The following is a 144,179-nucleotide window of genomic DNA, read 5'->3' as shown; positions in this document are numbered from 1 at the left end:
AATTAAACAAAATCATGGAGATATCAAAATTATGGAGATATCCAAAATGTGTAGTGTTGGGGGGCCTCCAGGAACTGGATTGGGATCCAATGCTGTAGAGACTGATGTGCATGAAAATCCCAGGAGATCAGCAGTTACAGAAATACTCGATTCAGCCCGTCTGGCACCAACAAATCACTTTATGGTTGAAATCACAGAGATCACATTCTTTCCCCATTCTGATGGTTAATGAGAAATGTCACAAATGTATTACAAATACATGCCAATGTATTATTAAACACTATACATACAGATATAAAACAAACTGAATGCTTTAGTTGTTTAGTTGAAGTTTAAAAATCTCAAAACTATAATTTTCTCTGGCTGCCGTTCACGCGCTGGGTCTCTCTGTCTTGTTAATGCGAAGAGATACAGCACTTTTCCCATATCTTTCCCATACCTGTCTCACCACTTGCTGGCAAAGTCTTCTCTGTACAGTAAATCAGCTCCCATATTTATGCCTGGGACATGTGCCACGAGTGATGAATAAACAAGCATTGCTCCACACAGTCAGTTTCTGTGCTAGGATGTGCAGTCGAGTTGAGCGTGTACCTCCTGGAAAATTATTCATACCTAATTTAGCCATTTATTAAAGTGGGGGAAAACATTAGTGACATTTCAGGAAGTGGGAGAAAAAATGTGGAGAGTTGGTAAGGGCAAGAGAGGAGCAGAGACTGACGAGGGCCTGACAGATGCCTCCGTAGACAAGATCTTTTAATAATACATTTATACTGGACAGGCAGGACGAATTAAATTGCTAAATGGATTGCTGTAGACTGTAGGCCAATGATAGGCTTATAAGTTATGTAATATATGGAAATAATATGGAAATAAACACTATAATGTCTTCTAAAGCCACTTTTTGCATTATCTTAATAATGCTTTACACGTCTGCCACAATAATGCAATACATTTTAAGTACATTAATTATTATTTTTATCATATATATTATATATATATTAAAATATTGTTATTTGAGGGGCTTTCTCTATACATGTGATTAATTGTGATTAATTCAATTAATTTATCAGCACATCATGTAATTAATGAAATTAAAAATTGTAATTAATTGGCAACCCTAGATTTACATTTGAGACATTGTATGCATTCTATAGCTTTAGTAATGAACAGCGATAAAAGCAATTAAACATTCTGCATGCATGTTCAGTGTTTAGACAAAATATCTTGAGTGTCAAATTATTTTTTCTAAAAAAAAACGTTTGTTTCCGAGTTACTCACAAACCTAATCTCCAGAAGTGTTCCCTATCAAAAGCTACACTTTGATGCGCCACTGATTTAGCGCTTTGGGAACGTCTTTTAGGAGTGACCATATCTGAATATGTGTGCAACACATCAATGAAATTGACTGGAATTTATAGCCTCTGCTGGTAACATCATAAGGATGCGCCGGTACCAGGGGCTATAAATAGATGCGCCACAGGTGCATCGTCAGGTCTTTTGTCTTCAGACCATTCTGTGTGTGTTGTGCTATTCAAGCCTGTCAAAACTTTCTACTTTCCTCTTATAGGAGTTAGATTTGTTAGGCAGTGTGCAGAAAACCTTTCTTTCTTTCTAACATGAGCAATAAGCAAGGCAAACATTGTGTTTACGCCATATGGCTGAAGCGGACACACACCAGTTTTGTTTTGTGTGTTTGGGGGAACTTTACACTGCATATCTAACCAACTCGTTACGACCCCCTTTTTTATTCTTATATATTATTTATTATACAGTTAGACAGTAAGAGTTAAATCAGTCCCTTCCCTTCTTTGAAGACCTCCATGATGAGCTTTCTCATTCATGGAGGAAACCTTATACTTCCCGAATTTTTGTGCCTTCGACGTCGACATATTCGACCATGGGTGCTGAGGCACGGATTATTCGATGATGCCACAGGTAGAAGAGACACTCGTGGGTTATCTCTCGCCTGGCTCAGCATCATCATTAAAAAGACCTAGTCTCCCCACAAAGCTGTGCAGTACCACCTCTACGCTAGTGGGGAAAGCTTATCAGGCGCAGGTCAGGCTGGTGCTGCCCTACACACCATGGCAGTGTTACAGGCGTACCACGCTGTCCTGTTGAAGGACCTGAGTGCAGGTAGTACGGTCGACGAAGAGGCTTTTTCAGAGCTTCGTCAAGCGACGGATCTGTCTCTCTGTGCGACCAAACAGACAGCTTGCGCCATTGGCCGGTCGATGGCTGCATTGTTCAGCACAGAGAGACATTTATGGATGAACCTTTTGGTCATCAGAGATAAATAAAGTGTTCATTCTTGATGCCCCGGTTTTGCCTTCTGGCCTGTTCGGTTACTCGATGAACACAGTCATCACCAGGTTTCAGGAGGCTAAGAGCCATGAGGAAGCCTTTGGGCGATTCCTTCCTTGCCACACTCAGGGGGAGGGGCTGTCGCCACCCAGTCCCGCCCCGGTCCTTCCAGAAAGGAGGCTCAGGAACAAAGTGTAGTGGATCGCGCTCCCCCTCATGAGGACTGGGGACAGCCTCCAAAGCAAGACCTCAAGACCATTATCACAGTCTTGCACCCAGCCTTCTGGGGGTAGCCCCCCTCAGGACGGGGCGCGTAAAACATCCACCTGCACCTTCCCAATACCCCCACAAAACCTATCCAATTCCCGCCGCCTCTGGTGTTTTGGGAGTTAGTGGTTTCCAGCTAAATGTTGGGTGTTCCGTTGCTTCCTGCCGTAGTCCAGGATGCGGAACACTCGACATCCCCTCAACAGGCAGTGTCAAAATTGATACCCATTTCAGAGAACCTGGCAGCGTGGAAGCTACTACCAGGTGTTTCCATTTGGGTCCTAAGGACAGTAAAAAAAGGCTACAGAATTCAATTAGTTTGCCGTCCTCTGCGTTTCAACGGCGTGGTCCCCACTACCATGAAACCTGAACATGCACATCTACTGTTGAAAGAACTCCAAAATCTCTTGGTCAAAGGGGCCATAGAACATGTTTCCCTTCCAGAGAGAGAGTCAGGTTACTACAGCAGATACGTCCTGGTTCCCAAGAAGCAGAGATGGGACCAAGTCATACATGTGCAAGTCTCAAGTAAGTCTCAAGTCTTAACCTTCAAGTCTCAAGTAAGTCCCAAGTATTTTTTTCTTGGGCAAGTCAAGTCAAGTCACAGGCTATGTCAAGTCAAGTCCAAGTCAAGTCACCTTATTATTGTAAATTTACCTGCAGAATCTGATCATAATAAAGTGAAAAGACAAGATATAAGTAACTGTCAGTAAATTACAATACTCATGTTCAGTAAAATACATCATGGAATCAAACAAAATTGTAACTTCATAAAATTATTTATTTTTCACTTCTGCCAACAGTGTTTGAAATGTTTTAAATTTTCAACATTGAGTCCATAAAACAAATAACAGCTTAACATTCAACAGACTCCTCTCTGAACACCTCCCTCTCTCTCTCTCAAACACAGTTACATACATTAAACTTTGTTACATTTCTCCTCTCTCTCTCACACACACTCTCTCTCACACACTCTCTCTCTCACACACTCTCTCTCTCACACACACACTCTCTCTCTCACACACTCCCACACCCACACTCCCACACTCACTCTCACACACACTCTCTCTCCCACACTCCCACACCCACACTCACTCACTCACTCACTCTCGCGCTCACACACACACACACTCACTCTCGCGCTCTCACACTCCCACACCCACACTCACTCACTCACTCACACAGAGTATATCCATAAGCCTATTTTTGCAATGTCTGTGAGTGGGAAACGTTGAGGTACCAGCGCGCGTGAACGTCATGGCAACGTACAAAACAAAGTACCTCGCGTGGGAAACACTTAACGTAAATGCGCGTAACTAACGTAAATCAAGCAGGCTAGTATGCAGCATAAGCCACAAAGTGTTGGCGAAATAAAAAATTAATGGACAGATTTTTTTTTCCAGAAAACTTCTTGCACAAAATAAATTCAAGCACTTTCAAGGACCTGTATCTATGTATGTTTATTTTCAAGAACTTTCCAGGGCCTTGAATTTTATTTTTCAGATTCACAAACTTTCAAGGATTTCAAGGACCCGTGGGAACCCTGCTATTATTACATTAGCTAACTACCAACTAACCAGATAAAATTAACAAATTGACAAGCACTTACTGGGCAGAATGACTCTTCAAATGGTGGACGAAATTGGAGGTTGTCGTCTGGCTGTCCGCGATCTTAACGTTGCATGTCTTGCAAAGCGCTGTTCGTCTTTTGCCATCTTGATAATAATTTTTGAAGCCGAAAGCGATGACCCTCGGTAACGTTACCCCTCCGGCTGACATGTTGATGTGTTATCTGATCTAAGTGGGCGTGGTGTGCGTAAGGTACGAGAGGGCATGGCTGATGATAGCCTATAGTGTCATGATCCAGTCATGACAAAACTATTCTCAGCCTGCGCTCCAGCTGGATCAACTTTTTTTTTTTTATAATTTATATATTTTATATTCAAACTGAAAACATGATGTGATTAACACTCAAGTCATTCAAGTCTTCGTGTCTCAAGTCAAGTCAAGTCCCGAGTCTTTAACTTCCAAGTCCGAGTCAAGTCTCAAGTATTTTATTTTTTGTCAAGTCAAGTCACAAGTCATAAAAATAGCAACTCGAGTCGACTCGAGTCCAAGTCACCAAGTCACAAGTCCCCATGTCTGCCAAGAAGGATGGGGGATTGCGTCCGATTTTAGACCTTCGAGGCTTGAATCGCTCAGTCAAGACGCTCAAGTTCAAGATGTTTACCATCAAGACGGTTGTGTCTCAAATTCAACATCACGATTGGTTAGTCACTATCAATCTCATGGATGCATATTTTCATATACAAATACTGCCACAACACAGGAGGTTCCTGAGGTTTGCTTTTGGGGGTGAAGCTTTCCAATACCAGGTTCTTCCATTCGGCCTAGCCTTATCACCCCGCACATTCACAAAGTGCATTGATGCAGCACTGGCTCCTCTGCAACTTCAGAGCATCCGCATTCTGAATTATATAGATGACTGGCTGATACTAGCACAGTCACAAGAACTGGCATTACAGCACAGAGAAAAATCTGGTTGAGATTTTACAGAGCAGAAGTGGACCTCTTCGCCTCCAACAGACAGCGCAATGTCCCCTCTACTTCTCTCTGAGTCACCCAGCCCCCCTGGGTCTGGACGCGATGGCACATACTATATGCGTTTTCTCCGGTTTCTCTGCTCCCGGGAGTTCTGGCCAGAGTTTGCCAGCAAGGGTCCTGGCCGAACAGGGTATGGTTCTTGGAGATAATGTCTCTCCTCGACAGCTCGCCTTGGGCGATTACAGAGAGGAGGGACCTTCTGTCTCAGGCCCGAACTGTGGAACCTTCATGGTTGGCCCCTGAAGGGTACCAACTGAGGGACACTGGGCTTTCTCCTGAAGTTATCGAGACCATTCTAAATGCTAGGGCTCCCTCTACTAGAAGACATTATGCCAATAAATGGGGTGTCTTTGAAAGATGGTGTGCTGCACATAATGGAGATCCAGTTAACTGCCAGATTGCTTCAGTTCTGTACTTTCTGCAAGAAAAATTATCATCAGGCAAATGCCCCGGCACTCTCAGGGTTTATGTGGCCACTCTTTCGGCTTGCTACACCCTGATTGACAGGAAGCCATTGCGAAAACATCCTCTGCTCGCTCACTATGTTCATGGGGCCATGCGATTAAGACCTCTTGTTAGGACCAGGATCCCTTCATGGGACTTAGCCATAGTCCTTGAGGGTCTGGTTGAGACCCCCTTTGAACCTCTAGAGTCAGCGTCTGATAAGCTTCTGACTCTCAAGATGGTTTTTCTTATGGCGATTACTTCTTTAAAAAGAATTGGGGATTTGCAGGCTCTGTCTGTCTTACCATCCTGCTTAGATTTTGCCCCAGGAATGGCTAAAGCAATATTGTATCCTCATACTGACAAACTGCCTAAGGTTCCTTTCTCGGCCGTACATCCGGTCACTCTTGAAGCCTTCTGTTCCCCGCCGTTTACAACACAGTATCAGGAGAAATTTCACAGAGTGTTTCCAGTCAGTGCCCTTCAGGCTTATGTCCACCGTACTACCCAGTGGTGTATGTCAGGATAACTATTCGTTTGTCATGGGGGCCGTAGCAGGGGGCGGCAACCACCAAACAAACAATGTCACATTGGGTGAGGGATGCTATTGCCTTGGCCTATAAGGTGCACGGTCAAGCTTCGCCAGTAGGTATCAGGGCTCATTCTACCAGGGGGGTCACTTCCTCTAAAGTTTTGGCTGGAGGTGTCCCTCTACAGCATGTTTGTAATGCGGCAGGCTGGTCCTCTCCGCATACATTCATAAGATTTTATAGTTTGGATGTTCATGCCACTCCGGGCTCTTATGTCCTTGAATCAACATCACAAGCTCATGTCTGAGACCTCTCGTGTTCTTGTGGGCACAAACTTCACAACCGTAAGGGGTCCAGACATCAGCAGTGCGACGGCGTAGGTATTCTCGTTCCCAAAGCGCTAAATCTGCGCAGCATTAAAGTGTAGCTTTTGATAGGGAACGTCTCGAGTTACTTAACTGTAACCCTTGTTCCCTGAAAAAGCGGAATGAGAGCTGTGCTTCATTGCCGCACTGAGGATGGCCCGGGACTGCTCTTCAGACAAAATACCTGACAATGCACCTGTGGCGCATCTATTTATAGCCCCCGGTACCGGCGCATCCTGATGATATCACCAGCAGAGGCTATAAATTCCAGTCAATTCACGATTCAGAACTCCCTCTAAGATTACATTTTTACTCCACTGACAGTTAGGTTTAGGGTTGTGGTTTGAGGGTAGAGTTAATAAAACATGCATTTCTCTTCTCTGAATTGCATCTTTTACAGCTAAAAACAATTCATCCTTGGCTATTTCACCATGAAACTGTAGCTAACAAATGCCCTTTTGTTCAAAAACACTTCCTGCTTAGGCCACTGGGAGCAGTGGTTTGAATTTCAATAGTTTAGCTCAAGAAAGTTCAAGCTACTGTTTCCAAATTCATAAAATCAGTCTGTTTCAAACACCTGGTTCAAAAAGTTCTTAAATTAGAATATTTTACAACTCCATTATCATCATATTTTTGTAATAGGTTTTGGGTAAACATGTGAACACAATAAAACTACATTAGCATAGATTCAATTTTAACAAAATGATGAACTGTGTACTTAAATGTGTTTTATTGTTTTTAATGTATTAATTACAATTTCTGTTGGCCAAACAATGATTTGGTATTTTACCTTTTACGTTTTTGCTGCTTCTTGGATAGTTTTGTTTCAATCTGTTTCACAGTTTAAACTTTGCTTGAAAATCTTATATTCACTTGACTAAAAAGTGTGACAACTAGCATGGTCTCCTCTATATTTTGTATTTTTCTGAACACTTCCATGTTGGCTAACAAAAAGCTCTAACTAATAGACTGTGCAAAAATGCTGCTGCTGATGTATTGACCGTGGACACGAAGGCTGAGTTGGGCATATCTTCTCGCACCCACAGGCGCCAGCTGGACCTTCTGCTGATATGTTGTACTTCAGACAGCATGATCAAACTCAGTCAATAGACATCCATTAAGAGATGATAGACTGTCATTGTGAACCGTTGCACAAATGAATTTAACCCAAATCTCTGAATTCACTGAGCCACATCCATTAGTCTAGTATCAGTTTCTTCTAACTCATGTTATTGATTTCTACTAATATCTTTCACCAGACTATGTTCAATGGTCTGAAAACATTGAATCTTTGATGCATTGGGCAGATGGGGGTATGGGAGACTTACCCTGGAGGGTTTTTGTGGGACAAAGGGTCAGAGCTTTTCATTTGTATTGTCCAAATTATGTTATCCATGATACATGTCATGGCACAGTATATCTCATATTTCTTATGTGTGTATTGGGAACTGGGATAATGAATGTATGTTCAAATTCTCTAATAAGAAAAAACTCAATGTCAATTTTTCTAAGATTGAAAAAATATATATTATTTTTTAAATGTGTGGCACTATCTGTCCAGCTAGCATTACAGTTAGAGGAGTTAGGAATTACATGTGTAATTACAATGATCCCGTGAATTTGCTAGAAAAATACAGGCTGGCTTACATTATTAAATGCCAAACTTCGATTTCTTTGCCTGCTTTCCGTTGACAGTGGCATCATATGTCATATACCAGGTCTCCAGACACTTTCAAAGATTTCTAGATCAATAAGTCATGTGGAACTCTGCTGAGAGGTGATTGAACTTCCCACAGTTCTTCTCTGGTTTCATGGTCTAATGAATGGGATGTAGTTTATGTTGTTATGTGCTGTGTCATTGAGTTCTCTCAAAACCTCAACCCTCAGAGCTGCTTCTGCACATACTGTATACAATCTGTCAACTGTCACGCTAAATATAGATGACATGACCCTTGCACCCTGAAAAGGACTTCATTTGTACATTTCAAAATACATTTGTACAATACAAATACATTTCTGTCTGTATTTTGGAGACCAAATTATGGCACATCTTGTACTTTTTCTGTTGTGGTTCTTCGGGTTTTATATTGTTGCATGAAATTTTACTCATCTAAACAGTCCTCTCTTCAATTTTTTATGTATGTGATGCATTTTTGCATCACCAAATTACACATTCTAGTTGTAGGTTTATGCTGTTGTTACTGGATTACATCCAGTCAATGACATGTTTACTGATACTGATATCCCAAGCAAGCAGACTGAACAACAGAAACAATTTCTATTTTCATAGTATTTATATTTTTTAAAAGAATTAATAAGTTACTGTATCAAATATAAAAGTATATAAATTAATATTGAAATTTCATAATTTTTCTATTACAAATTATATAAAATCATGTATACATATTGTACCTCAATATACATTTAAAAAGACCATTATTTCTATAGACCTTAGGCTATTTGTAATTTCATATGGTGTTGTGAAAAACAAGAGCATTGTGCTCCAATTGGAAACATATGCACAATGCAAAGCAGAGAGAGAGGCGATGACAAGTTTTATTTAAATATGGAGAAGCCGAAGGTAACAGACAAATTCAAAAGCATGCATCCACAATATTTAGCTCTTTGTTGACAATTTGCAAATGAGTTTGAATAGAATCCTGGCATTAAGGATTTATATCTTACCAAAATAAAAATTTCTGGACTGCAGAGGGGGTTTACTTTGGATTTTAGTACATTAGAAGGTATCAGGTATGAAATATTCAGTTTAGCTGGAAAAATCCAGACAATGAGCTACATTCAGTAAGTTGTGTAAATTCCCTCTTATTGAAATGTATTTTTTAATCATAACTTGCGTAAAGGGTAAACGATCCTTTTTAAACCCAATACTCATTTAACTTGGTTGCAAAGACTGAAACTTCGAAAGCTTTCATTTGGTCCTGTTATTTATATCTTATCCAAGATATGAGTCAGTCATGGTCAGACCATTCTATGAGTCATGATAGGAGTAAATAAAGGTTACTATATACTGTACCATATAAGCAGTAACATTAATATTATGAAAAATCTTCATTAGTGAATGTTCTTAATATGGCCATTAAAGGAATATTCCAGGTTTAATACTAATTAATTTCAATCAACAACATTTGTGGCATAATGATGACTACCACAAAAAATTATTTTGACTTGCCCTTCCTTTAAAAAAAAAAAAAAAAAAAAAAAAAACACTGTTACAGTGAGGCACTAACAATGGATGTGAAAGAGGCCAATTTCTGGAGGGTTCAAAGGCAGAAATTTGAATTTTATAAAAAATTATATAAAATTGTATTTTATAAAAGCACTTTAAATTGTCATTTAGACATTATTTTAGGGTTTGTAAACATTACATTGTCATAGCAACAAAGTTGTAAAATTGGCTATAACTTTACACAGAAATGCTAGTAAGCAATTGTCACACTGAAATCATGTTAACATGCATATTTTTTAAGTCTTGTATATACTTTTGAAACAGGAAGTATTGTTTACAGATTGGCACCATTAACTTCCATTGTAAGTACTTTACTGTAACCTAGATTTTTTTCTTTCTTTTTTTTAAAGAAAGGAACAAGTTCAAAATATTTTTTGTGGTAACATTTATCCCACAAATGCTGTCGATTGAACTTAATTTTTTAATTGAAAATAGTTTTCTTAGTAACATTCTTTTATTAATAAGTGTAAAATAAAGCATAAAAATTACAAATTAACATTTAATGTATACATGACAAATGCTAACCACATATCAACACATATGTACAGTAACTACCCATACAAGTCTTAGAGAAGGACAACATACAGTATCTATACAATATATCTCAAATTATTCAGATGTTAATTATCACCTCTAAGGCTGAATGGACAACCAATTTTGTTCCATTAATAAATAATACATATAATAATAACAACACATTACAATAACTAGAGTCATTAACAAACAATATATAAGCCTATGATTAAAAGATCAGTAGTTCATGTAGGGCTAAACTATAATGAAAGTAGCCTATACATGAATCATTTTATAGATGACTTAATATTGTTGTTAATATTATTAATGAGCATTATAGAGTATGCTAGTATACCCAAAGATCTCATCAGACCTATTGTAAGAGCTACTATGGGGAGATAATTTTCCGGCAAATAACAACATTATTTAAGTAGCATGTTGTGTAGGCTACATTTCATCTTGTGTGACACCTTCGATGTAGGTCAGCGTGAATTTTGCCATTCAACCTAAACAGCTTTTAATTGCAACGCGCGCACAAAAAAAAAAAAAAAAAACAATCAATAAAAAATCAATAACGGGGAATATATGAATGTGTGCAAATATTACACCGCTTCAAAGCTCGCTTTTAATTATTTGCCTATATCAAAGCTGACTAATATACATGCACAGGCTACCACAGACAATTATCGCAAAATTCTGTATTATTTTATCTTATCTCAATTTACAGTGTTTTCATCACTGCAGTAAATAGTTAAACAATGTTTGGCTATTTATGTTTGTTCACCACCAAATGAGAGTTCGGGTTGAGAAATACTGACGACCATATATAAAACAAAAACAAGCATGGCATGACAGAAAAAGGCTTAACAAAAAACTCCTTTTAAAACACAACGAAAGCTGATCTTGTTATACTGAACATCTGAATTATTTGAAAGGGGTTGGGTGGGTTGGGGGTGCATTGGGAAGTCAACACACATTTTAGTGGTTCAAATACTGCATCTAGGAAAACAAAGGCCTATCTTGACCAGTTATTTATTTATTTATCCGTCTTCAAACTTTTTCACGTATTAATACTAGACAAATATGCTTCAGCTGTTTGAACAGGAGAATAAGGCTTATTAAATGCTTTCATCAGTAGTTCAATGCAAAGGTTATAGTGAAGGGCCTTGAATTAATTTGACAGGAAGGAGGCAACGCATGCTCCATTTGTAGATGAGCAAGTGACCCGAAAAGAGCGCAGGACGCATGATTACAATCCCTTGAGGGGGTAAAAGTCTTAAATGTAAATAATTTCACATATACACATATCACCGTTAAACCGTTATGTAGATGCATTTTTGTTGTATTTAATTTTTTACATATTGGAATAATGTAACTTTAGCCTATACACTTTGCATGAACGCCTCTATTTGTCAAGATGTAGCCTGTTTCCTCTGCTGTTTAACTGTTTATAAAAAGGACGTCGAAATATTAAAAATGAAGTTTTGGTTGATTCGGCCAATTCAGTTGCGTTTAGATGAAAATGCCAAGCAGGTGTATTTACTGAATGCATTCCTGCAAAGCGCACAAGAGATCTATGGCAGTCAAAAAAATAACAAAATATTTATGCATATGGGCCCTACATTCCACCAAATATCAATAGCTTTTAGGCTAATTCGAAATAGCCACCCATTACTTGCTTTAATATTAACAACATTTAAATAATACATAATTTGTTTATTTGATAAAGCAGTAGTTGCCTACATAAAATCTTTGATTTGCTAAAGATCTCAATGAATAAATGTAGAGCAATTAATTAAAAAATAACAAGTTTATTTTATTTACATTTAACATAATATGTATTATTATCATTATTATTATCACTGCTACTAGCCTATTATTAGCTTATATTATTGTTATTATTAGCCTTTAATTCCACCAATTAAATCGTTGTACTTATTTTGTGACAAAGAGGCACATAAGTGCGTTCGCAAACTGTAAATTTCAAAAACTTTAAATGTAGAATCTGTCAGCTTTGCCTGTTTTGTCATAATCAGAATAAGCATTAATCGTCACGTGTTCTCTCCCTCTCATGTTATTTTAAAAACTTCATGATATGAAGCGTTCTATGGTCCAAACTTAAAAATCTCCATCGAAAATCCTAAAATAGTTATTTACTTTGGAAAGGTACAAATATGGGGACGTGTTTCCATTATACACCACAGGGAAAGGCATAGGCAATACGCATCCTCTCCATACAGTGTTCCCAACATTTTCTCTGTACAAACTGGGTATCTGCATATTTTTTGGAGCATCTGGTGAACCGGGTTCCGGTGAGCAGGATCCGTCGCAGTCCGTAGATAACTGCCGCTTTAATTTATTCCGACGATTCTGAAACCATATTTTCACTTGAGTCTCTGTGAGTTGAAGAGTGTTGGCAAGGCAAGCTCGTTCGGCGGTACTGAGGTATTTTTTTAAGTCAAACGTAGATTCCAATTGGAAAATTTGTCTCTTGGAGAAAATCGTACGCGTTTTCTTCTTTGTTGTCATTGGTTTAGGATTCTTGATGCTTCTCTGCTCTTCGTTTTCTTCAATACTGCTCATTCTTTCCGTTTTTGGACACATGTCAATCACTCTTTGAGCATCATCTGACTCGTTCTGAGAGTTGACAACACATGCGATGACCGTCCGAACTGCAAGTGAAGATATAACAGCTATTAGCCAAACTTAGACGCGGCTACAAATAAATTACGCAAAGAGACTAACTTGAGCAATGAAATGTTGAAAAGTCCAAATGTGTGTCCGTTACGACACGGTAATATGATGCATTGGTGCTGCTACCTGATTCGTCGGATGTTGTGTGCGCTGATTGATGCCTCCTGTCCTTTATGGATGGAGAAGCGCTGTCCGATGAACTGTTTGAGCAATGTACGTCAAAAACATCTTTTTTAAGAATGTTATCGATTGTGAATTTTAAAGAGACTGGCCGACATTTCATGTCCTTTTTGCTCATATTCCCCAAAAAGTTTTCTTATGCGTAGATTTGTCACAGAGCTGTGTGGTGCCAACTGCCTTAAGTGCCCAAACACAATATGCGACGCTGCGCGTTGACTTGCTCTGCTGTAAACCGGAAATGCGCGGTTCTAGGCCTACTCCTCCCAACATGGTTGACTACTACAGGATGACGCTAAAATCACATGATACTGAAAACCTTATTTAGGGAGATATTTCGCATTTGGATCTTATCCCTGTGGTCCTAATAGTTCCCACCCTCTATTTTGCAATGTTAGAAACTTTATGGTAATGTTTCTATTTTATTTTTAGTTTATAGTTTTTTTGTTGTTGTTGTTTTATGTTTATGAGACAGATCATGGCATTGATAACAGTGGATTTTGGTATGTGAAGATGGGATTTTTTTCTAGTGTGTGATGGTAGCTTACATCACTTAACTTTAAAAATTGTTTCTGAATTAAAATCCTTAAATAATTGTATGTGTTTGGTATTTATGTGACACATAGGCTAATAGTTCTTATTTAGAGTAGCTGTTTTCTGGATTTATTTACTTTTCTCAACTAAACCCAACTTAACTAGACAGTTACCTTATAATTTTATTAATTAAAATTAATCGATGATCAATTAAAATGATCAGTTATATTCTTTAATTTAATTGTGCTCCATTTAATTTTTGTTTTTCATTATGTAATGAAGTAAGTGTAATTGTCCAATATAAATCCGGCCTGTAAAACAGAAAAAGTCATATTGGCTAGAACATTTGGACATATAGCGAACTGAGGCATAGCTGCATGGCCTCTTACGACAAACACAAAACTTTTCTTTCCAAATAAACAATTGGTGTGTAGACCTAGCTAGCATCTCACATCTCGCCAAAAAAATATATAACTTTTTTTGCTTATTTTCTCGTCACCCAAAAGAAAAGTGGCTTGGGCTATTGCAGGATTTAATAACTACAGCCAACGGGCCTACTTAATATTAAAACTATTGTATGGCATTTGCCAATAAAATTATTTAGCACCTTGTTCATATATGAAGGTAGCTAATATGAAAAGCTTTGCTCAATAAAGAGATACAGGTGTGAATGTTCACAGGGTAATTGACAGCACTGGGAAATCCAACAGAGATGTGACGGTTTATAAGCTAATGAGAGGCTGGAAGTGTGCTTTCGTGACCTTTTGGTACCTAAACTGTCCCGAACGATCGTTTGTGTGGAAATATTGCCCGCTTTAATGTCTTCTGCACCGTGTCTCTTCCACTGTTCCTGCGGTTCTTCCTTCAATTCTTACCTGTCTCACGGGAGAGACCGCCATAGTCAGACCCGCCATCTCTACTTCTGAGGTCACTTTGCACCAAGTGGAATCAAGCTGAAACTTTATCATCGTCCAGATTCGTCCGTCTCCACATCTGGAAACCTCTCGTTGCGTTACCACAGAAATAATTATCAGCAACTGCATCTGAAGGAAGATGCATTGAAATGCCTAATTTTTCGCAGATTGCTTTTAGGAAGCATACCGCACATAATTGTATGCGTATCTTATCATTTTAAACTCATTAGATTGTCTGAATGAAGAATATTTTTCTTTATACTTTATGGTTCCATAGCAGATATGGTTTATGCTAACATGGAGCAAATAAGTAAAAAAAAAAAAAAAAAAAATAAGCTTAATCTAATTAATAAACTTAATCTTAAAGACAATAAATAGATAATAAAAATAGACTACTTCTGCCACTACTGCTTTCATTACTCAGTGAATCCAGGAAAGAATCCCTCATTCATGAGTCATGATCATAAAAATCATCGGCAAAGGTTAATGTGTTTTTTCTAACCAATTCTTTATCTCTAAAAGCAACATCTTTTTCTTCATTGAGCAGGGTTGGGAGGTTTAATTTAAAATGTATTCAACTATAGATTACAGAATACATGCTGTAAAATTATTTGTAACGTATTTCATTAGATTACTGAAGGTCAGTTACGTAATCTAAATACAGAATTATTACTTCAGCACTGGCAGAATATTTTTTTACTTCTTTTGACTATAAAAAAAGATAATAACAATTGAAAAAAACAAGTACAGACAAAATACACTTATATTAAAATAAAATAAAAAACTAAACATGTATGCATTGTTGCTTAATACAAGAAAAAGCCAATTGATCTTGTTTTAATGATTTTTAGATATTTCACAGAAAAGCAATAAAAAAAAATTAAGAAAAAGGTTTTTGCCCTAATATCTTAGAAAGGAAAATTATGATCTAACGTGGATTTTCTTGATATGATCCTGTCTGCAACAGGTTCATGTAACATGGCTAAAATAGCATTTTAGCATAGGGCTAAATGTTCTCATGATAATTTGCATAAGGTTTATTTCTAATTCGGCTGCTCCAAACTTACTTCAAATTTACTTCTCTGTCTGCTCAAACACATCTTAAGAAAGACTCATCAGATTGCATCATTTATATGGATAAATGTTTCACAACTGAATAGACTAAATATTAAATGAAACAAATGACAATCAAAAGCAAATTACTGATAATTGTATTTATTTATTATGCTAAATTTTTATCCCTCATGGGCAAAGCTCCAGTCTCACTGGATGTGACCAGTCCACGGGTGACGCCGGGATCAGGGTATCATACTGACTGTTAAATCAAGCAAAATATCTACAATTATAATCCGACAAAATCGTATAGAATATATAGTGTAGTAAAGCTAATGTAATTTAAATTGATTAGCAGCCTTCGCACCCAAACTGTATGACTGCAGATTTACCTTGAAGCAGTCTGACGTTCAGCAAATCATTTACAGGTCAGATAGCACCTCCTATTGGCTTTTTCTGTCCTTGCAGTGGCCTGATATAACATGCCACTGAAGCTAGTATTGGAAAAATATGGTCACTTATTTTAAACCCTTTAAAATTATACCTCTATCTATCTAATTTCTCAAAAGTAGCTATAACCTATTCACCAACATGCATGTATTATTTAGGACCATCCAAATCGTTTTGGGTGATGTCAGGCAAAATATAGGCCAGGTCATAACGTTACATTCATGTTTAATGTGGATTGTAAATGTGGATAATCCATGACTATAGTAGTGATATGATAGGTGTGAGTGAGAAACAGATCAATATTAATTTTTTTTAATAATTATTTTTACTTTTTACTGTAAATCTTGATATCAGCAGTGTCCTTGGTAATCATGATTTCAAGCTTGATTATATTTCCCAGCACCATCTAGCACTCTGCGAACTGTACTAGTAAGTGTAATCGAGCTTGAAATCATGATCATTCCTGTAGACTGCAATTGCAAGATGTACAGTGAAAATAGTTACCTTTTGGTCTGTTCTCACTCAAAACCGATTAGATCACTTCAGAAAACATGGATTAAACCGCTGGACTCTTATGGATGAAACGATGTGGCAGAACTCATTTCATGACACTGGTGGAAAAGCAATGGTAAAGAAAATGACAGAAATATTAGGTACATTTATCAAGTCTTATAAACAAGTAAAAGTTAACTTAATGTTATGATGTGAAAGTGAAGAAGAAAATATAAAAAATTATTTAAAATATATACTGTATATTTTCTAGGGAATCATTTTTCCTCTGTCCCACTTTAACAGTAGGCCCTGCTGCATAAACATATTTGGGATTTGGTCAAAAGAGGATCCTCAAAGGTTCAACTTCCAAGTATTGAATATTTATAAATTTTTGCTTTTGACTAAGGTAGAAGACATCCTAAGCTTTCTTCAAAGGTACATTGTTTGGTTATGTGAGATTTGGATCGTAATTCAAAGCGTCAAGAAAAGACAATTTTCCAAAATTGTCCCACTTTGCCCATATTCACTGTATAAAAACTAAAACTAAAATGAATGAGATATTTTTTATTTTATTTTAGTTAGTTTTGAAGTTATGAAAAAGTATTTTAGTTTAGTTTAATTTCTTTCCAATAATATCAGTTGAAATTTTTATATTAGTTGACTAAAATTATTTTGTTAGTTTTCATTTCCGTTAACTATAATAACACTGTATCAAATAATATACTTTTTATTTCAAGAATCCAGTAGCAACTGATGAAAATTTTCCCATGAATTAAAATGAGCTTTTTTAAAATTAAATATCCATATACATGACGTATGTTTGTAACTTTGCTAACAGAGAAGTGAAGCGAAGTATCAAACTCAAGGGTAGTTTTATTAATGCTGCAACCATCACCAAAAATCCAATATAGTTTTCAAAAACATCCATTATGAAAACTGAGTTTAGAATTCACATGAAGCAATTCATGAAGCTAACAATAAACCCTGGAGTATACCAGAAAACAAGTAATATAAGCTGCTAAACAATGCAGTTTCAAATAGATAACCATGATAAGAGAACTTGAATCATTACACTTACAAAAATACACAAACAATGACAGAGGAAAATTGAAACACAAGGGTATACACTGTGAAACAAAACTACTATGGATCTACAAAATCTAAACTACATAAAATATACTTTAACATGGAACTCTCCAATGTACAGTACCTAATATCAAAAATAAGAAAAAAAACAAGTATTTTCATAAAATATATAATGAAATGTGATCGGTCATGCAGGGACACTCACTGCAAATATTTTACCTTAAAAGTGCATGTACAAGTACATGTATTGTCTTGTTAACATAATAAGTAACATATTTTAAAATGTACCATTAATTATACTGAGAAATTATACATATGCATGAAACATTTCATTTCAGAATGTTTCTGCTGAACTTTCAAGAAATCACCCTTTCTCAGCTCAGGCACAATGAATTAGAGTCGTAATCACAATTGTTGGGAACACAGCTTTATCTTACAAAGTATAGCCTTTACCAACAGTTATTAACTCAAAGCATCTAATTTGAATAGATACAAAATCTATATATAATATCAAATATATACAAAAATCTATAATAATCTGATAGTATTACTCCGTTTGAAATTCTCTCAAAGTTTCTTGCATGTTTTGCGCAAAAATCATTGAATCCTGCTACACTTAAAAATGTGTCAGGGTTAAATGTTACAGGGTTGAAGGTCATTACAAAAATGGCTACACCCTAAACCAGCAAAGATCATAACACCACAACACATTATTCAAGTCATTATGTTTGTATTGTGCCAAGAAAGTGGTTCTCTAAAAACAGACTTTATATTGAACTCAATGTATGTTTGAACTGTGGTCAAAAGACTTAATGAAAGGCACTCCCTAAAAAGTTGTATCATAAAAGATTAAACCATTTTTTAAAAGGTGGAACATGTCACGGTATATAGGACAAAGATAAACTCTGCATTTTCTAAGACAATTCATAAAGCTTTTTAGAAAAATAAGTCATAGGAACTCAAAGCATGACAATGGGCCTAGTCAGAGTTAAATATAAATTGTAAATATTAGCTAGCTTGTTAAGCCATATAAGTAAAAAAAACAAGGAAAACTTATGAAGGTTTTATCGTCAGATAGCTCGTTTTTACAAACCAAGTTTTTGCTGTAGGTATCGTGGCATTATCATTTCCTGTCTATCGATTTAAGGGTCCAGTGGATATTACTGTGATTAAAGTTTCGTTCAATATATTCACTCAGCTGAAAGAAAGAATTGAATAAATTATTTGACTGCAGTTATTTTCAATAAGATTACTTTTTACTTAAAAAATTTTTTTGATTGGGCGAGCCTTCAAGCTAAGATGTTTAAATGAAACATGAGATTGTACTTCATTTTAATAACAAGCCTTTAAAATCAATATAAGTGTGGAAGTATATTTCTATAATATCAATATAAATCTAACTTTGTACATATTAATTGCCATCTTTAGCACTTGACAAATAATTTCATGGGCATGTGCATTGCATTTCATTTCAAAGTAGTGATGGAGAAGTTGCTTTTACAAAGAACATACTTTAAAATTTGAAGTGATAATTTCTCACCTCCTTAAGTGTGGCATTCGGAGTCATGTTGTTACTACAGTAAAGTGAAATTCCAGTGGTGCAAAGCACTGTGAAGGTCAATTTCTTCTTTTTAGGCACTGAAAATAAACACAGAGACTAAACATGCTAAACATCTGTCTGAAAAAGTATTGTCTGCACAAAAATATACAAAGTGTGCATCAACAAAGCATTTTAATAACATGTAATTATCTCATAATAATAATGAAATGCAATAGGTAAAAGATTAAACCTGGGGCAGATCACAAATCTCAATGTGGGTTTCTTAAACAAGCATCATAATGACCGAAAGTAAGATGAGAGGATAAAATTAAAATGCATTTTATTTACCTGTCATTTCAGAAGCACAGACCGGATTACTTGTCAGACCACCAGCCACAACGTAGACACAGAAGTCATACTTTGTTCCTGATTTTAAATTATAAAAAATGTTGTTTTCAGTCTGTACAGTTGCGTTATTGCCTTCATTCCAATAGCTAGACCAACATGTAACATTATACGTAATGGTTCCCTGCAATGACTCCCTTGGAGCTTCCCAGGTCAGCATTATGGCAGTACTGTTTAAAGCAGTGGCTGTTACTGGCCCAGGGCTAGTAGGTTCTGTGGATAGATTTGAAGTTTGAAAAATGAAATATTGCTGGAATGACAGTCTGTGGAACAGAATGAATATACAAGGCAGATGAATAGCTGGATAAACAGTAATGACAACGTCAATGTTACTCACTAGTATAAATTGATTTTGTAGCAGGATCACTTTGCAGTCCATTCTCTAGAAGAGTGACAACCGTGATGTTGTAGTTCATTCCTGCGTTTAGCTCAGTAAAATTGTAAAACCTATCAGTAGTGGTTCCATTCTTAGGGCTTTCATTCGTGCTGTCAGCTGATTTGCTGATACTAACATTGAATGTTTTATAATTCCCGTCTATATTCCAGTTGGCAAATATGGTTTGGCTATTTGCGGTCAAAGTAATATTCACAGTACTTGGACCTACAGTATGTGCAAAGAAATAAATTCAAAGAGGAGAAAAAAATCAAACAGCCTTTGATGTTGTTCAAAATGTAAATATTTACAATAAGACAAAAAGACACTTGGACAAGGCACAATATTCATAAAGCCTAATTTTTACTCAATCTGGCCAGTCATTTGCAGCATTTTTTATTAATAAAATCCCTCCTTCAATGAGTGCTGCCCTTAGAATTAAACATTTATCTAATTCAATTCAATCTAACTTGGTAGTGGAAATTCATTATTTGCTTATATAAATTCAATATTATAAAATTTACTATATTTTGTTCTTCTTCACTTTCAAAACATCACAGACCATTAGGCCAGATATTTTAGGCCTGTTGCTATTACTACTGAACCTGGACAACAGAATTACTTATGACAGTGGCAAGCAGAAAAGCAGGCATTTAATGTCAATATCAGTGTGACTAAACCAATGAGAGGATTTTAGTAACCAAGCACCAGACTCACGTGTGTATGCATTGATTTGAACCATTTGTCCATTTAAGGTGTTATTGTCTGTTAGTGCTGCCACACAGAGATAATGTCTGGTTCCAGGTATTTTACCATTCACTTGTATGGGCTTGTCTGTTATAATGGTGCAGTTAGTGCAATCTGAGCTGTTCTCATGCACATTGCACTTAATGCACTCAGTGATTTCATTAAGACAATAAAGGTAACCCGAAGTGTTGCCGACAATTTGGTCCCAAGAGGCTGTTATGCCATTACTGTCATTGTCTGCTGACTTTAGGCATGAGACTTGAGAAGGCACTGAAAAATAAGTACCAAAAAGAGAGGTTAGCTTCTTAAAATATTTTATCTCGATAGAACAGCTTTGGTCACACACATATGTTAATTACTTTGAAGTTTACATCTAAAAAAAAAAATATGATATCGTCAAGCTTAAAATTGTGCACTTACTGGTGTATGTAGAAATGTTGCTTGGCACACCATTAGTAGTATTATTCACTACAGCTCTAACTGTGAAAATGTACTGGTTGCCTGGTATGAGACCCACAATGACACTCTCTTCAGTGTCAAACTTTTGGCTCTCTGATTTGTCTGACACTTGTATAGAGTAGAAGTCACGGTTTCCTTCTGGTTTAGTCCAGTTTAGTTTTACGCTATCATTTGTCACACACACTACTGTCAGGTCACCAACACCAGAAGGCCCTAAAACAGGAATCATTCCAATTAATTTTGTCATTGTTTTGATTAAAATGATCAACTGCATACAGCATTTTAGGTAATAGCATCTGATAAATTAATACATGTAAAATGTAAATAAACGCAGATAAGCATAAACTGGTAAACCAGATCCTAAAATAATGAATGGTCATGAATCTTAAAAAAGAAAAAACAATAATTGGAATAAATGAAAACTGGCAATAAGAGACACAGTGTGCACAAATACATTAAATCCAAGTCTACATACTGGTGTAGAAGGAGACATTCTGAGGGTTGAGATCCCTGCCGCACTTCACTGGGAACACTTGGACATTGTATTGTGTTCCTGCTGTGAGATTCAGTATTTGTGTGGTCAGGCCAGTCTCATTAAAACTCCAGTTATAGTCCCCTGTGACTTCCACTCTGTAATGGCTGATGTTCTCGCCGGGTCCCGCACTCCAGCACAGAGAGCTTTCATGTGTGGTCACATTATCAACATTTATTTTCCCAAAGAAACGATCTACACACAAATAGGTTTTGAAATAAGGTAAATTGGCAAAAAACAAAAAAATAAATGGCAGCGGATCACTGAGCGGATATAATGAGATTATGTAGATGAGAGAGAGTGATGTGTTGGCAGATTTTGATGAAGTAAAAACAGGAGAAGAAACATTCATGTTTAGAGTATTGAGGGACTATGTAGGCTCAGCTGCTGCAGACTGATGTCACTAGCTGTGTCCCAATTCTCATACTTCTGCACTACTCTAAACCATTTTGTAGTGCAAGTAGTGCAAGTAGTATGGTCACACTGAATATGCAACAAAAAAGGGCACTACAAGTACCCAGATGATGTTCTTCAACCAAAAAATTATTGCGTGGAATGTTGGACACCTTATGCACTTAATGGTGGCAGCTTGCCATATGTAGCGGAAGGGGCGTAGTTACTTGGTCGCGATGCTGGTCAAACAAAACAGTTGTAATTAATGATAAATGTGGCAGCCAGTGAAACTTCTGTGAAGACAACACCTTATAATTTATTATATAAATGTAAATGTTTTATCATCAACCCATGCTGTGTGAATATGTACATTTTATGAGATATTAGTTTGGAACGGAGCCAGCAGCACTTCTATCAACTGAAAAGTGCTTCCGTGTAGTAAAAAAAACGTCTAGGTTACGAATGTAACCTCCGTTCCCCGATGGAGGGAACGAGACGTTGTGTCGGAGAAGCGACACTAGGGGTCTCTCTCTTGAGCCACCGAATATACCTCTGATCTATGAAAAAAAGCCAATGAGAAGTTGGCAGTCAGTATTTGCATACCCTGCCCCCGGACATACGGGTATAAAGGCGAGGCAAATACTAGAGTTCATTCAGGATTTTTCTGAGGAGCCGGAAATGGTCCGGACACTACAGCGGCTCGGCTCAGCGACATGGCCGGGAAGGACACAACGTCTCGTTCCCTCCATCGGGGAACGGAGGTTACATTCGTAACCTAGACGTTCCCCTTCTGTTGCTCTCTCCACGTTGTGTCAGAGAACCGACACTAGGGGTCCAATTTAAATTACGCCATGCGCTGAGCCGTGTACGTGGTCTGACACAGGAGCGGGCAGGTGTTTTTACGTGCCAGACGACCAGCTGTATCAGACTACACGTACCCTTCCCCAATGCCCCACAAAAGTCGTTGGAATCCTTTTGGTTACCCTGACAGGGGAACAAGGCGACGCTTGCCAACCTGGGAACGGGCCAAGCCTGGCTGGGCCTCTTTTCTCTCTATGTTTCTCGCATAGAGCAATAGACAGCCGGGGCCCTTACACGCACTGAGGGAAGGGGCCTTACCCAATTTCCTATTCTTTCAGGGGAAAAGACCTCATGGAGACCACCCCTACCCAGCTGGGGAGGTAAGGTGGTGAATACATCACATGTGTTTTTAGGTGACACGTGGAAGTGGCGCGGTGGTAGATCCAGCCTCAGCAGGGGAGTTGCTACACACGGCGACCGAAGGGCAGCCGAAACTTACCTAAGGAAAACGCGGTCCACTCGTAAGGGGACCGTGATCGCGGAAAATACACACAGGGGAGTCCGCGAGGAGTCCTCACCCTGTGGAGCACCTATTCCAGTACAGGGTAGATTTGAGTACCCGCAGCGGATTGGGTCGGCAAGTTCCTCTGCCGAACTGCGGACCCATGAGGGCTAGGGAGGAATCGACCAGGGATTCGAGTTGAGTGGAATCTCCTGGGAAAAAAAGACGCACAGTTTTACCTCAAGCGAGGGAAAGGGCGTATATGTAAGCGATTCACCCGGTCAGCCCATCAGCGTGTTACCGAGTTCTACTGGCTCGGACCTGAGAAAACACAGGATGAAACTGACTCAACCCTGAGATTATAGTATCTCGTAAAGGTGTTGGGTGTCGCCCAACCCGCTGCTCTACAAATGTCTGCCAGGGAGGTACCCCTGGCCAGTGCCCACGAGGACGCAACACTCCTTGTCGAGTGAGCTCGGACCCGCAAGGGGGGAGGCATGGCCTGAGTGTGATAAGCCAATGAAATGGCATCTACTACCCAGAGGGAAAGCCTCAGTTTGGAGACAGCATTTCCTTTCCGCTGTCCCCCAAAGCATACAAAGAGCTGCTCTGAGTGTCTAAAGCTCTGCGTGCGGTCCAGATAGGTACGCAAAGCACGTACCAGACACAGCAACGACGGGGCTGGGTCTGCCTCCTCCCGGGGCAGCGCTTGCAGGTTCACTACCTGGTCTATGAAGGGCGTGGTAGGAACCTTGGGCACGTAGCCCGGTCGCGGTCTTAGGATCACATGAGTGTCTGCCGGACCGAACTCCAGGCAAGTGTCGCTGACAGAGAACGCTTGCAGGTCCCCGACCCTCTTGATGGAGGTGAGCGCGATCAGCAGGGCAGTCTTAAGAGAGAGGGCCCTGAGTCCAACTGATTCTACCGGCTCAAAGGGAGGTATCTGGAGGCCCGCTAGGACTACCGAGAGGTCCCAGGAGGGGAACAGGCTTGGCCGGGAGGGATTTAACCTCCGGGCGCCTCTTAGGAACCTGATGATTAAGTCGTGCTTACCAAGGGACTTGCCATCTACTGCGTCGTGGTGGGCCGCGATAGCAGCAACAGACACCTTCAAGGTGGACGGGGACAGCCTCCCCTCCAACCTCTCCTGCAGGAATAGGAGCACTGACCTAACTGCGCACCTCTGTGGGTCTTCAGCCCGGGAAGAACACCAATTCGCGAACAAGCGCCACTTCAGGGCGTAGAGCTGCCTGGTGGAAGGGGCTCTGGCTTGGTTGATCGTGTCTACGACAGTAGGTGGTAGGCCAGCTAGATCTTCCGTCAGCCCCGTGGGCCAGCTGTGTGCCAGCGCGTCTGCCCCGAGGGGAGCCTCTGTTCGGCCATACCAGACCGATGCAAGCAGGTCTACCTGGGCCTTGCCGAATCGTTCCCAAATCAGCTGGACCGACTGGGGGTGAAGCCACCTGGAACGTGGAAGTACGCGTCCTTCAGGTCTACCGCTGCGAACCAATCTAGGTGCCGGATGCCTGTTAAGATACACTTTAGCGTGAGCATTTTGAACGGGTGTTTGAGCAGTGCTCGGTTGAAAACTCGCAGATCCAAGATTGGTCGTAAGCCGCCGCCTTTCTTGGGTACAACGAAGTAAGGGCTGTAGAAACCCTTCTTCATTTCGGTTGAAGCAACAGGCTCTATCGCGTCTGAGTAGAAGAGTAGCGATCTCCGCACTCGGATTGGGCATGTTCGCCGTGCACTGCGGTAAAGTGGACGCTAGGGGCACCAAGGGGACGAGTATTTTCGACATATCCGGCTGGGCTTCGCAGCGGGGCGGGGCAGGTAATGCGCTGTCGGGAGGCGAGGGTGCTGAGAAAAGACTCGAAGCACTTACCTTGCTCCGCACACCTGGCAGGGGGCGGGTTAGTGACTGAGGAGGAGGTCTTCTGGTGGCGTCCTCTGGACTCGTCAGAACCGGCCGGCCAGGGGTCTGTCGTGGGGCTGAAGGCGGACCTGTGGCCGCGTCCAGCATGCCGGGACTGTTGAGATCTGGGGGCAGAGTGCCGTGAGAACGGCATTTGCGGGCCAGATGACCCAGAGGCAAAGGAAATAGCTCTTTTATTGAGAATTTGTGTACCGCTGTCCCAGTTAAGGGGAGCGGCAAATGAAATGCATTCAAAACAAAATTCTCCTCCCGGCCCTCCACCGGGGGACGGAGTGGTCTTACCATCTCCGGAGCTAACGTCTTGGGCTCTGGGTCATCCATCTCAGGAGCGCCTGGGAGCCTTCCGGGTCCTCGAGGGGGTCCGTGAGACGGGGGGCGTCGGCTTCCTGCGGGGCACTCGACGCGTGGGCTGAGAGCTGGGCCCAGGTTGAGGCGGAGCAGCCTGTTGTTTCTTCGCAGGGGGATGCCCTCAGCGAGCAGACGGGGCATGGCCCGAGGCGGCAGACTTGCGGCGGGGCAGGATCTGGGAGATCTCCTCCATCTGTTTCTTCACCGCGGAGAACTGCTGGGTAACGTCCTCGACGGTGTCGCCGAAGAGGCCGAACTGGGAGATTGGGGCATCGAGAAAGCGAGTCTTGTCGGTCTCACGCATCTCGACCAAGTTCAGCCACAGGTGTCGTTCCTGGACCATGAGGGTGGCCATTCCCTGCCCGAGTGACTGCGCTGTTACCTTCGTGGCTCTGAGGGCGAGGTCGGTCGCTGAACGCAGTTCCTGCAGCACATCGGGATCAGGGCTACCCACGTGCAATTCTTTGAGTGCCTTGCCCTGGTGGACTTGCAGGAGGGCCATGGCGTGCAGGGCGGAAGCGGCCTGTCCGGCAGCGCTGTAGATGTTGTCCTACAGGCCTTGGAGGGGAGTACAGGGCGACCCTGCCAGGTGGTAGGGTTTCCGGGGCATAGGTGAAGCGCAACAGCCCTATCCACCGGGGGAATCGCCGTGTATCCATGGACCGCTCTGCCGTCGAGGGTAGCGAGAGCGGATGAGCGAGTGGCATTGCGAGAGGTGAAAGGCGCTCTCCACAGCGACGTCAGCTCATCATGCACTTCCGGGAAAAACGGGACTGGGGGGGCGTGGCCGTGAGCGGCACCCAGACCCCAGGAACCAGTCATCCAACCGCGATGGCTGTGGGGAGGACGGAAGGTTCCAGTCCAAGCCCACGCTGGTGGCGGCCCGGGAAAGCATGTCAGACATCTGTGCATCAGCGTCAGCCTGGGGGTGCTGGCCCGAAGGCGGCTGCCCAGGGGAGTCATCCGCATCAGACGGCGCGCTCTCCAAAGCAGCGGCGAGCTCATCCGCTAGGCTGAGGATAGGCAGGCTGGCTGTGAGGCAAGCCGCTGTTGCCTCGAGCACGGACGGGAGTCAACGAGCGTGCTGGGGAACGAGTGGTCCGCGGGTCTCTGGTACCCGACGGAGCAGCACCCGCTGCCGCCCCCAAATCGCCTCCAGCGCCACTCGCACCGTCCTCAATCCCGTGGGAAGAAGGAGCAATGCGAGGGGCGGCTGGAGTGGCTTGTTCTCGGTTGAAAACAAGTCGTGACCGCAACGTTGTCATGGTCATGTTCTCGCAGTCAGAACATGAACCATCCACAAACGCAGCCTCGGTGTGATCGCTACCCAGACACACGAGACAACGCCTGTGGCCGTCTGAAACGGAGAGCACTCTAACGCACCCAGGAACTACACAGCGGCAGAACGGCATTTTTAAAAAGACGCGTCCTGAAAAGGACGTTCAACGCTCGCTGTGTTTGCTCTTTTAGAGGAAATTTACTCTTTTAGAAAAAATCACTCTTTTAAGAAACTCTTTCGAGTTTTTATCTGCGCTGTCGAAGCGCCCATGGGCAACAATGCACAGCCGTGCACAGGATTGGAGAAAGCCGCTGTTATGCGAGGTCAAATCCAACAGCATGCAGATCGTCAGAGGAATACACGGGTGTGTGTAACTCATAGCAGACAGCATACAAGACCATCGGCTCCGAAGAAAATTTCTGAATGAACTCTAGTATTTGCCTCGCCTTTATACCTGTATGTCCGGGGGCGGGGTATGCAAATACTGACGGCCAACTTCTCATTGGCTTTTTTTCATAGATCAGAGGTATATTCGGTGGCTCAAGAGAGACCCCTAGTGTCGCTTCTCCGACACAACGTGGAGAGAGCGACAGAAGGGGAACTTAATTTTCCATTTAGGACTTTGAAAATTCTTACACTAGATGGCAGAGTGCACACTGTAAGTTTATAGTGCATCATTTGGGACACAGCTACTTTCTTCAGCTAGTTCTTCGGCTAATATCGGTCTGGGCTTACCAAAATTCAAACCACTGCCCGCAGTGGCCAGGGTGAGAAGTGTTTTTAAACATATTGGCATGTGTGAACTCCAGTGAAATCTCTGCAGATGGGTGCCGAAGCAGAGTTGTAAAGCGAAGAGTTTTTAGTTGTAAATGATGTTATACAGTGAAGAGGACTGATCATTTTATTAACTTCACCCCCAAACCTAGACCACAACCCTAAACCTAACCACCAGTGGAATAAAGTTGTTATCGTAGATGGCAAATGCAACCTCTGAATCTAGCTCGTCATACAGGATGTTAAGGTGATTTCTTCCTAGTTTTAACAAGAGATGAGAACCCATGTCTCTAAAGCTGATGACGCAACATGCTATCTGTAGCACTACAGGAAACATTACCCCTGTTTGAACTGATGCAAAAATGTCTGATGGGATATGCTGCTTCTCTTTAACCCTGTAGAATGGGTCGATGTCAGGGAAACAGAACATTTGGTAGCAACATGTCGGCTTCCTGTGTGATCATGCTGGCTGCTGCTTAAGAAATCATACTGATTATATATCTAAACAATTCAGGTACATTTGTACAAGTAGTATATAAATACATAAGTATATGGCATTTATTGTTAATGAGCCTAAAAATATGATTTTGTGCAGTAAAACAAACTCTTACCATCATAACAGATGAAAGGTAGAAGTTCATAGCACTGTTTTCCTTCCACATGCCAAAGCTGAGAAGGGCCACACAAGCATCCTCAATATACTCATCAAGAACTTCAGGTTCTGTGCTGCAAGGGCTGTCCGTAGTGCCATATGCTGTGGTGTCAGGGGTGTATGTAGGGGTGGTACTAGGGGTGGTACTATGGGTGGTGCTAAGGGAGTTACTAGTGGTGGTGCTAGGAGTGGAACTAGGAGTGGTGCTAGGGGTAGAATTAGGAGGGTCACTAGATGTGTCAGTCTGAGGATTAACGGGTTTACTTTGAGGAGGAGAGCTAATATCCTCCAATTCATCTAATGTCATATTTAGGCACAAAAGGATTTCTGTCAATAGAGGACAGTAGTCCACTGTTTTGTTACTTGTGGAAGCCACTGAAGAGGTCCCTGGAGAAGTCATTGAAGAGGTCTTTTGTGAAGTCACTGAAGTTGTCTCAGGAGAAGTCATTGAAGTTGTCTTTGGAGAAGTCACTATAGTTGTCTCAGGAGAAGTCATTGGGGTAGACATTGGTGTAGATAGAAGAGTTTGTGTAGTTGAGGAACATTTAGGAATTATTTTCTTCGGCACAGGATGACCAGGGTACCAGTTCTGATATGTAACAGGATCCCCATTGGACCATTTGGACCATGGAATGGAGCCATTGAAGCTCTCACGGAGTCCAATCCAATAGTCTGAAATAAGGTTCTGCACGATAAGGTGGACATTTCTACTATTGATGGTGGCCAGTTCTTTATAACAGACCTGACAATAGAACCTTGCCTCGTCCCATGTGGTGCCATTGGTGTTATTGGTGCCACTGGACAGAAGAAAATACTGCTCCTCTGCCCGTATAACCGAGGCTAAATGCAATAAATGAATAGGAAAGTAATAACCTTTGGAACTTTGCATATATATAACAGTATAATGTGTGTCATTATATTGCGTTAGTTCAACGGGGTACATCTGTAGTTTCCAAAACTGTTAATGGTTAGCTGTGCATGCACGCTATTGTAAAACTAATTCAAATATCTGAATGCTGTTAGTCATTAAGGCTTGGTTATGCAAACTTGAGGTGAGATAGTAATACCTGGAGTTTTTTTAACATGTCAGTCGACAAACAATTGTTATTAAAATTAATACATTTACTTAGATCCTTCAAATCTCATGAAAAATATCTAATGTGCATCCAGTGCATGTTTAATATTCCTCAAATATAGCTAATGCATATTCTCAGCAAGCATTAAAAGGAATATTCTGGGTTCAATACAAGTTAAGCTCAAGCGACATAATGTTGCCACAAAAATTTATTTTGTCTCTTCTCTCCTTTTCTTTATAAAATTTACAGTTACAGTGAGCCACCTGCCATTAAAATAACCAGTAAGGCCAATCCATAGTTATTTAAATCCAAGTTCAAATTCTCATTATTTTACACAAGACATAATCAGTAAGCGTGTTTACATGATTTAAGTGTGATAACATCATACAGAATATGCCTTAAACCCTAAAGTGACCATAAAGGCAATGATTTTTAACAAAATTAATGTAAATGCTTTTATAAAATTATAAGCTTCACATTTCTGCCTTTCAACACTAAAATTGAGCCCCACTCACTTCCATTGTATGTGCCACAATGTAACTTCGATTTTTGCTTCTTTTTTTTTTTAAGAAAAGGAGGGTCGAGTCAAACATAAACTTTTGTGGTGACCAACAAAAGCTGGGAGTAAATACTTGGTATTTATATAGAGATTTATTTATCCAAATAAATCTATTACATATTTTAACCGTTTACCTAAAGATGCCAAACTAACTGCAAAAAAAAAAACATTATTCCTTAAATAGCACAAGGCTTCTTTAAGTATTCTTTTGTAAATTTTCAGATAGAATTTGTATCCAAATACAGTTAGTCCATTGAACTCTCTGACCCTTCCCTTTCAAGTAGGTCTCTCGGCACTTCTTCAGTAGCTGATGCTATGGGAACCAGGTACACTAACCCTAACGTTGTGCTACTAATGCCAATGCACCACAGTCATTTACAGAGAAGGGTCTACTTTCACTGAAGCCTATTCAGGCAGCAACACGGTTTATAAAGTAAACGTAAGTTCACTGCATCTAATGGCTCAAACGGGAACCCACTAGCACTTCCAACATGAGTGCCAAGTACCACATCAGGACAGTTGCGGGGCGAGAGGGCCTCAGCCGTATAGCCTCATCAGTACGTTTTTGAGTGAAGCGTGCTTGCCAACCTACAACCCACCCAAAGCTTCATGTCCCACCCCAATATCGGCGACATAAACTTTAAGCATGAACAGAGATAGTCCTACCTCCAAACACTTTTGTACAAAGCAAAGTATTTCTAGCACCGATATTTGTCACATGACACGTGTCTAGCAAAGTATTTAATTTCAATCCTCTGCACTATTTGATGATGTAATCTCTATTCCTGTGGTTGAACACTCTGATGCGAGAGCATGCCTACGTCGCAGTTCAGGTGACCAGAGATGTGCATAACACTTATTGACAGGAGATTCTTATCCCTCCAGAGAAGCTGGCATGCCAGGTTCAACATGGGACACAACTGCAGTATTATCTGTCCAGATTGGTACATGAAACACCAGCACGATTCATCAAAAAGCTCTGAGAGCTTGGAAGACTCTAAACAGTTCCAGGTGAATGATGTGCTATGCCACTTGCTCGCCTGTCCAGATCCCGATGGCTGGACAAACCTTGCATGGGCTCCCCAGCTCACGTTGTCCATAGTGAGAACTTTGCATCAGGCAAACTGTCTGAGCAAAACCCCTTTATGATAAAACACAGGCAAAAGCTATCATGGCTAGGCAGCGACCCCATATACTACAAGATGTAAGCAATCATGTAGCCATACATTACAAGCCCAGTGCTGCATCCATCAACCCCAAGGCCAACTGAAACTGTTTCAAGGCTCTCACTAGCTTGAGAGAACAGAAGAAAGAAAGAAAAAAGCGTTGTGCCATACAATAAATAATATTCTGAGTTTTATTGCAATTGGTTGGACATTTATAGGTCAAAGTTTAATAGATTAATATGGATATAAATGTCTTTATACAAAAAACCCAGTTTAAACTCCCCAAAATAAGCCTTGTGTTAGCCTTGTGAAATATTCTTTAAAAAAATGTTTTAAGTTGGTTTGACATCTTTAGGTCAAACGGTCAAAGAGTTTAATATAGATAAAATATTATATATAAAAAATATCAAGTTTAAACTCCCAAAAAGAAAGCTTGCGCTATGTAGGGAATAATATTCTGAGTTTTTGTAAATTGTTTTGAAATCTTAAGGTCAAACAGTCAAAGATTTTAATATATTTATATAAATAAAATATTCTATATAAAAAATATCAAGTTTAAACTCCCAAAAGAAGACTTGTGCTATGTATGTAATATTATTCTGAGTTTTTTAGTTAATTTGAGATCTTTAGGTCAAACAGTCAAAGAGTTTAATAGATTTATATGGATCAAAGTTGTTATATTAAAATGCCAAATGGATTAAAGAGGATGAAATATTATAAATATAAATAGTACCAATGGAACACTTCCAAAAATAAGTCTTGTGTTATGGTGAGAATAATACTGGTGAGAGTAATATGCAGTTGTTTGGAAATCTTTAGGTCAAATGGTCATGGAGTTTAAAAGATTTAGAGTATTACATACATTTAAAGCTCTAAAATTATTATAAAACATCCAGTATGAAATGTATACTCCCCAAATGGAGTCTTGTGTCATGAAAGGGATGTTTTTATGAGCATTTCACTATTATGGTGATGTCATAATGTCGAATGGTTACATTGTTTATAATTAATTGTTGGATTTATTGGAATAATATTCAAAGCCTTGTGCTTTGCAAAGTACAGTTGTTTAGGTATATCTCAGTTGGTTTGGGCTCAAAATATCTAATGTGCAGATAATTGAATGTTTCTTAACCCAAATATCCATCAAATGTCAAACGTTAAAATAAAGTCTTCGAACTCACCCAGAAATGTCAGCCACAGCATATGCATGTTCTGTCTGCTTCTTGATTGACTTGAAGTGAATTAACCTCAGATCAGGAAATGTACAAAGCCTAGAAATATTAACCACTTTATCAGAACCAGGATGGAAGCCCCACCAGACTTTTCTCCCCAATTTGTAATGCCTAATACCCAATGTGCTCTAGGTCCTTGTGGTATTCTCTTGTTCCCTGATCTTCCTGATTCTGAACATTACAGTACAGTGCCGTGCTCTCTAATAACTAAATGTACACAGAATTTGCATTTGAATTTGGTTTTGAAACCTGCCCCCATATTTCCATTGACCCTGCATTCACAAATGAAAGTATGAAAATAAAATGTATGAAGTATGGAATGATTTATGATGATTGCAATCAGCAAACATTGCCCCCCAAATTATTTGGACACTTGCATCACAATTGAGTTTGTTTTATAGATTATATTTTGCTGTGTAATTCTGTCTCACAAAAATTTGTACAGAAACACCGGACTTGAGCATTACGATAGTGATGGGAAGATCGGATCATTTTGCTGACTTAGATCTTTGATATAATCTTTCTCCGCAGGAAGCTGAAACATTTGGAAAGATATGGAGTGGGTATTTTTTAATAGTGCTGGCTTGAGTAAGAGCAGGGGAGTCATAACACTGATAAGGAAATATGTACAATTCAAATTTCTCAAACAGAGTAAAGATAAATTAGAAAGAGTCATTATTGTTATAGCTGAAATTCAGGGGTAAATTCTTATTTTGGCTAATATATATATATATATATATGCACCTAACATTGATGATCTGGGCTTTTTCATATATTTTAATGAGATGTTGCAAGCCGCTGGCACACCTTATGATATAATATTGGTAGGATACTTCAATCTTTTTATGAACTCAGTCCTTGATCGTAGTGAAGCAAAAGTGTGCAAGCCCCCTACAGCAACAGTGACGCTTCACAGGACGTCTAAAAATCTTGGTCATTCATTTTGGTACTGTGAAAAAATAAAGAAAACCTGGTTTGATATTGAGAGATGGCTCTCTAATATTTGTAAGAAGCAATTTGTATTTACACCAGAAGCCTGCCTACTCCAAAATGTAACAAAAATGAAATATCCTATGGGATGGCAATTAGTATTTTCTTCATTAGTCTATAAGAAGTTGCTGTTACAAAATTGGAAAAACACAGACACCCCAGGGTTGGATAAATGGAAAAACGTAATGAAATATTACCTAAATATAGAGAAAACTCTGTCAGTGGACAAAAATAAACAAAAACAGTTCAACTCTGTGTGGAAACTAATATTTGATGCCCTGTAATTAGCCCAATGCTAGTTCTGCTTAACTTATTTTGCATCTTATTTTTTTTCACTCTCTCCCAACAGTCCATTCAAGGAGCACCACCAGTTTTGTGTGCGTGTGTGAATGAGACACTATTATTATTATTACTTTTTTTTTGTTTGTTTGTTTTTTTTTTGTTAGTGAGACTTGTGTCCTGTGTGTTGTAACTTGTCCAGAATGTGTCTAAATAGTTTGTTCTGTTTGTCTTGTCCATTTTCTTTTGTCTTTTGTGTAAAAAAGAAAAGGAAGAAAAGAGTGTTGTAGGTATAAAGTGAAGGGGAATGTGTATTGTGGTGGTTTTTTTGTTGTTTTTTTCTCTCCCCTATTTCATAGAGGATATTGTTTAGTATTGGTTAATATTTGGATGGACTTGGATGGAAAACCAGGGTCCAGGTTGTTTGTCTCTGTTTTTCTTTGTACTTGCAAAATAAAAATATAATTCTAAAAAAATAAAAAAATAAAAATCTTGGTCTTGCAGATATTTGGAGACTTTTGAACCCATCTGGTAGGGACTATACATTTTTTTCATCAGTCCATAAGATTTACTCTAGAATATATATATTTTTAATATCTAAGACCCTCATTTCATCTGTTGTTGATTGCTCAATTGGAAACATTGTAGTCACATTTGGAGAAAAATTATTCCTATAGTTTGCACTTTGATGTATCCCTTTTGCGAAAATCTTGATCTCTATAGTTCCATGTCTTTGTCCAATGATGAAGATATTACAAACTCTGTGGAACCATTAGAACTTCCTAAACTGATGACTGAGTAAAAAAATTATCTTGATTCTGAGATAAACTTGAAGGAGCATGGCGAGGTAGTTAAGGCCTTGTCTACAGTCAAGGCTCTGGGGCCAGACAGCTTTTCTGCTGAATTTTTTAGATCTTATGCTACAGAACTGGCTCCACTTTTGTTAGAAGATTATACAGAATCATTAAAGAATGTAAAGCATCTGCCAACCATGACACAAGCCTGAATCAGTCTGATTCTTAAAAAGGACAAAGATCCAAGTGAGTGTAAGAGTTACCATCCAATTTTCCTGATCCAGCTAGACATCAAAATATTGTCAAATCGATTAAGTAAAGTTATGACATCTCTTATACATATAGATCAGGTGGGGTTTATTCGGGGCCGTAGCACTTCTGATAATATCATGCAGTCAGGCTGGCGCAAAAGCTTTTTATTTACTTGGATGATATTTTATTATTCGTCTCTGACCCTAATAGATTGCCTGTCAAAGACAAACGCTGTCACCAATTACATTGGTGTTGAGAGAGATGTTTTTAAACAACTTTTGAAGATTTTGACCCAAGATACACACTGCCTGGGCTTTTTTTTTGTTGCATCTTTGACTTTATGCTAAATTTTACAGAAGGGTGTAATTTGTTTACAAATGCAATAATAGTTTTTTTTTCCTTGTGCTGTGCTTTGAAAGAAGTTTGCATTTTGTGACTTTTATTACAATGTCATATTTTTGCTGCACAGTTCACCTTACAGCAGAGAAGTGTTTTGTATTGTTCTTACACAAATGCTTCAGTTTTAAATAATAACAACAATCAATATCTTATTATGCTATTAATATGTTGTAAGAGGGAATTAGTAAAATATAAGACTTCTAAAAATGTTTTTGAAGGATGCAAAATATTGTGTTTATCGTTATCAGCAAAACCCAGAAAATATTCAGATATACGTTTTTGTAAATATTGCACACCCCTAATAAGGAACTGCCTTACAACAGGCCTACAAGCCCTCAGTCCAGCCTCTCGCAACCTATTGTGGACAATCTGAGCACTGATGGAGGGATTGCGTGTTCCTGGTCTAACTCGGGCAGTTGTTGTTGCCATCCTGTACCTGTCCCGCAGGTGTGATATTCAGATGTACCGATCCTGTACAGGTGTTGTTACATGGTCTGCTACTGTGAGGATGATCAGCTGTCCTTCCTGTCTCCCTTTAGCACTGTCTTAGTCATCTCACAGTACAGACATTGCAATTTTTTTGCCCTGGCCACATCTTACCTCCATGAAGCATGCCTAAGGCATGGTCACGCAGATGAGCAGGCACCATGGGCATCTTTCTTTTGGTCAGTAGAATGGTCTCTTTAGTGACCTTAATTTCCTACCATCTGTAAGTGTCTTAATGACCGTTCCACAGGTGCATGCTCATTATTTATGGTTCATTGAACAAGCATGGAAAACTTTGTTTAAACCCTTTTCAATAAAGATCTGTAAAGTTATTTGGATTTTTACAAAATTATCTTTAAAATACAGTGTCCTGAACAAGGGATGTTTCTCTTTTTGCTGAGTTTGTTTATATATATATATATATATATATATATATATAATTATATAATAATATGTGTATTTAATTATTTTGATCTGCATGTGTACTCTGGCTTGGCGACAGGGATGATTGTTGGGGGTTGTTGAGGGGGGGTTTATGGGAAATAATTGGGTTTAAGGGGGATAATGTTTGACTCTGTACATGAATGTGTTGTTGTGTTTTGTGTCACGCTTGAGGAGCAACCAATAAAAATATGAATCTGCATATTTATGAGTGGTCCGAGGCTCTCAATAACAGCCAAAGGTTTTACAAACTAGATAATGATTTTTTTTGGGAGCATGCAATTTTCCTGCTGCTAATGTTCTGCTTAGTGCTTTGGCAAACCCGACCAATGTCTAGTTATCATGTGTTTTATATTGTTATAATTTAAAACCCATTGCATTTAATTTTGCGAAATGTTTTGTTTGAAATGTGTTTGGCCACTTGATTTTACATATAGGTCATATATGACTTGGTCACATTTTGTGACGCTTTTAGGGCCATGTATAGACTGACCCAACATATACCATTTTATCTGTTTAACAGATTATTTCAAGACCATTATAAACTAACCCATTTTTATTTTACAAGATCTCCATAGTACAGTGCTCATGGATGTTTTAGGGGGGTTCCTGTTTCATGCGTCGGATCAAAGAAGCTTCTTCACCAAAAAAATCAATACCTTTTCTTTTTATTTATTCTCTCTGGCTTTATAAAAAAATAAGAGGAAAAATTTTACATTGCATGCAAACACATGCAAATTCTGGTGATACTGGAAGGCTGTGTCTTAGCATCAGCATAAACTGACAGAACATTTTGAAAATTAGACAATTTCACTTAAACAATTATAAGAAAATAAAAACAATTTTAAAAAAATCAGGAATGTAAAAAAACTGGACAATTCACTACAAACTTTACACAAATCTTAAACTGTGGCAGCTAAATACAAAAAAGGCTGATCTCATGGGTTCAACCACTTTGGTAAACCAAAAATGTAACAATGACATTTTCAAGACATGCTCTCAGAATCGCATTTTGCTTTCAAGTGCAGTTTTTTCCCACTCTTCGGCTGAATGCAGGGTTGCTCATTTTTGGAAGCTGTTCTGTGAGATCTACTGTGGAAAACAAAAATAAATATTTGCATGTAAAAACAAGAGGAAAATGTGGGGAGATAAACCACAAGTAGAAAAACTGTGTCATCAATGACAGCCTTTGTACATTTGTTCCGCTTCAGGATTTAAATAAACAAAGGCTGACCAGAGTCGTACCTCTTTTGCCTATACTTTTCTTGATCTCCCACAGGCATCACATCCATCAACTCTAAACTGCTATTTATCTTTTTTAACATCTCATATCTTTCTTTACCTCGCACCTGGCAAAACAAGAAAAAAAAAGAGGAATATGAGAAAAGCACAAATACTTTAGCTAAAACACTTGAAATACAGATAGGATCTTTTTTTATACATTTAAAAATAAATAAACCTATTAATGGTTTTATGTAACACACATGTAGTATGTATAGATTGTCATCAGTATTGGAGTCAGCCTTCATCTTCTTACTGGATTCAGGATTAGGTATAGGTGGCTCTTTCAACTGATCCTGACGCTCTGGTTTATTTTTGGTGGAAAAAGAGTAAAACTGCAGTTAAAATTGATAAAAATAACGAAGCCATAAAAAAATGTCCAGTGCACATACTACTTAAAATAATAGCCTTAAAGCAATGTCTAACCTGTACATAGGCTACCTGCTAAGACAACCAGCTTAAACAAGCTTTAACAGGTTTCCTAGGCATACCTGGTTTAAGCTGATCTCCCAGCCTAGCCAAGTGGGTGCTCAGCTTGTTTCCCAGCCTGAACAGATAAAAGTGCCCAAACCCCCTCTTAAACTAGCCAACTGACCAGCCGGACCAAGATGGGATACCAGAAAACCAGCTTAGGCTTTTCCAGCAGAGATATTATTTTCAGCCACCTCATTTAATTTCCTCTTACTTCTCTTTGTCCCAGTAGCCTTCTCCCCAGTAATCTTCTTCAGATTATCTTCTTCAATTTTAAGGTCACGACCTGGGCAGGCACAAACCCGGACCTCAAAACATTGCCGACCAAGTACCTGCCCACTGTGGACACAAGTGAACACAAAGCATTCAGCCTTGATTTCCATTAATACCAAACACTGATTTATGCAGTGAGGGTACAACGGAGGCCTTAACACAAGATGCGTTTCAAGCAATCTGATCACAAGTGGACAGTGCTAAATACAGGAGTAAACAGGGTCCAAAATATTTTGTGATAAGATCACTCAAAACACATTCGAGGGTAGGTCAAAACGCATGCAACTACATTGCATTAGTATATAAACTCACAGAGCACTTTATTAGACCAGTACACCTATTTATTCATGTGATCAACAAACCAGCCAATCGTGTGGCAGCATTGTAATGCATAAAATCATGCAGATACATATCAGTAGCATCAATTATTGTTCACATCATCAGAATGGGGAAAACATTTGGTCTCATTGATTTCGACCATGGCATGATTGTTGGTACCAGATGGGCTGGTTTGAGTATTTGTGTAACTGCTGATCTCCTGGGATTGTCACATACAACAGTCTATTGAGTTTACTCAGAATGATGCCATAAACAAAAAACATCTTGTTCCCTGAGGATGGAAACACCTTTTTGAAGACAGAGATGAAAGGAGAATGGCCAGACTGGTTCAAGCTGACAGAAATGCTACAGTAACTCAGATAAGCACTCTGTAAAATTGTAGTGAGCAGAATAGCATCTCAGAATGCACAATACGTTGAACCAGGCGGATGGGCTACAACAGCAAAAGACCACATCAGGCACTTAATTAGGAACATAGTGCTCTCAATAAAGTGCTTGTGAGTGTATATACAGTAATATGAGTGATGCATGCAATCAAGAAATCAGACAACCTCCCCTCAATTTTCAGACACAAGTGGTCACAGGAGATGCACTTGTGCTTGGATCACCTGAGACAAATGTAATACCAGGTGTAAACAGGGCCAGAAAGGTAACTAGCAAGAACAATCAAGGAAGCGATAAGGAAAAAAATAGGAGAGAGGGACATACTTGTTTGTTTCCAGGGTCAAGATTGTCAGGATGGGCCTCCGGTTCATCCCACCCATGCAACTGCTGTTGCACATATAATTTATAAGCAGCGTTGTTCTCAATGAACCAAGCTAGAGAGACAGCCAAATAAATACAAACATGTGCAATTCAGAAATTCACTTCACTGTAAGCAGGACATGACACCCAAGAATTCCCACAATTTTGACAAATACATTTCCATGAACTTTCCAGCAGTTCATAACTACTGGATAAGGATTTTAGTCATTTATTTTTAGAATTTTATAAAGATTACTAGACAGATTTTCATTTGTATGTCAGGTACCAATCTGAAATAATAGATGTAAACAATTAATACAACTTTTATCAATAATAAATGTAACATAATTAGCGTACAATTGTCTCCAACAAGACCCTCAATGCATAGATTGATGTTTCACGTTGGCTTGTGCAAACGTTTCTCACTCACAAACAGCAATATTCTGGCAAAAGCTAGAAAAAAAAATTCTTAAGAAATTTTCTATGACTTTTTCTGATTTCATATATTTCCATGATTTGCTTTCTGGCCAAGAAATAACAATTAAAAAATTCCTTGATGTTTCCAGATTTTCTATGACTGTGGGAACCCTGCACTCCCCATCTGGCATTTGTGCTGAAATCTGGTGTACCTGTGGGGACTCATAAGGTAGCGTGACACTATGCCTTCTAGTGTTCCGGTCTTGGTGGTAAAGGGCTCTCCGATTGCCCTCCACACATATCAGATGTCCTTGGTTAGACACACCTGAGAAAAGAGAAGAGGCCAATCATTATAGACACTACACAGACAAAATTACTTGAACAGTGGCTAGACCAGTGAGTGTACATCAACCCCAAAACTAAGTTGTTTCCTTTCCCTAGTTGCTTCCTATTCAACACCTACTTCAACCATCACTCAAACACCTTATCCTTCAGTTATTATGCTAAATTGCAATATATATATATATACATACACACACACACAGTACTGTGCATAAGTTTTAGGCACTTGTGAAAAATGTTGCATAGTGAGGATGTCTAATAAATAAAATAGTTTTCATTTTCACTTAATGTCATACAAAGTCCAGTAAACATAAACAAAGCTAAATCAATATTCGGCATAAACACCTTCGCCTTTAAAACAGCACCAATTCTCCTTGGTACACCTGGACACAGTTTTTCTTGGTTGTTGACAGATAGGATGTTCCAAGCTGCTTGGAGAATTCACCACAGTTCTTCTATTTGGCTGTCTCAATTGCTTCTGTCTCTTTATGTAATCTCAGACAGACACAATGTTCAGTGGGGAGCTTTGTGGGGGCCATGACATCGGTTGCAGTGCTCCCTGTTCTTCTGTTCTAATCGCAAAAGTAATGTTTGGGAGTCTAACATTTATATTTCTTATTGACACACTAAAGCTGAAGATATAAATGTCTATCTTTAGACAAATGCTTTTGTGAAACATCTTATGTGCCCAAAACTTTATTGTATACATACACATACATATACACACACACACACACACACACTTCTCAGAGAGGCTACTGCAAAACCATCCATCAAAGGATGTACGGAAGAGTGGCCAGCAAGAAGCCTTTGCTGAAAAAAGCACATGCTTGCCCGTAAAGGCTTTGCAATACGTCACTTGGATACTGCAAAGATGTGGCAGAAGTATCATGTGGTCTGATGAAACTAAAGTGGAACTTGGCTTAAACACTTAACGGTATGTGTGCCGCAAAGCCATCGCTGCGCATCAGCCACATAACACCATATCCGCAAAGTAAAACGCTGGTGGTAACATCATGTTATGGGGGTGCTTTTCAGCAGGAGGGAGAGGCAATCTTGTGAAGATTTCTGGGATAATAAATGCTGCAAAATACACAGATTTTGGATAATAACCTACTCCTCTCTGACAGAAAGTGTAAAGTTTTTTTTTTTTTCAGCAAGACAATGACCCAAATCACAAAGCAACACTGAAGTGGAGAAATTAAGAAAATGGATGCCCTTGAGCCTGTCTCGATTATTAAATAATCGTATGATCAGTTATTTGATTTAACCTTGGTTTTTTTGAGATAACTGCGATTATTGTGCACTTCAAATTTCAAACACATTTAAATTCCAAAATAAGGAAATGTAATCAAATACACAGTACATATGCCATCAACGGCATGTTTGTGTGTCATTCAGATTAACTCGGAGCATCACTGTGCTACACAATGGATGTCAACCAAAGCAGCTACTGTCCAGAAGAGAGCATTAAGTGCTTCAAGTGCTCTGATGCATGCACCATCAGCAGAGGCTCATGACCAAACTCCAGAGAAAATATAAACAAACATAAAACTTTGACGGTGAACGCAAAGCGCATAATCACAATTATTTGTTTGACAATTAATTGTCAGCCAAATTTCATAATCGTGACAGTCCTATCCTTCAGTGGCTCAGTCAGAGTCCTGACCTCAACCCTATTGAACATCTGTGGAGAGACCTCAAAATTGCTGTCCATTGCCAATCCCCAACTAACTTGCTTGAGCAATTTTGCAAGGAGGAATGGGCTAATATTGCTCCATTACTTTGTGCAAAGTTGACAGACACTCGTTTAAAAGACTAATGGCTGGAATAGCTGCAAAAGGTGGTTCAACCAAGTATTAAAGTAGGGGGATCAATACTTATTAATTGTTGATGCTTAATTTTTTAGGGGGGCAGCACTGTTGCAGAGTTCAGTGATTCACAAAAAAATGTAATTACCCAATCTTATGCAAATCATTTGTGTGAAATAATGGTTAGGGTCTTTTCAAGACATATATATACACACACACACACACACAATATATATATATATATATAGTAAAATTAGTAAATTTGTTTGTTACTGAAGTTGTAAAGAAGTTAAATGATTATACGCACAGACCTTCATTGTTCTCAGCAATGCTCTGGTGGTGCGGGCAGCGGATTACCACCTCTGAAACATGCTCTGGTTTTTTATAAATTGCAGTTAATCTTAGTACAGCTCCAGGAGGCGGCTCTCTGTCAACCAGCAGATCCACAGGGCAAGTTTTGGCCAGTTGGCAATACAGCTTATTCAGCAATGGAGAATACTGTGGGGGAAGACAGGCTGAGGGTTACAAGTCAATTCACACAATTCTAATAATTTAAGCAAAAAAAAAAAAACAAAAAAAAAACTGAAACTTTACATTCAGACATCCAACTTACACTATGCCAATACACACAAAATGCCCGCTTTGTTCCAGACAAACAGATTAGCCTATTAAAGTTGTGTCGGGGGGTTAGGTAGTGCTGCACTTGCATCAGCCCACCATTCACAAAACAAATCACCTTCTTCAAATGGGCTTTGTGAACTCTTTCGTAGCCAATAAAAATGAAACCTCAGAACAAGCCATGTTAAGTTTCCGTTATCTACAAACCTTGGGGGCTGAAAAGTGCAGACTTGAGAGCAAATCCTCAGAGTCTCTAAAGTTTTTTGCAAACAATTGAAGTTAAATAAGCTAAATAAGTATAAACTAGAACTCAGAGCTGCCACCCTCTAATTTCAATTTAAGGAACTATTTTTCACCCTGCGGCACAACAAGAAAAGACTCAAGGCACATGGTAAGTAAATAAAACTCCTAATTTAATGTACTATAACTTCAAATCTCTTCAAGCATGAAAGCCTATTAGACAGATTAAAAACCGAGGATGATATACACACAAGGGGCCTTGTTCAAGAAACAAGCAGAATGAATGCGTGTAAACTGTGTATGCATAAAATCATTCGAGTTTTAAGCTAATCCAGGGTTTGCTGATCTAAATTTTATTTTAATTTCAGCTGTTGCACCACTTAAATTTTAAATACGGTTCAACAAATTAGAGATTAAACTCTTAACCTGTGATTAAAACCTTCACCTGCAATTATTTTTGTTCACCATTATGGATTATGAGCTGTAAATTGTATAAAAGGACTGATCAAGCAGGTTAAGAAAATGTTGCAGCGGCATGTACAATGTCACAAGCTTTAAAATCGATGCAAGTCACTATGCCACCATGAGGACTGGAGTGCATTAGGAATTGGGCATTCCAAATTGTTGAGAAAAAGGTGAGAGAAAAAAAAAAAAAAAAAAAGCATGGGTGGATTAAAGTACAGCTAACCTAGGTTGTAACCTAGGGGCCCACAGTGATCAGGCCATCGCCTACCTCTTCAACTTCCAATCAACTAACCATAAACACGTCGGGTCTATACAGTTTGCTTTCAAATTTAACAAGCCACAGCACTGTTTTGAGGCGTCCGTGTCAAATGCAATGAGGCAGCATCACCCACGCAAATGCATGTCATTACATTATTTAAAGTAAATAATTTATTCATGTTTTGTTCACATATGCCACCTATTTCTGATATCAGCAGGACAGTCAATAGCTTTTATAATATATGTGACCCTTTCTGTTTGATCCTTTGCTGTTCATTTTCAATGGTCCTAAAATGCATCAGATTGACAGGATCTTCTCTCTCTTCGTATTTGTCACACATTTGGTGTAAATATGAAGTTTATTTAAAAAACACAGAGCTACATTAACTCTGATTGACTTGGCATAATACATGTGTGTTAAAATCTTGGCAAAACTCTTGCACTCATCTTAACTACAGGTTAGAAGTCACAGACAGCGATTTCAAAATGAATGTATTCTTTAGTACAAAGAGTGCATGAAAATGACAGAGAACCATTAATAATTGATCATGAAGACAAAAGAAAATAATTCAATGCAGAAATTAAATGGACAAGATAAGTTCTATTTTAGAAACATGACAAATATTTTCCACTATCATGGACTGTAGAATCCCTCCATCGCCATCACTTTGTTTACTCAGTAACACCATAGAAGTCAGTATATATATATATATTTCACATTTAATGACATCTGGAACCCATTTTTAATTTATTTGAATCTAAATCAAACACCTGGAACCGGACCCACGCACTCTCCCAATCATATCTTTATAAACTTATAAGAAAGGATACAAATATTTTAAAATATTTATGGTTTTATCTGTATATATGCATATACATGATGATATTATTATTATTTATAGCACTATCATAATTTTTACCATCATGATTGTTAAATTCTATTTCATTACCATCAATATTATTATCCCTATTGTCAGCATTGTCATCACTGTCATTGACACAATTATGGAAATAAAATGTATATATAGTTGAATACGTGTTTTCTAATTACTATGACTGCAAATAATTGTTATTGCTATTATTGTTAGTAACAATACGCAAACCGCAACTGAAATCGTGATACAAACATCCACGATCCTGTGTCAAGGTTCCTGAAGACTGAACCGCGACACACGCCCCTCTCCAACCCCAGAAGCCTACCAACAGTTACAGATCCAGCCCCTTGAGCTCTTTACACACACACTACAATAAAATTCCACAACAACAAAATTCATTTTCTCATTTCACAGTAAACATTATGTTACGCTTGCAGATGAAGGCAGACGTGGAGACAGGATCTAAACGCAGTGTAACTTTATTAACACGGAGAAAACTTAAACAGACAAAACCAAAACAAAGGAAATACCCGCAATGGGGAAATAAACCAAAAACACGGAAAACATACGAGGAGTTTAACAAGAAGGATAAACATACAAAGACCACAGAAACAGGCGTCCACAAACATCAACGATAGACAAGGGAATGGAGAACAAACAGGGTTTATATACACTGGAGACATGATGATGACAAACTACAATCAGGTGAGCACAATGACACAGGGCTGGCAGTGATGAGGGCCGGGGATCATGGGAAGTGTAGTTTTGGACAGAGACAAGTGAAACCCAGGGCAGACAACAAGGGAATCGTGACACATTACATGTAAATCATGAAATTATTATGGTGGCGGCAGTGAGAGAAGCTGGGTTGTCTCCTCATATTAAGGGTTTTGCATACATTGAATCTTGCTTCGTGAGCAGGTTTGCATGCTCCCTGTGTCAGTCGCTTGCTTTGTCACGTGAGAAAAGTCGTGGCTTTCTTTCACCGCAGTGCCACAGCAACAGCAGTGCTCGTGGTAAAGTATAAGATGCTTGAGATCGCATCACATAATCTTATCATGGATGTTGTTACACGATGGAACAGCTCAATGGAAATGCTGGAACGCTATCTCAAGCAACAAGCGGCTATAACGTCAGAGGTGCGCAAAAATGCCCGTCAGCTCGATACTCTGGACACCGCCGACATCAGTGATGCCGAAGAAATAATAAACCTTAAACCGTTAAAAAAAAATCACCACCTAAAGTCTAATGAAAAGAGTGCCACCCTGTCACTCATTGTGCCCTTGAAATCCACGATCGAACAGAGCATGACGAGAAATACTCTACAACTATAGCTAACATGAAGACAGCCATCCTGTAAAACCTCTCATCCTCCAGTTGAAGAACATATCGAACCAGTTACAGCAGGTATGTAAGCATTACTAATTGTGTATGCATTACACACCTGTGTATTTGCATTTGTGTGCGTGTTTGTCACTCCATTTGCATGTTGGTGTACTGTAACTGTAAGTAACCTAAACAAACCCACAAGCGGTTTGTGTTGAGTTGAACTTACTTGAACAGAACAATATTTGTTTTAATGTTTTGTATTTTATTTTTGCACTTTAATGCTTTAAGAATTTCTCTCTTAGGTGTCGGCTATCTTAATTCTAATTTCGTGTTAAAATTCAGTTTTATTGTTCAGTGACACCTAGTCAATTGTTAATGTACATACAGAAGGTTAAAATACAACAAAGAAAGTTCTTGAAAATGGTTAATGCTTTGGAAATAAATCTGTTATTTGAATTTGTTAATTTGTTTTAATTTTGTTCAAAATACCGTGATGTGGATTGTATCGTGAACCCAGTACAGTGATACGTATCGAATCGTGAGCTGAGTGTATCGTTACACCCCTAATTATTACAGAACAATGTCCTCCTTCCCTCTCCTCTCCTTTATAAAATCCAATTCCATAAACATTATATATAAACTCTTATAATTTATATACTTTATAAACTGACAGCTGTTCTAGTGCTGTCGGTAGGTGCAGTTTCTTGGAGGTGCCTGTCATGGTGCCCCAGCATCCTTTGTGGAGGAAGACACAGTGGAGCACAGAGGCATAACCGCTGGTAGGGGGGTTGGGTTTTACCGCCGGCGGGGCGGGGGTAGCTCAGGTGGATCGAAGGTGGGGTTGTTGTCTGTGTCAGGAGTGTCTGTTGATTGTGCTCACCATTGGTGGTGAAGCAGCTCCCAGACCTAAAGAGTTGTGTATATCTGCAAACATTTTATTGAATGGTCTAAAATTTCAAAGCTAAGATGATATTATTATTGCTAATAATACTACTACTACTACTACAGGGCTCAATGCTAAGGATTTTTTCTACTGGCCCGGTCGGGCCAGTGCTTCAGATTTTTACTGGCCCTGCCAAAATTTTCACTGGCCCCAACACAAAAATGATAAATAGCTGTTTTTCCATCATGGCTTTAAAACTGTGTACGAAGATAATAATTTTTTAAACATTATGTTTTTAAGACAATGTCCCCCCCAAACTAAATCACATTGATAATTTGCAAGATATGATTTATGCCTTATGTAATCCCATATAAGCGCTTTACAGATATAAATTCATTAATACATCATATTAACCTCAGCCTTCCTGCCATTTACACAGTTTTTAAGAAGAGTTCTGTGGAGGAGATGATGGGTTTACTGTCACCCGTTTAGTCATGATGTCATGGAACTTGTAGCGTTTCACATGTGTAGTGTTTTAACACACAGGATCAAAGATTTAATCACTGAGTTAAAGATGTAATTATTGGCTGAACGTAATAGACATATGAATCCCTGAGAAGAGACTTCCAAATCGGTTGTGATGTGTAATATACATTAGGGGGATTTTAGGCCTAATCTGTAAATTAAGAATGTGTATATAACATGAAATCAGACAACCTAAAGAACAACACAGCCTGACTGACAAAGCACAAAAACTAAAATACCTGTACGGTCCAGAATTGAGACATGTAACAGGTGTTTAATGAGGATGATATGAAGTAGACTGTTTCAAATATTCATCTTCATCCTGCAGCTGAACAGCTCTGATAATAATGTCCTAATAGCCATAGTGATCTTGCTTCTTTTCATATCAAACAGCATTATCATGTTGAATTAATATTTATGTTTTGAAACATTACCTAATTAAATGTACACTTACATGTTGGATATTGAGCAGCTCATGATTTCCAGACACATGAATAACTGAGGTTTAACACAGTTTAATTCGTTTCATTCGGCGCTTCATCTCTAAAGGTGAAAAAATGAGAGAAAATTTGCTAGTGGGAATAAAACTAGCGCTCCGTTCCTTTACGAGAGCACATGCATGTTAAACAGACTACGCTGCATGGAGAGAGATGATGATGAGACATTATGCACAGAGAGACATGGATTTTCAGTGCTATAGAAAGAAACGGTTGATTTTTTGGTGTTCCAATGTGTGGATTACAAATTTTCTCCAACATGTAAAATGAAAAATGTGGGGATTTCACGCACTGTGAACATGGAATGTACAGCGATACATAAAATGTTGCGCAAGACATGCAATCCCACTACGAAATTCATTAAGTGGGTTTTTTCCAGCCATTTTCTACACATTGGTAATAGGTGTTGGTAAGACACTTGGAAAAGAGCGAGGACAGTGCTAGGAGAGTGCACTCGGTGTCTGCTCGATCTTGTGTGTGCACGCGACTGTGCATTGGCGCGTCCAGTATATTATGCATTTGCGCATATTTGCGAGATAAATATACTCGCACTCATTCCTCGGTTAGAATACTTAGTTCACTCTGTGTAATTGTTGTGCTCTCTTGCTTGTTGTTTGCTTGCACTAATGTTATAAATGCAGCACTGGCCCGATTGGGCAAGTGACAGTTCTAGCAACTGGCCCGAATCTTTCTCACTGGCCCAGGGCCATCGTGCAGTCCTTATCGTCGAGCCCTGAACAGCTACTACTACTACTACTACTACTATTATTATTATTATTATTATTATTATTATTATTATTATTATTATATGTAGTATTATTATTATTACTACTTGTACTACAATTGTTATTATTATTACCATTTCTACAACTATTATTATAATTATTATTTCTACGATTGTTTCAAATAGTCTTGATATATATCTATCTATCACTCAGTGAGTTTATATCTATATCTCTTTTTCTCTCCACAACATCACCAGAAAAATGTCATTAATAATAATGATTACTATTATATCACATTAAATTAACCTATTGCTTAAACTTAACACTGTACCTGTATACACTACTATATCTATATATTTGTATTTATTTTTTCCTCTTATATTTGTGTTTATATAAACATATGTGTCATTGGACTCTTTGTATAAGCTGCTATGTCTTGTTAATTTGTGTGTTTTGTTCAATTAAAAAAAACATGAAAAATAACATTTGAATTCAATTGAAATTAATTTTAAAGACTTTGAAAATCATGGTTTTGTTCTATATATGATCAAAGTCATATTGTTCCAGTTATTTCAGTCTGAATCCTCTGCTTAACAGTTCTAAAACCTTGACTGCGCTTATGCTCTTATTATAGGGCTACTCTTTGGTTCTTGGTAGCACAAGCTGGGAGTTACTGATTGACAACACTTTTTGGCCGTGTAGTAAAGTAATATGTTGACAGGCCGAATATAAATTTATTGTTGTTGATATTATGCATCAGGACCCTTTGGTAGGGCCACGCAATTTTATTATATTTTTCACTCCGAATTCTGTGACGTTTAATTCGCCATTCTGATTGGTGCCCATCTTTTGCACACTGACATGGTCTCACCAATTGAATTGCAGAGCACATTTTAGGTAACAGTGTGAAAATACAACAGAAATTGGAAATGTATCAGTGTTTCCTGCACCACTCCGCCGTTACTGAATCTCCAGCACCACAGCAAAAGAAGAAACCCAAGTTGTGAGCTTGCAGTCTATTACATTGGTAGGGCTGAACGATATATAGAAATAAAATCGAAATCAATTACCTTTTATGAATATTAAACTGCAAAGGAAAATTCTTACAGACTTGAGGGTGACTTATGACAGAAATGTCAGTTTTGGGTGAACTGACCATTAACTACCTGTATTTGTTAAAGGTATCTGCCAAGAGCAACAACATAAATGTAAGCCAGCACAAGATTATTCAGTATTATATTACAATTATATAATATTCAAGTTGTCTGGGTTACAAAAAGTTTTTAAATAAACTTGCAATTGCAATATCTATCAAAAAAACTTTTAATTACTGCATGTCTGCTGATTTTATGGTATGTAAACATACTTATAAAAAGATTTATAGTGGAAATGTGTCCAAATATATTCGCAAAAAGGAATATTTTAACATGTACATGTAAATAATTAAAATGAATGACTAAGCAATTTCTTGCAAGTTATTTGAGACAAAGTATAGAGTAAATAAATAAATATATATATATATATATATATATATATATATATATATATGTGTGTGTGTTTGTTTTTTTTAAATCACAGCCATAAAACAAAATCCAGTAGATCGCTTGGAAAAATGAGACAAACCATATATTCTCAAAACAGTCTAGTAATTTATGACATGAATCTATTCATAATCAGTCAAAACTTTAAATTTAAGCTTTATACAGAGTTTATAAAGCTAATATCCTAACATGGAGTGGTATGCGGAAGTCCCTGTTTTTATTCTATGGCCATATTTAGAATGAGATTTGCATGTGAGCGACCCTAGCTTCCCAGGTGAATGGAACTCACACTATATGAGAGTATTAGAGTGCTTAAGTGCTTCAGCTTGCATAATTTTGTGGAAAATGGACATAATTCTTTATAAAGGGTTAAACCGGTGGGCCACTTGTAACCTCATGGGGGACCCGATTTGGCCAACAGCCTGGACTTTAAGTATCACTGTTCTATAGGATAGTGTTGTGCTCATCACTCACAGTGGATGTGGCAGACTTTGTAGTGCTGGACTGATTAAAGTGTAACCGGAGGCCATATTCGCCCGGATAGTCTGTTGTGGTGGGGACTACAGTGGCAGAAGGGGGTTGGTTTTCCACAACTGGTGCCTCCACAGCAGGTGTAACATCACCATCATTCACCGGGAGATCCAGATCAAAGCCATCAGTCAAAGGGCCATCAGGCAGTGCCTGTGGTAGTGCAGAAAGGTTTTAATTTAGGGGATAGCTTTGGGTGCTCAGATACTAGATTTATATATCATTCTGTTCCAGGTTTAACCAATTAGAAATATCAGCAATAAATTCCATGTATCAGTTCATATAAGCATTAAAAGATACAATTAAAATTAAAGCAACAGCTTACAGCACTAAGCCAAGCATCACTGTTTGCTCGAGGCAGCTCCATGATCAGCTCTCTAAATGTTCTGTGGAAGAAAAAAAAAAAAAAGTCCATAAAATATGCTGTTACAAAAAGAGATGCATTTTCTAGAACAAATTCTTCATCTCAAATAAGTGAGTCTTTTAGAAGGCACACATTATAAATTAATGTACAACTCAACATGGATCATGGAATTATTTTCATGTAATACAACAGTTAGCTCCGGTTCTCGAATCTGATTGGCTGAGTAGCATTCCAAGAGTGCTGGGACACTTCACTATTTGTATCAGTTGGGATATCAGTTGGTGTTTGTGGCTTTCAAAACAGTGGTGTGGATTTTAATTTTAAATCATGACTTGTATTACACATAAATAACCAATATTGGCATTATATTAATGCTGTTAGCCAGAGGGGAACTGGCCCCCACAGTGAGCCTGGTTTCTCAAAAGGTTATTTTTCTCCATTAATCAACATCTTATGTAATTTTGTGTTCCTTGCACAGTCGCCTTAAGCTTGCTCACAGGGGGTCTAAATATCAATATAATTTATTTAATTTCTTATAATTTTAAAAGGCACAATTTACGATCATGTTTTTTTATTAAACCACACACACTCATTATGACTCAAAAGACATTACTATATTAGAGCTTTTTCAGTTGAAGCATAATTTTCTGTAAAGCTGCTTTGAAATGATGTGTGTTGTGAAAAGCGCAATACAAATAAAATTGACTTGGCTGATTCACTGATTCCTTCAGTGAGCATTTCTGGAGACTGCATATTTACATCAGCAGATGATGGCAAATGAGTGTCTTTTACGTTATGATTGAGTCATTCAATTACTTTGAGTCATGATAACTTTAACTATTTTCACTGGAAGAGAAGAAATGTTTGAGCAAACTGGCCAATTTTGTGTGAAATCCAAGTTATTTTATAATAGGATGAAACGATTAGTCGACGTTATTGACAACAAAAAATTTTAGACAATTTTCATTGTCGAATAATCGTTTGATCTAATTTAATGTAACATGAGATCACTTTAAATTCTAATGATGATGTGCATCATGTCTAATGATCACTGCAGTTTGCACCTGATTGAGGAGAGGAAGATGATGTAGCTCACAGCAAAGATGCACTCTAAACTTAAACAGCTTCAGGTGATGTAGATCGTTAAGTATGAGGGAATTACAATGCAAACATACAAGTAAATACCCCCACGTTACATACTCTATGAGTTGCGTGAATGTCCCGATCTGAGGGGGTGGGGGGGACTGTGCATCGACCGGATGCAGTTTCACTCACGGGGAGATGCTCGTCCCTTGAGCGTGCACGCTTGCTGCAGCTAGATTATAATATATTGGCTCGCGACTTATTGAATCATAATATATGTCACTGTGCATTTCGTATCGTGAAGAAAATTGGTAATACGCAGCTTTATTAATATAAGAGAGTATGTTTATTTGTGAGTTAAAGATGGATTGAAGTGAACAGAGGGTAGTCTTCACCCCATTATACACGGAAACAAATATGTTTTTGATTTGTTTTGGCTTGTTTTCCAATATAAATATAATACTCTTTTAAAACAATGTACATTTTTTAGCAACTATACTGCAGAATAAAAAACAGTTATCTGAGAATGTTGAATATAAGTATATTTTGTCTTTACTGCACTCGAAGTATAACCGAGTAAATAATACACTTATATACAAAATACACTTACTGTATATTTAAGATACGTTCTCTTAAAGCAAGCCTAAATATCTTATATGTTGCGTCTCAATTAAATGTATCTTGTTTTAAGGATTTGTAGGCATTTTTAAAAGGAAAACAAGACAATGATAACAATAGATTTTTTTTTGCAGTGAATTTCCTGAATTAAACGTATAAAAATAATTGTTCCCTCTTTAATTCAGTGAATGTCATTTAGAGGTATTTTTAAGAGAGGATTTTTTTTTCCTCTTTATTGTTAGTAAGCACGTTTAATACAAGCTCTTATATCAGGACACAAGCAGAATAATCGGTTAAGAGCTAATGATTAATCACTGCAATAATCACCAAATAATCTTAAATCAATTATCAAAATAATCGTTAGTTGCAGCCCTATTTTATAATAAACATATCATTTATAAATAATTATGTAATCGTTTTCTGTGCTGTGTATCATTCAGCATGGCATGCGGCCTCGTGACTAAAGCTAAATCACAGGGCGTGTTGATAGTATTCAGAACAAAATCTCTATTGCTTGTGATATTGCTTAATAAAATTACACTTTATAAATCTGTGTGGTTAAAAACAGCTCATTAGGCTAACTCGTATGCACATTGACTTACATGTCCTCCCACAACTCAGTGAACTTGCCCTGGCTCATGGGCAGCTCCATTGGCTCGTTGTCACTCATGATGGCTCTATAAACCCGCAGCTTGTTCTCGGATCACTAGAGGGCGCCTGAGACTTCAAAACAGACAAAAGCAAGGGGGGAGAAGAGAGAGAGAAAATAACTCAATACACGGACTAGTCTGAACAAATCCATGTCTATAATATTGCGAACAACTTCGACTTTCAAATTTGTGTCACATTCTCGGGACTCAAATAAAAATCTCAATCAGGTCTTTCGATCAACCCGAATTAAGTCACCGATCACAAAATCAGTCACAATTTATTTTCAATTTCAAAAGCCATTTCATCTTTAAAATACCAAAACACTGTTTAAATAAAAGCGCAGTGGTTTGGTGTTTTTGGGGTAAAAATCGACCTAATGTGGATCAAACCCCACTAGGTTTGGAGCTCGGGACTTTTCAGAGTTAGCTCAACAGCAAAACAAAGAAAGCAGAAAAACTTTACATATTAGGCCACCCTTGCTTGATGTCTGCTAAAGCAAATCATATCATGTGAAATTTGAGTCACACACACACACTAGAGAACAAATAAATCAGCTCTACGTCTCTGGAGAGGATGAAAGTAAATAAGCCTTCGCAGCAGGCCGAAACCTAATCAATAGTAAATCTCATAATAAACACGTTTAACCCTCATCAGATAACCAGTGTAAAATCGTCTGTTAACAACAATAATATTGTTTTACTAGTTAGACATCTGATATTTTTGTGCTCTGTTAAACAGTTAACAGTATTCGACTAAACTTGCGGACTAATCAATATTCGTATCGATCTGGATCAGTACCTCGCCTCTCAGTGAAGCTCCTTTCCCAAATCGCTTAACGCTTCACAACTTCGATCTTAAAAGATGTCGGATGTTTAATTTGTATCTTACTGAAGATTACACGTGTTGTCTAAAATCCGTTCTCACTTCCCTCATTCACAATAAAATCGAAAGAGCGGTGTGGTCACGTGGGTGTTATCATGTGACCAACCAGAGGCGCATCATTTGAATCCACGATCATCAAACACGTGTTGATCGTTTTGTTGACAAAACGTTTTTGATAGTTATATTAAAAACTGACGTAATCCACAAAATGGTTAAATTAATACTGATTTCCGTAATTAATATTTTTCACTTGTCTCTCATATTATAAATATATATATATATATATATATATATATATATATATATATATATATATATATATATATATATATATATATATATATATATATATATATATATATATATATATGTATATATATATATATATATATATATATATATATATATATATGTATATATATATATATATATATATATATATGTATATATATATATATATATATATATATATATATATATATATATATAAATCGTAGTTACCTTAAATGTGTACTCAGTATTTTTTCCTCAATAAAAAAAAGTGTATAACTCCTAAAGGCATGAATTGTAAATGTATACAGTATACAGTACTGTGCAAAAGCCTTAGGCACATAAATGTTCCACAAAAATATTTGTCTTAAGATATTTATTTATATCATCAACTTTTGTGTATCAATAGGAAATATAAATGTTAGATTCCCAAACATTACATTTGCAAATAGAAAAGATTAGAATAGAAGAACAGGAAGCTCTGCAACAGATGTCATGGCCCCTAAAAAGCCCCCCCACTGAACATCGTGTCAGTCTGAGATTACATAAAGTGACTAAATACTGTGGTGAATTCTCCAAGAAGCTTGGAATATCCTTTTTGCCAACCACCAACAAAAACTGTGTCCAGGTGTCCATAGGAGAATTGGTGCTGTTTTAAAGGCAAAGGTGGCCGCACTGAATACTGATCAACATTTTTATTTCAATATGCTGTTTTTAGTAAACTGTGAGAGACATGATTTGTGTAACTTGACTCAATGAAATTCATGATTTTAAGTTTTTAACCACACGGTGATGAACCGGCAATGCACCGTCTTGGTTGCACAAACGCCACACGCAATTTTACCAGTTGTCAGATTCAGTCTTGTGTGAAACTGCCTTGTTTCGTTTATTACATTGGATACACACCTGTCTTTTATGTTTCCGTCATGCCAGCACCTCCAGTACTGTACTACTACAGTAGTCTCTGTAGTAACATTCAGGCGTATTGGTTGAATGATGAGTGTGCCTGTGCATGTTCGTATGTGTGTGGCATGTGTTTGCTTAAACACAGTGAAACAACTCTTGCTATGTCTATGACAGCAGGGCTAATACAGCTGCATGCAGACTGAGATGTGTTCATTAATTTCTGTTGTCATTTTTGTATTTTTTATTGCATCACAAAAGTTATGGGAAAAAATCCTGAGTCCCAAAGGCTTGAGTCTGAATCAAGTCTGAGTAAAAATGCATTGGAGTCTGTGACAAGTCCAAGTCCATTAAAATTGAACTTGTGACTTGAACTCGAGTCAGAGTACAAACTTGAGTAGCCTACCACAAATCTACTTTTTACCAACAAAAGCAGCTAAATTACAATTGTCATGCTAGTTCTTCACTGTCATGTTTATTCTGTTGGTTCCTGTTTTTTGTGTCTTTTATTTTGAAAAGTTTAGTCCTGTTCATGTCATGTTTTTCCCTCCATGTTTATGTGTCTTGTTGTCATTGGTTCTTAGTCTTGTTATTGGTTCTTTCATGTAATTGGTTTATGCTTATTGTCTTGTTATTTAGAGTTCTGTTTGTTCATTGACTTATGTTTCTCCATGTCCATGTATTTAAGCCCTCATGTTGCCATTGTCCAGGGTCAAGTATTGTGAGTGTAACTTTGTTGTATCATGTCATGTCTAGCAAAGTCAAGTCTGTGTTTTATGCCAAGGCAAGTTATTTTAGTCTAGTAGTCCACGTTTATATTTAGTTCACGTTTGTAGTCAGGGGTTGAATCTCACTTTTGTTTAATAAACTGCACTTGGGTTCATCATCTTCATCTGCTCCTGTGTTACAGCCAGAATCGTTACATTCACATTGTGTGTGGCTTAAACGCTCCCATGCAGACAAAATGATCTTTATATAATTTTGTTACATGCCAAAATATTGCACAAACCCATTATCATCATCCTGATCACCAACTGCCATTAACCATATGTTATTTTATATATATATATAATAACATATGGTTAATGGCAGTTGATGATCAGGATGATGATAATAGGTTTGTGTGTATATATATATATATATATATATATATATATATATATATATATATATATATATATATATATATATATATATATATATATGTGTGTGTGTGTGTGTGTGTGTGTGTGTGTGTGTATGTATATATGTGTGTATGTATATATGTGTGTGTGTGTGTGTATATATATATGTATATGTGTGTGTGTGTGTGTGTGCGTGTGTATATACACTCACCTAAAGGATTATTAGGAACACCATACTAATACTGTGTTTGACCCCCTTTCGCCTTCAAAACTGCCTTAATTCTACGTGGCATTGATTCAACAAGGTGCTGAAAGCATTCTTTAGAAATGTTGGCCCATATTGATAGGATGGCATCTTGCAGTTGATGGAGATTTGTGGGATGCACATCCAGGGCACGAAGCTCCCGTTCAACCACATCCCAAAGATGCTCTATTGGGTTGAGATCTGGTGACTGTGGGGGCCATTTTAGTACAGTGAACTCATTGTCATGTTCAAGAAACCAATTCGAAATGATTCGAGCTTTGTGACATGGTGCATTATCCTGCTGGAAGTAGCCATCAGAGGATGGGTACATGGTGGCCATAAAGGGATGGACATGGTCAGAAACAATGCTTAGGTAGGCCGTGGCATTTAAACGATGCCCAATTGCCACTAAGGGGCCTAAAGTGTGCCAAGAAAACATCCCCCACACCATTACACCACAACCACCAGCCTGCACAGTGGTAACAAGGCATGATGGATCCATGTTCTCATTCTGTTTACGCCAAATTCTGACTCTACCATCTGAATGTCTCAACAGAAATCGAGACTCATCAGACCAGGCAACATTTTTCCAGTCTTCAACTGTCCAATTTTGGTGAGCTCTTGCAAATTGTAGCCTCTTTTTCCTATTTGTAGTGGAGATGAGTGGTACCCGGTGGGGTCTTCTGCTGTTGTAGCCCATCCGCCTCAAGGTTGTGCGTGTTGTGGCTTCACAAATGCTTTGCTGCATACCTCGGTTGTAATGAGTGGTTATTTCAGGCAAAGTTGCTCTTCTATCAGCTTGAATCAGTCGGCCCATTCTCCTCTGACCTCTAGCATCAACAAGGCATTTTCGCCCATTCAGTTTGGAGTTCAGGAGATTGTCTTGACCAGGACCACACCCCTAAATGCATTGAAGCAACTGCCATGTGATTGGTTGATTAGATAATTGCATTAATGAGAAATTTAACAGGTGTTCCTAATAATCCTTTAGGTGAGTGTATATATATATATATATATATGTGTGTGTGTGTGTGTGTGTGTGTGTGTGTGTGTGTGTGTATATATGTATATGTGTATTTATATGTATATGTTATGTTGGTTTATATATTTGATTGCAACTTTTTTTTTCTTCTTTTTCAGGATGGTATGGTCTGATGCTGAAATACCTCGTAGTACTTTAAGGCACAATATAGATCAATCACATGTTTATTCTTAAAGGAAAGTGTTATTAGGATATTTTATATACTTTACAAAGTAATCCATGAAAATGAGCCATTTCTACACTTCATGTCATGAGGTAAAATATTACAGGACCAAAGCCCCTCCATCACCTGACTTGTGTCATCTGTTTGACCATGTGAGTGAATGGTAATACTGTGTTTGAGACTGTGTTTGCACGTGTGTGCTTGTTCACACCCACTCGATCCAATAAACTTCCAGTTTACTTTTACCCTTCAGACATTCAGCACTGCTCACCCCACCATGAAACATTACTTTAAAGGGGTAGTAAATTCAAATTCTGTAATCATTTATGTACCCTCATGTTGTTCCAAATCCATAATGGGTGATTCTCACAAAACCCATCAATAAATGTCCCGGGCACATTTTAGAAAAATAAATAAATACAATTATATGTAACATTTATTATATGCAAAAAAAGCTTATTAGTCCTAAATGTGGGCTTCATTTTCTCTATGCAACATACAATTTCATATATTTTGTATTGATTTGGGCTTAAATATGACCAGGATGTTTTCTTGACATTGCACAATGCCACAGTCACCATTTAATTTCATTGCATCTTTTTTCATAAACTGAAAGTTAATGATGACTTAGGCTGTCTGTGCCTCACATCCTTTCCTAACAACTCATTTTGTGTTCTTTGCTTTATGCACCCCATGCAGAGAAGCACATTCTCATCTAAAGAGGTACTTTTGAGTATTTCAAATGCTGAATACCCTTCTAGAAGGAACATGTATTGAAACATAAAATGTCTGTTAAATATGTTGACTATATGGAGCAGTGAAAACGCATTATTGGACTCACTGAGCTGTAGCCAACACTGTGTTCGTCTTTAAGGGATCTTGTTTCTCTGGGTTTAATGAGTGAGGCACACATGACTGGCTGGAGCCCTTACTTCAGCTGACAGGTGTCAGATTCAACCACTCTTTCTAAGCCAAGAACATCAGGGATCAAGGAGGGAGGGAGTAAAATGGAACAAGACAAGGGAGGGAGAGAAAGTGGTGTGAGCTGGGGGTGTGGTAACTTACTGGGGGTGTGTGTGGTGGGTGGTAAATGAGGGCTTTTAAATTGAGAGAATGACATCAGACATGTTTCCATTGCATTGCTTACTGTTTCTGTGTCACAGCACAAATGAGACTATAACATTGGCTTTCAAATTTCAACTCGGAAAAAAGACCCACACACCTAAAGATATAAATGGTTTAGTCCACAATTGAGGAACACCTGTTGCCTGTGGAGGGATTCTTTTCGTGTGACATGGGAATGAGATTGTGGGGAGGGGGCTATAGGCGAAGTTTGTGACCCCTTAGGCATGTGTTCAAAAATAGTGAGGGATTTATGAGCTATGAAATGCTGGACAATGGAGACTAGGTCAGCCCAGTTAACCACTCTTTGCAAGTGCTTTTTAGTTCTGAACTATCAAGATGAGCAGGTTGCTCACTTGACCCAGCTAACCTGCAATGATTATGATGGATGCTGCACTAAAGAAGTTAATATTTGAAAATGTCTGACCATTTGCTCAAATAATAGTTTCATCCCTTTGGCAAAGATATACAGAACGCTTAATGTCCAAAAGTTTATTAATGATTAACTTCATAGTAATTACTCTCAGCTTTTGGGCTGTAGGCTACTACAAATTTTTTTTCAATGTATTGTTTCCACCCCTTAAAGAAGTACAAACACTTAAAAAAATATATATATTTATACTCACCTCAAAACTGCTGCTATATTTGTAATGAACCATGTGATTTCATTTAGCAATTAAATGTTGCCACAGTCATATAATTCTCATGAGATCAGGCTGAATATTTCAGATTTTAACAATTTATTCACTACATTTTGAAGAGACAGATAATACTTTTATTCTACCATATTTATCCAGACTCATTTGTTTCTTTTGCGAGTGAACAAAGCAAAAACAAAAAAAGTCTCTATATATGCATGATAGTTATGTATGGTGATAACTATGTTTTAACCAGTTAAATTCTTTTGAATCTGTAAAATTGGTTTAAAAAGTTTCCATTTTGCTAATTGATTTGCAAACCTGAATCAAAATCATCCGGAATCCTAAACCATGTGTCTTGCACCTTCGGGATATAGACCTTACTCAAGGTAGCGCCATCTTTGATTTTTAATGGGAATGAAAATGAGGCTGTGAGAGATAGCCTTTCATCTCTTCAATGGCATGCAAGGTATAAAGCTGTAAAAAAAACTCCAAGATCACATCTGATTTTCCACAACTCATGTTGTCTGGAGTTGTCTATGTTCGTGAAAACATGTTTTTGCAATGTTTTGTCCACGGAACTATCCAAAAACATTTTAAACTGCAGTAGAACCCATTGATGAGACTGTACGGGATCAATAATCAAATATGGCTCTGCTGTGAATAAGGTCTATTGACTATACATTAATTTGATCAATTATGTTGGGCTTAACTTTAATAACATTGTTGAAATGTTAATAAAGTTATGTTCCTAAACATTTATTTATGTCTCCCACTTTTCCTGGAGAACTGTTAATATGTGTAAAAAGCAAATACAAATGTGGTTGTAATTTATATTTGACAAGGTACCATATTTATGAATCAACAATGAACATCTGTGCTAGTATTTATCTCATTTACTTGTAATTTTTACACTTAACTAGGCCTGCATTTAGTTTCATTTCCTTTAATAGTTTTCTTCTTACTTGAGTATTTTTCTCATAGGATACTTTAACTTTTACTTAAGTCAGTTTCCATAAAGGTATCTTTACTTATACTTAAGAATGACAGTTGGGTAGAATACTTTTTATACAACACTGGACCAAGTTTCATTTGTATTACCTAGGCAAAGGCAAAGACATTTAACCTTCTAGAACAAATGAGGCAAACTTCATTCAGGCTTTGCAATTGTGACTTATACACCCCTTGCACTTTTATGCAATGACACATTAGGTCAAGACAACCGACCTTGTTGGACTGGACCTAATGGAAATCCTTTTGCGTGAATCTAAAACCCTCCCCTCTGCCTCAGCACAAACTTCAGAAATACCAGCGGGTGGAGGGAGTGCAAGCATGTGTCCCCATGTCCTCTCCACACCTCCTGCGTCACAGAAGAAATTATAGACACTGGAGTAACGTTGAAGCACAACAGAACGTGCCTAGGTCAATATTGTGGATTTTTTTTTTTTTTATCTTTTGTGTGCCCATGTTAAAAAGGACCAATTCATTTCACAGACTTCTGGAATAATATTTTTTGGAGAAGAAGAAGTGAAGACTTGTATCTCGTGCACTCCGCGTCATGCCGGCTGGGTTTCAGCAGTTAGGAGGGGAGGTAACAACAATATAGATATATTGGATATTGGATAGAAATTATGTTATTTTTATATAGTATATGATGATGCCGACTGTTGACTGATGCCGACTGTCTTGTCATACATTTGAACCATTTAAATCTAACTGATTTAAAAAAAAAATGTAGCCAATGTAGTTGTTTACACTTCTCATAAGTCAAATATTAGTGTGCACTGAAAAATATTTTATGTGGTAACGTCTAACTTAAATAGGGTTTTTTTTCCGAAGTAAAAAAAAATATTATCATCACTGAATCAACATGTTTTTGAGGTTAAGATAAGGCTGGATAGGCTCCTTAAGGTGACAATTGCATGTTACCAGTTTTTACAGTGTTTTATGCTTTAAGGTAATACATTTTGTTAATAAAAGCATAAACTAGTTTTTGAGAATATCTATATACCTAATAATAAATGATGTACTTACTTTACTGTAAGATGGAAAACCTCTATAAGTTCTGGTAAAATAATAAAGTTGTTTTTGGAGATTGCAGTCAAGTGAAAGTGTGAGACTGAGAGCAAAAGGCACTAACAACACTGCAAGTGGAAACATGTAAATGGTCACATCTTTACCTTTAAAGATGTGACCATCTTTATAACCTAGGAGTAACAGCATTGCAGCCACACATTTGACTTTCAAATGACAAAGTGTAAATAGTTCTGTATCTATTGTGTATGTACAGTATGTGTTAGTAGAGTTTGCAGTGCCACACTTTGTTGCTGAAAGTAATTGCAACGCTGAAGCTCCACCATTTGCCAACTTCAACAATATGTGCATTATGGCTGCAATCTGAAAAGTTGTTGTTCATAACGTGAATAAAGTAGTTACAATATTTTGTGACATGTACAAAATGACTATTTAAAAAAGATCCATAATGATGTCATCCTAACCATTCTAATCTACAATTATTGAGACATATTCACTTGCAAATGGCAAACATTTATTTGACCTCTTTCTTTCCTACTAAGAAACAAATAGATGTTACTTTCACATCTCACATCAATACAGTAAAAATAGATATGAGGTGTGACATGTATGAAAAGAAAGGACAGTTTCATTCATTTACTAAGGAGAGCAGTTTTTAAAGATTTCACCTTGTGAAAATGGAAAGATATGTCTGTCCAAGCATGCAGACTTTGTGTCTTTCTTCACATTGTATGTGGGCATGTATCATTTCAAAACACAACTTAGTGAAGAATCAACACAGCAGGGTCAATCTGTAGAACACTAAACAAGACAGTAAGGGCAAACATTATTTATACTGCATTTGGATTATAATCCATTGTAATTATTTGTGGATCATAAAATTTGAAATGTAAAATAATAACACATTTTAAAAACATTTATGTTGCATTTATCTTACATCATTTACAAAATCTACGTATGGTTCAAATTTTTAAACCGCAATTAAATATTGGTCTTAAAGCTCATTACGTTGCTAAGAATTTCTGAAGGCTTAGGTATCACTTGGATACAATGGACAAGTAGTTAGTGCCAACATACCAGTAAGTGTTAAATAATGCAGACAAACTCTTTGTTTAGAGAGGCATATTGAGCACTCTGTATGGGTACTGTGTGCAGATATAAACAGAACAAGAACCTTCCCGTGCTCCTGTCAGTCAGTGAGAAAACAGGTGTGGGCTTTGTACTGCTAATTCAAAAGTACAAACTGCAAATGCCAGAAAAACCAGAAAGACGAGAACAGGGTGAAATCTTTGACCTCTAAACATATGACAAACTAAACAGAACGAATCAATGTATTCACGGTGTTTATTTTTAAATCAGCAAACCTTAATTAAATATAAATGTATCATAGTGGCATTTGTCTGGAACAGGCAGAAGTCAAAACGGCAATAATTATTTTTATTGCACTTTACTAAATAACTTTGGCCACACAAGATAGAATCCGCATTAATATACCTTAAAACAAAAGCTGCTGTTGGATCGCATCATGGAATACAAACATATGGGGCAGTACTTTTGTTTAATCTATAAATTTAATATATTTATAAAAGATCTCAATATGTAAATATGTCATTTAAATAGCATAAAGCATGTCTTTAAAATTATTTGATGAGGTCTTGAGAGCTTTTGCATAATTCATTATTGTTATATTGTTTATATTTTGTGTAGAATGATAAAAAATATTCCTACTTCAATAGTCATGTGGTATTGCAACTTTAAAAGTTATTCTGTGTGTTTGTTTTGGTGTCCTGCAGAGAATAACTGGAACCCTCGCACTGTCAGTTTTCACAGCTGTGCTCGGTTCCCTTCAATTTGGGTACAACATCGGAGTCATCAATGCTCCTCAGAAGGTAATGTGATCCATATTTCTCCTACCTCAAGTAAATCAACATAAGTGGATGGCAACAATCTTAAATTTGTAATAATTGTTTTAGGCATATTTACAATGTATCTTTAAAGGTTCACTCCGTGATTTTTTTTTTCCTTATTAAGTTTTACATCTAATGAAATAAACTGTAATTTTGAAACATATAAATCATGATCATTTACAAGAGATGAAGACTCCAGTAATATTGGTAGCCATATAAAAGCAGTTTTATTCTGCATGGATAGGGTGTCCTAATGGGGGCTACCATGTTAGAATCACATGACTGGCCAAATACTACTCGCTTAATCATAGGGTGCATCTCAAATGGAAGGCTACAACCTAGTAAGGCTGGATATCTCAGCTGCCATGTCTTCAAGCACCATCGAAGTCCATCCCTCTAGCTCCGCCTCTCACGATTGCAGGTGAAGGCAGACACGGGACAAGGATCTACTTGCAGCGGAAAGCTTTATTGAATAACAAAACAAACACCAACAAAGAAAACATCCACGATGGGAAAAGGTAAAACAAAACACGGAGGGCATACAAAGGGTTAAACGGGAAGTAAATAAAGACAGAGAGCACGGATAACAGGCATCCACATACATCAAAGACCAACAGGGGAGTGGAGAAACAAACGGGGTTAAATGCAGCGACACAGGAAGATAACAAACGATATTCAGGTGCAGACAATAACGCTGTGGCAGTGGTGATGAGGGCCGGGGACCATGGGACACAGACAGTGAAACACGGGGCGGACAACAAGGAAAACGTGACATGGAACGTGATAAGTGACAAGTGAAACAGAAAACACAGGGCAGACAACACAGGAACGTGACATAATCCCCCCCTCAAAAGGACCGGATTCCAGACGGTCCTAAACAACAACAAAAAAATAGAAAAAACAAACAAAGGTTCAAGGGGAGGGGGGCTAGACAAGGGGGAGAACAGACAGACCAGAGGGGGCACAAGGGACACAGAGACAGACCAAGTTGGCACAAGGGACACAGAGACAGACCAAGGAGGCACAAGGGGCAATCAGGAAGTCCACGGAGGCATAAGGGCAAGGAGGCAGTCAAGGGGGCAGGGACAGGTCCAGGAGGCCTGGGAGGTGGCCAAAGGACAGGGACAGGTCCCGGAGGCGGAGCTGAGAGGGGCTCTGGAGACAAAGCTGAGGGAGGCTCTGGAGGCTCAGGAGGCGGAGCTGAGGGAGGCTCTGGATGCTCAGGAGGCGGAGCCGAGGAAGGGGGCGCCGTAGGAGGCTTTAGGGGCGGAGACCTGGAAGGCTCTGGAGGCGGAGCCGTGGGAGGCCCAGGAGGCGGAGCCGAGGATGGCTCAGGAGATGGAGCCGAGGGAGGCTCAGGAGACGGAGCCGAGGAAGGCTCAGGAGGCGGAGCCGAGGAAATGGGGCGCCGTAGGAGGCGTTAGAGGCGGAGACCTGGAAGGCTCTGGAGGCGGAGCCGTGGGAGGCCCAGGAGGCGGAGCCGAGGATGGCTCAGGAGGTGGAGCCGAGGGCGGTGGCGCCGTAGGAGGCTTTAGGGGCGGAGACCTGGAAGGCTCTGGAGGTGGAGCCGAGGGAGGCTCAGAAGGGGGAGCCGAGGAAGGCTCAGAAGGCGGAGCCGAGGAAGGGGGCGCCATAGGAGGCTTTAGGGGCGGAGACCTGGAAGGCTCTGGAGGTGGAGCCGAGGGAGGCTCAGAAGGGGGAGCCGAGGAAGGCTCAGGAGGCGGAGCCGAGGAAGGGGGCGCCGTGGGAGGTTTCAGAGGCAAAGACTTGGTAGGCTCTGGAGTTTCTGGGGGCCGAGTTTTAGGAGGCTCGGGAGGCCCGGGAGGCGGAGCCGCAGGAGGCTCAGGAGGCTCTGGGGGCGGAGTCGTAGGAGGCTCGTGCGCCCCTGGAAGGCTCGAGAGGCGGAGCCCTGGAAGGCTTGAGAGGCTCGAGAGGCGGAGTTCTGAAAGGCTCGAGAAGCTTGAGAGGCGGAGCCCTGGGAGGCTCGGGAAGCACGAGAGGCGGAGCCCTGGAAGGCTCGAGAGGCTTGAGAGGTGGAGCCCTGGAAGGCTCGAGAGGCTTGAGAGGCGGAGCCCTGGAAGACTCGAGTGACTTGAGGAGCGGAGCCCTGGTAGGCTCGAGAGGTGAAGCCCTGGGAGGCTCGAGAGGCTTGAGGGGCGGAGCCCTGGAAGGCTCAAGAGGCTTGAGAGGCGGAGCCCTGGGAGACTCGAGTGACTTGAGAGGCAGAGCCCTGGAAGGCTCGGGAGGAGGAGCCCTGGAAGTCTCAAGAGACTTGAGAGGCGGAGCCCTGGGAGGCTCGAGAGGAGCCCTGGAAGACTCGGGAGACTTGGGAGGTGGAGCCCTGGGAGGCTCGGGAGGAGGAGCTCTGGAAGGCTCGGGAGGAGGAGCCCTGGAAGACTCGAGAGACTTGGGAGGCAGAGCCCTGGGAGGCTTGGGAGGAGGAGCCCTGGAAGACTCGAGAGACTTGGGAGGCGGAGCCCTGGGAGGCTCGGGAGGCGCTAGCTCTTGGACGGTCATGGCTACTGGCGCTGGCCCTTGGATGGTCATGGCTACTGGCGTTGGCCCTTGGACGGTCATGGCTGCTGGCGCTGGCTCATGGACGGTCATGGCTGCTGGCGCTGGCTCTTGGACGGTCATGGCTACTGGCGCTGGCTCAGGGACGGTCGAGGCTACAGGCGCTGGCTCAGGGACGGTCGAGGCTACAGGCGCTGGCTCTGGTACGGTCGAGGCTACAGGCGCTGGCTCGCTGACCGTGGCAGGCGTGGGCGCTGACTCGTTGACCGTGGCAGGCGTGGGTGCTGGCTCGCTGACCGTGGCAGGTGCAGGTGCTGGCTCGCTGATCGTGGCGGTGTGCGCTGGAGAGCGGAAGCTTTTCTTCTCCTCCTCCTATGGGCGAAAGAAGTTGGCAGCGCTGGCTCGTCGATCTGGGTAGGCATGGGCTCAGGCTCGAAAGCCGGAATCACTAGGGGTGGTTCCTCGGCCGCTTCTTCAGCACGAGACTCACGTACTCCCTCCATGTGTGCTCTCCGGGTTCCCTCCGCCGGCATGATAGTAACCCGACCATGTAGATGGTTTTCAGGGAAGCGCCGTCGAACCCGGTGTGGATGGCGACAGTGGAGAAGAGCCGTGAGTACTCGCGAACGGTCAACTTCGCCTGGGCCAGTTCGGTGAAAACCGCTGCTAGATCCATCTTTGGTCGGTCTTTCTGTCACGATTGCAGGTGAAGGCAGACACGAGTCAAGGATCTACTTGCAGTGGAAAGCTTTATTGAATAACAAAACAAACACCAACAAAGAAAACATCCACAATGGGAAAAGGTAAAACAAAACACGGAGGGCATACAAAGGGTTAAACGGGAAGTAAATAAAGACAGAGAGCATGGATAACAGGCGTCCACATACATCAAAGACCGACAGGGGAATGGAGAAACAAACGGGGTTAAACGCAGCGACACAGGAAGATAACAAACGGTTTTTCAGGTGCAGACAATAACGCTGTGGCAGTGGTGATGAGGGCCGGGGACCATGGGAAATGTAGTTTTATAAACAGACAGTGAAACATGGGGCGGACAACAAGGAAAACGTGACATGGACGTGATAAGTGACAAGTGAAACAGAAAACACGGGGCAGACAACACAGGAATGTGACACCGCCCCTGTACTGGACACTTTCACTCATGGATTAAATTAGTTTATGGATTAATGAAAACAAGGCTGTGTGGGATAGACTTACCCTATCTTCAATGCTGGCATGCATGGCATAAAGCTGTAAGAAGCTCCTTGATCACATTTGATTTTCTACAGCTCATGTTGTCTGGAGTTTTTTGTTTATTGAATGTTCTTGGAAAGATGTTTTTTTATTTTTTCAATATTTTGCCCATGTTACGATCCAGAAACTATTTAAACTGCAATATAGCCCATTGAAAGGCTATACATATCCCTCACAGCCTCTTTGTCATTCCCATCAAAAATCAAAGATGTCACTGCTGTGAATAAGGTCTATGGCTCCAGTAACTAAAAAGTATTGCTTTGGAATGATGCTGCAGCCACACCGCTAGGTGTCAGTTTAAGTCCAAGATGACGTATTCAAAAAATGACAGAGTGCACCTTTAAAATTATTCCATTTGAACAGCTAATATTGTGCTTACACAAGGAATTTGGCCTGGATTGAAAAACAAAGACACATGGTTTAAAACATAGTCGAAACACTGTTTTTTTTAAAGTTACTTTACTGTTCTTTAGATTTAGATAAGATAAGACTTCTATATTACGAAACAGTTGCACCGGTGGAAAAAAAAAAGAGTAGGCTAAACAAAGTACATCTAAAATACAGTTCTTGCAACCAATCTAAGCACCTTGAGTAACTTAGAATCATACATAATCATACACTGCCTGGACAAAAAAAAAAAGAAGTCACATACTCTTGTTAGGGGTATAACAGTTATGGCCCGGACCAGATATGGAGAAAGAAAACCAGGAGTCGAGAAATTCCAAAAAAGAATCAAAAGTTTGCAGTGAAATTGGTAGAGCCAGCGGCAAAGTCTCACGAGGAGATCGAAAGCCAACTCGTACCTTACACAAAATCTTACATCAATTATACCATTTGCAAGGACATACATTCCATTATTTTACTCCTGATTGGCTAAAAGAACATAAAGTCACAACATATAAACCTCGCAGATGGTCGCGGGGCGTCTTCGAGTCGGCCTGGTGTGCATCCCTGGTTCAAAACCTAGGTAGAAGGTCAAACGCACACACAAAACACTGACGAACGACAGTCCTTCTCTGGGCACAAGACAGCTAGAGCACACATTATCAGGCCATTTAAACCAAAACAGAGAGATAAAATATTCACTCCTCGGGCAGAGGAGAGGGTTGAAATAACATACATTTCTTCCCTAAAGAAATAATAAATAGAAAATCACACTTCTACTATTCAGGTAGTATTGCATAGGACTTTAAACCATATACTTAATCATAGAAAAGTAACGATCAAACACAGAACATATGTTTAACCTTCTCCCTGCCCCCTCTCATCACAGCTAAGCTTATCCCCAAAGGACGTGCAGGACAGAGAGACTCTGGAATGTTCCTAAAAGAGACTAATTAACATTCAACACACATATGATTCAAAGTATATTTCAATTATGCATAAGAAAATAGAATTGATTATGTGATCATGCATATAGTTAATTCATCACTTTATTAAAGAAGTTAAGCAACAGAATACAGATAGATATTGATATAAAAGGATATATATATATATATATATATATATATATGTACTGATATATCTGAAGAGCCAAGGGATTTTGACCCTCACCCTTCAGTCCCCCGTTTTAGACCAATGTGGGGTCCAATACCGCCACGTCTGGTCTACCAAGTGAGGTCACTACGGAAGGTGGAGTGGTAACGCATGCTTCCCTGATGGGTCACACTTGTCTCTTCGCCTCATTGCGGACATGCTGGATACTAAAAATTCCCAGTCCCAACGCAAAGGCTCTCCCACCTTCCACTCACAACAGTGCCTGGATGTTATCCTTCTTAAGTTTCTCTTCCAAGCGTGTCATCAGTTTTCTCAGTCGGTTCTCCTCCTCGGAAGGGTTCAAGTTACTGCAAGCAGACCTAAACAACGCTCAACATGTGCAGTCTCCTTCCAAGGGTCATCGAATCTAGTGTACCTATCACAGACTGCACCGTAAGCCCTATTAGTGTCCCATCGGATCATGTGGCATTTAGTTGGGACTAACACTCCCCATCCACCAACCTTTTTGCATAATGAGGGTAGTATCGGGATAATTTGGGGAGTGACCAAGCCAATAGGTCACTGTCTCATTTCCGTCCAGACGATAACAACGATCATTTACCTTTTGGTACATGGTCGGAATTAAATTTAGACCCTCAGTTGAATTTAGACATGGGTATTGTACCCATGATGGACGGTTATCGATCTCCTCGCAATCCCAATGAGTTGAAAACTCATGGAATCTCCCTGTCCAAATTGAAATTTGAATCCACATCAAAAATGATAAAGCGATCAGAACTAAAAATACCAACGAGAGCGGAAGTACCAATTGGATGAAAGCTCGTTTCACTTTCAGTCGTCTCTCACTACGCACTTCTTCTTGAAGAATTAGCAGCTTCAGTATGTCGTCGGATTCAGCCATCTGTAATGATAACACATTTGTTCTAGAATTCTAGAATTTTAACATACACGACAGACCTTTAATGATCCCGAGGTAGTAAGTTGTTACACTTTTCAAGTGGTTTCACCTGTGACCAATGTCTCCATACGGTACCCAAAACCCCCCTGTCCAGTAGAACAGAGGTGTTAGTGGTCAATACCACCTGATAAGGCCCATCAAATTTCGGACCTAAGGGGGAAACTATCTCCTGCTGTAACATTACATTGTCACCTATTTCAGGCAAAGCAGGCATGTCTTTTTGCTCAACATTATCTCGATCTGCTTGTCGTGTGCTAACACTAACCCGTGTGTCTCGCAGACTGTCATCCAAAGCTTTCAGATAATTTTGTAAAGCGTCTTTCAAAGGCTTCCTCATGTTGCAAGGGGGCATCCCAGGGCAGCCGCATGTAGCGACCTGTCATTACCTCAAAAGGGCTGAGCTGTGTAGTCTTGTTAGGGCTGGCTCTCATGCTTAACAAAATCGCTGGGACAGCTGCATGCCACCCTTTCCCCCACTCCAACAATCTCTTTCTCAATGAAGTTTTAAGCGTACGATTAGTGCGTTCAATAGATCCGCTGGATTGGGGCCTAAATGGAATGTGAAAGTGTTGCCTCACCCCCATCAACTTCATGACATTTTTCATCACCTTCCCAGTAAAATGTGTACCCTGATCTGAATCAATTTGTAAGGGCAAACCCCATCTTGGGAAAACTTCATTCAACATAATCTTGGCGGTTGCATCTGCGGTGCAGTTTCTCAGTGGAAATGCCTCAACCCATCTGGAAAACAGATCAACAATCATTAGAATGTATGTAAAACCTCCACTAGGGGGCAGTGGACCTATGAAATCAATTTGGAGGTGTGTCCACAGCCTTTGAGGTCGAGGGGCATGTCCTAAGGGAATTTTCAGCTTAGAAGAAGAATTAACCTTAAGGCATACTAGACATCTCTTACAAAAATAATTGCAAGAAGCCCTCAGGGGCCACCACCAGGTTTTGGAAATCATTGCATGTAGTTTTTCAGGACCTGCATGTGCCAAACCATGATACAAAGACATTAGTTCAGTTCTAGCAGAAACAGGACAAACAAAACGCTCATTAAATTTCCACAGTCCTTCTGCATTTTTCTGAGCTCCTAATTTTGTCCATTGTTCTATCTCTTCAGGGTCATCCTCATCATAGAGTTTAAAAATGTCTCTGGGGGTCTCACTCTCCTGAGGAGCAAGAGCCATAACACTCACGCAAGTCTCAGTCCGTGTTGCAGCCTCTCTGGCAGCTGTGTCAGCAGCTCGGTTTCCTGTGGCCTCAGTAGAATTGTCCGTTGCATGTCCAGTGACTTTGATAACTGCTCCTGTTGCAGGAAGATCACAGGCATTCATAAGTTCTTTTACCTGCTGTTGATGAGAGATCGGCAGACCGGCAGTGGTTAGAAATCCTCTGCGTCTCCACACAGGGCCAAAGTCATGAACAGCACCATATGCATAACGGCTGTCAGTGTAAACATTGACTCGTTTCCCCTGGCCATACTGCAATGCTCGTGTCAATGCGACCAGCTCGGCCACTTGAGCCCCTCCTCCTGAAAGAGAACCACAGTCAACAGTTTCACCATGTTCATTTACAACAGCCCAGCCAGTGAAGCGTTTTCCTGTTCATGAAAGCTGGAACCATCCACAAACAACTTCATGGCATCAGAAAGTGGTTCAGATTGAAGAGGGCTCTGGCTGTCCGTCTCGATCAGTCGGGCACAGTTGTGTGCAGTTCCTTCTTCTGGAAGCAAGGAGGCAGGGTTGATAGCAGTTTCAATGTCAATATTTATATCCACATTTTTACTCAAGAGAGTGGCCTCCCATTTAGCTCGTCTTTGATTAGAGATAGAGCCTAAGCGAGTGTTTGTTAACAATTTCAGAATCTGGTGTCTAGTGTGCAGTATCACCTTCTGATGAGTCACAATGTCCTCTGTAACCTTTACAGCCCACTCTGCACAGTCGCATATCAACAGGCACGGATGCTGTCCTGCCATTGAAACAGGAATAGGAGCAGAATAATATCCTACCATCCCATAGGAGTTTCTTCCTGGAACCCTTTGACCCAGGGCAGCTGAATAGGATCGAGTTCCCACCCATGTCCATAGATGGAACGGCCTGCTGGCATCGGCATGACGTAATGCTGGGGAGGAAGCAAGAGTTTCTTTGATACTCACAAACGCCTCCTCCATCTCCTCAGTCCAGTCGATCAGCTCCGATCCAGGTTTTCCTCCTTTCAGCGCCTCTGTGAGTGGTTTAGAAAGTTCAGTGTATTCAGAAACATACTGGCGGCAGTAATTCAAAAGACCCATTACTTGCCTTAGACCAGTAACCGTGTTTGGTTTTGGAAGTTCAGTGATAGCTTTAACTTGTTCAGGAGTGATGCGTCTGCCGTGCACACCCACAATTTGCCCCAAATAAGTCACTTCAGGCAGTGCTAGCTGTGCTTTCTTCAAGTTCACTTTGAAACTTTACTGGATCGATGAAGGATGCTAGTACCTGATGAAACAGTGTGGGTGAGTTGCAGAAACCTTGTGGCAAACGACTCCATGTCCATTGGCGACCCCTGCTGGTGAAAGAAAATCTGCCTTGGTCCTCCTTGGCTAGGGGACAAGTCCAAAAACCATTAGAAATGTCTAAAGCAGTAAAAAAAACAATGTTCAGATCCTATCTCGTGTAGGATGGTTGCGGGGTTGGCCACCAGAGGGTGCATTTTCTCAGACACTGAATTCAGAGAAGTGTAATCAATGGTCAAACGCCAGCTCCCATCTGGCTTTTTGACAGGCCACATGGGAGAGTTAGTGGGAGAGGAACAGGGAATCACAATCCCCCGTTTGCATAGTTCATCAACAACCGTGTCAGCCCCCTGTCGAGCTTCATTTTTCAAAGGATATTGTCTTTTGGCTTCATGCAAAGGACCTGGGATGCTCAGTGGCTGAATCTTGCTAAACCACAATCATATTTATCTTTTGCCCATACATCAGGAAATTTGGAAATTATAAACTTCCACTCAGGGCGAGTTTCAGTTAACCTAGCAGGTTCAGCCACTGCACATCTCTGCTCATAGTGGGGGCCACTCTGAGATAAGCGAATTGTTTCATTGCAGCCAAGCACTAGCTTATCTTGAGAAAGCAAAACATCAGCTTCGAGTTCTTTCAGAATGTCAACACCGATTAGAGTCCCTACAGTATTTCTCCCTACCCAAAATTCAGTCCAATATACTTTTTCAGAGTTAGAAATGGTTAGAGGGACAGGAACAGATTTATGATATACATTTGTGCCATTTAGACCTTCTATATACAAAGTTTCAGAAGTGATCTCAAGATCGAGATCTTTTAAATTCTTCTTTTTTATAGTGTTTAACTATATTATTATTTATTTTATTTTTTTTTTGTATTTGTGTTGTTGATATGTGATGTGTCTTATGTTACAGTGTCAAAGAAAAATTTCCGCTCTGTGAAAACAGACTGGACAATAAAGTAAAGTAATTGATACAGTCGCGCCCGTGTCAATCAAAATAAGGCATCCTTCACACTCATCATCGGCTAGCTGGAATACAAAATGAAATGTTAAGAAGATTGCTAGAGACTGATCACCTCAGACCACATTCATCTTCATTGTGTTTTTTTTTTCTTCAGTGAAAGTGAATGGTGACTGAGACTGAACGCTCTTTGGCCTTGATCACTGATAAAGTGTCTCAGTGTTCCCTGCTATCAAAATAGAACTGCATCTGTTTTTCTGTCAGGCAAGCTGAGAGCACACACACACACTTTTTCCCAGAAAATCTTATCACATTTCACAGTCTCATTTTTCACAGTATTTTCTGCTTTTTCACAAACAGCCTCGAAACCCTTACTCAAACTACACAGATCACAGCCGACTTCCTGCCCAATAATTTTTGCCACTCTATCACGCTGGGCAATCAAACTAGACCATCCGTCCATCACATTTGGAATTGCCTTTTCATGGCTTAAAGGTATACCACCCAGTTTACAAATCCATGAATAGGCAAACACGGATAGATATTTGGCCCTATCAGCATCTTTTTTTGTTCTGCAGCCAGTCAATCTGCTGCATGACGTTCCAATCAGAATCAAACCCCTGACTGACCATTTTCTTAATGAGCTGTGCACATTTCTTTGATTTGAGCTCGTCAGAGCAGAGCTGTTTACAGCGTGTGCCCTCCTCGTTTTGGTCAGAACTACCCAGAAAATTCCCTTTATCAGACATTTTTCTTGGTCACAGTTGAAAATCACTACCGAAAAGATTTTAGCAGCAAATATTTTACGCGGATAAATTAACTATAGCAGCAACAATACTGGATTTCTACCAATTTCACCACAAAGTATTCTTCACAAACATCCTGGTCACATATACTGATCCATACCAATTCGGGTCACAATTTATTTATTTACTTGGGACCGTTCCTGATGCATCCCTGGCAAAACAATCCCTATTGTATTTTATTTTATTTTATAACTAATATCTGAATCCCTAACTGCCTGATTCACTAAGCTCGGGGTACCCCTATCTGAGGTGGAAGAGATTGAGCAGATTTACGGTGCCACTGGACATCCCGTCCAGGGACGCACTCTGCCGGGGTGCTGCTACACCAATGCCCACCTGGGCACCCCACAGAGCACGTTTCACTTGCGCTGTTTGCTGTTTTAACCCTTAACAGCTCTCTCAGCGACTTCTTATACTCTCAATAGTATAATTAAATTACTCTTCACTCGCCTCGTCGGAGTGAAGCTCTCCCGCTCCCCTTCAAAATCTCTTCCAGTCAGACAGCCCTAACAATTAATAAAAGCTTCCTACCTTGTTTGCTGATTTGCCAGAGATGTCACCACGGAGTGATTGCCCGCGAATCCTCCACCAAACTGTTAGGGGTATAACAGTTATGACCCGGACCAGATATGGAGAAAGAAAACCAGGAGTCGAGAAATTCAATTAAAGAATCAAAATTTACTGAAGAATAGTTTGCAGTGAAATTGGTAGAGCCAGAGGCAAAGTCTCACGAGGAGATCAAAAGCCAACTCGTACCTTACACAAAATCTTACATCAATTATACCATTTGCAAGGACGTACATTCCATTATTTTACTCCTGATTGGCTAAAAGAACATAAAGTCACAACATATAGAGTTAAATGGCCTATCAACATTAATCAGCGCAGTTGTCGTCCGCGCCCGAGATTTACATCTGAAGTGACCTCGCAGATGGTCGCGGGGCGTCTTCGAGTCGGCCTGGTGTGCATCCCTGGTTCAAAACCTAGGTAGAAAGTCAAACGCACACACAAAACACTGACGAACGACAGTCCTTCTCTGGGCACAAGACAGCTAGAGCACACATTATCAGGCCATTTAAACCAAAACAGAGAGATAAAATATTCACTCCTCGGGCAGAGTGAATGAAATAACATACATTTCTTCCCTAAAGAAATAATAAATAGAAAATCACACTTCTACTATTCAGGTAGTATTGCATAGGACTTTAAACCATATACTTAATCATAGAAAAGTAACGATCAAACACAGAACATATGTTTAACATTCTCCCTGCCCCCTCTCATCACAGCTAAGCTTATCCCCAAAGGACCTTCAGCCGACGTGCAGGACAGAGAGACTCTGGAATGTTCCTAAAAGAGACTAATTAACATTCAACACACATATGATTCAAAGTATATTTCAATTATGCATAAGAAAATAGAATTGATTATGTGATCGTGCATATAGTTAATTCATCACTTTATTAATGAAGTTAAGCAACAGAATACAGATAGATATTGATATAAAAGGATATATATATATATATGTATTGATATATCTGAAGAGCCAAGGGATTTTGACCCTCACCCTTCACTCTAATATTTCGTTGGACCACCTTTAGCTTTGATTATGGCATGCATTTGTCATTTTGACATTTTGAGTTGCATTAATTTTTGGCCGAGATCTTGTATTGATGACACGAGAGTCAAAACACAACATAAAGTCTTCTCCAGCACATCCCAAAGACTTTCAATGGGGTTAAGGTCAGGACTCTTTGGTGGCCACTTCATGTTTGAAAATGATTCCTCATGTTCCCTGAACCACTCTTTCACAATTTAAGCCCGATGAATCTTGGCATTGTCATCCTGGAATATGCCTGTGCTGTCAGGAGAAAAAATCCATTGATGGGATAACCTGGTCATTCAGTACATTCAGGTAGTCAGCTGACTTAATTTTATTGCTGGATAACTTTGCTGAGCCTAGACCTGACCAAATGAAGCAACCCCAGATCATAACACTGCCTCCAGAGGCTTACAGCGGGCACTTAGCATGAAGGGTGCATCGCTTCGTGCGCTTCCCATCGTACCCTGACACTACCATCGCATTGTAATAGGGTAAATCTGGACTCATCAGACCACATGACATTTTTCCATTGCTCTACAGTCCAATCTTTATGCTCCCTAGCAAATTTAAGTCATTTTTATGATTAGCCTCACTAACAAGTTGCTATCTTGTGGCCACACAGCTGTTTAGTCCCAATTCTTGTACGTGTGGACATCCTCTTATTTTCACTATTAAACATAGCCGTGAGTTCTACTGTCGATTTTGTACGATGTGACTTCACCAAGCATTTTAGTGATCTCCGATTACGATCATTCAAAAACAATTTCCGACCACATTTCTTCCACAAAGCTGATGGATGGTTCATCACTATCCTTCCAGGTTTTAATAATGCGTTGGACAGTTCTTAACACAATTTCAGCATTCGCCTTAGTAGGGCTGGGCGATATATCGAATATTAATGATATAATCAAGATAAATTTGCTGACAATGTAAAATTGATCAAATTTGTGAATATCGAAATGATTTTAATGTGCTTTCATTCGGCCATTAAGTTTCATAAAGTGCGCATCAATAGACTAATTTCACAATCCTTCATTGCTGCACAATTAAACAAAATAACATAAAAATGGCAAATTGGTCATATGTAATTATTCAGAATAACATGCTCTGTGTGTGGTTCAGAACAAACCGGTTACGTGCTGATCTGTATGCACGCGCATGGCGGCACTCTCAGATCAGTTCACGTGAAATCAAAGTAATGCAGGTTCAAGCATTCGTGCAATTCCAAACATTAGTAACAGTAACAAGTTATTATACAAATCTACAAACGCGGCACAGAATAACAGAAAAGGAGGATATTACAGCGTTTCAGGAAATGTGGAACATTGTAAACTGTCAAATACACATTGCCTTGTCTTTGTCACAATAAAAGCTTCTTGTGAAGTTGAAGTAAATACGATGGCAGCTGTGGTGTCAAAATAAAAGCCCCCAGGTGAAGGTGAATTAAGCAGTGCAGAAATATATTACTTTTGTATAACACAAATGTAATAATCAGAATAATAATGATAATTTAGCATTATATTATAATAATCAACCTGACATGTCCCACAGTAATAATTTAGTATAATGCAATGTTCAACTGGGGTTTCAAAAAGAAGTCAGTGAAGGTTCTAGTGAAGGTTGCAGAACAGTAATGAGTGTTTTCAAATCTGTGTGTGTTTTCAAACCTGGATGGGCGTTTCTAAACTATCCAATGAAAGTATGGACTCTCAGTGTAGAAATTAGTGGGTGTTTCCAAAACAGGATGGGTGTTTCTAAACTAACCAAAGAAAAGTAGGGAAATTCAATGGTTTGAAAACGCCCACTGATTGGGAAAAAACGTTTTAAGGTAAATAATGCTTTTTATTAAGCTACTATGTATCATTGTGTATGAAATATAAATATAAAGTGCATATCAATGAAAATTATTTAAATTCCCCCTCCCTTGTGTTTATTAAATGAAAAAAGTATTATTTGATTTTTAGTTAATGTCTTTAAAATATTTAATCTACTTGGCTACAATAGCTCTTTGATGATATGATGGTTCCTCTGATAAAAAGAAAGAAAAGAAAAAAACAGACATTTTAGAGCAAATACATAATTATCGAGATATATACTGAATATCGTCAATAGGTTGAAAAATATAGAGATATAATTTTCTAAGACATATTACCCAACCCTACCCCTTAGTTTTCTTTGTTGATGCAGTTGCCCCTTCTGAAATACAGTAATATCTTTTCCATGACCATGGGATACAACTTCCGACATGGTTGTTTAAGAAATGAGAAGCTACACACTGTATCAGTTAGGGTTAAAAGAATTGTTGCCAGCTGACACATATTAATAACCGCAATAATGATCCAATCATTGGCTTTAGTCTCTGCTTATTTAAATCCGAACAGCAATTATTATTTTTTTTTTTTGGTCAGACAGTGTATATCTCTGCTGATTTAAAATCTGTAACTGTAAAATACTTCATTATAAGCTGTTAGAATATAAAAACAATCTATCTCCCTGTATGATATACATTAAACCAAGTATATCTATTTCTAGAGCATGTTCTGAAAAAAAGTCTTTACCATACATCTTCATATCACATTACCTTGTGATAGTTCTGCTTTGGCATAAGAACATGAGACTCTGTGTTTGGTTTAAGATTTATACCATATACCAATCAGCCATAACATTAAAACCACCTGCCTAATATTGATTAGGTTCCCCTCATGCTGCCAAAACAGCACCAGGCTGGTTTGAGCTGGTTTGAGTATTTCTGTAACTGCTGATCTCCTGGGATTTTCATACACAACAGTCTCTAGAATTTACTCCGAATGGTGCCAGAAACAAAAAACTTCCAGTGTGCGGCAGTTCTGCAGATGGAAATGACTAAGTCTATGGTAACTCAGATAACCGCTCTGTACAATTGTGGTGAGAATGCTATTCTGAGATGTGGGTTGGTGCTGTTTTGGAGGCACAATATTAGGCAGGTGGTTTTAATGTTGTGGCTGATCTGTGTATATTGTTCACAAGAGGGTGCAGTAAGGTTCATGTAATGTGGAGTATACCTATTCATTAGACAGAATTTATCATACAAACCTATACATAATTATTTGTTAACCCAGCATTTTCTCTATTCTGTCCATCCCCTCAGATCATTGAGCAGGACTATAACTCAACATGGATGGAAAGGTACTCGGAACCAATTCCTCCACCAACACTGACGTCTCTTTGGTCACTCTCTGTGGCCATTTTCTCCATTGGCGGCATGCTGTCCTCCTTGTCTGTGGGAATTATCTCAGAGTTCTTTGGCAGGTGAGAGGCAGTTTTCCCTTATCACTTGAATGCTAATGATCAGTAAACTCATGATTCTTGATTTATCAGACCTGTCACACATCTGTGAGATCTAGTATTGCAAAAGTAAATGCAGAACATTTGGTGAATATGTAGGGGATAATATCATGGCCATTATCTTGCTTGTTTCATGACTACTTACCAAATAAATTAATAAATGGGCATGACATTTTGATTTGAAGTTGAAATATGCAGTTAAAATCATTTGATTGTGCAAGAAGAAAGAGTACACAGAGTGCTACGAGAGACATGGAGCTAGCACAGTGTTTGAAATTGAATGTCAGGGACAACGATGAAATATATAGTTTAGCTGTCACAAAAATTATTTAAAAGCAGAATGTACGGTGCGTGAGAAGGGCCACACAAGACACATCTATGACAAATGCTACACGAAGCGTGGGGTGATATGTCACCTGAGTATCTTGACAAACTAACAGCTAGAATGCCAAGGATCTGCAAAGCTGTCATTGCTGCACGTGGAAGATTTTTGAAGAGAATTCTTTGAAGTAGTTGAATTTTATTTAAAAAATTTTTACTTGTAATTTTTCATGTTATTAATGTCCTAACTATATATTGTGATCAGTTGAATGCCACTTTGGTGAATGAAAGTACCAATTTCTTTCCATAAGTGCAAAATCTGTACATTATTCCAAACTTTTGGCCGCCAGTGTACATCACAGTCCAGAAGACTGAAAAAGTCTTGATTAAAAAGGTTAGCAAGCAAAGCAGGAAATTGAGGTTTAAATTAAGATGTTAAGGTATACAGTACTAGGCCTAAGTTCCTTACTGTTAATTTAACAGTTTATATTTTTAATCTAAAGTGACCTACAATTAATTTACTACAGCCATGGCCAAAAGTATTGGCAGTGACATAAATTGTGTTTTGCAAAGTTAGCTGCTTCATTATTTGTAGATAATTTTTTCACATGTTTCTATGGTATACTGGAAAACAATGATAAGCATTTTAAAGGCTTTTATTGGCAAAAACATTCAATATATGCAGAGTCAATATTTACAGTGTTGACCCTTGTTCTTCATAACCTCTGAAATTCACTCTAGCATGCTGGATATCAGCTTTTGGGCCAAATCCTGACTGATGGTGATCCATTCTTGCCTTATAAGTGCTCGTAGTTGATCACAATTTGTGGGCTTCTGCTTGTCCACTCGCCTTTTGCAAGGGCATAGTGGTGATAGAGGAATGAGTTACAGGTCATAACAGCTATGTAGGTAATTGCCTGGTCTTAAAAGAAAATTACAAGTTTAATACAAGTTAAGCTCAATCGACAGCAATTGTGGCATTATGTCAATTACCACAAAAAGTATTTTTGCTTATCCCTCCTTTTCTCTGTGTGAAGTGATATGTTTGTTTGGAGGGTTTAAAGGCATAAATGTATAGCTTATCATTTTATAAAAGCACCTTTATTATTAAAGCTCTTGTAATATTTGAGCAGTTAAATTGTCATGGTTTTTGTGGGAAGGGAAGAGGCAAGACAGTGAGGATCCAAACGCATAAACAAAAGAAGAGGATACAACAAACAGCCGCGGGATGTGCATTATAAGTCTAGGCCTTCAGAGCGATAAGAAAACAGTTTCACAATGAAAAAGACGCTATGCCTATCATACATTACGTGGCAGTCAACTCATAATACAAATTGACATTTTAAAAACATGTCCAAACACGAAAGCCAGAACTTGAAACGACCCTTAATGCTCGAGCAAGCCTGATTGCCTGCAGCATGACATGTGAAATGAACGTCTCCTGGACAGACATTCAAAAATCATAATTTTTCATATGAATCTACCAAGGAGGTCTACAGGGGCAGACTGGGAATAGAAGCCAGGGATTTTACATAGAAACTGGCCCAAAAGTTTTGTGGCCCATTCTGAATAACGCGGTGGCCCATTTCATCTTACCACGGACCATTCGGCCCTGTTTTGTGGCCGGCCTTTCCGGAAAAGACCCGGTTCTCCCGATGGCCAATCCATCCCTGGAGGTCTATAATATTTGTGATTTAAATGTTGCTTGCAATACATTTTGTTTCATCAGGGTACACGGTTATGCTGTGTTCCATTCAAGTTTATTGTTATTGTTTATTATGCTGCAGTGTTAGCACACAGATAATTATGTGTTGATATTCTATTTTGACTGTGCTAGGAGGAAAGCAATGCTTATCAACAATGTCCTCGCATTTATTGGTGGAGGCCTGATGGGGATGTCCAAAATCAGCCGATCATTTGAAATGATGATTTTAGGACGCTTTATCATTGGGGCATATTGTGGTAAGCTTGAACTCTTTTCTTAAACATAAAGAGACAAATGTATCTATTGTATATATACAAAAGATGGACAGTAAAACAATTTCTATAATTAAATATTTAACCTGCCGTACAGTATCCTTGGAGCTGTAATTTGTAATTGAATAGCTGTATATAATTCAGTAAACAATCAATTACAATGACTGTTTACTGAAAACTTAAGACATAAGAAACATAGGTACTTCTCAAGAACCGTTTTTTTCTCCTTTTCTGATAACTTTGAATATATAACCTTAGGACCTGTCACACACATATATATATATATATATATATATATATATATATATATATATATATATATATATATATATATTCAGATAATTAAAATGCATTACATTCTTGTGGCAGAAGAGTTCATCATTGATAAGACAATACAAAAAGCGGCTTTTGAATACAATGTATTGTTTACTACCATATTATTGAAAATAAGCCAATCATTGGCATACAGTTCACTGCAATCCATTTCACAAGTGAATTTGTCAATCAATTGGAGATTTTTTATGAGGGCTTGTTTAAGGACCCGTCAACGTATGCCTGCGTCAGACATGCTTGTGTAGCGTCTCGGGTGCATTGCATCATAAACATATTTTAATCAAGTACAATCAAGTTAAATATAGTTTAATACTTAGAAAACATCTTGAGATTCCTTAGTTCGTATTTGCACTCCATCAAGTTTTTTGAACACAAGAATGTAACGCATGTTTCTGTTGTTGCTACTGAAGGTTGTTTTTTTCACTGTATAAACTGCACGTTGCCGCACAGCTGAAGTTTCACTTACTGCCCTCTGGAGTAAACAGGTGGTACTACAAGATTTCTCAGGATTCTTCCTTATTACGGTCTGGGGGCATTGCGATTAATCGCGTTAATTTTTTTTGTGTTATTTTTTTATCAAATTAATCTCACTGAATTAACGGGTTTAATCGACAGCCCTAATTTATTAATTTTAACAATAGCTCGGACAAGTTTTTTCTGAATTGCAATTATACATAATGGTCTTGTATTTATTTTGCTATAGTCTGGATTTATCTGTACCTCCTTGCTGAACACGATACCTTTATGCAGTGGATTGTTATGGGAGTTCTTCTTGTTAGATGCTATGAATATGAAATTAGAGAATTCTTTGTTTAATTACAGCAAATACTGAAGCTATGCAACCTATTTTATTTATAAATGTGTTTTTAGATATAAATAAGTCAAAATAAATAAAATGAAAATGGAGGGGAAGGAGGGCTGCAGTAGTCAGGGGACTCAGGGAAAGTTTATAGAATTCCATCAATTGTGCAGTTACGTTACATAAAACAACAAAATTAGGGCTGAAAACATCTGCGTCTCAAATAAGCGCCACCTAGAGGTGATGTGGTGGAAATATTAAGTTGAAAATAAAATCTTTCACATAGCACTTAAATGGACAAGTCATATATCAAATGAAAGCTCTCATTCTCAGGAATGTGATTATATAGTGTATTTTGTTGCCCTAATACAGGGGTGTCCAAACTTTTTCTGTTTCTGTTTTTTCCAAACTTTTGGGGTGATTCTATATCCTTCATTATAGGCTTAGCATCAGGATTGGTCCCCATGTATGTGGGTGAGATTGCCCCTACCAGTCTGAGAGGAGCTCTGGGCACACTGCACCAGCTGGCCATCGTCACTGGCATTCTTATAGCCCAGGTACAGCGAGAAAGTTCAAGAGAGTTAATTTGCATTGTGGTGTCTTTTCCTTTTGGATTCATCAGTAATTTGTGTGTCTATATTATCTTTGGATTTGCCCTAGTCTCCTGCCCTCTATAATTTTATTATCAATGCAATTTCCTTCTCATTGTCTACTGTGGACTCTCTGCAGGTCTTAGGACTTGAATCCCTGTTGGGCAGTGAGAAGCTGTGGCCAGTGCTGGTGGGTGTTACAGTACTTCCTACAGTCCTACAGATGACGCTATTGCCTTTCTGTCCAGAGAGTCCACGCTTCCTCTATATCATCCGATGCCAAGAGCACCATGCAAAGAGTGGTAAGGAGTCAAGCTAAAAACACTGCCTGCCAAATAAATCCTCTGAAATGTAATATAATAATGTAATATAATATGGGGTCAGGGTGGAAAATAAGTGGATAAATTAGCCAATAAATGGTAAAATTATATTTAATTATAAATGTTATAATTACAATATAATTATATTTACTAAATTATATTTAACATACTGTATTTGTAAACTTTAATCTATGGTTTTATTTCTGTCATGAAAGATTTTATGAAATTTTAAAATGACTTTTAATATTCCCTATTTCTTCACATAACAATAATAATAAGTTAATTATGGCTAACATTGCCTTACTCTACATTCAGTTAATGCGTAATTACTGTCTTATTCGTGCTTAATTACTACACTTAATTACTACACTACCTAAAAATAAACATGAGCGGAGTCTTGGGAGCGACCTCTGTGGTCGTGGGTATGGACAGAGACTAAGGAATTACCTCCGTGGTCGTATACATGGGCAGAGACTTGGAAACGACCTCCGTGGTCGTATACATGGGCAGAGACTTGGAAACGACCTCCGTGGTCCTGAACATGGCAGAGACTTGGAAATGACCTCTGTGGTCATGAACATGAACAGAGACTCGGGAATGATTCCGTGGTTGTGGGTGTGAACAGAGTTTCCGGAGCGACCTCTGTGGTCATGAACACAGGCTGAGACTCAGAGACGAAATCCCTTCTCCTAATCCGTGAGGCCAAAGTTGGCAGTGCAGGCTCTGGGACAGACGAGGCTGGCAACGTTGGCTGTGGCAGACATGGCCATTGACTCGATGGCCATGGCAGGCATTGGCTCATTGGCAATGCGTGGGATGCTGGTTTGGCGGCCATGACGTGAAACTCTTGCTCGGCGGCGGCCATGACGTGGAACTCTTGCTCAGCGGCGGCCATGACGTGGAAATCTGGCTCGGTGACGGCCATGTTGTGAAACTCTGGCTCGGTATCTGCCTCCCCCACAGTGAAAGTGGAACCAATGATGTGCAGGGTGAGGTCGATATATTGGGCCAGATTGAGGGAACTGCGACTGCCAGGCATCAAGGAAGAGATGCTTATTAAGTCCGACCCGAAAAATGTCCTTCAGGGCGAGCTCACTAAAAGCCATCTGACAAGCTAGGGCACAAAAGTCCTCTGTCAGGACGATTCCCCTGACAGAGGCTCAGAAGCTGAACTGCTGGGTCCATTGTGACTTTGAGTATTCTGTAACGATGCTGACAGGCAATGACACAGGAGTAGATGACGATGACGAAGTGTAGAAACCCACGTGCAGTTTATTTACAGTTGTAGAATCCAACGTGAAGTGGTACAAAACCAAAACATAAACATAACTTTACTGTACTTGACTTTACATAAACTATGATACATAAACATGGACTTGACTTGACTTGACATAGCATGATAACGTTACACTAAACAATACTCGACAAGGACAATGGCAAACATGAGGGCTTAAATACATGACATGGGCGAACATAAACCAATGATAAAACAGAACTCTAAACAAGATAATTAAACAATAAACCAATGAAAACAAGACACTTGAAAATGGAGGGTAAAACAGGACATCACATGACTAGGGGAATACAGGAGATGAAAAGGAACTAAATTTTCAGAATAAAAGATTCAAGATTCAATGGAATCAAGACATGAACAAAAACACATTTAAACATGACAGTCAGATCTTTAACAGTATGCCCCGCAGCAGAACACAAATAACTTTTATTAGTATTATTTACATTAATAATTAATAATTGGTGAACCAAAATACACACAAACATATACACACACAACAATAAACACTTTAATGCAATTTTGTCTTGCTCAGCTTTACGGCGTCTGACCGGGCGTCTAGAGGTCAGTGATGGCCTGGCTGAAATGAAGGAAGAGAAGAGGAGGATGGACATGGAGAGGAAAGTGTCCATTGCTGAGCTCTTCCGCTCTCCTCTGTACAGGCAGCCCATCATCATCTCCATCATGCTGCAACTCTCCCAGCAGCTGTCAGGAGTTAATGCTGTGAGTGTTGCAGATAGTGCTCAGTCATAAATGAGAGAAGAAACAGGAAATTAACTGAGATTTAACTTGTATTTTGAGCTTCCCTACACGACTCAAGGAAATACACATGCTTCGTTATCTGTATTGGTACTATGAAGTTAGTGAACTGAAATGCAATTGACTCTACCCCATATGGTGGTACAAAAAATAAAGCGTTGGGCTTATTGGTTAATGTATATTTCAAAGTAAATTCAGCATGCACTTTGTGAACATTTATCTCTATTATGGTAATAGATTGCTTTTAATGCATTTTTTGTTTATGGCAACAGAGATATTCAGTGAACTGAAATATATGATATCTGTATTTTAAATGGGATGGTATGAATTTGCTAAATCAGAGGCAATAGTGTAATAAAAAAAAAAGCCTAATTAATGAACACATTTCTTCCATATTTTCTCACATATTGTCTTTTATTTTTAACTCCTCAGATCTTCTATTATTCTACTGATATCTTCAAGAGGGCTGGAGTGGAGAGTCCAGTGTACGCCACCATAGGGGCTGGAGCTGTCAACTGTGTTTTCACTGTGGTCTCGGTATTTAAAACCAGATCTCATGATTTCTTAAAGAAGAACTAACAAGATAAGATTTAGAAGCCAAATTAACCTTTTAGGTTTGCTGTAAGCGATATTAGCCATCTAGAATTTCAACAAGTTGAGCTGTTGGATTAGCCGCACCCCCTCTTCCCAAATATACCAAATGTACAGAGCCTAGGAAGTCACCTGTAAGAGGGGGAAAAAGTGAGACCTGCAAATCCGTGCCCACAATTTAGCAATTTGTACCCTTATAAGTTTATAAACCGTGCTCACAGATATGTAAGCCGTTTCCACGGTTTTAATAAATTTAATAAATTTAAAAAAAAAATACTAATCTGTACTCTCAGATTTGTAAACCGTACCCTCAATTTTGCAATTTGTACCCTCAGTTTTGCAATCTGTACCATCAATTTTATAATCCGTACCTACGATTTCACAATCTGAACCCACGGTTTGCAAACCGTACACACGGATTTGTAGCCCCTCTGTTGTATGGCAAACCTTTTATACAAAACACATTTAACATTTACAACTGTTACGAGCAACTTGGCATTAAATGTATATACAATACTACAATACTATGAGAACATGCAAATTGATTGCAGTCATTCACTGCAGCCAGTGGACACATTTTTTTGTTGTTGCTGTTTACACTGTCTAGTGCTGTTTTTTTGTATACGTTTCCATGAAAAAATCGCTTACAACACCTTTAATTGACACTGGCTTTTCCCATTAGCTGTGGGCCAAAAATAGGATAGATTTTGTCAACAGGGTCTCAATGTTTTTGTAGCTGTGCAGTGAAGATAATAAAATTCAAGTATTATAATAAAGTAAAAAAAAAAATTTTTTTTTACATTTATAAAACTGTTAAAATGTTTTAACTTTTCAAAGAACACATTCCTATATATGTTTATACATTAATATAGTTATACATTAAGAATTATTCAACAAAATTATTCAATATCTTTTAAGCAGTGTTGGTCTGTAATGAAGTACATGGCACTACATATTCAGAATACAAAAATGATGTAACTGTATTCAGCTTGCATTACGTTTTCAAGCACCTGTATTCTGAATACGGTTACTTTAGAAAATTTGTTAGAAAACCTCTAGAATACTTCTCTCATAATGACCACAAAATAAGGCAGATATGAAAGAAAAATGTTTTGTCAATATAGTGAGAAGCAGTGGTTTTCTTAACTAAGCAAATATTTTGCCAGGTTCATGTTTTCACAACAAATTTGGCTAATTTGAAAACACAATCGTGGGTTAAAATGATAGAATCACAGATTTTGTTTGTTGGGATACTATATTTTTCTCTCCTTTTTTCTCTCCAATTTGGAATGCTCATTTCCCAATGCACTCTAAGTTCTCATGGTGGTTTGGGCTTATATGATCATATTTCTTGGTTCTAGTCTGCAAGCACTCTAGCTGCTGCATTTTGAACTAACTGCAGGACATCCTCCCAGTAATGCATTACAATCATCTAGTCTTGTGGTCATAATTGCATTAGTTTGTTTTCGACATTAGAAACAGAGCATGTGTCATAACTATGAATGCTATTCTACAAACATTGGAAATGTGATTTTCAAAGGACAGATTGCTATCTAAATACAAAATACAGTTAATTGCTGTAGAAGACAACATGACAGTACATCCATTGAGAGTCAACTTATATTTTAGCGGCTTATTTATACGAGGATTTTGGTCCAATAATTAGTACCTCTGTTTTGTCGGAATTGAGTAGAAGGAAATTTCTAGCCATCCAATCTTTGATATCATTGATACATTCTGCTAACTTCAAGAATTGTGAAATTTCATCGGAATTCGAGTAAATATACATTTTGGTATCGTCGGCATAACAGTGAAAACTAATTCCACGGTTCCTGATCATGTCTCCCAGGGGAAGCATATATAAGGAAAAAAACAGAAGCACTAAAACTAATCCCTGTGACACTCCATACTTAACTTTAGTTTGATCTGACAATTGCTTGTTTACACAGACAAAGTGGTATTGGTCAGATAAATTGGACCTAAACCAAACTAATGCCTGTCCACATATGCAAACATAATTCTGAAGCCTTTCCAAGATAATTTTCATGATCTATGGTGTCAAAGGCAGCACTAAGATCAAAGAGCACTAGAAGAGAAATGCAGCCACAATCAGATGATAAGAGCAAGTCATTTGTAACTCTGATAAGTGCAGTCTCTGTACTATGATGGGCCTAAATCCTGACTGAAAATCTATAACATAGTTGGGAGGACATTTGGACATAGAATTTTATAAATGGGAGATTTGTGATCGGTCTATAATTAGCCAACTCTCCAGGATCAAGCTGTGATTTCTTGACAAGCAATTTAATAACTTAATCTTAAAATTTCTTGGAACATGCCCTAAGGATAATTAGGAGTTAATAATATTTAAGAGAGGCTCTGAGATTACAGGAAGTACCTCTTTTAAGAGCTTGGTCAGTATTGAATCTAAAATACATGTTGTTGATATTTTTTGATGTTTTGATATGTTTTTATTTTATTTTATAGCTCTTCATGTCCTATAACAGCAAAGGATTAAAGTTGCTTGTGTGGAATAATATGAGACACTGTCTTCTGAGGTGCTATTGCAGACAGTTTCATAATTCCAAATTTGTGTCTAATAATTTCCATTTTATCAGTAAAGAAATTTAAAGTAATTACTACTGTGCTGTAGTCGATTCTTTATTCCTTACCAATTTATCCACAGTACTGAATAAACACCTTGGATTATTGTGGATATTTTCTATGAGTTTGCTAAAATATGCAGACCTGGGAGCTTAGAGCCTTTCTGTAGCTAGAGACACTATCATTCCATGCACCATGAAAGACTTCAAATTTTGTACTCTTCCACTTGTGCTTTATTTTCCAAGCTGCTCTCTTGAAAACATGAGTATGATCATTGTGCCATGGTGCGGGGGGTGACAGTATTAAGAGTGCTAGAGAAGACTGTATATATTTTCTGTGATTACATCAAGTTCTTCTAAATTTTAAGCATAAAAAAGCCTCACATCATGTGATGACACTGACCTGTCTATCACAAATTTCTCTAACAGCTCTTCCTTGTGGAAAGAATGGGCCGCCGGACACTGCACATGCTAGGACTTGCTGGAATGTGTATCTGTGCCATCATCATGACAATTGCCCTCGCATTACTGGTTAGTCCCACAAAGTTTTTTTCTCCAGATGCACATACCACTTTACCAATACCAACCTATACCAATGCCACTTTGTCATCCAAATGTATTTTCATATTTATAAACTCAGCAAAAAAAGAAACAACTCTTTTACATGACACTGTATCTTTAAGATTATTTTGTAAAAAATCCAAATAATTTATAACAGTCTTTATTGTAAAGGGTTTAAAAAATGTTTTCCATGCTTATCCAATAATTCATAAACAATTAATGAGCATGCACCTGTGGAACAGTCGTTAAGACACTAAGTTTACAGATGGTAGGAAATTAAGGTCACAGTAATAAAAAATTAGGACAATAAAGAGACCTTTCTACTGACTCTGAAAAACACCAAAAGCCCAGGGTCCCTGCTCATCTGTGTGAAAGTGCCTTAGGTATGCTTCATGGAGGCATGAGGACTGCAGATGTGGCCAGGGCAATAAATTGCAATGTCCATATTGTGAGATGCCTAAGACAGCGCTACAGGGAGACAGGAAGGAATGCTGATCATCCTTGCAGTGGCAGACCACGTGTAACAACACATACATAGGATCGGTACATCCGAATATCATACCTGCGGGACAGGTACAGGATGCCAACAACAACTGCCCGAGTTACAATAGGAATGCACAGTCCCTCTATCAGTGCTCAGACTGTCCGCAATAGGTTGAGAGAGGCTGAAATGAGGGGTTGTAGGCCTGTGGTAAGGCAGGTCTTTACCAGACATCACTGGCAACAATGTCACCTATGGGTACAAACCCACCTTCGCTAGACCAGACAGGACTGGCAAAAAGTGCTCTTCAATGGCGAGTGATGATTGGACTTGCGTTTATTGTTGAAGGAATGAGCGTTACACTGAGGCCTGTACTCTTGCTATCGATTTGGAGGTGGAGGGTCCGTCATAGTCTGGGGCGGTGCATCACAGCATCATCGGACTGAGCATGTTGTCATTGTAAGCAATCTCAACACTGTGCGTTAAAGGGAAGACATCCGCCTCCCTCATGTTGTACCCTTCCTGCAGGCTCATCCTTACATAACCCTCCATGACAATGCCACCAGCCATACTGCTCGTTCTGTGCATGATTTCCTGCAAGACAGGAATGTCAGTGTTATGCCATGACCAGCGAAGAGCCCGGATCTCAGTCCCATTGAGCACGTCTGGGACCTGCTGGATCGGAGGGTGAGGGATAGGGTCATTCCTCTCAGAAATGTCTGGTAATTTACAAGTGCCTTGGTGGAGGAGTGGGGTAACATCTCACAGCAAGATCAGGCAAATCTGGTACAGTCCATGAGGCGGAGATGCACTGTAGTACTTAATGCAGATACTGACTGTTACTTATGATTTTGACCCCCCTCCCCTCCTTTTTATGTTCATACAAATATTGACACATGTTAAGTTTGCTGAAAATAAAAGCAGTTGAAAGTGAGAGGATGTTTCTTCGACTGCAGGCCATTTCATGTCCCACAGGGCATTTTTTATGAAAATGAACAGATTTAAACTTTTTCTACATTTCTTTTTTGTTATATGGTCACATTAAAACTGACACCAGGCATTCATCTCATATTTTTGATATGCCATTTATGTATACATTTTACTGTTTTAGACTTGACCCAGACTCAGATTTTTAATATTAAACTATGTAAATTCAATTATAAAAATACTAAATATGCCATTTTAAACTATGATGATCTAAATAAACAAAGAGCACAAAAATGATAAATCATTTCAATATTTATTGTCTGAAAATTATTTCTAAATTACGACCAAACAATTTTGCCCCTAAAAACATTTATTTGTATTAAAAAAAAAAAAAAATCTAAAGTAAGTGTACTTGTTTCGACTAAAGTTTCAGTGAAGAGCTTGCTTGAGATAAAATATGAGACAAGGGAAGTTTGAAGAAAGCAGAGAAAAATGTTGGTAAATATAACTTATTAAATATAATATTATATAATGTTTATAATATTTATATTTATAATATGATATTTATATAATATCACTTTTTTAATAATAGGTATAATTTCTAATCAAGCTTAAATTTTGCCAAATTGCACAAAAAGTGTGAAAATTTTATTGAATTGTGTGCATTTAGGATACATCAGATGTTAGCTATGAAATTAAAAGTCAGACAAAGAAAATAAATAAATGTACATATATATATATATATATATATATATATATATATATATATATATATATATATATATATATATATATGTTATTTTCATTATGTCATTTCCAGCATGGAATTCTATTCAACAATACAGAATTTGAGATGCGATGGAAATGACACTGTGGTGGGAATTTTTTTACTTTCTGAAAAAATGACAAACAATACATACATTTCCAGTGATGCAGGTTACAAATTAAATAAAAGTTAAAATGCCTATATTTGAAGAAACATGCAAAAAACATATCCAAAAATATTGAAAAAGTAGTCCAAGTCTAGTGAAAGATATTTGAAGACTACTCTATTGGACAGCACTTACTTGACTTGCAAAAGTGTAGTTGTAAAATGTCACAATTTTAATCTCTTACGTAGTTGTCTGATTTGGCCTGCTTGAAAAAAATTTGGGAAATGACAGATTAGTGTATGAATAGCCTTTTTAAAATGCTGTTGCTGTAAGTGATTTTAGCTGTACTGGAACTTCCGCAAGACTGACCCTTTGGATTAGACCTCTTTTCAAAACATGGCCCTCCGAAGATAGCATTGCATCTTCTCACAGATGTCAAACACAACAATAGCAAAATATCGGCCTCAGCTGACAACTGTTATGAACCTGAATATGACATTAAACCTGAATGAACCGCTTCAATAACTTCACTATGAGACCGTGATTGACAGACAGAAAGCACATCAAAGTATTCTGATCAAAGAATGTATACGTGGCCTGCTGTCACATTTTTGTTTTCTGTTAACACAGTCTAGTTCTGTCACAGAGACCGGTGAGATATCTCAGAACACTTATTTCAGTGATATCTTTTAGGGAGAAGAAACATTTTCTGCATACCATTCCATAAAACAAATGGCTTACAGCACCTTTAATAGCATTGCAGGCACACAAAAGATATAATTTTACATTTATTTTAAACATTGTAATTTTTTATTATTCTCCAGTTACAATATGAATTCTGTATATTGACCGACCTGTTGGCCCTCACTTTCTTTCATGCTCTCACTATTGATATTTAATTTATGTTTCGTGTTCTTTGTCTGTTCATCAAAAGGAGAGAGTGCCATCGATGAGCTACATAAGCATGATGGCCATTTTTGGTTTTGTGGCTTTCTTTGAGGTTGGGCCAGGTCCTATCCCTTGGTTCTTCGTGGCTGAGCTCTTCTCACAGGGACCCAGACCAGCAGCCATGGCAGTAGCTGGCTGCTCCAATTGGACCGCCAACTTCATCATCGGCATGGGGTTCCAGTATGTTGCTGTAAGTGCAGAATATTGTATATTGTATGCCTATTCTTTTTTTTGACATCCAATTATTCATTTTGCAACCACAACCTGTGTTAAATCCACCCACTTGGTTTCTCTTTATTGCAGAACCTGTGTGGTCCATACGTTTTCCTCATCTTTGCTGTGCTGCTCCTTTTCTTTCTACTCTTCACGTTCTTCCGGGTTCCTGAGACTCGAGGAAAGACTTTTGACCAGATATCAGCAACCTTCCAGTGTCATCCACAAAACATGATGGACATGGATCAAGGAAAGCACAGTACAGAACTGGACTACCTAGGAAATGATGATATAGATAACTGAAGACTGAAAGCGAGGGAGATGGTGGATGGGGGCCAGAATGACCAGAATTCACCTTTCATGAGGAATCGGGGAGTATCAAGGAAAATGGAACGCATACCAAAAAGAGAACATGACAACTCAAAGGAGAGAAAGCATTTGGTCTTTGGATATTAGGTGTTATGGAGATGAAGACGGATGTTGTACTTTGGGAGAAAGTGCAATGGTGTTTGAAAAGGAGCAAGAGACTTGATATTTGGATTTCTGCACTTTATCTGCACAAAGGTTTCCATACCAAGCACATAACCAGTTATGCTTTTAACATACAATTATAACAAATCTTAGTCTTGTGCTTAGAATATTTACATTAAAGAAAATGAAACGTTTTCATACAGAGATAAACTTGTAAAAATTTCTATTCAGGATTAAGGACAAAACGCTTTTTTTTTTTTTTTTGCACAAAGCTCATTTTAATTCTCATTAAACAGTGCATTGATCATATACAATCACATACAGAATCACTCAACTAGTTCTCAAACCAAACCACCTTCTTACAAATGACAATCAAACATGTCTCCTAAACATATACACTTTTTAATTTATAACTTCTTTGGAATTATATCTAGTAATGCCAGAAGTTTTTGCTTATTGTGGAGTGAAAAAACAAAACACAAATGAGTGTTCACCTTTACAAAAGGTCCTGATGATGAATTAAAAGTGTGTGCTACTTGAGAAGCTTACAAAATGAAAACAAGCAAACAATACTGCCCTTTATTCCTTATATTTCAATTTGTATAGTGTGTTGCTTGATGACATATTGGAGGTGTGTGTGTGTGTGTGTATGCAAAATGTATCTTTTTAACATTAAGTTGTTTGTATGGAATAAAAAGCATAGTCCTCTAATACAACATAGAATAAAAAAATTAACCACTTTAGTTATCATTTGCACAATTAAGTTTGATTATCATCAACAACAAATTTGGTTTGAGAATGTGGATTCAAACCTGCACCAAACAACAGCGAATCACTCCAAAAGATAAAGTCAAATGGCTTTGCAAATACTTTATTTACTGCCATTGCACAGAATCCCCACCAAAAGAAATATACATACAAAACAGAAAACAAAAAAAAAAAAGGGACTATTTTAAACCAGTTTGTTTTTCCCAATTGGATGTATTTTTACCCTTTTATCTAGTTATGAGAGAAGAGTCTGTGAACCACTCACTACACTGAATGGAATTTCCGCTCTCATCGATGAACTTAAAGTAGCCAAACTGGTCAAGTTTTCTCTACTGCTCACTGCCCACAGTACTGAACAAAACCATAAAGGGGAAACATTGCAAATATAAATGGGCTTTTGGAGCAGGTCTGTCATTATTTAGCTTTTTTTGTTGTCATTTTTAAATGTCTTAACATGCATCAACCCAACCATCTCTTCCGCTCCATCCCTCTCACTCTCTTTCTCTCCTCTGACAGAGGAAGGGTCCAGACCACAAGGGATCGATCAGGTTGGGGGAGGGACAGGATGTAGAAGCAAGAGGCAAGTTGTGTGCACATTGGTTGAAAGTTTGATGAGACAGGCGAGGTCCTACCCCCAAACTAACCCATCCAGGAACCTATGCAGCAACACAGGAATAGCAAAAGTGTGAAAGAGACAGAAAGGCAAGATAGCGAGGACAAGAATGCAACAGTTACATTAAAACATTCAGCAGACAAACTGAACCAATTTGTCATTTATCTGAAAACATAAAATTTCATTCAAATCTACAACAGTGCAATCTAATTTTGATTAAATGAAAACTGAATTAAATGATTGCTTAGACGGCATTAAAAACAAATTGGTTTTATGGTGTCGTTAAAGTGAAATTCTAGAAAACTCGAGTTGGACAAAGATTTGAATACAGAGTGGCTGCTGCTTAATTTGGCTCAGGGTCAGCTGACAACATATGATGCATTTTAGCAGCAGTTGTAGTTTGATGGCCGAAACTCTATACCAAATACACAACACAGCACCAGTTTAGCTCATGAAGTCCCACCTCTTGCCAGGGTCACATGATTTCATCCAGGTCACAGAAATCATTCTGCAGACTTGGCAGCTGTGGGGGCAGGCGTCTACAGAGATGAACAGTTGTTAGTACAGGTGGGGTCACTTATCAGGGAAAAGACAGCATTACCCATCATAAATTCACAATCACACCACATACATGACTATTGGTAAGCATTAAAGTGCTGACCAATGTTTAAGTTGGCTCAAGAAACTGTTTACGGACAATATTATGACTAGGGGTGGGGAATATGCCAAACTTTATAACATGATAAGAGTAATTTTACATCAAGATAACTACACCTACTAATCACTTTATTAGGAACCCCTGTACACCTACTTATTCATGCTATATCAGCTATATATGTGGCACAATGCATAAAATTATGCAGATACAGGTCAGGAGCTTCAATTAATGTTCACATCAAAATGGGGAAAAAATATGATAAGGGATTTTGACTGGCATGACCATTGGTGCCAGATGGGCTGGTTTGAATATTTCTGTAACTGCTGATTTCCTGGGATTTTCACACACAGTCTCTAAAATTTACTCAATGGTGCCAAAAACTAAAAACATCCAGTGAGCGGCAGTTCTGCAGCATGAGAGATGTCAAGGGAGAATGACCAGACTTGTTTGAGCTGACTGAAAGACTATGGTAACTACGATAACCACTCCGTACAATTGTTGCGAGCAGAATAGCCTCTAAGAAAGCACAACATATTGAGCCATGAGGGGTATAGTCACTTTATTTTGACCATTATGTTCCTTAAAAAAAGAAAAAGAAGTGCTTGAGTAATTCACGAAAAAAAAAAAAAACCTTTGTTTATAAACATTTTTTAATGGCTATTTTTTTTTTTTTTTAGATAATTCAGTCAGTGAATTAAAAACAAAACAAAAAAACCTGTGCACCACATGCCATGCACCATTCAGAGTGCCCACATCAAGAGGGGATGATCACTTTCGATTGGAATTTGCCCCTCAGTCTCACGTGAATCCCTGCTCTCTAATAGATACGCCCATGCAGCACACATGAATACTTGGATATCGTGATATACATGACAGAGAAATCTATTGACTGTCAGTTTACATGGGTCGCCGCAATATATATTTTTCTTATCTTCCAGCCCAATTATAACAAATAAATGGCCCTCACCTCAGATTTTTTAGGGGACTGTTTTGGGGAAGTTTCAGAAGTGGATTTGACATCAGCAGGTTCAGAGGACTGAGCCGGGGTCTCCACTTTTTCAGGTTCATCTCCATCCTAATTAAGAGGCAGAAATGATTTCATAGGTGATTACATTTTTACACAAATGAAGCAAAAATTACAGTATAAAGTAGTGTTGTCAAAAATACCGGTACTCCGGTACCAAGTCGGTACTGAAACAATTTTTACGATACCAGAATTTCTGAAGGTACCGGAGTACCGAGTCTACCCGGTACACATGCAGAGTCGGGAACTTTTGAACTCACAACAAGCAAAAGATGGTGACAAGCAAAGCTGCTGCGGAGTCTCTTGTTGAAAAGAAAAGTGGAAAAAGCCAGGTTTGGAAATGCTTTGTATTTGAGGCTGATGAAAAGGGAAACATCATAGATCAATAAAAACCAATTTGTAAATGCCGCGTCGCAATTTTCTGACGAGAGGAGGAAACGCATCAAACTTAATAAAAGCACCTGAAAGACAAGACACCTGGATTAATTCAAGCAACCAAAGCAGGTTAGTTTAAAAGCATATTATCATTTGCATTAGGGCTGAAACTATTAGTCGACATTATCGACAACGTCAAAAATAAAAAAAAAGGACGAGAGAAATTTTCATTGTCGAATAGTCATTTGATCTTATTTAACGTAAAATGAAATCATAACTAATGACGCGCGAGAGCAGCATTGCAGTTCATGCCTGACGGAGGAGAGAAATAATTGCACAGATCACAGTCCAGATGCACTCTAAACATTCACAGCTTCATTTTATGTAGATCCCAAAGTATTAGGGAATTATATATAAAAAAAAAAAAAAATTATAATAATTCAGAATAAGCGGAGCCGGAGCTCTTTAAAGGAAACATCCTGGCGTTATAAATGCAGTTATATTTTATGTGTTATAGCTTTATTAAAGTTCAAATAATACAGAAGCAGGTCATGTTAATAACTTTAAACTCAGAAGCTGTCATTTCTCTGTATGGTCGGTGCCTCTTCTATGAGTTGCGCGAATGTCCCGATCTAAGGGGGAGATATTGAAACTGCACCTGGTTGAGAGACTCTGCCTCGGGGACGCTCATCCCACGAGCACGGACGCTTAATGCAGCTCGATTAGAACGCGATTGCTCGCGACTTATTTAAATCATAATATACGTCACCGTGCATTTCTTATCGTGACGAAAAATAGCAATATGCAGCTTTATTAATATGAGAGCCCTTTGCACATTAGTTTGGATTTTTTTTTTTTTTTAACATCTTATACAAGTGTTCAAAAATACTTTTAAGCATATATTGTACAGTTTTCTTATAATTCAAAAATAATATATTTAAATTAAAGTGTTGCTCAATGGCATATTTCGGTTCTTGGTTCTGCTGCTAATGTTTTGTTAACCTGTTTTTGCTTGGTACCGAAAATGGTATAGAGTACCATGAAATTTCAATGGTATTGGTACCGACTACTAAAATTTTGGTACCGTGACAACACTTGTACAAGGAAATAAATTCGTCGACATTTAGGGAGGTTATTTTGCCAATAGGCTAAGAAAATTAAATACAAATTACAAAAACTTCAAAAAAAAGGGAAGAACTTATTTTTCTTACCCCAATGACAAATTAACCTAATTAAATGTTGATATATTTTTCTGAACACATCTTATATTATTTTGCTTCAAGTAAATATCTCGTTTTAAATTTGATGTATTTTTCTGAAAAACAAAAATACTAAGAAAATTATTTAGTTTGCCATTAAGACATTTCTGCATGACCCACTAAACCGAAACCGTGGCAACTAATGTTAATATCACTAAAAAGTCTAGTAAAATGGACAAAGCTAAAGGTTTCACTTCAGTAATTTAGAATCAGAATATGGCATACTTTAGAGGCACCGGATTCAGATTTTCTCTGTCTGCGGCGAGTGAACTGTCTTCGTTGTTTCCGGGGCTGACCTTCAACCTGCTCCCCATTGGTCTGGCCCTCTTTAGGGGGTGACTCTTGCTCTTCATCAGGGCCAACTGTCGGTTGACCCTCTCCAGGAGGCGGACGAGGACGGAATGGTCTGCACATCACAAGGAAGACTTGTTTGTCAAATATTGATTCACAACAAAACAAAACTGACTGCTACAGTCAGGCCTCTAGGTGTTGACACTAACCTTCGATATCGAGGTCTGAACCTGCGTGGTGGTGGCCTCTGCTGGTCATCATCTACTGCCTCATTCTTTTCTTCTGCTTCTCCCTACAGCAGAGACACTCTAGTCAGTGGATTTTTGTAGCAAGTCTACAGACACTTTCCACCAATATGGTTTAAAATAAGGCCTGAAACTTCAAAAATTTAAGGCAATTCTTTTCCAACAAATGCTCTGTGAAAGCAGGTGCCTAACCTTCGGGTAAGGTAGATTGTCAACATCAGGAGGTCATACTAAAAATGAGCATTTTTATTTTTATAAATTTTATATATGAGGTTGGGTAACAGTGTTGCAAATTTAGTCTAAATTAAGCAATCACTTATTAGGAGGCTAGCTAGTTTGGGACCAAATCCTGATTTATTGATGAAATAACATTTCCCATAAAGAATAATTGCTTGATCCTTATTTACTTCTTGCAATACCTTAAGTAACTGGATTTAATGCGGTCAACACTACAATGTGTAAAAACTAAAAAGGAATGTTTTAAAGCGGGGGGAATACAACTGCAAACTGTGGGACACAAAAAATAAAAAAACGTTTTGTTGTCATTAAAATCATTTAAATAAAAATTACTACAATGGAGTGTAAGATCAATTCACCAGATTGTCATAATTTTGACAATCTGGTGAAGTCTCATTGAACCTGTTAAACAGATTCGAGAATGTCAGACCTCAGGAGGTTGGACAGGCCAAAATATATCAAAATATTAAAAGTGGATACACTTTTGAGGGACTTAAAATGACCCATATGTGAAAGGTGCCATTAATAATGAGAAAATCTATCAAGATCATGGTCAAATTCACATTTATGAAGCCAACAGAAAATCTAATTCTTCACCTCGACTTGTGGAGCAGTAGGCCTCCTACGTGGGCGCGGGCGACGAGGGCGTGGCTGAGGCGCTTCTTTCTCTTCATTGCCCTCTCCCTCAGATGTGGGACCAGCTTTTGCCTCTCCCTGATCAGGACGTGCATCCCGTGGATAAAAGCGCCTACGGAATCTGCGTTTATTGGGGGCAAATCGGCTGCCTTTGACAGGTACTCCATCCGGACCAGTAACATTGGCTGCCTCAGAGCCCTGGAGCACAGGCAAATTTCCAAAAAAGTTATACAATGCACAAAATTAGTCAACCTTTATTTATCCAGAGACTGCTTACTTTAGCTGCTTCAACAACGTCAAACTCCACAACCTCACCATCCCCCACACTTCTCAGGAACTTTCTTGGGTTGTTCTTTTTTATTGCAGTCTAGAAAAAAAAGTGGGGGGCATCCTTTAATGTGCATTTTCCAATCACGATGTATTGGTAAAAGTTCTCAAAGCTACACAAATGTTGATACATTCTAGGAGCTATTCCCTGATATTTAGGACTCTAGTATCTTTTCAATATGGCAGAACACAAATTAAGATATTTTGATGGGGATTTTATGCATTTATATCTATAACATTCAAGACAATGGGGGCCAAAATGTTCAAGCTCCAAAAAGGAAATAAAAGGCAGCATAAAGGTAATCCAGATGACTCCAGTGGAGCATGTAAAGGGTAAACAAGCTTCTCTTATGATCACACCAAGGAGAATGCAAACGTCAAGATTTATAGTAAAAACAAGTTACATCTGTTTCTCACCAAAACCAATCATATCGCTCTAGTTATATGGATTAGCTGCTTTCATGTCCTTTTTAGAGCACAAAAGATTTAAAGTGCAAAACATCTGAACCCAATTGACCTGCATTGTATAATATAAACATCATATTCCATTAAAATATTTTTGTGCATAAGCAGGGCAAATGAGAGAATTATAATTTTTGGGTGAACTATTCCTTTAACATCTGAGCCAAAGCAGAGTTATTCTGAGGATATAGCATTGGCACTCCACTTCCTTTTCAGTGTGAAAATTTGATGGCTATTGTTATCGATACAACAAATTAACCAATTCCATATAAACATTTCTGCACAAATTTGGTTTTCCAGAGAAATGGATTACCTGATGAACAAACACATCTTCTTTGCTGTCATTTCTGAGGAAAAATTTAAGAGCAAGGGTTACAATTAAATGTTTTTTTTATTTTTTAAATGGATTCTTACCCATTAACTTTTATCTATAAGCCTTAAAGGGATAGTTCACCCAAAAATACAAATTATCAATTACACACCCTCATGCCATCCCAGGTGTATGACTGTATTCTGCTAAAATATTTTTAGAAGAATATTTCAGCTCTGTAGGTCCTCACAAAGCAAGTGAATAGGTACCAAAATTTTGAAGTTCCAAAATGCACATAAATGGAGCATCAACTCCATAAATGATAGTTGTGGGTGAGAAACAGATCAATTTTTGGGTCCTTTTTCCCCTATCAATTTTCCACCCTGCCCAGTAGGTGGTGACATGCACAAAGAATGTGAATCACCAAAAACAAAAGAATGTAAAAGTGAAAGTAGCGATTGATAGTAAAAAAGGACTTATTATATAAAGGAAATATTTATCAGTTTCTTACCTACACTTTCGCTTCTGAAACTCTGGAGTTAACCACTGGAATCATATGGATTACTTTAAGCTCCCTTTGTGATTTTTGGACCTTCAAAAAGTTGGTAGACATTCACTTGCATTGTGAGGACCTACAGGGCTGAAATATCCTTCTAAAAAATTATAGTTTGTGTTCATCAGAATAAATCTGGGATGGCATGAGGATGAGTAAAAGAGAGAATTTTCATTTTATGGTGACCTAAACCTTTAACTGCCATTGTGAGACAGAGAGAGAGAGAGAGAGAGAGAGAGAGAGAGAGAGAGACACTAGGTTGATTGGTGAGGCAATAATGCACATACCTATTGATAAAGCCATATCCGTTGCGGACATTAAACCATTTCACGGTTCCTTGCACCCCTGTCGCTGTAATAGATAACCATAATAGAAGATCAGACCAAACAAGCAGTATCTGCCCTGCGTGTGAATTATTAACCTTAAACTTTGAAACCGTTCTCCCACTTAAGACAAACATGACTGCAGTGCATATTTTAATGAATTAATCGAATAAACCAAGGGAGACGGAAAAAAAAAGTTGCGTTTTTGCCAGATGAATTGAAGGTTTTTTTTTTGGTTTTTTTATCATGCAATCTATAGGTCAAAAGTGGATAATTAAATTACAGATGATTGACAATGTAAAGCTGTTACCTAACGACATGCAGCACACCTGCAGTGAAATTCCTCCCACCCAAGCACGTGGTGACAGGGCGCAGAAATTTGGGTCATGTTAAACGTACTTTCACTGAGTAAATAACCAAAAAACACACATTCAAAGCTTCAGATCCTACCAGACGGGATACACCATTTTCTCTTTAAAAGATGTAGTTAGAGATTAATAAATCTCAAACTCTAGTCTGATAGAGTAGCCTATAGAAACTCAGTATTGCCCGCCGAATTTTAACAAAATGGACAAGTAAATCACCTCATGAAGAGCAATGTTATCAACGTGGTTACTCAAAACACTTCATCTCCGTGTTATTGATGGTATTTCCTCATAGACGAAAAACGTGGAAGACAACTGATCGGAGCTGTAAGGCTTGAAAATGAAACTTATGTGAAAACGATACTGACTGAAAACGATAGTTAAAAAAACATTAGTCGATACATGAAAACGAACTGAGAGTGAGACGCCGTCATTTAACAGTTTATTTGTCAGTATCTCGTTGTAATTTTGTCATAAATGTTTGTCAGTATCTCTTTGTTTGTAATGGTGTCCTAAATAAAGAAGTTAGTGAATCCCTACCGATGATTTTTCTCTCGGGTTGTGGTTGCTCAGACGGTGCTGCGCTTTGTACCTCTGTGTCGCTCATCTTCTCTGGATTTAACCCCCTACCTCCGACTAACCAAACTTTTGCTTGAGCGGCCACCTCAAACTTTTTATCCCGATTCCCTGTCAGGAAGGATCGATTGAGCCTCGATTTAATTGGTGTTCAAGCGTCCAATCCGTGAGTCCTTTCTCCACCCTCGCGTAATCAATTGGGATTCAGTGCGTAGTATGTCTCGCGCGAAATACAAGCAGTTCTTCAAAGTTTTACAACGACCTTTGGGATTTCGTGAATATATATATATATATATATATATATATATATATATATATATATTATTATTTTATTTTTTTAAAGAATAATAATTTTGAATTACGTCGTGCTATACGTGGGGAAACAACTCTTATTCATACTAAACATGTAGTCTGATTGATGACATGTTACTGAGACTAAATGTTTTGCAAATAATTATGATATTAATTCGGTATTTCTAGACGCCTCTAAAAATGGATATATATTTCGCAAGGGTGACATGCAATACAACAGAGACGAGTGCACCTGTTTCTTTTTTAGAAGAAATGCCAACTCAAGTAGCCATTATTGTCAACAATAAAAAAGCAGGCCGAGACGGTTACACCAAATCTGTAGTTGATTTGAACGGATGTATTAGTTGAATATCGATTTGCCTGGTTGTTGCCCCCTTTTAACCCCTATTGCCTCTCGCGAGCCCGTATACACGTAGGTCACTAGATTCAAGTTTCACTCGACTATATTTATCCAAACGACAACACAAGTTGCCAAGACTGGGAGTCCGTACATTTGGTCACATTTTTCTCTCACATTATACATTAATTGGACAATCGTATTTTTGTTTATTTGTTTGTCTGTAAATACGATACATTTGTGAAACTGTGAAACTCTAAATACAACAATGTTAAATAACATGTCAAAGCAATGCGTTGGCTTTTATTTTTTTATGTAATATCGGATTTTACAAAAAATTCAGTGTATAACTCCATTCGCTTCTCATGCTCATTGAAATGCAGGTTGGATACTGTGGTGATAGTTGAGTGTGCGTAACGCTATGAAGAATCCTATTACGCCTATCCTTACGCATGTGAGCCAACAAAGAGCTTTTTGCAGAATGAATGAGTGCAATCCCAGCAAACGTCACGTGCAGAGACATTTTAAATATTTAGTAAACAAAAGACATGTAAATATTAATAACTTTTTGTGTTAATTTTTTTTTATTATTTAGAATAATATGGAGTTATACTTGTGGCACAATTCTGCGTGCAAATTGTTTGAGTGCACAAAAAATGTCTGCGTGCGCAAGATAATATTTTGAGCATGCAGAAAGGTATTTTGCATGCAGAGTGGGTAGGAGGAGAAAGCTACATTTAAGAATTCTGAGCAAATTCATATTCATATAAACTTTATTCAAGTGCAAAATGTATTTTCGTTTGCTCAAAATGAATTTATCTTTGCAATATACATTGCTTTTTCAAAACTGAGTTCAAACGCGTGCAAAATAAATTTATGCGCTCAGAATATCATCTTGCGTGTGCAGAAAATGTTTTGCCCTTAAAACATCTTGCGTGTGCAAAATAACTTTTTTGTGTGCTCAGTTTCATCTTGCGCATGCAAAGCATTTTTTTATGCCCTCAAAATATCATCTTGTGCATGCAGAACAATTTTGGTGTGCTCAAAATATCATCTTGTGGGTGCAGAATAAAATAATTTGCACTCAAAATATCATCTTGCACGTGCAAAATAACTTTTTTGTGGACTCAAAATTTTATCTGGCACGTGCAGAACATTTGTGTGCGCTCAAAAAAATAAAAATAAAAAATCTTGCGCATGCAGAGCATTTTTGACTTGTGAGTGCAGATTTTTTTTGGCGCTCAGAATATCGTCTTGAGACTGAAGACATTTTTTTGTGTGCTCAAAATATCATCTTGTGTATGCAGATTTTTTTTTTTTTGCACTCAAAATATCATCTTGCATATGCAAAATAACTTTTAGTGCACTCAATTTCATCTTGTGTGTACACAATTTTTTTTGGTGTGCTCAAAATATCATCTTTTGCGTGCAGAATTATATATATTTTTGCACTCAAAATATAATCTTGCGCGCTCAAAATTTGCGCGTACAGAATTGTGGCACATATATAACTCCATAGAAAAACATTACAAATAACTTTCTCACTGACACGAGGCAGACTATACGCGCTCCCGGACTGCGCCCCCACCCGCCCTAGAGCGAGGGTGACTGCGCATGCGCAGGAAGGAAACTAGTGCTGCTGAGGTTGGTTTCATGGTATGTGTATTTGATTCAGTGAGAGAGAGAGCGCAAGAAATAGAGTTTACGATTCACGCGTTGGGCCCCGGCCGCGGAACAGCCTTCGTCAACCATCTGAATCTGTAAGAGGAAGGCAAGAGCGAAACGCCTGTAATGACAGCAGTGTCAAGATAGCTGAATTCAGCGAGAAAGCACAACAGAAGCATAGCGCAGCTGATATCAACAAGACAGACAGAAAGGATATCCAGTCGGACTAAAAGTGGTTGGGTTGATCAGAAAGCGTGTAGCGTGGAAAATTGCTGTAAACTAGGTAAGTAGCTGATTAAATCATTCAAATAACGGGCGTAATCCCGCGTGCGAACAGCCTCCTCTACCAGATAAACCTTTATGTATTCCACATTCTGATCAATTACATAGAATAAAGATGGAACAGGTGTAAAAGCAAACAATAAGCCTTCGATGTAGCATCTCGCGAAAGAATAGCAAGGCTTCGCGTGAGTAATTCAGAATGACGACAACATATTTTCCTTGTTTGCACAAACTAAACGGAATTTGATGGGGAAATCAATGTTTATCTCTAAACATTGATTACCAAGACAAAGATCACAAAACTTGATCATAACTCAAGACGCAAGAGCACCTCGCGTCGTGGATTAGCTCAGCCTGACATCATAGTAAACCTCGTTGTAGGTGCGCAGGCTTTGTCTGTATTAAAGTTAGTCTGCTTCTAGTTCACGCGCTGTCATGCAGAGCTTTTGCGGGCAACATTGTTTGGCACCAGCCCGGCCGTTAATAGCACGGTGCGCGGCGGGCCTTTAGTTTGCAGATGAGTGCGCAGCGGCGGATCCAGCAGGCCTCACGGATATCAGCCAGCTCACTGCGGCTGCAGGACATGTCCTTATGAAAGAGCTCGAACCCGTGCATTGTTCAAAAGCGCACGGCTTTTATTCGCTTTAAGGCATTTAAAATGTGTCACGCGCAAGTGTGTGATAACGATATGGAGTTGCTTGGTCAGTGCTTCGTGTGCAATTGCCTGGACAAAATAGGGCACCGTAATTGGGCTATTCAAATTAGGTTACCTTTCTAAAAAGTGAATAAGGAAATTATATATTAAAAAAAAAAAAAAAAATGTGTTTAGGGTTTTGTACATATGCTCGTGGGATACGGGGTGCTTATCTAAGTAGCATAACATGACTTGACGTTTGGGCCATTCCACGTGAATACTTGCAAACCACCAGTGACTTAATGTAAATTTACTCAAGTGGTGTATTATCCAAATGATTAATGAAGATACTTTGTGTGTCACTTTTATACCAGTTGGGCATGTCAGATGTGCAGTAAACAGGTGCCATGTTCTTGTTGCCTAATATAGAATGCTTCTGCAAACCCATTGAGCTATGAGACTATTTCAAAAATTATAGCACAGTTTGCTGTTTATAAAGGTTTAGCAAATTAATATCTTGAAACAATGCTAAACTTGAAAATGCCTTATCCAATTACATATCCACTAAATATTCACATTCAATCAATGTACATATTGGCATAGTCTAAATGGCTTCCGGGGTATTTGGAAGTCTGATTTAATTTAAGAATATTGTTGCATGATCGTTCTTTTTCTGTTGAACCCAGCCATTTTTCATTAGCACCTCCTCCAAAGTGATGAATCGCCTTTTTTCTGTCTATTGGCTTATGCTGATGAATATTAACCACTGTACTCATCAATATTTAGAAAAGACATGGCGGATGCTGACTTGGACTTTACAACAGGCGATGCTGGGGCCTCCGCTACCTACCCCATGCAGTGTTCTGCCCTGCGCAAGAATGGTTTTGTGGTGCTAAAAGGTCGACCATGCAAGATTGTGGAGATGTCCACTTCTAAAACCGGCAAACACGGACACGCCAAGGTTGGTGATGTGTGGTCTATCGCCATTACAGGTGTACACACACACACGTACACACAATTGATAGTGTTTTTGAAAAATGTTTAAAAATGATGTACACTAAGATTAAAATTCCAGTCTTGTACAAGAAGCTGATGGAGCTGTGTGTCACTGTGCTGAATACATTACCAGCTGAATACTTGTCTCTTTTTTCCATTTATCAGAGACTATATGTTGAGGAATAAATTAATCGTGCACCAACAAATATGCCTGTGTTTGTGCATCCACACGCATCATCATAGACCTCCTTTGTTTAGGCCAGCGATCCATAAAACAATACAAATTGGCAGAGGCTATACAAATAGTGCAGTTTCTGATTGTGGTTGAAAATAATTTATGCATTCCGTTACGTGCTCACACACCAAAAATACTAAGTCTGTCTATTATACAATATTTTGTGGTGTTATCATTTAAAATTATTTTTAAACATTTGAAAGGATTTTTTTTTTCAGGTTTATTGAGTCGAGACCATTTTTTACTTTTCAAATTATTTCTCAAACGGTCTCGCAGGCCGGGTAAAATGGTCTCGCGGGCCTGAGGCCTGACGTTCCCCACCCCTGATCTAGAGACTGTTGTGCATGATAATCCCAGGACATCAGCAGTTACAGAAATATTCTTACCAGCCCATCTGGCACCAACGATCATGACGTGGTCCAAATCACTGAGATCAAATTTTTCACCATTCTGATGGTTGACGTGAACATTAACTGAATCTCCTGATCCGGATCTGCTTGATTTTATGCACTGCTGCCACACGATTGGCTGATTAGATAATCGCATGAATGATTGTTGGTGCCAGACTGGCTAGTTTAAGTATTTTTGTAACTGCTGATCTCTTGGTATTTACACACAACAGTCCAAATGGTGCCAAAAACAAAAAACATCCAGTGAGAGGCAGTTCTGTGTATGGAAACGCTTTGTCGATGAGAGAGGTCAACAGAGAACGGCCAGACTGGTTCGAACTGACAAAGTCTACAGTAACTCAGATAACGGCTCTGTACAATAATGGTGAGAAGAATATCATCTCATAATGCTATTCTGAGATGCGTCTTGCTGTTTTGGCACAATATTAGGCAGGTGGTATTAATGTTGTGGCTGCTCCGTTTATAGCTGCCTTCATATTTTAGGGAAGGGGGTTTCCTCGTATGGGGATCTGTATCAAAAAGTTGGAAAATTCCTGGACGTGTGGACAAAATGTACTTTTAACATTTGTCAAATGTATACATTGATTTTATAGCCAATAACCTGTATTTTGTAGGGAACTGATTCACAACCCCGTAAGAATTCTGTTTAAATCAAATGCAATGTTTGTGATGCTTTAAGCAGTCATGGTGTTGGTGCTGCTCATTGCCCAACTACATTGGGTGTATGTGGAAGAGTACATGTTTGTTTTGCAAAATTAAGAACTTCCAGAATTCTCTCTATACTAGTCTTTATGAATGAGGTGCATGTGTAAGGGAAGCCATTATGTTAAACACAATGCTAGGGATGATTCAGACAAATGGTCTGAACTGACTTTGAATAGACAGCGGTACAGTAAACATGCTTCACTTCCTCCTTCCCCCACCCCAAAGGTTCACATGGTGGGCATTGACATCTTCTCTGGCAAAAAGTATGAGGATATCTGTCCCTCAACCCACAATATGGATGTCCCCAACATCAAAAGAATGGACTACCAGGTATGTGGGATTAAATCTTAGTAGCTTTCTGTACGCTACAAGTTAGTCATTATGTTTCATGAATGCTTAATAAACTTGTTTTCTCTTTATTACTACTCAGCTTATTGGCATACAGGATGGCTACCTGTCTCTGCTCCAGGACAGCGGTGAGGTCAGAGAAGACCTGAAAATGCCAGAGGGAGACCTGGGTAAAGAGATAGAGGGCAAGTTTGATGCTGGTGAAGAAATCCTAGTAAGTGCCATAAATCATCATCTCCTTAAATGCCAGTCAGAAGATCTTCTTAAGGGGCAGTGGTAGCTTGGTGGTCAAGGCTGTGCATTTCTGATGTGAAGGTCAGTGGTTCAAGCCCCAACACTGCTAAGATGCCACTGTTGGGCCCTTGAGCAAGGCCCATTACCCTATCTGCTTCAGGGGCGCCGTACCATGGCTGACCCTGTGCGCTGACCCCAGCTTAGTTGGGATAAACTTTAGGGCAGTGGTGGCTCAGTGGTTAAGGCTCAGTGTTACTGACCAGAAGGACAGGGGTTCAAGCCCTAGCACCACCAGGATGCCACTGTTGGGCCCTTGAGCAAGCCCTTAACCCTATCTGCTCCAGGGGCGCTGTATCATGGCTGACCCTGCACTCTGACCCCAGCTTAGCTGGGATATGTGAAAACTAATAAATTTCACTGTATATATGCAAAAAAAAACTGTGTGTATAATGTGTGACCACAATAAAGGATTCTTCTTCTTAATATTTGAATTTAACACAGAACTCGTACTTTTGTTTCTCTGTGCTTGTGTTCTACAGATTACTGTCCTGTCCGCTATGAATGAAGAGTCTGCAGTAGCCATTAAAGCCATGGCTAAATAAAACAGCAGGTATATGGAGCTCTCACTGCTGTGTGTGCATGCTCACCTGCTAACTAGGCCCGGAGCGACTGTGCCTCACCAGTGTGCTTACAGCAAAGCACTAATTTAAATATTTACCATGGCTTTAAACAATGAAACAAATGAACCCTAATTATCTGAGTCCACCTCCAAAGCAAATTAAAAGGGGAAACAAGCCGGCTGCAAAACGACACAAAAAAGTTTGGCACACATGAAACTACTCTACCATAAGCCATGGATGAAAAATAGTTGTGGTTGGGCTTAGGCCTGGACTGAAATTGCATTTGTTTTTGCCGAAACATGATCGGTGTCCAAAAATCGACCCACGGTGTTTAATAATGTACATAAAAAAATTTTTAATTTACAAAGATATCTCCTTTAATATATAATACTTTGCTGTTTGCATACTGGCAAATGCACTTTAGACTAACACCAAGACGTAGTACTCCTGCAGTGTTCTGTATATGTCGATCCTTGTCTGAAATGTAAAAGCAATGACTGAGATGTAAATAGAATTCTGTTGAATTACAATTTGTATTTTACACTACCAGCTTAGTATTTAATTTTTTTGTCCTATGTGTAACCAAACATGCTGTATTGTAATATAGCATTTTAAGAAGCATGGGGGGCGTGGTCGTCTGTCGTGCTTTCTGGAAACTCTCTCTCTCTGGACACATGGCGTTCCTTAAATGTCTCTCTCCATATCACTATAATAAGACAGGTGTTAGAGGTAATTACAAACCAGGTGACAAGCCTTACCGCTCTCTCCCGCAGACCGACACACGACCACGCCCCCCATGCCACAAAGCATTATCATCATTCTTGAGAATTAAGCAACCCTAAACAACAATAATAATGTAATTCTATATGTTTATATTACTTATAATATATCTGCTGTTCCTTTTAAGTTATGGAGACATTATCTTAAAGTGACATTGAACTGGCTTGTTGTGCATATTTGGCCTTTTCTGAGTTTGGGTTGGACTTTTAAAAATGAAAGAATAAATATTTCAGACTCCGTTTAGTACTGGATAGCACATACAGTTGTCAATTCTTTTGAATTTTGTAGGCATTCCATCTAAATTTAAATTAAATGCTTGTTTTGGACAGTCAAAAACATTTTCAACAGCTTGCTTGTACTGTACATGTTTCCCTATTTGTGTGTTGTGTATATTCTCATACCCCTCTCTTTGTCCATTCATCTTTTTCTATTTCCATGTCTCATTGTACTGAATCACTCATTCTTTTTCTCACTCACTCCTATCTGTCCATTTATTTTCCTTTCTCTCAGGGGTTGACAAGATGCACTGGACCTGGATAGGAGAGAATTAGACCTCAGCAATCCTATCATTCTTTTTTCTTATTTTCATTCTCTTATCTTTCCCTCGCTCTGTATTTTATAGCCCATCTTGGGGTTAAAAACAAGGAAATTTAATAAGTCCTCCCAAACAAAATTCTCTATAAATAAAAAGGTACACAAAGCAACACCAAGTGGAATGTATAAACAATTAGAAGAGTATGTTTTGGGCAAAACCACTGTAGTGGTGGATTACCATCCCAGGTAATCTTTTTTTGTTATTACTTGGTCTCTTGATTTGCAGTTTACAATTTTTGTTCCACTTTTTAAAAAATCAGGATAACTGCCCTTTGTATATTCTAAATCACAATACTAAATAGATATAATAGGTCATTTATGTTGGAATTTTATTTATGAGCAACTATGGTGTAAAAGGGAGGGAAACACTTGAGTGCAGATTCTCCTGTGAAGGGCAGATACAAAGGCCATGACATGAATAATAGGTTATAGTTGGGTGTCTTCACTACAGGACCAAACTCTCAGCTTACCTTCCCCTTTATCCTCCAGTAATTTAAAGCAAAATAACCTTAGACCGAGGTAACTATCACATGAGCATCTATGGATGGATACAGGAACACTACTTTAACACTTTTAGCCTTCCATCACCCCTCCCTTCCAACATAAAAAGTATAGAAACAGATTCATGACACAGGGGAAATCAGCATCACCGTTTACAACAATTTCACAAGTATTTGCTTTCCGATTATGCTGTGAAATGGAAGGAGATGCCATAAGCCTTAGATCTCTTGATGAAATGTAAGAACACAAACTTCTGCCGCCATTGTACTGAAGTCTTGGCCTGAACTGGCCTATAGTGGTTTGTTTAATGCTTGCTGTATGTTTGAAAGAAACAAGGAAATATGCCAGTATTATTTATTTAAAAGTTGTAGGTTGGCTGAAATTTGGATCCCCTAAAAATGTATTATGTCTTATGCAGGCCATCATTACAGGTTTGTTATAGACTGTCATGCTCATTACTCTTGCCTTGACAATAGTATGAGTAATGTTATATTTTAACAACAAGAAACAGACCTTTGAATTCTAGCAAGAAAACAACCCATTATTTAGAAAACACAAAAATTGTCTTTGTTTTAGTTTGTGATGGCTTTTGGCTCTCTGTAGTCATTGGTGATGTAATATATGTAACCACAATGGCATGGTTGCTGGCAAGAGAAACTGAATTAAAAAACAACTAACAATTATTTGAGTATTCTTCATGAAAATAAAAACAGCTGGGATACAGACAAGTAATGTAGGACAAGCTGCTCAACTGCATTACAATACTTTAAACTGCAAAATACACACAGTCTGTACTTGTTAATGGGATAGTTCACCCAAAATGAAAATTCTGTCATCATTTATTCAGGCTAACATTCCAAATCAGTATGACTTTCCGTAGAACACAAAAGATGTTGACTTCTTTTGTTGGCAGAAAGATAGCCTGTCACCATTTACTTTCATTGTATGGAAAAAGATGCAATGAAAGTGAATGGTGACTGAGGGTTACATTCTACCTAACATGTTTTTTTTTAGCTTGACGATCTTCCTTGGAAATTCAATTTATTCTATAGCTGCAATCCAAAATTCCTTATTAGGATTTTGCTCCTTTTTTCCTTAATTGAAATAAATGAGCATTGTGCTCAAAAGCAAACTGTGTGCAACAGCATTTTTAAGTAGTGGCTCAGTAATGTAACATACATAAATCAGTTTTGGATACAGAGCAACATAAAGAAGCACTTGATAATCTCTCCAATAGATTTAATCATGTAAAATCTTTTTATTGTTAATGAACCACAGATATTTGATGCATGGGACATTTATCATTTAAATGAATGTTTTTCTGATCTCTTCTATGATATCCAAGAACTTTTGTGTAACCTGGCAACTCGTGGTCATACTTTAAGTTGTTAAAGTGGTTTGCCATGGTGGTAGAATCTCTGTCCAGCCTGAGCGTGAGTGAGGAAGGTGTGTCGAGATGCTGGCTGAGGTGAACTCTGGAATAGAGACAGAGACAGAATAAAGGAAGAAAAAAAAAAATCTGCTGTGAGACTACTAAATCTACAGTACCATCAATAAAAAATAAAAAAAAGTCCTCTCAAAATCAACCAAAACATGTGAATTAACCCAACAAGTATGTTTCTTATTGAAAGAGTAAGGCTTAGTAATAATTTGGATTAAAAGCATGTTGAAATTAATTGTTAAAAAGAATGCAAAGACAGCACAGAAAATTAACAAGTGAGTAATGAGATTTTAGACAGATAAAAAAATAAAAAAAATGACTTAAAAGTATGTGCTTCATTTTCATTACCATCAAAATATTTTTTTAGCTAAAAATATTCTATCCCTTTGTGAAAGCCACTATCCATTTTACATTAAAATCTGAACTGTTTCTCTCAGCATCTGTTTTCACAAATTATAAGAGCTCATAATTTGTCCTTTCACATAATATGTTTACTTATTTCAGCAAGGCACTGTGGTGGGTCAGTAGCAAACAGAGCAAGGTTGCTTGTAAATGAAATGTCAAAACAACTGACAGTTACTTAATGCTGAAGTATGTAATTTCTGCAACACTAGTGCCACCGAACAGAATTGCAAAAATAAACAAAGAAATAAAGCTTTCTAAATACGCTCCTTGTCTTCAGTTGTTGAAACAGTCAGATAGTCCCACCCCCAACCTACGCCATAGGTTGAGTAACGTTGTTGGTGTAGGTCTAAGCGGGTCGCTCTAAACAAACATGGGAAATTTTTCTGAAGATCCATAATTCCCTACTATATAGTATGCCAATAGTTGAAGTCAGAAGTTAACATACACCTTAACCAAATACATTTAAACTCAAGTTTTTCACAATTCCAGACATTTAATCATAGAAGACATTCCCTGTCTTAGGACAGTTAGGGTCACTACTTTATTTTAAGAATGTGAAATGTCAGAATAATAGCAGAGAGAATTATTTATTTCAACTTGTATTTCTTTCATCACATTCCCAGTTGTTCAGAAGTTGACATACAATTTGTTAGTATTTGGTAGCATTGCCTTTAAATTGTTTAACTTGGGTCAAACTTTTTGGGTAGCCTTCCACAAGCTTCTCACAATAAGTTGCTGGAATTTTGGCCCATTCCTCCAGACAGAACTGGTGTAACTGAGTCAGGTTTGCAAGCCCATTGCTCGCACACTGCTTTTTCAGTTCTTCCCTCAAATCAGAATGAGGTCAGGGCTTTGTGATGGCCACTATTTGCAACAAGCTTTAACTTCATGGCTGATGTATTGAGATGTAGCTTCCTCATGATGCCATCTATTTTGTAAAGTGCACCAGTCCCTTCTGCAGCAAAGCACCCCCACAACATGATGCTACCACCATGTTTCACGGTTGGTATGGTGTTCTTAAGCTTGCAAGCCTCACCCTTTTTCCTCCAAACATAACGATGGTCATTATGGCCAAAAAGTTACAGTTTTTAGGGTAGATTCAACCTCCTCCTGGTCACAATTAGTGGTTCTCGCTCTCAATGGGGTGCATTGTAAGTTGTGCGTGGATTGCGGAGAATAGCATGAGCCTCCACATGCGGAGTCTCCATTGTGTCATGCACAACAAGCCACGTGATTAGATGTACGGATTGAAGGCCTCAGAAGCATAGGCAACTGAGACTCGTCCTCCTCCACCCGAATTGAGGTGAGTAACCGCACCACAATGACCTACTAATTAGTGGGAATTGGGCATTCCATATTGGGAGAAAAGTAACAAAACTATAAAAGATCAGATCTTTGTCCCTATGTGCACTTGCAAACTGTATTCTGGCTTTTTATGGCAGTTTTGGAGCATTGGATATAGATACTTGTCTACCAGTTTCCTCCAGCATCTTCACAAGGTCCTTTGCCGTTGTTCTGTGATTGATTTGCACTTTTCGCACCAAACTACGTTCATCTCTAGGAGACAGAATGAATCTCCTTCCTGATCGGTATGATGGCTGCGTGGTCCAATGGTGTTTATACTTGCATACTATTGTTTGTACAGATGAACGTGGTACCTTTAGGCATTTGGAAATTACTCCCAAAGATGAACCAGACTTGTAGAGGTCCACAATTTTTTCTTGGCTGATTTCTTTTGATTTTCACATGATATCAAGCAAAGAGGCACTGAGTTTGAAGGTAGTTATTAAAATACATCCACAGGTACATCTTTGATTCAGTACATCTATCATAACGTCACCTTCCTAAAATAATTGCCTAAGTCATTTTTTCACTTTTCTCAGAAAACACAAAACACTGAACCAATAATTGAATATATGATATTTATTGATAATGTCACTCAAAAAGGTAGAATTGCGTGATCTGTTCAACTGAGGATGTGGGCGATTTTACCAAAGGTGGCCAGCATCATGAGGAGATGACTTATGCAAAAAAATCATTTTTGTCAAAAAATGACTTAGGCAATTATTTTAGGAAGGTGACGATAAACTAATTGGCTAATTGTAATAAAGGCACAGCAAACTTAGTGTGTGTAAACTTCTGACCCACTGGAATTGTGATAGTCAATTAAAAGTGAAACAATCTGTCTGTAAACGATTTTTGGAAAGATTACTCATGTCATGCACAAAGTTGATGTCCTAAACGACTTGGCAAAACTATAGTTTGCCAATATTAAATCTGTGAAGCGGTTAAAAAAGTGGTTTTAATGACTTCAACCAAAGTATTTGTAAACTTCAACTGTAGATAACCTACAATTTACAACAAGATTTTGAAGTGCGGATCGACTAGACACTTAACGATCCCGTAAACACTTTTTGGAACCGAGACATCAGGTTAAATATTTTGGTGGTTTGGAGGTGATCTGCAAGTCAGACAGCTCTCTTCAACTGTAAATGATATACAGTATATACCAAGAAAGTTGTTCCTTGTGCTTAAATTATTATTTCTGCGATTGTTGTTAATAGGTCATCTATTCGGATCATGGCACAATGCCCACGTTCCCAGATGAAGTATGTGAAATCTATTCATACTACTTGCATGCATTATTATGTAACGTTTTACTGGCCAAGAAATGTGTCCATCAAATACAGTACATATTTTGTTAGTACGCAGTTTCGGACGCAGGGCTAGCTAGTGTTTGCAATTTTCGAAACAAAATTTGAGCCATCTCTGCATATTAAGCTGGGATTGAAGAAAGTATTTTAACACTGAAAAAGTTAAATACTTCAGTTTTAAGTATTCTTAAAACAGTTGGGATCAAGAGAAAAGGTTAATTCAAACCCATCCATGTTGAAGACATTTAATTTAAAGACTCAATGCAGGTTAGTGAGCTCACCTTTGCTGAAGAGATCTGGACAGCCATGGATGGGTTGGGCAGCAGACCAGCTGCACTCACATGTAATGCCTGAGGATGCATGGGTCTAAGAGAAGCCTTACAAAGACATTGCAAAAAAACAAGGATAACCCAGTCAGACCCATTTGCAACAATTTAGAACTGCATAACTCAAATGCATAGAAACAATAGGGGATCTTGCGGTCCCCTTACACCAAATTACACTCTGACAGTGTCACTTAGTCGCTGTCTGTAAATTTCTTCCAAAACATGGGCGTGCTTAGAATCTTCAGATAAGTAAAAAATAAGTCCTTCAGATTACTTACGGAGTCAGTAAAGCCAGACTGCTGATTTGCATGTTCAAGCTGCTTCTGAAGGGAGATACTTGAACTAGGTATGAATCCTGTAAATATTAAATAAGTAATGAATAATCAGCAAGACCATGTTAATTTACTCATTGGGTAACTTTGTCATGGACACATAAATAAACAGAACACGCAAAAACATTCCTGTAAGAGTCACTCTTCAAGATCAATGCACTGACTGTTACGAAAATCGCATAAGGTGGCTGAAAGAACGTCTCACCTGGCTGGGAGGAGAAATGGCTCTGGACTGCATAACCCTGAGGCTGGTGGGACAAGAACGGCATGCTCTGGAATGGTGATACCCCTACATAGAATGAGACAAGAAAACTTTAAATACTATTGTTACCTTAGAAGGCAACTCACCAAGTCAAATTCACTTAAAGCATCAATTCAACTTAATTCTGATGAGCAAGCCCCATATGGGTTATTTACTGTAAAGACATATTGTTAATAAACTACCAGTTTCAAGAGGGACTCCACAGATCACTGATAATCATGACAAACCATCAAAATAAAGACACCTATTGTTTGACAAACAATAACCCCTTTATAACCTAATTCCATCTAAATACAATCCGACACGAGTGTTTAAAGACTCAGTTTACAAATATCCTAAGTAATGCACTCAAGTAATGTACAAATGTAGCAACAATTGGGTTTTAATATTACCTCTGATCTGAGTGGTCCCTGCAAAGCTGATGGGCACAGTAACAGTAGGTCCGTACGAAGAGTGGTGCTGACCCTGGGTGACTGCATATGGCTCATGGACCGCAGAACTTCCTGAGAACTGGCCATGCTCAGAGGGGCCAGGAAGAAAACCTGGCTGGCTGGAGAAGTGATGGCCCTACAACACAACACTTTCTCAGTAAGAATAACCTATAACATGATTATTGTCAAAAATGGTGTTTCTTTTTTATTATTCATTATTTTATAGGTTTGTTTATTCCCATTGACAAATTCAATGTTAGATGGGGCAGTATATCAAATATGCAAATTAAAACATTTCAAAGACAACCCATCAACATTTCTTTCAGAATCTGTATGGTTAATTCCAAAAATCAGGGGAAAATTGAGTCTAGGGATGCACCGATACTAGAGGTCGACCGATTAATCGGCTGATTTTTTGCATTTTTTAACATAATCGGCATCGGCCAATATCCAAGAATATCAAGCCGATTATTAGGCAGGCGCATCTGTGGGCAGCCTAGTGTTGTTGTGGAACACGTGTTGGACGCACACTGCCCCTAGAGTCACTTTCCAGCAAAGTGAGGAAGGAGCTAAGTTCCTTGGAGAAAACGGTAAGGATTAAATTTGTATAACTTCTTTATATTTAATTAAAAACTTTTGATATGTTACTGCCAACTTCGAGAAAAAACGCGACATGACATTCGGCTTCTTTGGATATTGATAGCGTAGTTGAAGTTGCATTATCACAGCAGAAGGGTGGCTATCATGTCACAATAAGTAAGCAAGAATTTTGCAATTACAGACAGTGAATCTGAGACTTTTATTTGTTCTGTTTGTGTGTCTTATATTTGAGAGGGTTGTCACTCAATGCAGAGAAATAAGTAATAAAAAAGATACCAACGCACTATAGGCTAGTGAAGGACTGGCTTTGGTAAGCTCGGACGTTATCGGTTCTGCTGTCAGTACTGGAGAAATTAAGAAAATACATTTATTATTGCTATAAAGATAAAGTTATTTTATCTCGCCAGCCATTTCTATGTATAATATGAAACCATTTGTCTGTTATGCAATTTAGCTATTCGCAGTCAAAGAGAGAGAGAGAGAGAGAGAGAGATCTCGCTCACGCGCTGCCACAGCGAGCACAACACGAGCCCTGCTAAATGAGTGACAGAACGAAACATTCAAAAGGTAGCCTGTTTACACTTTAGATCTGTGATATTAGTCTGATTTTATTTTAGATTTCGCCTTCCAAATATTATAAAAAGAATATTTATACATAAGCTGCATTCTGTCTAGCACAACTTCCTTCCCTTCACAGCGGTGCACTGACATTTCTCCCTAAAACTCAAACTTAACGTCAGAATCAGCACGATCGGTGATTGTTGTAAAATGCAGTCTAGCTACTGTTGCTAAATTGCGGGACGCGTTTAATAATAAAAAGAGCGCAAGAGATACCGTTGCCAAGGCGGCGCGCGCTCCGATACAGACTGCAACAAGACAAGCAAAGTATAGGCTACTTTGGGTTTCATGTGCGCGTCTAAACGATCAACTATACACAAAAATATGTCAAAACGACCGGCTTGGAGATTCACTTAAACACAGTTCATGTCTTAAATGGACGTAGTTATGGAAATAGTTGGTAGAAAATATGGCGCATCAGGAGCCTATTAGACTCGGTCTTAAAGGGGAAGCAGTCTAATCAACATGCTGACGATTGAGCCATTACTGCGAATCAAACAACAAAAGGCAAAGAGAAAATCACTTACAGCTCTTGAATGAATAACTTCTGCATTAATCTATCTATGATAAACTATGCAGTGTTATTTTACAATTGACTACTTTATTAGATTTCTTTTTAGACCACACCTGAACAGTAATGTTAGTAGACCTTCCTGAAATTAAATCACTGTGCCTATATAACGTTTATCTTTGTTTAATATATATATATATATATATATATATATATATAACAAAAAGAACCGTAAAGTATACTGTTGAAGTACCGGATCGATAAGCAGTATCTGTAAGAGTAGTAATACCATTAAAACCTTAACGATACCCATCCCTAGTTATGCCTGTGCTTCTATTGGATGCTCTGAATATTGGATTACGTGTCTGGATTGCCCCTTAATTAAAGCTGCATTGGATCTCAACCTTCGTGTCTCGGAGCAGTTCGTAACACCTGCTTTGTTTATTTAATATATTTGTTATACATTATTTATACAATATGTTTTTACATTCTACATTTTTAATTTAAGTGTACAAGTGCAGATTGGTCAAGTGTTCAATAAATGTATTTGTTGAGAAATTTTGTCTATCTTAATTATTTGTTACATTTTATCTTTCAAATAAAAGGTTCAAATAAGAGGTTAAAAACAAGCACATATCGGCCAAAATCGGCAGCATTAATCGGCCATCGGCCGACCTGGATTTCAAAAGATCGGCATCGGCCTGAAAAAAACAATATCGGTCGACCTCTAACCGATACCACTTTTTCTCTTCCGATCAAATTCCGATATCTGAAATCTCAGTATCGGCCAATACCGATACCAGTCTTGTTTTTTTCATAATCAGTTGATAATATCTATACCTCACTGAGAGATGCTAATTAGATGTAAAGAAACACAAACCTTTAACTGGTGGGGGGCACCTAAAGTAAATAATTTTGTACCGTGCCCAAGAATTTCTAACCGCAGACCTGGCTGCAGCACCCCTACTTCCCGCATTCCTGATTTGTATAGCGCTTTTTAAAACACAAATGATTTCAATGTAAATGTACAAACTATTAAGAAAAGTTTGTTATTGTTAACTAGTCTACTGGATAAAGCTGCAGCAAAATTAACGGTAATTCCAGATTAAGTGTTCAGTAGAAAAGAAGGCAGTTTTATTTTTTTCAATAAACATTCAACTTGTATCTGGATTTTGAATGAAAAGTGAAAATCTTACAACTAAATTTAACAAAAAAAAGAGATCTGAATCCTTTAAAGTTATTTTTGGAATCCATTAAACTTAAATATTGTTATAATTGGTAAACAAATAATAATAATAATAATAATAATATTATTATTATTATCATCTTTTAGAGTTTTAAATACAACAGTAATATACACTCATCTAAAAGGATTATTAGGAACACCATACTAATACTGTGTTTGACCCCCTTTCGCCTTCAGAACTGCCTTAATTCTACGTGGCATTGATTCAACAAGGTGCTGAAAGCATGCTTTAGAAATGTTGGCCCATATTGATAGGATAGCATCTTGTAGTTGATGGAGATTTGTGGGATGCACATCCAGGGCACGAAGCTCCCGTTCCACCACATCCCAAAGATGCTCTATTGGGTTGAGATCTGGTGACTGTGGGGGCCATTTTAGTACAGTGAACTCATTGTCATGTTCAAGAAACCAATTTGAAATGATTCGAGCTTTGTGACATGGTGCATTATCCTGCTGGAAGTAGCCATCAGAGGATGGGTACATGGTGGCCATAAAGGGATGGACATGGTCAGAAACAATGCTCAGGTAGGCCGTGGCATTTAAACGATGCCCAATTGGCACTAAGGGGCCTAAAGTGTGCCAAGAAAACATCCCCCACACCATTACACCACCACCACCAGCCTGCACAGTGGTAACAAGGCATGATGGATCCATATTCTCATTCTGTTTACGCCAAATTCTGACTCTACCATCTGAATGTCTCAACAGAAATCGAGACTCATCAGACCAGGCAACATTTTTCCAGTCTTCAACTGTCCAATTTTGGTGAGCTCTTGCAAATTGTAGCCTCTTTTTCCTATTTGTAGTGGAGATCAGTGGTACCCGGTGGGGTCTTCTGCTGGTGTAGCCCATCCGCCTCAAGGTTGTGCGTGTTGTGGCTTCACAAATGCTTTGCTGCACATACCTCGGTTGTAACGAATGGTTATTTCAGGCAAAGTTGCTCTTCTATCAGCTTGAATCAGTCGGCCCATTCTCCTCTGACCTCTAGCATCAACAAGGCATTTTCGCCCACAGGACTGCCGCATACTGGATGTTTTTCCCTTTTCACACCATTCTTTGTAAACCCTAGAAATGGTTGTGCGTGAAAATCCCAGTAACTGAGCAGATTGTGAAATACTCAGACCGGCCCGTCTGGCATCAACAACCATGCCACGCTCAAAATTGCTTAAATCACCTTTCTTTCCCATTCTGACATTCAGTTTGGAGTTCAGGAGATTGTCTTGACCAGGACCACACCCCTAAATGCATTGAAGCAACTGCCATGTGATTGGTTGATTAGATAATTGCATTAATGAGCAATTGAACAGGTGTTCCTAATAATCCTTTAGGTGAGTGTATATATATACACATATACATATATATATATATATATTTATACATACATATATCTCAATCGTGCACATTTAACTTTAAAACCCTCTGGCTTTTATTTTGACATTCTGAACTCTCCAGGAAGTCCTGTATGTGTCTATTTGCCAGCAAGTTCACAGTAGTTTAATTTGCTTCTTATTAAAATTCTGGTAATATGCACCTCCGGCACCATTCTAAATGCATATTATAAGTGAACCAAACTATTGAGCATCTACATCTAAGATGTTGTTCGTGAGTATCACTCAAATATTGCACAATGCGTGAAGGCTAAAAATAGCTGCGAGTGTGTATGTAAACAGAGCAGTGCCATTCAATAACATGCTGACACTGCATGTGCATATAATATATTTACTAACTAAACACAACCTTTTTGTGATTCACAGAGCTATCGCAAATCTTTAAGTGGCTTTGAATGAAATGCACGAGTCATATTAACATCTTCAATGGAGTTTTTATGATTCTTTTGTCATTTTTGGGGCTTGACAGGAACGAACATGACTAACACACAGAATCGGATTTGGATCGGGCTCGTCGGACCAATACCCGATCTATCTAAAAACGTCAGTATTGGAGCAGATACCGATCCAGGTATCAGATCGGTGCATCCCATTTGTGTAAAACTTAATTCAGCTATTTAAGGTGCGTACACACTGCCAGCGACTCCATACCATTCAGTTTCAATGAGAACACAGCGACTTCCGGCGACACGAGCTCTCGCGACCGTTGGCGACTAGATGTGGGCGTGTCAAGCGACGCGACAAAGTTGAGACAAGTTCAACTTTATTCAAATGAAGAGCGACTAACGGAAGCGGCTGACAGCGCACATCGAGGCAGGTGCCTAGAAGACGGGAGAGCTCACGTGATCCTTCTCTCTCTCTCTCAGCTCCTGCAGTAGCGGAAAGATGGATGAAAGGCTAATTCTTGCTGTTAGAAATTTTCTAGTGCTCTATCCCATGTCTCTTCCCACGTACAAGGACATTTTTAAGAAAAATACTGCGTGGAAAGGTGTATCTGAGATCGCGGGGATTTTATGGACCCAGACAGACCGGCATTTGCATTTTCGCCGCAGATAAACAGCCGCTATGGCAAACAGCACGCCCTGTTTCTCATTCTTCTTTGATATAAAGCATTTTATGTACTGATTCCATTTATATTTAGTCTTTTCCCTCCAAATGTTTGTTTTTAGTGGCAAGAAAAGAGATTCGCTGTCAACAGCAATGGAACGACATCCGTGAATGTCATTTATAAACGTTTTCTAGGCAACCAGTAGTGGGAACACCCACTAGCGACTTCACCGCCAGCCACTGGCGACCTGTAGCGACAAAGTCGCTGGCAGTGTGTACGCACCTTTACTCACAATACAGTGTTTTGCATGTATTCCTATTTGCACAAGATTCATCAGAGCACAACTTTCACTTACAGAAATCAAAGATGTCTGGAACAACTGTTTACTGCGGTCCCCTAAAAGAGCACCAGCTCTACTGTGACTTACTTGACTGCCTTTAAAACACATGACATGAATGTTTGAAGACTGCATAAGATTATACACAAGTCATACAAAAAAGTTATTAATTAATACAGTATATAATTTTCCGGAATCAATAAAGTTCTACAACCTTTTAAAGTCTCACCTTGTATGCTGAGCAGATGTCCTGAATGTAGACTGGTGGACTGATAACTTGATGAAGGCAGTGCTGTAATGTCACTATAAACAAATTAATAATAAAGGGACAGTTAAGAGAGATGTAATAAGTAGCAACATTACTTTCCATTTACAATTGATTATTATTTTAAAAAAAAAGCTCTTGTGTAACAAATGTAGACAATATCTAATCATTTTCATGTGAGTAGTAATTATATTTGGGTCAATGATGAGATGCTCATATTTTGTCCGGGTCAACTAACTTATTCAAAAATACATAAAAATGCAAACCACACAACACAATTACTTAAAAACACCTTTTCTTCTCATGACATGTTTTAAATGATTGAGTTTAAAGTAATTTTGACATTTATTCTGCAACTTTAAGCAAACAATATCATGGGGTGAAACCATCCGGTGACAGGAAAAAAAAAAAAGTCTCATTAAAATCTAAAATGATTGAAAGAATGTTGGTATTGTAGTGCAGAATAATATTATATTTTATTATTTAATTTTTTTTTTAATAATAATAAAGAAGCAGTACCTCAAAAAAATTTTTTATATTAAACTTTAGTCCACCAAATAAAAATCAGGTGGTATAATCGACACTGTAGGTAGCATTGTAGGTTTTATTGTCATGTGACAAAAAAAACAGAGAGGACCCCTTTAGACCCTCAATGCGGTGTGTGAAAAATGAAACATTTTGACATTTTTATAAAAAGGTACATTTTGTTTAGGGCATATTGAGTAATCCAGAGAAAACTTCCTGATATTTGTGAGAAAAACATTTTTGACAACTTTTTTTAAAGTTGTGTACACTTTCACTAGGTCACTAAATATTTTTTATTTTAATTTAATTTTTTGTAGAAAAAGCTACAACCTGTTTCGTCGAGCCATTTACTAAGTAAAAACACAATATCCAAAAGGAAAAAAAAGATAACTGAGACCTAAACGACCAACACATTTCTTTTTTACAGTTTGGCACTCATGTCACTTACTTTTGCTCTTTTCTTCGTCGCTTTTCCTCCTCATGAAGGACTTTTTTAAGCTGTAAGAAGAGCTGATGTTTCTCCTCTTGCAAAACTTGCAATTTCCCCCCCATTTTTTGAACCTAACATACAACAGAAAGATAAGCAAACATTACAAAAAGAACAATTAAGTGCATGGGTACACATCAGGAGTTGTCAACATCAGACACACTTTCCAAGTCATTTATAAAATGCTTAAAATTGTACTCTTTAACAGAATGAACAAATTACATAATTCTAAATTGACTTCCTCAAGCAGGTCCACTGAGTGTTAGTGAAGATCAAGCACTCTACCCACCTGCTCTTTGGTCTCTTCCAAAGACATTCTTTCCTCGATTTCTTTAGTTCGTTTCCTTTCCTCCTCCTCTTTCATTTTCTGTTCCATCATTTTATCCACTTCTTCCTCTTCTAAAAATTGTCAGAGTGAACAGTCTTAGCAAAACAATATTAGCCAGTTTTTGTGAACACTTTAAATATGTTCTTATTAATTCAGAATTAAACATGTGACAGTGCGGGTTACTCTGCTGTCTTCAGCCATTCTGCTCCGTTCAAATCAAAAGATAAAATAAAACCTTGCATGGCACAAGGCAACTTTATTGCAAACGGATGCTGATTGTTTACTTATTCTTTGTTTCGACTGCACACACACATACCTTGTTTTTTCCTCTCTCTCTCGTTCATAATGTGTTTATGCAGGGCTCTGGCCATCGCACTGGACAGCTTTGGTCTCTCCAGTATAGCGGGCATTGTAACAGACGATGGAGCCAGCTGAGGACAAACGCATACATCAAACTACACACACTTTTGTGTTTTATGTAAACACAGAGCGCTTCAGCTAAAACTACGAGATAAACATTAAATGTCTCACTACTTTCACGTTGCTGTTGGTTCGCCACGACGCTTATATTTTAGTAGAAGTCTCTCTCCACTTAAATACACTATATAAAAATGAACTAATAATGTTTTAAGAGCGCTGAGGTTAGTGATGATACGCTAATATTTATTATTCACTTCCGGTTTGAAATCGAATGTGAAACGTTTCGGTTCCGGTTCATGGTTTACATTCAGAAGTCACGTGGAACAGTATGAAGCAGTAAATCCTTTTTGACCCTCGTTGTCAAATCAGATCATACACACTAAATTCATAATTAAGCATTACAAATCATTTTACGGCCCAACATTTTGATAAATGGGCAATAACTTTGTAACGTTGTTTGCTACATTATTTTTCCTCTTCATTCCAAGTGGCCGTGTGATTATGACCGCCCTCTAGAGTTTACTCTGGTACATGAACACTCTGCACATTCGAAGAACTTTTTTCAGTATTCCTTCATTTAAAACGCACTTCCAAAGGTTTCAGTTAACTTGCCATTTATGTATATTTGTATGAAACATACACAAGTTACAAACCACACTTTGACTGGTGAACCTCCATAACATTTCCAGCTGTTCATGATCAAGAGGATAAGTATTTTTTAATTTTACAGATTGCTTGGGCAGATATGACTTCAGGTACATTTATTCTCCATATAAGAGCAAAACAGCTACATTTAGTTTTATGTAAAAGTTTCCATGACAAAATGACTATCTCCAGGTTCCCCATGGGAACTTTTGACTTGATAACCCTAGCCAGTTATTTATTTTTATTCTATACTAGCTAGACTTGTACACAGAAAGCTGATACATTTAAAACAGACTGACTTATTAATACAATGAAATTAAGCAAATTCCACCAGACCACACATGGCACTGACCTTTATTGAAATGAAACTTCACAAGTACAAACGCCAAATGCCATGTTACAAATTAAAAGGGTACACAGAAGACCAAGTAAAACATTAAACAAAACAAAAAAGCTTCTCTGAAGCCATGTTTGAAAAAAACAACCCAGAAATGAGTAAAATGCAAAGCTGGATAATATAAAGTCTTAAAATTCTACTAATCTAAAGGGCAAACAAAACACATCTGAACATTTCCATGCCCCAAGACAGCTAACATACAAAGTTCAGTTTACACAGTCTTCTGTTGTCCCTTCTTTCCAATAAGAGACTTATGAATGTGAGGAATAACGCCTATAAAAAAAAAACACAAACAAAAAAACAATTTACGGGTTGTGCAGAAACACCAATTTGAAAAACTAGAAGTGTAAGCAAATCTTACCTCCACCAGCAATAGTGGCCTTAATGAGCGAGTCCAGCTCTTCATCACCTCTGATGGCAAGCTGCAAGTGACGTGGGGTGATTCTCTTCACCTTTAAGTCTTTAGATGCGTTTCCCGCCAGCTCAAGTACCTTGACGTAGAAGTAGACAAGTTAGCCACACATGGTTGATCTTTCTGGCTAACGCAATCTCTCGTTAAGAAATGACTCACCTCAGCAGTCAAATACTCCAGAATAGCAGCGCTGTACACTGCGGCAGTGGCTCCGACGCGCCCGTGACTTGTAGTCCTGGATTTCAGGTGTCTGTGAATACGACCCACTGGAAACTGAAATTACAACCAGAGATCACAAGACAGAAAAGACTAATAAAGCGGCTTCGTGACAATACGTCAATCTCATAAAAACAAATAAAAGGCATTTATAAAATTGTGAAGCTAGCATGCATTTATTAGGAAATCAATAGTTTATCCCAAATCCATTCAAACGACAGGCATCAGAATCAAGAGTCTTTGTTTATTGCGGCGAGTCTGACCTGCAGTCCAGCCCTCTGTGAGCGCGAAACAGCCTTCGCTTTCGCCTTCCCGGAGTCTTTTCCTGCTTTTCCTCCAGCCTGAAACCAATAAAACCACCTTCATTAACCTTGTTTTAAGTGGAAGGCGTTTAAACATTCGAATACAACAACGGCTATGCAAGTCAGAATTGATGAAAGATACGTTTTGTTTATCCTCAGGTTTACAGGACGCTGGTTAGCACAGATGCTACAGCCAACTAGCCTGGCAATAATATGCAAAAAAAACGCCAAAATGATTCCATATACAGCTAACCCGTAGGAAATCTGTCCAAAATCCAAATATGTTGAAAAGTAAGCACGGCACCGAGGAAAAATACTTACCATTTCGTAATTGACGGACGGTTGATTAAGCCGTAGACGCAATTCCTGACCAATTTCAAACTGAGTTACGCGCCTTTGGTGTGCTATATAAGCTACTTCACATCCGGGATATTGTGCTTGTTACAGACCAATCAGCTCGCGTACTTTATTGTTTGGCATATGTATACGCCAATGAGATTACGAATTTTACAACTCAGGCAAAAAATGGGTTTGGCTTTGGAAGTATTTTTTTTGCCAGCTGGGTACTGTAGTTTTCATAGGGAGTTTCGTTAGTTCGTTTTTGTGTGTTCAAGATAGTAGTTTATTAATGCCTTTATGCAAAATACATACAAATAGTTTATGTTTTTAAATGATCGTCAGTACAATTTAATTAAGATGCAGACGTATTGCATTGCGTATTGCCTGCTTGTTTTACAAAAATCTGTTTCTGTACATTATGGAAAGCGGGACATGTCTTCTGCCCTTCTTGCATTTTACATGACTTCATATTATATGCTGCCTTCACGTGCTATCGGAATTATCGTAAATACGAGTTTCCCACTCCGAAGTAGCACATGAATCGGAGATCATTTTGATACCCAATTTCCGAGATAAGAGGAGTCCTAAACTTTCAACATACAGTAGTACAGTTTCTGTAGTGAATGACAGGTTTTGTTCATTTTTCTAAATACAGCTAATTGTTAGTGCTTTCCGTTTTGGCAACCATACTATGCATGCTGTACATTTTTACACTGTGAAAATAGCTTGTATTTCACCAAAATTCCATTCTTGTAAGCAAGCTAACTGAGTGATATGTATTACAGTGTCAAAATAAAAGTTCCTCAAGAAATACATATGAAACTGGTATCGACCATGTTTCCCATTCTTTCCGACAACAAAGCATGTGAACACGTCATACTCGTTGTTACCACTTCAGAAGTGGGATAATAATGATAGCTGAAGGCAGCATTAGTTGTGAACACCACTATGCATTTTATTGATGTGAAAATATTATGTTTCATGGCACCTTTGTTGTGCTTTTTTCTGCAAACCTCAAACTGCATTCCAGTAATAAATACATATACAGGAATATCCTGTCATGCCTTGGAACGTTTTGCCCTTTCCATCATTTAATTATACAGTTCATACACAGGCACTGTATTAAATATTCAAGTGTGAATTTATCTGCATGAAGCATTTCTGATGACAGCCGGAACAAATCTTTATTCATATTTTGTGTCTTGGTTGAGTTATACATATTAGCAGTAATAACAGAGATTCAACAAACAGATTGCTATGGCACTAAAACAACGTTTCTTTAGATGTCTCAGGAAGTCTATGCTCTGTTGTGCTTTTTATGACAGGAGTATTTCTGCCCCATCAGAGAGTGTTGAGATGATGGTGCCTAGTGTTGGGGGATGCTTCCTAACATAAATGATACAGTTAATGTCTACTGCATTAAAGGGATAGTTCATGCCATCCCAGATGTGTATAACTTGGTGGTGTATGTATAACTTGGTGGTGTAGTGGTCTAAGCACATAACTGGTAATCAGAAGGATGCTGGTTCATGCCCCACAGCCACCACCATTGTGTCCTTGAGCAAGGCACTTAACTCCAGGTTGCTCCAGGGGGATTGTCCCTGTAATAAGGGCTTTCTTGCATCCTTTCAGTTTTTGCTTCCACAACAAAATCCTGTGAGTGGTACCTTTGGCCATCTCTTCTCATACCATGAGTTAACTGCAGTGAAACTCATATTTGTGCATATATCTTGAGCAGGGTCTTTTATTTCTTCCCTTGAACTTTCTGAATGTTTCTCAAAATAGTAGTAATAACAGACTGAGCTAAATCTCCTGCTGTAGAAAGTTCAAGGCTGGGTGACTGTAAGTGATCTGACATTAACTTGGTCACTTTAAAAAGATCCTCAAACAATGTCAGGTGCAAGACAAACTGTATCAAAGAGTCCATTCAGAGACCTAGCCTCAAGTTTCCTGCGTGGGTTTTCCTGGCTGATTACATCAAGTAGTGTAGCACGTATGGCTGAGAGCTCTTTATGCCCATGCCCAGCGAGTGTCCGATCATTTCTTAAGCTCGACAGGCTTCTCTGTTGGTGTTAGTTAATTGTTGTAATTTTGTTTTTTTTGAAAAATGTTGTGAATGACTGATCCAGAAAATAAGATATGCCGCATTTGCACCATTTAAAAAAACTCAGCTGCCAGTCGTACTGCACTCAAACAATTCACTAATAATAGATCCAGCCTGTGTGTGTGACAGTGTATGTACAAGGCTTGAGGTACATGCTGTCTAATTTTTTCTTGTATCTCGTTATGACAGCCAGACATCACGGCTGCGCCATCGTAGCACTGTCGAGGCAGGTGCCTACTGTATATCAATGCCACACTGGCTAAGTGTCATTTTAATCATTTTCAGTTTTGATTCAGCATCCAGACCATCTGCTGGAGTAAAGTCAAGGAATTCTTCAGTCACTGCTTCATTGTGCAAATAGCAGACCACCACAGACAACAGCTCTTTCTTACATATGTCTTTGCATTCATCCACCATTACTGCAGAACAACCAGCTTCCTACACTGTGTCGCTGATTTGTTTCCTCAACATACTTGCCATTATCGAGAAAACTTCATTTTGTATGCCATGATGTGTATACTTGGCATTTAAAGGTGTCAACAAGTTTCTTTGCAACTGTTGGGATGAACTGGCTTATAACATGATTATTTTTTTTTATATTTTTGAAGGTCAGTTAGTGGAGGTTAGTGCTGGTTCACAGTGGTATCTCTGTGCATGTTTAAAAAAATGCCTGCATGCAAAGCAAAACACTTTGTTCCCTGAAACGGAATACTCCAACCAAGAAAACTGTTCATATCAGCCTTTGTTTTACCAGAATCCTTTTAATAAGAGGAGCCTACAATCTTAGCATAAAATAGCATATCACAGCAGCCCTATATCCATTCTATGGTGATACACTGGTGAGGTGACAAGAAGCCAAAATTTTGTATGGCTGTCCCAGGAGATGCTTCAGTGTGTTATTGAGGACACAGCTCATCATCACTTCAAAATGTACTGCATGGCCACTAATCTTCAAACTGTTTAACACTAAACAATCCTTTTGGAATGAACTATGTGTGGACAACAACATTTTAGGGGGTGCTATGGGAGTGTTGAGCCTGTTCATGAAGGTGCTTAAGCATTGGCTAGTGCCCCCTCTGGCGCTACCTCTAACTGAAAGACTTGCTTGACTGTTGTAGAGATGACAAATTGTCAATGTAATGTTAACCTCATTCCACAAGGCAATGAGCTGTCATCAAATGATTGATGATCACATGTATGTGACTCTATTTTTATATATTTGTTTTCGAATTATTAAAAAAAAACTCAAGTACCTTATTTTGTTGTGGATGTCTCAATGTGGATACAGGATTCACCCTTTTCAGAGAGCTCACAATATTCAAATATTATTATGATTGCATTTGTGAGATAATAAATGTAACTGATTGTGTAAAACAGGCCTATAATATCGATTGCAGGCCCCTGAATAAAGTTGAATTGAAATCACATTGCGGCAGACTTTGAGATATCGGCAAACATCAGATCGCTGGCTAAGAGGATCGAACTTGGGATTTACACCCTTACGTCAGCAGTCTCCTTGGTGATCAGAATGAAAAGCTTGATTACACTTCTTAGCGCCATCTAGCACTCTGTGAATGCCTCAAGCACTTAGAAGTGTAATCGAGCTTCAAATCATGATCATGTCTAAAGATTGCAATGGTAGGATCTACAGTAAAATATTTACCATGGTAAAAACAGTTACATTTTGGTCTGTTCTTACCCAAAACTGATTGGATTGCTTCAGAAGACATGGATTAAACAACTGGAGTCTTATGGTTTCCTTTTCTGTGGCCTTTATGTGCTTTTTGGAGCTTCAAAGTTTTGATCACCTTTCACTTGCATTGTGTGGACCTACTGAATTGAGATATTCTTCTCAAAATCTTTGTGTTCTGCAGAAGAAAGAAAGAGATGGCATGAAGGTTAGAAAATTATGAGAGAAATAAAATGTTTAGGTTAACTATTCCTTTAATACAATTAAACACATCCCATTCCTTAATAGCAAAGACAGACTATAAGAAGGTGGTGGAACTGTTTGAAATGGTGGGTGAGGTAGGGAGACAATGGCTGGCTCAATGGTCCATTTTGAGGGTGTGAAATACCCATGGTGGAGTTGTGAGACCATTTCAGACAATGCCATTGGTGAACCTTTGTCTTTCAAATTTGCTTTAAAAGGATTTGGTGGTCTACTTTATATTTAGAAAACTGATAACATTTGTAGAGACCTTTCAAGACTGATGAACAGTCTTTTTTGGCAAACTGCTGTTTCAGATTATATTTCTAGCAGATTTGTTGGTTTAATTGATTATTTTATTTAAATGTGATTTATTTTATTTCTGGCCAGCTTGAAGTGGTTCCTGTCGCCACTTTAGATGCTTTTTCAGCTTTGCTAAGTTCTCCTAATTCCTTTGTAAACCACAGATTTGCATTGTATTTTTTTTGTGGTGATGCAGACTACTTACATTTTTTTAACAATTCTACAGTGTCCATCTATATTGTTACATGCATAATTAAATTACTCTCAGTCTTTTACACACAATCAGTCTTTAAGTGTCCAAGTTTACACATGTTTCCAATAGTGCTTCATTGTTTTAGTTTCTGTTTATTTGTATAATTTAACCATTGTTTTTTACCTTGATCTGTTTTCATCTCTAGTTGGCCAGGTTATCATCTGTTTAGCTTTGGATAAGCTTGGTTGAAGTCAATAGGCCCTTTCCACCTACAGACCCAGTACTTTTCCCTCAGTAACTTTCAGTAACACTTTAGTGTCCTTGTTACACATATTACATGTATTGACTATAATAATAACAGTCAATTATGCATAGTTACAAGCAACTAACCCTAAACCAAAACCTTACCCTAACTCTAAACATATAGTACATGTTGTTAATTATTAGTAATACTCAGTAATTACTTCTGTAATTACACTGCAACAAGGACACTAAAATAAAGTGTAACCTAACTTTCTAGATGAGAACTCTTAAGAGGAACAGAACACCCGAGGAGACTTTTCTTCTTTTGCATTCTCAAAAGTAGCCCCAGTGGTGATGTCGACCAATCTGTATCGACCAATCTGAACAATCTAAAAAGCATATTATTTCATCCTACCTCCTTATGCAGCCTCCAAATGCAGCATTTTCCTGTTGTTTGACGCAGCGCATTTCTTCAGGTTGCAGTTTAAACTGGGCACGTGAGCTGTGCATGAGCTCTGTGCTCCAGGCGAAGAGATGAGTTGAGGTGATCAAACTTCAACGCAGCACATGCTGAACTCAGTGGACAACACATTGACAATGCACTATAAACCTTTTTATCAACACAATCTTTTACAATAAAGGATTTTATGACTCAGCATGATTTATTGAAATATTCAGTCATTAACTTAAAAAAGACGAAACAGGCATGCAATACTTCCCTCATGTAAATAATATTTTGTGACTGTTTAGTTTATAATAGTGTTCAACTGCCCTCTCTCGAAAAAAATCGTGTTATTTATATCCGTCATCCCAGGAAAATTTTTATATTAGAAGTAATCCTTAAGCCACTTTATTTTCTTTATACTGTAGTTACACAGTACAACCAGTACAGATGTGATGAAAACTTAAAGCATGTCTCCCGATGAAGTTACACACACACATACACACATATGTGAAATGGGTGGTGCTCTATGTATACTTTGTTTGTTAAATGTTATTTCTGTTAAGAGAATTGTAAAATTAGTGCAATCCTCTGAGTAGCAGGCTAGCAGCTGTTTGTTTACAAATGTCGGCTGCAGACACCTTGCGTTTCTCAAAGCTGTTTGTGCGTCATAGGTTTTTGACCAATCACAGATTGCAGCACCTCTCACAGTCCCTATATACCACAAAAGTTCCTATCTCAAAGTAGGAGCTAAAATTTCCCTTAAAATTAATTAGGTATATAACTGCTTGCCGGAGACCTCCAAATGGGCGCTGAATCTCATAAAGAAGGTGGGGGGGTTTATCATATTAGGCCCTTTCCCACTGAAAGGGCCTAATATGATAATTGGAGAGTTTGGGTGGTTGATTTCCAGCTGTGTAATTTCGCTGGTCAGCAGTTGTTTTACAAATTACAAAGTAATTTGAATGATAAAGGCTCTCTGGAAGAATAAAATGGTGATTTTTAAGGAAAAATTAATTCTGCTTTTAAATAGTGACATATTGTATTTTCAAGAACATTTAAAATGAGATTGCGCTCTACATTAAATCACATAGATGTAGGATTGTCCAGTCAGCACATTCTCTGGACGAACAAGGAATACAACGATTTTTCGCTAAATAAATCAATACAGAGAGATAGGCCACTAAGACAATGAATTATCAACAAGATTGGCAAAGTGTTGGGCTTTTGATTAAAATCCATGAATAAAATCAAACTCAAACTATTCTTGCCTCATGTTTGCTGATTATTGTATCATCATGCCCAGAAGGTGACTGTACAGTATGTGGTTATTTACGTGGATTTAGTGCTGAACTCAGGCCAGGCTCCAGCTGTAAAAGATGGCCTATCCGATTGTAAGGGTGGGGGTGCTTGCCAGGGTGAGTCAAGCACATGATTGGGTGTACTGACCACGGTGCTCTTTTGCTTCAACATAAGTTGGCAGATGCATGCTAGGAATTGTGTTTTTTGTGTTTTAATTAAAATATAGATAGTTTGTTGACTTGTTATGGGACCTTTTAAACGAGTCAAACTTATTCAAAATATAAGTCTGGATCCTCCTAATAGTTCTGCTCATATGCAGTTAAATTTTTTGCACATGTGACCTAGCGTGCACGCACGCACGCACGCACGCACACACACACACACACACACACTTTACTCAACTTTACTTGAGAGAAACTTGAGACCTTGATCCTAAATTTCACATACAAGTAATTCATCATACCATATAGACTGCTCTGACCTATTTCTCCTTATGCCTCTTTAGGAGAGATAGGCTGTTGACAAAGTCACAAACACACACATGACACAAGAAAATGATTATACGAAAGGCTCACAATTAGTCTTATTAGTCTAAATTAGTCTTAGTCAACAGTATTGTGTAAAATAGATCATTTAAAAATAGATTATGCTGATGTGACAGGGCGGAGGGCGGGGCCGGGTCGTGATTATACACATCTGGTCACTTATCAGGCTAATTAAGCCTCCGAGAGGGATAAAGGCCGATTGCAGATGGTGGTGCAGGAGAGAGAGATCATTTACGGACATGTCCGTCATGTGTGTGTGTTTGTTTTTTGTTTAAGTTAATCATTAAAATATTGTTTATGTCGCCAGGCCGGTTCTCGCCTCCTCCTGCTTTACAGCTGACTATTTGTAAAAAGTAATTTTTCCATCATTAATTTTTTTTTACATATAAATTAATGAATAGTACATTTGGAAACTATGTTTGTCATGTACACTTACCTGTGATGAAGTCATATCAGTAGCCTAAAACTTTAGTGGAATAAATTAATCAGGGCCGACACCGAATAGTGCATTTCTAAAATTGTATCACTGTCATATGTGCCATCACAGTCATAAAAAAAAATACAGCATGGATCTTTAATTATTATGACATTACCATGACGACTGGATATTTTTTATTAGATACCATTTTACACACACACACACACACACACACACACACACACACACACACACACACACACACACACACACACACACACACACACACACTTGTTGGTCTACCTATCATTATGAGGACTTTCCATAGACATAATGACTTTTATACTGTATAAACTATAGATTCTATCCTCTAAACCTAACACAACCCCTAAACCTAACCCTCACAGAAAACCTTCTGCATTTTTACATTTTCAATAAAACATTGTTTAGTATGATTTTTAAGCGATTTGAATTATGGGGACACTAGAAATGTCCTCATAAATCACATTTATAGCATAATAACCTTGTAATTACCAGTTTGTAACTTACAAAATTGTCCTCGTAAATCACAAAAACACGCACACACACACACACACACACACACACACACACACACACACACACACACACGTAGTGTTTCCATGTTTTATGGGGACTTTCCATAGACATAATGGTTTTTATACTGTACAAACTTTATATTCTATCCCCTAAACCTAACCCTCACAGAAAACTTTCTGCATTTTTACATTTTCAAAAAACATAATTTAGTATGATTTATAAGCTGTTTTCCTCATGGGGACCGACAAAATGTCCCCACAAGGTCAAAATTTTCGGGTTTTACTGTCCTTATGGGGACATTTGGTTCCCACAAAGTGATAAATACATGCTCACACACACACACACACACACACACACACACACACACACACACACACACACACACACACACACACACACACACACACACACACACACAACTGGTATCAAAAAAGTGTTCAAAAAAGCATACTGTACATACTGTAACTCATAAGAGTAGTACACACAGTGAAAACATTATTAGGAACACTTGGTCCTAACCAACGTTATGCACAACGTGGTCTTCTGCTGTTGTAGCCCATCCGCTTTAAGGTTTGACATGTTGTGCATTCTGAGATGCTATTCTGCTCACTACAGTTGCACAGGTTATCTGAGTTACTGTAGTCTTTCTGTCAGATCGAGCCAGTCTGGCCATTCTCTGTTGATCTCTCTCATCAACAATGAATTTCCGTCTGCTGAACTGCCGCTCACTGGATGTTTTTTGTTTTTGTCACCAATCTGAGTAAACTCTAGAGACTGTTGTGAATGAAAATCCCATGAGATCAGTAGATATAGAAATACAACAATCATGCCATGGTCAAAATCCCTGAGATCAAAATTTTTCCCCATTCTAATGGTTGATGTGAAAATTAAATGAAGCTCCTGACCCGTATCTGCATGATTTGTACATTGCAGTACTGCCACATAATTGGCTGATAATCACATGAATAAGCAGGTGTACAGGTGTTTCTAATAAAGTGCTCAGTGAGTGTACAGTATGCACACTAGATGTCAAAGCAACCTATAGATGCTTTGTTTTAATTGTCAATAGGGTTAGGTAAATCAGTAAATATTACTGCCAAGCTCAGCTTGCAACAGATTAATTTATCAACTGCAGCAGTTGAATGGAACAACTGCAGTTGTTGCACTGTTTCAAAATTAATTATGATATTGCGGAATAGCCAGTATACCTCACTAGTTAGGTCCAGTTTCACACAAAGACATCACAGTTCCCTTACGACTTCAGTCCACTTTACATTGCTTTTACTAACGCATATGGGGAGTGCCTTCATACACGACCTATTTGAAACCTCTCTACAATAACGGCAATATTCTAATATTGTCTATGGTATTTGAGCCCAGCCTGTTTTGGGACGAAACTGACCGCTCGTTTCGGCGCGAACTGACCGCAATAAAACAGGTGCACAGACACCATTTCCTCAGAATTTCTCCCGTCAAGACAGCGATTACCTCTTGTCTCGAAGCCCTCTACCTTCGCCGGTGATACACACCAGTCAGCGGACGGAATCTTCACGGCAGAGATAAGACTCTCCACTCCCCTTCAGTGCTCAGGCAAACATCACTCCGCCTCGCCGCTTGACGCTTCGCTGGTGAACGGACCTCAGCATCCTGATACTCTGCAGCGCGTCGGCAGGTGTAGAGTATACATTTAAACCAAAATTGTACTTGTGTTATATAAATATAAGTTATATAAATATAAATATATATTTATATATCTAGAAGAGCCACTTAAGTGTTCGTGTCTTTTTCAAGATGTCGTTCCGTAATTGTTCCTTGTGCGAGAGACACATCCCGCCGCCAGACAAGTATGAGAGCTGCGTTTTCTGTCTGGGCCTTGCCCATGCAGAGTCAGCTCTCATGGAGACAGACTGACGAATCACCCTCGTTAATAGGGACGATTTAGCTCCTCGTGCCCTCCCACTCGCCTCTTCTGTGATACCCGAGGGATTACACGAGGGGGCACGGTGGAGCTGCGAGGTCGAGCAGGACGAACTTGAGGTGGATTTCATGCCAGCACACGCCCCATGAGCCCCTCAATCTCCACAAAACGCATATTTCCCCATACGCTATGTGTGAGACGAGCTCTGGCCCTCTGAAGGAGCGTGCAGCCTCGTCTCGTCGTTTGGTGGATCTGACGCTGTGGATGATGATGTCATGTCTCGTGTCGCATCAGCTAAATGGTCAGTGGATGATGCTGCCGCCCCTCCCACCAGCGAGGGCGAGGAACGTGCATGTGCCCCTGACAGAGAGACGCTTCGCATCCTTATAAGGGCAGTCGAAGAGCTTCACCCTGACTGGTCTTCCCCAGAGGAACTTGAACAGTCTTGCCTCAATGAATGGTTCCAGCAGTCCGGACGCCGTCAAATGGCAGCATCCCGCACAATTCTTCCCCGAAGTTCATAACGAACTATTCAAGTCCTGGCACGCAACCTTATATGGCGTGCTTGCGCAGTGATGCCATCCTCCTTAATGGGGATCATGGGTAAGAAAACGGTTATGCCCAATTGCTCCCTGTGGAGGAGGCGGTAGTGGCATACCTCTGCCCAGCGAGTAACATGTACATCCTTCCAAACCAAGCCGAAATACACCTCTCATCGTGTCACACATTGACTAAAGCCATCGGCTGTATTTCTAGCCTTAAAGGCTTTTCAGGCAGAAATATCAAACTGTTATTTCCTGGTTCACTCAGACAACATGACAGTTGTGGCATATATAAACCGCCAAGGCGGAATTCAGGAGACTTCACCCTCAAACTGTATTGAGGTTTTGGGAAATTTCTGGCACAACAGAAATCAATCTATTTGCCTCAGTGGAGAATACCCACTGTCCCCTCTGGTACTGTAAGTCCCAAGTTGTCAGGCAGAAAGTGGTGACCAGATAATTCTAGCCTTAAAGGCTTTCAGTCAGAAATAGTGAGCTGTCATGTCCTGGTTTGCTCAGTCAACATAACAATTTTGGTATATATAAACAGCCAAGGCGGAATTCATTCACCACCACTGTCGAGAATGACGCATCACCCCCTCCTATGGAGCGAGCATCATCTCTCATGGAGAGTGACATATGTCCCAGGCTGCCTGAATTACGTTGCAGGTCTACTGTCACGCTAAGGGGTGATACCGAGCGAATGGAGACTTCATCCTCAAACTATACCTAGGATTTGGGAAATATTTGGCAAAGCAGAAATAAATCTATTTGTCTCAGTCTGAGAGGACAGGAAAACAGTTCTATTAGTTGCACCGAAATGGCCAACCAGCCATGGTTTCCGGAAATGATGGAGATGCTGTACAGCTCACCATGGGAAATACCACTGAGGAGGGATCTCCTCTCTCAGGAGCAAGGCACAACCTGGAATCCCCAGCTCCAGCTGTGGAACCTGCATGTGTGGCCCTTGAACGGAGCGCACTACATGCACCAGAGCTGATGTGTTCAGTCATGAACACCATTTTACAAGCCAGAGCACCGTCCACTAGATGCCTCTGTGCACTAAAATGGAAGGCGTTCGCTGATTGGTGTCTCTCACACAGCAAGAACCCAGTAAACTGCCCCATACATGAAATTGTAATATTTTTCAAGAGTGATTAGATGCAAAAGTGTATGTGACAACTATATCTGCGTATCATGCACATGAAACCGGTGCCTCTATAGGCAAGAATGATTTAATCATAAAGTTCCTTAAAGGAGCAAGACGATTAAACCCACCTCGGCAGTATACAGTCCCGACTTGGTACTTAACTTTAGTCCTAAAAGCTCTCGCAGTGCACCCCTTTGAGCCTTTGGACTCTGTTATTTGCATATGCTCTCTATTAAGACCGCACTACTGCTGGCTCTGGCCTCAGAAAAACGAGTCGGTGACCTACATGCATTATCAGACGACAATTCATGTCTGGTCTTTCAAGAGCCACTGTCAAACCCAGGAAAGTCTATGTACCCAAGGTCCTGACAACACCCTTCAAAGTGCAGGTGGTTCACATTCAGGCCTTCATCCCTCCTCCATTTAATTCAGATGAGGAACAATCGATGCATTTGTTATGCCCTATGTGGTCTCTACGTACTCTACATACGTTGAGCATACTTGCCAGTTCAGACTGTCTGATCAGCTCTTTATATGCTATGGAGGATGCGCAAAAGGAATGTCCGTCTCCAAGCAAAGACTTTCTCACTGGATTGTCGATGCAATCGCAGGGTCAGACTTGCCCAATTGGTGTTAAAGCACACTCAACTAGAGGCATGGCCTCCTCATGGGCATGGATGAATGGTGTGTCCTTACAAAACATATGTTTTGCAGCAGGATGGTCCTCGCAAAACATGTTTGCAAGGTTTTACAACCGAGACGTAACATCTCTTTCTTCACAAGTCACCTGCTATTCATTGGCCATATATATATATATATATATATATATATATATATATATATATATATATATATATATATATTAGGGCTGTCGATTTAACGTGTTAATTCAGTGCGATTAATTTTACAAAAAATAACGCGTTAAAAGAATTTACGCAATTAATCGCAATGCCCCCCCGGCCCGTAATAAGGAAGATTCTTGAGAAATGTAAGCTTGCAGTACCACCTGTTAACTCCAGAGGGCAGTAAGTGAAACTTCAGCTGTGTGAGCAATGTGCAGTTTATACAGTGAAGAAAACACTACAGTAGGCAGAACAACACAAACATGTGTTATGTTATTCCGTTTAAAACACTTGAAGGAGCACAAATCCTAACTAAGGGATCACAAGATGTGTTTAAAGATTGAGTATTAAACTATATTTAACTTGACACAGTGACCTAAACATTTTATGTTTATGACGCAACTCACCCGAGACGCTACACAAGCGTGTCTGATGCTTGTATTCATTGTATTCAACAATACACTGTATTCTAAAGCAGTTTTTTTGTATTGTCTTATCAATGATTAACTCTTCTGCCACAAGAATGGAAATGCATTTTAAAAATCGGGACACCATGTAATTCATTTGATAAAAAATTTTATCGATTGACATATATGCCCCCTTTTTAAGTATGGGCTCCGCATCATTTACACAACCCCTGCATTCAGGCTGTTGTAATTCCATAAGTCACACGCACTTCATTATAAATAAACTCTCCTCCCAGCCGGGTTCATATGGAGTAATTTATACTATATGGCTATAGCTCATATATTCATTATGAGTGCTCTCCTCCTGGCCATCATGAGGATCCCTCACTGCGGCATACACATGTCAGTTGCCGTCCCATAAGACTGCACTGCCATGTTTCCTCTCTAGGAAGTTATGTCGTGTAGTGCGGCGTGATGGGATTCTGTTCCCCATATGCATTAGTAAACGCAATGTCAAGTGGACTGAAGTCATAAGGAAACGTCTCGGTTATGTATGTACATTTGGTTCCCTGAGATGACATTGCGAACGCTAGCCGCACCACAAGACTCTTGAGGCACGAGCAATGTGCTCCTGGTTCTCAGTCAGAAATTCTGAGGAAATGGTGTCTGTGCACCTGTTTTATAGCGGTCAGTTCGCGCCGAAACGATCGGTCAGTTCCGCACCAAAACAGGCAGGGCTCAAACACCATAGCCAATATTACAATATTGTCGTTATTGTAGAGAGTTTTCAAATAGATTGCGTATGAAGGCACTCCCCATATGCGTTAGTAAACGCAATGTCTCGTTCCCTTCGTCTCAGGGAACCGAGGTTACAGACGTAATCGAGACATTGCATGCCCTATTGACTCATGTGAATTCATCCAATCACTGCAATCCATGCTTGCATACAAATCTACTTTTAGGCCCTTAATTTCTAAGGGAGATAAACATTTCTTAGTAAAATTATGTTTTGAAAACATAATTTTCAAATGTGACCGACATCCAGTTGTATTTGACCTAGACTTTATGTTTCCCATGAAGATTTGATGTAACACCACACACTCATAACAGAGCAAAATCTTCTTCGAACCTCAAATGGCTGGTCCAGATTTAGAAAATGAGTTTTTGCCAGGATTCACTCTACCCGGTGTGCGAAAATTGCCTGGAGAGAGTAACGGGTTCATGTTAAGAATGTTTCTAGAGTTACACACTGCAAATACAAAAAAAGATGATTATTTTTCTTCAGTATTTTTGTCTTGTTATCCAGTACAATATTAGACATTCTCAAAACAAGCTTTATTTGCTTAAGCAAGTTGTATAAGACTTGTTTTGAGAAAATACTGTTTTTATCGTCTTCCAAGACTTAGTTACACAAACGCAGTTTGACATTTCTGTGCTGTGACGTATGCTGGAGTGACTTTTATATGAGAGAGGACCTAAATAAAACACATCTGATAGGGTCAACAGAGCCAACACCAACACCAATTACCATCAGAGAAATGTGGCCTGGCAGCCAATTATTTTTATTATCAATTTCATTGCAAATAGGAAAGACATTATGGCCTGTCAAGTGACATAACAAGGGTCTTAGAGGTCAGCTGAGGTAGCATGCAGGTTTCCTAAATATTCAGATCAAAACAACTGTTCATCCTGCTTAGCTTTTCATCCTGGCTTGCATAAATATTGGATAGGTATAGTATACAGTATTTATGATTTAATTATAAATGTTAACAAGGCCATAACACTAAAGACATTGAGGGGGACAACGTGCCCCCCTAATATTTATAATATTGGTCTACTGATATGGGGATTTGAATCTGGAATCATGTTATTAAACAAATATTTTTGCAAAATGATATTTATGTGGCTTTTATCACAGCAAGTTAAGCTCAATTGACAGTGTGTGGCATAATGCTGATTACTACATTATTTTTTACTTTGAATTAACATATATGCTCTGGAATACTTGATTCTGAGTGGTCAAACCCAGCATTCTGTGGTCAAATATTTTGTTGCTAGTTTCATCCACATCACTGTGGCAGTCTTTTGCATCACTCTGTGATTCTCACATAAAACAAAATTAAAAAAATCTTCTTAATTTGATATTTCATGTCCATATATTTATTTATTTGGTAAGTAGCTGTGTAATAAGCTGCATGTATGTACATTCATCCAGTCATTATGAAGTAAACCCATTCAGGGTGATACTTAAGATGCATTATTCCTCTTTTGTACGTTGCTTTGGCGACTTACAAAAGCATCTGCCAAATGAATAAATGTAAATGTACAAGACATGATCACTGGGGTTTATTTTCATCATAAATGGCTTGCTGACTGTACATTACCCCTTACATATTATATTATGTTGAATAACAAATCAATTAGTCAACAAAGCTTAAATTTAAATTTGATTTGTCATTGGAGGAACAGTTCTGTTAGGAATAGTTCAGTGTTTAAAATGTCCAAACAACCACTCAAAGATATGCAACAATTTATATTAGGTTGATATTTGATTCTGAGTTGTAGGAAATATAATATTGGGTGGGTATATTGGTATGATTTCAACCACCCAACAATTAGGGTCAATTTAATCTTGGAGTTTTATTCTCAAGATATCGCAAATGTGTAAAATGTTTGAAAATCTAGCACTACAGTAAATCAAAATACCGTATTAAAACATCAGCAATGTAATAGTTATTTAAACAACATCAGAAGCCAGAATGTGTGGACTGAACCCAGATGACAAGAATAAAACTTGGTACAGGGACACCACTCCTTCAGGCACATAAACTTCAAGGGCTCATGTTTGTTGGACATCTCGTTTCAAAGGTTTATGGGTACAAGTCACAAGGGGTAACAAGAGGCCTAATTTATACATGGCATGCACTAAGAGATGGCCAAGACTGAACGACTTGTGCCTGTCTGGAATATCATGGGTCATGCATCAAAACAGTCAAGGCTGGGAGTGAGATATGTTGGGCACAGTGTCTTCTACTCATGTGGAACAGTGATAACCTAACCTAATACTGCCTTGGATGATTAGCTTTTTCCTTCAAATATTGTTCTTTAATGATACAACATTTACAGGAGAACAAAGTAAAGAATTTAATAACTTCAGTTTACTTAGCTATAGTTGGGGACAAAACTATAAAACTATTCAGAAAATAATTTTCATTTTGAAGTTTTCTGAGGTAGTCATTATAATTAACTGTGTATAGAAACAATAGAAGTGTTATGTCTTCATTTAGATAAAATATTCTACAATTGTGTGTGTGTGTGTTTGTGAGCAGCTTCCTTACTCCTTTGTGTAATGTGTGATTCTGTCAGACATTCTGCTGCATCAGCTGCAGCTGGACACACACAGACAGCTGCAGACACAAACGCACATGTTTAGCCTTGACATCCACATGTTTTGGAAAATGTTGTACTTGGCAAGATTTTATGTTTAATAACATTTGCATCTTTAATGACTAAGTATAAGGGTGATTTTAAAGGGATTAATTGAAAGGAGGAGGCAAGAACCTGCTTGACGATATAAATAATAGTTTAATATAAAACTGAAACAAAAAGACAAACACACAAATGTGTCCAACAGCTGTCCGTAAATCTCTCTCTCTGTCGTACTGCAGCTTCCAGTCAGCCTTTATCCCTCTCTGAGGCTTGATTAGCCAGATTAGTGACCGGGTGTGCGGAATCACAACCCGGCCCCGCCCTCTGCCCTGCCACATTCCTCCCTCGTTCTCTCAGGCCAGGGAGCCCCGGCATGACATACATCCCCCCACTTTCCTTGGGGAGGGGAGGGGCGTGCCTTCCACACCATCTGCCGGCGGGTCATCCCCGTCTACCTGGATGATGGAGGGGACAAGGGGAGGGAAACAAAAAACATTTGTGTGGCACCTACACACCATAACAGCGATCGACCCAAATTAACAAAACATTTTAAAAAGAGAGGGAAAAGGTCAACAGTAGAAGAGAGAGAGAGAGAGAGAGAAAAAAAAACACTTACACTCGCCCGCCGGTTCTCCGACACGCCGTAGCTTGGTCTTCGGCCACTCCTCTACCCTCTAATGGATGACAGCCACACCTCCCCGGACGAATCAGAGGCAGACCTCTGGCCCCTGGCGGATGGAAAGCCCCGCCATGTTTTGGTGGATGGTAGGGGTCTCCCCCACCCCTGGCAGCAGTAACCCCTCCAGGCAGTTGGTTGGGAGCCCCTCCTCCCCTCGTGGTTGGGGCCATTCCTCCGCTTCCAGACGGCCAGGCTCCTCCGTCTTCCGGCGGATGGCCGCGGCTGCGCCGTTGGGGTGAATGGTAGAGGCGAGGACTTCCTTCTTCCCGGATTTCGGCACCAGTGTAAAGGGATTAATGGAAAGGTGGAGGCGAGATCTGGCTTGACAATATAAATAATAGTTTAATATAAAACTGAAACAAAAATACAAACACACAAATGTGTCGGACAGCTGTCCGTAAATCTCTCTCTCTGTGGCACTGCAGCTTCCAGTAAGCTCTCTAATCCCTCTCTGAGGCTTGATTAGCCTGATTAGTGGCCGGGTGTGCGGAATCATGATGAAATGTCTGTCAGGTGACCATTAGAGAGGATTTACAGTTGTTACTGTTAAGTGGACTGAAATGTTTTATTTGTTTTGGTGAAGTAAATATAGTGGAAAAGATTACAAACGCTATTTATTGAATAAGTTAGTTTGGAAAATTAAGTAAATTTATATTTACATTTATGCATTAATCCAAAGTGACTTGCATTCAAGGTAAAAAAAAAACAAATCATTGTCATGATCTTGGTGTTGCTAGCGCCATCCACTTCCAGTTGAGCTACAGAGATGGTAAATTATACCATTATACTC

At 38.9% G+C, this 144,179-nt stretch overlaps 9 protein-coding genes across 11 annotated transcripts; 2 read left to right on the top strand and 7 right to left on the bottom strand.

The window, feature by feature from the left end:
• Positions 1-12,376: 12,376 nt before the first annotated feature.
• LOC127659924 (homeobox protein HMX3-A-like) lies at positions 12,377-13,313 on the bottom strand. The gene is made up of 2 exons (XM_052149919.1): positions 13,095-13,313; positions 12,377-12,946 (listed from the first exon to the last, which is right to left on the bottom strand). The coding sequence occupies exons 1-2, from the start codon at positions 13,264-13,266 to the stop codon at positions 12,393-12,395; spliced, it is 726 nt and encodes a 241-aa protein (XP_052005879.1). The 5' UTR covers positions 13,267-13,313; the 3' UTR covers positions 12,377-12,392.
• A 4,151-nt stretch (positions 13,314-17,464) lies between these two features.
• LOC127659842 (receptor-type tyrosine-protein phosphatase eta-like) lies at positions 17,465-22,651 on the bottom strand. The gene is made up of 7 exons (XM_052149799.1): positions 21,674-22,651; positions 21,160-21,411; positions 20,710-21,009; positions 19,957-20,220; positions 19,563-19,832; positions 19,215-19,312; positions 17,465-18,872 (listed from the first exon to the last, which is right to left on the bottom strand). Exons 1-7 carry the CDS (start codon positions 22,080-22,082, stop codon positions 18,798-18,800), a joined length of 1,668 nt encoding a protein of 555 aa, XP_052005759.1. The 5' UTR covers positions 22,083-22,651; the 3' UTR covers positions 17,465-18,797.
• Positions 22,652-27,537: 4,886 nt separating this feature from the next.
• Positions 27,538-32,598, bottom strand: LOC127659900 (integumentary mucin A.1-like). Its single transcript, XM_052149884.1, has 2 exons — positions 32,398-32,598; positions 27,538-29,255 (listed from the first exon to the last, which is right to left on the bottom strand). Exons 1-2 carry the CDS (start codon positions 32,423-32,425, stop codon positions 28,240-28,242), a joined length of 1,044 nt encoding a protein of 347 aa, XP_052005844.1. The 5' UTR covers positions 32,426-32,598; the 3' UTR covers positions 27,538-28,239.
• Positions 32,599-36,743: 4,145 nt separating this feature from the next.
• Positions 36,744-53,915, bottom strand: LOC127659881 (cellular tumor antigen p53-like). 3 transcript variants are annotated; one of them, XM_052149840.1, is made up of 11 exons: positions 53,766-53,915; positions 52,919-53,039; positions 50,577-50,637; positions 50,198-50,404; positions 42,079-42,265; positions 39,827-39,939; positions 39,162-39,271; positions 38,056-38,180; positions 37,574-37,674; positions 37,335-37,438; positions 36,744-37,181 (listed from the first exon to the last, which is right to left on the bottom strand). In XM_052149840.1, the coding sequence occupies exons 2-11, from the start codon at positions 52,984-52,986 to the stop codon at positions 37,076-37,078; spliced, it is 1,182 nt and encodes a 393-aa protein (XP_052005800.1). In that variant the 5' UTR covers positions 52,987-53,039; positions 53,766-53,915; the 3' UTR covers positions 36,744-37,075. The 3 variants fall into 3 exon arrangements, with proteins under 3 accessions (XP_052005800.1, XP_052005817.1, XP_052005808.1); XM_052149857.1 differs by having other exon boundaries at positions 36,744-37,178; XM_052149848.1 differs by having other exon boundaries at positions 52,919-53,033.
• Positions 53,916-60,665: 6,750 nt separating this feature from the next.
• On the top strand, positions 60,666-92,606 carry LOC127659851 (solute carrier family 2, facilitated glucose transporter member 4-like). Its single transcript, XM_052149810.1, has 11 exons — positions 60,666-60,946; positions 63,183-63,278; positions 78,521-78,681; positions 80,876-81,000; positions 82,589-82,704; positions 82,877-83,039; positions 84,884-85,071; positions 85,540-85,644; positions 88,731-88,832; positions 92,077-92,280; positions 92,394-92,606. The coding sequence occupies exons 1-11, from the start codon at positions 60,914-60,916 to the stop codon at positions 92,604-92,606; spliced, it is 1,506 nt and encodes a 501-aa protein (XP_052005770.1). The 5' UTR covers positions 60,666-60,913.
• Positions 92,607-94,049: 1,443 nt separating this feature from the next.
• On the bottom strand, positions 94,050-101,928 carry LOC127659916 (Y-box-binding protein 2-A-like). Its single transcript, XM_052149909.1, has 10 exons — positions 101,761-101,928; positions 100,820-100,883; positions 99,983-100,016; positions 99,158-99,247; positions 98,842-99,078; positions 97,972-98,054; positions 97,697-97,877; positions 95,781-95,888; positions 94,619-94,694; positions 94,050-94,198 (listed from the first exon to the last, which is right to left on the bottom strand). The coding sequence occupies exons 1-9, from the start codon at positions 101,825-101,827 to the stop codon at positions 94,659-94,661; spliced, it is 900 nt and encodes a 299-aa protein (XP_052005869.1). The 5' UTR covers positions 101,828-101,928; the 3' UTR covers positions 94,050-94,198; positions 94,619-94,658.
• A 2,123-nt stretch (positions 101,929-104,051) lies between these two features.
• Positions 104,052-111,135, top strand: LOC127659931 (eukaryotic translation initiation factor 5A-1). The gene is made up of 6 exons (XM_052149932.1): positions 104,052-104,393; positions 105,813-105,987; positions 107,598-107,702; positions 107,803-107,934; positions 108,494-108,564; positions 109,865-111,135. Exons 2-5 carry the CDS (start codon positions 105,820-105,822, stop codon positions 108,554-108,556), a joined length of 468 nt encoding a protein of 155 aa, XP_052005892.1. The 5' UTR covers positions 104,052-104,393; positions 105,813-105,819; the 3' UTR covers positions 108,557-108,564; positions 109,865-111,135.
• Positions 111,136-111,340: 205 nt separating this feature from the next.
• LOC127659908 (G protein pathway suppressor 2-like) lies at positions 111,341-124,327 on the bottom strand. The gene is made up of 11 exons (XM_052149896.1): positions 124,185-124,327; positions 123,970-124,084; positions 123,615-123,724; positions 123,287-123,399; positions 122,278-122,351; positions 122,067-122,146; positions 116,262-116,436; positions 115,813-115,896; positions 115,554-115,630; positions 115,231-115,326; positions 111,341-111,924 (listed from the first exon to the last, which is right to left on the bottom strand). The coding sequence occupies exons 2-11, from the start codon at positions 124,061-124,063 to the stop codon at positions 111,838-111,840; spliced, it is 990 nt and encodes a 329-aa protein (XP_052005856.1). The 5' UTR covers positions 124,064-124,084; positions 124,185-124,327; the 3' UTR covers positions 111,341-111,837.
• Positions 124,328-124,662: 335 nt separating this feature from the next.
• On the bottom strand, positions 124,663-126,452 carry LOC127660798 (histone H2A.Z). The gene is made up of 5 exons (XM_052151220.1): positions 126,367-126,452; positions 126,007-126,084; positions 125,687-125,800; positions 125,477-125,606; positions 124,663-125,388 (listed from the first exon to the last, which is right to left on the bottom strand). Exons 1-5 carry the CDS (start codon positions 126,367-126,369, stop codon positions 125,327-125,329), a joined length of 387 nt encoding a protein of 128 aa, XP_052007180.1. The 5' UTR covers positions 126,370-126,452; the 3' UTR covers positions 124,663-125,326.
• Between the last annotated feature and the right edge of the window lie 17,727 nt (positions 126,453-144,179).

This window comes from Xyrauchen texanus, chromosome 2 (genome assembly GCF_025860055.1).
Source record: "Xyrauchen texanus isolate HMW12.3.18 chromosome 2, RBS_HiC_50CHRs, whole genome shotgun sequence".
Classification (NCBI taxonomy): Eukaryota; Metazoa; Chordata; class Actinopteri; order Cypriniformes; family Catostomidae; genus Xyrauchen; species Xyrauchen texanus.
Note: the sequence above shows the minus strand (reverse complement) of the source record. Positions and strands in the feature narration are given on the sequence as shown.

Excerpts from the sequence above, each read along its gene's own strand:
- LOC127659924 (XM_052149919.1), bottom strand. The coding sequence starts at position 13,266 with ATGAGCAAAAAGGACATGAAATGTCGGCCAGTCTCTTTAAAATTCACA. Across the intron at positions 12,947-13,094 it reads CACAACATCCGACGAATCAG|TTCGGACGGTCATCGCATGT; the intron begins GTAGCAGCACCA and ends CTTCACTTGCAG.
- LOC127659842 (XM_052149799.1), bottom strand. The coding sequence starts at position 22,082 with ATGAATGTTTCTTCTCCTGTTTTTACTTCATCAAAATCTGCCAACACA. Across the intron at positions 21,412-21,673 it reads GAATGTCTCCTTCTACACCA|GGCCTTCTGGTGTTGGTGAC; the intron begins GTATGTAGACTT and ends TTCCTGTTTTAG. Across the intron at positions 19,833-19,956 it reads TACAAAATCAATTTATACTA|AACCTACTAGCCCTGGGCCA; the intron begins GTGAGTAACATT and ends ATCTATCCACAG.
- LOC127659900 (XM_052149884.1), bottom strand. The coding sequence starts at position 32,425 with ATGCATATGCTGTGGCTGACATTTCTGG. Across the intron at positions 29,256-32,397 it reads GCTGTGGCTGACATTTCTGG|CCTCGGTTATACGGGCAGAG; the intron begins GTGAGTTCGAAG and ends TATTGCATTTAG.
- LOC127659881 (XM_052149840.1), bottom strand. The coding sequence starts at position 52,986 with ATGAGTGACAACGAGCCAATGGAGCTGCCCATGAGCCAGGGCAAGTTC. Across the intron at positions 39,940-42,078 it reads CATTGCTGAGAACAATGAAG|GTGTGTCTAACCAAGGACAT; the intron begins GTCTGTGCGTAT and ends CTCTTTTCTCAG. Across the intron at positions 37,182-37,334 it reads GAAAAGTATAGGCAAAAGAG|TAGATCTCACAGAACAGCTT; the intron begins GTACGACTCTGG and ends TGTTTTCCACAG.
- LOC127659851 (XM_052149810.1), top strand. The coding sequence starts at position 60,914 with ATGCCGGCTGGGTTTCAGCAGTTAGGAGGGGAG. Across the intron at positions 81,001-82,588 it reads TATCATTGGGGCATATTGTG|GCTTAGCATCAGGATTGGTC; the intron begins GTAAGCTTGAAC and ends CCTTCATTATAG. Across the intron at positions 83,040-84,883 it reads AGAGCACCATGCAAAGAGTG|CTTTACGGCGTCTGACCGGG; the intron begins GTAAGGAGTCAA and ends TGTCTTGCTCAG.
- LOC127659916 (XM_052149909.1), bottom strand. The coding sequence starts at position 101,827 with ATGAGCGACACAGAGGTACAAAGCGCAGCACCGTCTGAGCAACCACAA. Across the intron at positions 99,248-99,982 it reads AAGATGTGTTTGTTCATCAG|ACTGCAATAAAAAAGAACAA; the intron begins GTAATCCATTTC and ends TTTTTTTTCTAG. Across the intron at positions 94,695-95,780 it reads AGTCCCCTAAAAAATCTGAG|ACGCCTGCCCCCACAGCTGC; the intron begins GTGAGGGCCATT and ends TCATCTCTGTAG.
- LOC127659931 (XM_052149932.1), top strand. The coding sequence starts at position 105,820 with ATGGCGGATGCTGACTTGGACTTTACAACAGGCGATGCTGGGGCCTCC. Across the intron at positions 105,988-107,597 it reads GCAAACACGGACACGCCAAG|GTTCACATGGTGGGCATTGA; the intron begins GTTGGTGATGTG and ends CCCACCCCAAAG. Across the intron at positions 107,935-108,493 it reads ATGCTGGTGAAGAAATCCTA|ATTACTGTCCTGTCCGCTAT; the intron begins GTAAGTGCCATA and ends TGTGTTCTACAG.
- LOC127659908 (XM_052149896.1), bottom strand. The coding sequence starts at position 124,063 with ATGCCCGCTATACTGGAGAGACCAAAGCTGTCCAGTGCGATGGCCAGA. Across the intron at positions 123,400-123,614 it reads TGGAAGAGACCAAAGAGCAG|GTTCAAAAAATGGGGGGGAA; the intron begins GTGGGTAGAGTG and ends GTTGTATGTTAG. Across the intron at positions 122,147-122,277 it reads ACATCTGCTCAGCATACAAG|GCAGTCAAGTAAGTCACAGT; the intron begins GTGAGACTTTAA and ends TGTGTTTTAAAG.
- LOC127660798 (XM_052151220.1), bottom strand. Across the intron at positions 125,801-126,006 it reads CACAGAGGGCTGGACTGCAG|TTTCCAGTGGGTCGTATTCA; the intron begins GTCAGACTCGCC and ends TTGTAATTTCAG. Across the intron at positions 125,607-125,686 it reads TGGAGTATTTGACTGCTGAG|GTACTTGAGCTGGCGGGAAA; the intron begins GTGAGTCATTTC and ends TTCTACGTCAAG.